The sequence below is a fragment of the Podarcis muralis genome, chromosome 17, assembly GCF_964188315.1.
Source record: "Podarcis muralis chromosome 17, rPodMur119.hap1.1, whole genome shotgun sequence".
NCBI lineage: Eukaryota > Metazoa > Chordata > Lepidosauria > Squamata > Lacertidae > Podarcis > Podarcis muralis.
The window spans coordinates 10,031,292-10,153,187 of record NC_135671.1 but is presented as its reverse complement, the minus strand read 5'-3'; the positions used below and the strand labels follow the sequence as shown (position 1 = coordinate 10,153,187).

The 121,896-nt window shown below is 46.0% G+C and overlaps 5 protein-coding genes across 14 annotated transcripts; 3 read left to right on the top strand and 2 right to left on the bottom strand.

The window, feature by feature from the left end:
- The first annotated feature begins 7,249 nt into the window (after positions 1 to 7,249).
- On the top strand, positions 7,250 to 22,223 carry TMEM175 (transmembrane protein 175). Its single transcript, XM_028712078.2, has 10 exons — positions 7,250 to 7,475; positions 9,425 to 9,463; positions 10,213 to 10,310; positions 11,933 to 11,984; positions 13,559 to 13,594; positions 14,874 to 14,957; positions 15,787 to 15,951; positions 16,275 to 16,353; positions 18,094 to 18,223; positions 20,029 to 22,223. The coding sequence occupies exons 1-10, from the start codon at positions 7,320 to 7,322 to the stop codon at positions 20,681 to 20,683; spliced, it is 1,494 nt and encodes a 497-aa protein (XP_028567911.2). The 5' UTR covers positions 7,250 to 7,319; the 3' UTR covers positions 20,684 to 22,223.
- Positions 22,224 to 26,060: 3,837 nt separating this feature from the next.
- Positions 26,061 to 34,254, bottom strand: MYL5 (myosin light chain 5). Of its 2 annotated transcripts, none has more exons than XM_077921494.1 (7): positions 33,861 to 34,254; positions 30,408 to 30,515; positions 29,633 to 29,708; positions 29,003 to 29,107; positions 28,358 to 28,436; positions 26,949 to 26,997; positions 26,061 to 26,248 (listed from the first exon to the last, which is right to left on the bottom strand). In XM_077921494.1, the coding sequence occupies exons 1-7, from the start codon at positions 34,086 to 34,088 to the stop codon at positions 26,150 to 26,152; spliced, it is 744 nt and encodes a 247-aa protein (XP_077777620.1). In that variant the 5' UTR covers positions 34,089 to 34,254; the 3' UTR covers positions 26,061 to 26,149. The 2 variants fall into 2 exon arrangements, with proteins under 2 accessions (XP_077777620.1, XP_028567912.1); XM_028712079.2 differs by lacking the exon at positions 33,861 to 34,254 and adding an exon at positions 31,071 to 31,417.
- A 1,318-nt stretch (positions 34,255 to 35,572) lies between these two features.
- Positions 35,573 to 40,149, top strand: ATP5ME (ATP synthase membrane subunit e). The gene is made up of 4 exons (XM_028712080.2): positions 35,573 to 35,726; positions 37,524 to 37,578; positions 38,970 to 39,068; positions 40,012 to 40,149. Exons 1-4 carry the CDS (start codon positions 35,691 to 35,693, stop codon positions 40,035 to 40,037), a joined length of 216 nt encoding a protein of 71 aa, XP_028567913.1. The 5' UTR covers positions 35,573 to 35,690; the 3' UTR covers positions 40,038 to 40,149.
- Positions 40,150 to 43,355: 3,206 nt separating this feature from the next.
- GSTK1 (glutathione S-transferase kappa 1) lies at positions 43,356 to 54,430 on the top strand. Its single transcript, XM_077921493.1, has 8 exons — positions 43,356 to 43,610; positions 46,858 to 46,939; positions 48,520 to 48,648; positions 48,960 to 49,060; positions 50,655 to 50,690; positions 52,158 to 52,274; positions 53,624 to 53,717; positions 54,345 to 54,430. The coding sequence occupies exons 1-8, from the start codon at positions 43,437 to 43,439 to the stop codon at positions 54,386 to 54,388; spliced, it is 777 nt and encodes a 258-aa protein (XP_077777619.1). The 5' UTR covers positions 43,356 to 43,436; the 3' UTR covers positions 54,389 to 54,430.
- Positions 54,431 to 55,985: 1,555 nt separating this feature from the next.
- Positions 55,986 to 107,911, bottom strand: LOC114587818 (rap1 GTPase-activating protein 1-like). Of its 9 annotated transcripts, none has more exons than XM_077921491.1 (24): positions 96,651 to 97,044; positions 91,800 to 91,893; positions 90,785 to 90,820; positions 87,535 to 87,582; positions 86,856 to 86,894; positions 80,594 to 80,785; positions 78,289 to 78,392; positions 77,167 to 77,245; positions 76,651 to 76,704; positions 76,482 to 76,565; positions 75,533 to 75,633; positions 75,089 to 75,218; positions 74,506 to 74,661; positions 71,838 to 71,909; positions 70,634 to 70,720; positions 69,177 to 69,311; positions 66,111 to 66,278; positions 63,282 to 63,385; positions 61,109 to 61,225; positions 60,467 to 60,593; positions 60,259 to 60,361; positions 58,180 to 58,265; positions 57,976 to 58,045; positions 55,986 to 56,697 (listed from the first exon to the last, which is right to left on the bottom strand). In XM_077921491.1, the coding sequence occupies exons 1-23, from the start codon at positions 96,692 to 96,694 to the stop codon at positions 58,022 to 58,024; spliced, it is 2,184 nt and encodes a 727-aa protein (XP_077777617.1). In that variant the 5' UTR covers positions 96,695 to 97,044; the 3' UTR covers positions 55,986 to 56,697; positions 57,976 to 58,021. The 9 variants fall into 9 exon arrangements, 8 of the variants coding, with proteins under 8 accessions (XP_077777617.1, XP_077777616.1, XP_077777613.1 ...); XM_077921490.1 differs by having other exon boundaries at positions 60,467 to 60,596; positions 96,651 to 97,043; XR_013391158.1 differs by having other exon boundaries at positions 57,454 to 58,265; positions 60,467 to 60,596; positions 96,651 to 97,047.
- Positions 107,912 to 121,896: the final 13,985 nt, after the last annotated feature.

The following is a 121,896-nucleotide window of genomic DNA, read 5'->3' as shown; positions in this document are numbered from 1 at the left end:
AGAGAAATAATACACTTTCACGCAGGGTCCTGGAGTTGCTACATCCCTGAGAAGTCGTTCTGCATCTCCTTCTCCACAGGAGCCAAGGACAAACCACCTCTTTCTTATCATTGCCATCAGCCGCTTCATCCTCAAAATGCCTTCTTTGCTTTTCCACAGTGGAAATGGCAAAGTCGCCTTCATTTTGCTTGTGGTTTTTATCTTCCTCAAATGCTGGCATGTTTGGGACCTTCTGGATTTAGAAACATCTCCAGCAACAACAAAAAACTTAACAATGTTTTGGTGCCCGTCTTCTGCAATTCCCCCATAGCTTCAAATTAGGTAAAATGCTCTGAGCCGTGATGAGTGCATTTTGCTTCTGCTGCTGCTACCTGCGGCACTTGCTGTCCACCAAAATCTTGGCACACTCATTCTAAGGGAGGGTTACAGGTGCTACTAGATGCCACTCTCAGGGCTAGATGAAAAACAAAGAACTTAGAACCTCAGGAAGGTGGTACACACAAGGACTTTCCAGACTTTCTAGCAAGAGACAAGAAGTAAGTATGCCTGCAATGCTCCCAAAATCCCTCCCTTCTCATCTCTCCTATTCCTGGCTTCAGTAAAAACTTATTATCAAAGTATTAGTAAGGACATTGCAGAGGGCTTTTAGTTATTGTGTTACCAGCTACACTTCATCAGCCTGGATCCACCAACATTTCTTGCTTCCAAGTCTTTCCTATGCTAAAGTCTTCCCAATCTTGACTTTTCTAGCTTGAGAAATGAAAACCTCACACTTTCCCTAACATCAGATGGCTTCTCCAGCTGCCTTTTAAAAGAAAAACTTTCCATTTCCCCATCCTATTTTTCACCGTGCTTTAAGCAAACTTCATATCCATCTATGTGCTTTCATGTGCTCCTTTTTACATCCAAGGCTAGTTAGTTTGAAAAGTAAGTAAAACTTGATTTATCCCCTTCATATTCCTTCATTTTCTCTTGCCTTCTCCAGTTTTCACATGGGTTTTTTTGCTTTGGCGATTATCCTTAAAATCTTCATCTTGGTATTTTTCTGAGTTTTCAGTTAAGATTTTGCTTGGCTAAGATTTCTTTTGGGGACTTTCACAAAGTCCATCTTTTGTCCACAAATGACTGTCCCTCTTTGATTAGAATTAATTCTTCTTTGGTCTTCTATTTTCTTTCCGTTTCTGTTTGATTTCAAAATTATTGCCTCTCCTAACACTTTTTAGACAGATACCTAATTAATACATATATATCAGCTCACAGGTGAAAATTACTTGTACCTCTTTTTGAAGTTGTAAACAGTAATGTTTCAGTAGTGTTAACGGGAAAATCCGAGGGCTCCCTTGGACAAAAACAAAGACACCAACCAGGATAACTTGGAGCAAAACAGCAGCCTGTAGGCTTGATCTGTTGCAACAGGCTGCTCCCCTCACCCGCAGGAGAGAGGAGGGACCCAGAAAAATGGTGTGCAAGGCCTTCTAAAGACTTTTGAAATTGCCACCCTGTATGCTTTGGGTTAAACCACAGAGCCTAGGACTTGCCAATCAGAAGGTCAGCAGTTCACATCCCCATGACGGGGTGAGCTCCCGTTGCTCGGTCCCTGCTCCTGCCAACCTAGCAGTTTGAAAGCACGTCAGAGTGCAAGTAGATCAATAGGTACTGCTCCGGCGGGAAGGTAAACGGCTTTTCCATGTGCTGCTCTGGTTCAGAAGCGGCTTAGTCATGCTGGCCACATGACCCGGAAGCCGTACACCGGCTCCCTTGGCCAATAAAGCGAGATGAGCGCCGCAACCCCAGAGTCGGCCACAACTGGACCTAGTGGTCTGGGGTCCCTTTACCCTTTAGATCAAGACCACCCCCAGAAACATCATACATCACAGAAGGGGTGTAACCTAAGACCCTCCCCCATACATCATACCTACATCACAAAATAAACAGAAATTTGAGTGTTGTTTTTCTCCTGTCGTTGTTTATCTCCTGTCTGGCAGGTTACTTGATTGGATTGCCTGTGGCGCCTGGCCAGTCTTTTGTCATGATAAATACTTAGTTCCTGGGCCAGGTCACAGGCTCACACCCTATTCAAACACACACATACCCTTAAGACAGGGTTTGTGAAGAAAAAGACAATGGGGAGGCTTTTCCACTTTGACCTTGCAGAGAAAACATTTGCTCAGTTTAGGAATCAAAATGGCTTCAGGTCGGTCTTCCTGTGCTGATCTATGTACGTGCGGTTATGAACATTACCATATATCTAAGACCTCAAAATTCCTATCACAGTAGAGTAAAATCCCTTTGTTTACTTAAAAAAATCTAAGCAGTTATGTTTACAAACCTGTTTCATCTTCCCCATCTGGGTCTTTTTCCTAATCCCTCCGCCCCTTAACTCCTTCAGCTTTGACCAGTGAGAGGGCTAACACCAGTACTATACCCAGGGACAGGCTCACTCACTAGACTCTGGCTCGCTCCTTCCACCACCTGTTGGTCATAATGACACATAAAAAAGTCCCTTGCAGCATTAATACAGTGGGTGCAAATGTCTTCATTTTCAGCATGCAATCATTGCAGGGCTTTGGTGAGGAGTTAGTATTTTCTTCCCACATTAATACATTCTGGAAATAAATAATGTGTGTTTCACACTGTTCCTTTCATCATCTTATTATGAAGGTAACTCTGAGGAGATTTCACCCCTCCCATACCCAAGAATCTCCTGATGATCTCCTGATGGTCTCTGCTGACTCTCCAGAGAGGAGGAGGCGTGTCCTGCTATCTACTTATTCTGCCCAGCACCACATCAATCTCTGTGTGTGAGAGAGTCAGTCAGTCAGTGTATCGGAGAGAGAGTGTGTGTTAGAGATCCTAGAGATAAGGTTGCTGCTAAGAGCAGCTGCAGACTCTCAGTGTAGCATTGATTTATGCTTAGAATATTCAGCTCTGTATATAGTTTTGTATCATAGTTGTAGTTACAGAATAAAAGGAAGATATTTTACAGAGCTGCTCTCCGAGTGGTTTATACTCTGCAAGACTCTGCAAAACTCTGCTGCGCAACGACTGTATTATTGAGACAGTGAATCCGGTGCTCTCAGCTCTAAGCTGTGAGTCCACAGCACTGTGACCTGTTCCTGTGAGAAAGGAGGTCTCTGGCAGTGCTACCCAGCTCGCCTAGCCCAGTCGGGGTTGAGGTGCATGAGTCCAGTTGGTGCACTGGCTCAAGGGCGATGCTGACAAACTCACCATTTCATCTTGACTCACACTTGAATAAACCTGCAAACAGGTGTGTGTTTACTCAGAAATTAGTCCTGATATATTCTGTGGGGCTTACCCCTTTGTGTTTTTAGGATTGCAGCTGAAGATGTTGAATTGGGGAGTGCATGCTCATCACTTCTTGGCATTTATTAACCCATCGCACTCTTGAGTGACCACCGTGAAAAAGAGCTGAGGGAAAAGCTATGGGAAGAAGGGCTGGCTTTGGACCATGGGTCTAGCCAAGGGGGCAGGTGCCCCCCTCAATCAATAAAAATACTTTAAAAACTTGAGTTTCTGCCTTCCCTAACAAAAGCCTGCCCCCCCCCCATGCTTGGGACTCAGTGGGCCCCATTGAATTCTATGGAACAAAATAAACAGGCTGCAATCTGGGGCACAGCTGAAAAGGACAGCAGTGGTTTCCCACTCCAGACACTTGAGACTGCATACACACATTTTAGTCTAGAATCAATGGAGTCTGAGTCCTGGCGTGTGTTTTTAAATGTACAGGCAGTGACTATTTTACGTGCATATGATTGATGTGTGACCGTCACTCACTCATCTCTGTGGACCTGGAAGTGGCCCGAAAAGGGGGTGGAACAAGACGGGGGGGCAGGGCAGGGGGGGCGGAACAGGGGGGGCTTACGCACGGCCCGCCAACACATGCGAAGACCCGGAACGCAACCCCCATGCAAATGGGCAGTTGCCTGTAATTGACATGGTCTAGACCAGGGGTCTGCAACCTTCAAGACAAAAAGAGCCACTTGGACCCGTTTCCAAAGGGGGGGAAAAAAGGGAGCCGCAAAACCATTGCAACATTTAAAGCATGCGCGCCGCTGCCCTCCGATCTGACAGCGGGCGGGAAGGTGACGTCGGGACGGTGCGTGACTAACGCACGCACCGACCCCATGCAACGTCACAGCCAGTACAGCGTCTGCCACAGTGGGGAGTGTTGGTGCGCACAATGCGCCTCCTCCCCTCGCTAGTATCCGCCCCGGAGCCGCAGCAAAGGTGTAAAAGAGCCACATGCAGCTCCGGAGCCGCGGGTTGCAGACCCCTGGTCTAGACTGTAGAGCTATTGCACATCTTTTGTCTGAAAAGTGCTTCTTGAGATTGTGTACACCCTTTGGGAGCAATTCAGTGTTGTGTTATTATTGAATGTTCTGTCAGCGCAAGTTGTTCAACAGTCCCTCCTCTCTGAGACTCCATCCGAGCAAGCTTTTCTGGGGGTTCTCCTGACCCTCCCAGAGCCATTTTGGGGTGTTACTTCCGTAACAGGGGGAACACACAGGCAGGGGGCAGCGGGGAAGAGAAGGGAGGACACTCCATTTCACAAGCAAATCTCCATATGCAGGGTTTCTGCTGAAAGGACTTATTAGGTGACTCCGACCCTATACCTTTACAGGACATTCAAACATATTATTTCCCTCAATCGATTCTGGACACTGCAGTTTGTTAAGGGTTTCTGGGGTCAGTTTCAGGGTCAGTTCCATAACCTACGAGCTATATAGCCTTTTGTCCTCAGGTAGGGAAATCAAAGCATCAGCTGATGCATGAATGAGCACATGATTTCCTTCTTTGTACAGGTGCCCATTCATCCCCACTGCCCAGCAGGAGCAAATTTCCCTTTGCAATGGTGTGTTGATGGTGGCTGGAGCATGCTGGGCTTGGAAGGGGGTGGGTGGGAAAGATGTCCTTCCTGGGAGGCACCTGTGCTCTGGCCACCCAAAGGTCATCTCAGGGGAGGGGAGGAAGCCCACCAGCACCTGATTCTTAGCAGCTTGTTGGAAGGTTCATGGCGTTCCTTTATTGCTCCCATTTCCTTGAGGTGTATTGAAAGCTACAGAACACCAAAGGCCAAGGAAATGAACGACTTGGAATATGGAGGCAAGTGTTCATCCCCAACCAAGCCTCAACAGTGTCTTAAATTTAATGAGATGGATTTTGTCTTTGAGGCAATGTTATGTACTAAGCTGGCAACAAAGCCTGAGCTACCTTCAGCATCTTTACAACCATAAAATAAAAACCATTGCAATGGGGATGTTGTGGTGTCATGCAAGTGAATAAATAGCACCATCTTTTGTATGACTAGATTGCTGGTTAAGTGTGGGCTGCTTGTTTTTGTTTTTGTTTTTTGTTTTTTGTTGGCTGCTTGTTTTTAGACCTGGTTCTTGAATTAGACCTGGTTCTAGAATGGGTGGCTGCTAGCTCTGGAATCTGTGACCCAGCTGGTATGGTCCTGTTCATATTTTTGACCATTGGACCTCTCTAAAAGTAAATCCTATTGGTGAAGTGTGCCTCTAATTTTAATTCAGAAAACGTTGGATGCCTCAGGTACCCTGCAAATCAAGAGAAAACGAAAGCAATTTTTGTTTTGCTTGCCTCAGCAGCATGCATGGGGTGGAGACACACCTCACTCATGTGTGTGTGTGTGTGTGTGTGTGTGTTCAGGAAATGGTAGGTTCACGGTGTGAAGAACAGACAAGTGTTAGCAGGTGACATATATATATTGGGGAATGGGAGCACCAATGACTCGCACTTCCTCTTTCAATATTTATTTTAGTGCGTGTAATTCCCCTCTTTGAGAAAGTTCAAAAATTACTGAATTAGAAAGAAGTGCATGTGACATTAAATGTGACACTCGTTTGGTACCAATGTTCTGGGCCTGGTTACATGCCACAGAGGTGCTCTGGCTTGGCCAGAGACCAGCTTGGAAAGTTATACATGATTCTTACAAACCATCGTGTTCACCATAAATCTACAGCAATACTCATAAACCTCTGTTTGCTGTTTTGCAGCTTTCTCAAAAAATTGAGCGTGTGTGAAAGGTCACAGCCACACCATAGATGTGAAGCACATTTTAAACACATGGTGTGTCCCCCACCCAGAATCATAGAAACTATTGTTTACCCCTCACAGAGCTACAATGCTCAGCATGTTTAACAAACTACAGTTCCCAGGTTTCTCTGGGGAAGCAAATGTTATTTTACATGTATAGTGTGAATGGGACCAAAGTTCCACCCGCATTTTGGTGTGTCTCATATATTTCTCCACTGGCAGAGTCGGGGAAGAGCACAGTAGTTTCCTAGCACACATGCCACTCCTTTCAGTGAGGCTTGCACAAGAGAACTTCGCGGCTGGCTGTGCCCTTAAAATATAACTGTGCCTGAAAGCTCTGTTGTTAGATAATAGTCCAGTATATGATGTATGTAAGGCTGGAACTGGAATGTCAAACTATTGCCATTGCAATATCAGCTATGTTAGCAATGCCAATCAGATAATGGGATGGCAGACCAGAGTAAGCAGGTCCTGTACTGCTATGACTGGAATGCTGCTGAGTATCTAACATGACTCATATTCTTGAATGTATTTCACATGTTAACACTCACATGATCTGGGGAAATTCTACTAATGGCCCTTCGCTCTACAGAGCATCATAAGGCGATCACACACAAAAATGGGCATTTTCTGCCATTCCCCCCTATGCTATGGAATAACATCAGTTTCTGTGGACAGCTTGTCAAGACTTTCTCTGACCCTTAAGATTGGACCTAGTTCTTTTGTGCTTGGATCTCTTCCATTTTTATTTGCTCTTCCATATTTTTATACTGTTGTTTTATGGAATGCCGAATGGTATAGTTTTGGTAAAATATGCAGGGTTATCTGATATGTAAAATGAACCATGGAAAGAGGAGAAGGGGAGTCATAGATATCTTAAGGATGTAAAAACGAGTGCTTTCAAACACAAAATTCAATAAAAATTACATATACCCCCCATTAATGGTTTTAAAAGAAACGACACGAGAAGACTCGGGTCTAGCGAGCTGCCTCCCCATGGATCCTCGTTTATAATGAAACCCAATGCAAAGCGAATCTAAGGAGCGGGTTTTTTTTCTTTGCGTCTTTCCCTTTCGAATTTCCCGCCCCCGGAGGGAACCGGGCAGCGCCTCCTCGCGAAGCCGAGGCCGCCGAGAGCGGGGCGGGCCTGGGCGGGGGAGGCGGGCGGTGTTGGCGGCCGGCCTCCGCGACGAGGAGGGAGGGCGGGCTCTGCTTTGAGGCCCGCCCGGCATGCGAGGAGCGGGATGGCTGAAGCCGGGGACTACGTCGCCGTGGTCTCTCCGTCGAAGCCCCCCGGCCCGGGCAGGCCTGGCGGCGGGGAGCTGGGCGGCGGCACCCAGGCCTCGCAGCGCCTGCTGGCCTATAGCGACGCCCTGCTCTCCATCATCGCCACCGTCATGGTGAGTCTCTCGGAGGGCGGCCGGGCAGCCCAGGCAGGCGAGGGCGAAGCAGGCGCGCCCCTTGCTGCGGGAGGGCGGGTGGAGCTGCACCTGTCGGAGTCCCGCCTGCTGCGCTACACAGGCTGGGAGCAGGAACGGGCGAGGTTTCTGCAGCAGCGCCTCTTCCTTTTTATTTATTTGTTAACATACCTACACACATAATTTTTATGGTATGCCACCTTTCCAAAGTTAGATTTATAAAAGGGACCCCAAGGGTCATCTAGCCCAACCCCCCGCAATGCACAAATTCTTCCCCCAGTGGGGCTCGAACCCACGACCCTGGGACTAAGAGTCTCATGCTCTACGGAATGAGCTGTGGTATCAGTTCAGACCATGCAACATGGAAAAAATGCACAATTGCAGCGTAACAAAAGCAATCATAAACAATAAACGAAACACCCAAAAATACACAATCAGACTGAACAATTCCTACGTAACCAGATATAAAATAAAGGTATGAAAACCCCCAAACTATACCCCAACGCCTCTTCCTTTTTGAAGGTGAAGCAGCATGGCTGGATTAGAACCTGGGTCACAAACTCTTTCAGAATCTCATCACGCAGCCACCTCTGCAATACACAGGCAATAATAATATTGCTTTATTCCTTACGTTTCTACCCTGTCTAAGGAAAATAGTAGTAAATGTTGTTGCATCTGGCTGGGTTGCCCAAGCCTCTTGAGATTCTTCCCCTCTCCTGTTTCTACTACACAACAACCCTGCGAGGGCTCTTGGATCACACTTTGCCTCATACCTGTGCCTAGAAACCAGGGGTCTTGAGAGCCCTTTTCCCGTTTGCCCTGCCGCTATCCCCAGCACAACTCCACTTTTTGTTTATTTTATTTATTTATTGAATTGATATACAGCCCTATACCCGGAGGTCTCAAGGCGGTTCACAGGACAGAATTAGAATATAAAAGCACAAAATATGTAATCAAAATAAAAACAACAACTCAACAATGCACACAGCCCTGAATCGGAGCAAATGTCAACCCGCAGAACATTTGCTCTGATTAAGCTGTAAGGAAAAAGTGGCAGGACAAAACCGAAGTGTGGATGAGCCCCCAGAGAGAATGACTGAACTGTGGGCTCCCTAGGCCTTGGTCAGCTCTAACCACTTGGGAAAACTGCTTATTTTTTGGGGGGGGGGGGGACTTGTCACCTTTCATTCATGCTGTGTTCACAATCCTCAAATCAGATTAGGACCTCAGTTTCAGTTTCTCCCTTCTGCTCCAGGGGGCAGAGACCCTGCTCTGCCTCCAAGAGATTCAAACATGCGGGTTTTCCCATTTTAGTCTCACAACCAGTGCTTTTTTCTGGGGGGGATGCAGGCCGGGATACGCATACCCCTAAACATTTTGTGAATCTTTGTACTTTTCTCCATTTACTGTATTTATTTTTCCTGATTTGAACTATAAAATGGTGGTTTTCTTGAGTCAAAATGAGAATACCCCGAAACATTTTTTAAGGAAAAAAAGCACTGCTCACAACACTCCTGAGGTGGGTGGGTGAGGTCAACCAATGAGCGCTGTGGCTGAAAGGAGATTTGCGCCCACACCGCTAGCCCATGTCCAACCCTCTCTTCGCTGTGGCTGCATACCTTTACATAATAACATCTTTATTTACTTCAGCGTAAGCACCACTCAGTAAAGTGGTACTATTTTAATAGTAAAATAAAGGATAGGTTGAAAAGATTGGGGGGGGGGGGGACACACCACCCTTCTACCATGCTTTAATCACTGTGATTGTGAGCAAGGTCAGGGTCAGGAATGCATGTTGGGAAATACCCATTTTGCTTATGCGTCCAAAAACTCTTTAGAGATCATTTCCTCCTTCCCCAAAAGTCCCTTTTATGCTCTTTGGTGTTTTGTTTTTTCTTCACTGCTTGTTACAAATGCTGCTTCTTTTGCAGATTTTGCCCGTGGCCCATACAAAGATACACCCAGATCAGGTATTGTGTATAATAATACTACTACTACTAATAATTATAGGCGGTATATTTCGTATAAAATGTATTTTTGATTGTATTTCGGTTTACTAATTTAGATTGCACTTTGAATCTCCAGTATGGCTGTTCCAGTATAGAGGACATTTAGCTCTGAGTACTAAAAGAAATTAGAACTTCCGTTTCAGGTTCATTTTAAAGTTTCTGTCAATAGGTGCCCCACAGACCACATCCAGCCCCCTCGTCTTCAGTTTCCCCTACCCCACTTTCCCTCACCCAGGTGGCAAGTGGGTCTCTTTTGACTGGCCTCTTATTGTTTCCTGTTATTTTGCATGCAACCACCAGGATAGGAACAGCACAGTCTCCATATTTTGCTTTTGACCTAGCAGCACTGCTTTCCTGATCAGTTCACAGGGTAGCAGTTCCAGGTTAGAAAGAGCAGAAGACATCTATACTGCTTCCTATTTAACTACCAGGCACCATAAAGAATTCAGTGTGTCCACCAGCTAGACTTGTCTTTATTCAGGGAGTTTCATTCTCAGGTTTTGTGTCTTCAGAGAGCAGGGGGAAGAATGGATTAGATTTGTTTTTTGTTCTGGTTTTAAATTCACAGTCTGCACCTTGAGGTTCGTTTTGCAACACGCTTTCTCTTTGTGCTTTTGCTTGTGTGAAAAACAAGTACAGCATGTCATGTTTCACTAACTTCTGTAATGAATAACAGGCACTTATTTGTCAAATGCTGTGTTTTATTTCAGAAACTGGGTGAAAGTGTTCAGCAGCTCCTAGCCACCAAAATTGCCGTTTACCTGATGACCTTTTTAATAGTAACAGTTGCTTGGGCAGCTCATGTCAGGTATGCATTTAGGAATGTGTTGGAAAAGGTACACACACACACCAGCCCTTCTTGCGAATTGCAGCATGTAGCTTGTCCAAGGAGGGAAAGCATCCTGTAACAGAGCTTGCAGGTTGTGTTGAGCCCTGCCATGCCAGTTGAATTCACTGCCGCTAAGAACACATTAAACTAGCCTTGGAAAAACGAATCCTCAAGAGAACATAAGAAGACCTCTAAAACCACAGAGCCTAGGACTTGCCGATCAGAAGGTCGGTGGTTTGAATCCCCACAACGGGGTGAGCTCCCATTGCTCGGTCCCTGCTCCTGCCAACCTAGCAGTTCGAAAGCACGTCAAAGTGCAAGTAGATAAATAGGTACCACTCTGGTGGGAAGGTAAACGGCGTTTCCGTGCGCTGCTCTGGTTCGCCAGAAGCGGCTTAGTCATACTGGCCACATGACCTAGAAGCTGTACGCCGGCTCCATCGGCCAGTAAAGCGAGATGAGTGCCGCAACCCCAGAGTTGGTCACGACTGGAACTAATGGTCAGGGGTCCCTTTACCTTTACCTATTTAATCAAACCGACAGTCAATCAAGTCCAGCCCCCTATTTTCCACATCAGAAAAAATGAATTGCATTTGGTTAAAAGAAGTCCTTTTTTCTTTTTTGTCCTGCCAGACAATTTCATTAGGTTACCACCAGTCTGCACATACATCTGTTTGCCATTTGTGGCCTTAGGAGAAGAAACAACTTTTGTAAGCTTCTGCTGCATCTTGCAGAAGTATTTTAATGCTTAATGTTTTATTATGATTTTATATGTGTTGAAAGCCACTCAAAATAGCTGAGGCAACCTAGTCAGATGGGCCGGGTATACAAATAATAAAATTGTTGTTATTACCTGGATAGAATTGTTACTGGCTCAGGAGCACTCTTTACAAGCTTGGCTGTTCTCAAAATCCCATTTAATTGGTGGTTTGTGAAGGATCTACAAATAAGTAGTTTGGCTTATTAGCCTCTTCCCCCACCTACCTTCTCCCCCCGAAAAAAGTCCTGTGACTTTCACAGAGGGCTTGCAGGGAAGGCAGAGTTCTTTCTCCTTTCTGCTAGTGTATAAAGAAGATATGAAACAGTGGAGAGAAACTCCTTTCTTTTCCTGTCTTATCCAGTCCTCAACACACTGGAGTTATGACCAGCCGAAGTGAGATAATAAGCTGAGCCCTTTGCATGTGTCAAGGGAGAGGTGGGAGCTTATTTGATAAGATAAGAAAATCTTCCATCTCTTAGTTTCTTTAAGCCACAGTAGGTGTAAGACCTTGAGGGATGGGGAAGGGAATCGTCCTGTTGGCTGACTTACCAAAGAGGCTAGCAAGCTGGTGAGCAGATTTGCCTGGTTCATCAGGCCTGCTTGCCTGATCTTTGTCAGTGGTGCTTCAGAAAGGGAAGTTTCTGAGTTTCACAATCATTTCTCCCTTACTGCTGAATATGAGTAGACTCATCATAGAATGGAGGGACACTGCATAAGTCTTCCCAAGTGATACTATCATCAAAATTAAGACTTGTTCAGTGAACGTGTCTGTCAGTCAGAACTTTCTGAGTATTTTACCAGGGCCAAATTATTAATGGCTTTTGTTCTCTCTCCCCCTCAGACTTTTTCAGGTGATCGAACTCATAGATGATGTGCTTGCCCTTCTAAATTTGGTGAGTGAAATAAAGGTCCGTTAAAAAAAGACACGCTGGTGTAAAGATCAAGATATTCCCAGCCTTGAATATTATCAGTACCAAGACGGAACAGTTCTGAATCTCCTTCTTACAAATTTCAGTATCCTAATGTTTCAAAAAACAAAATTATCTAGACCAGCAATGGGCTATGATGCTTTCTATCCATTTTACTGCACCACTGTTTAATATTAGTGTTTGAGTCACCCAGGACATCATAACTGCACCCTGGATATATGTGTAATGCTTTTTGCTTCATTTGTTGACGGTGAAATGCAAAATATGAATAGTTTAATAATTACCCGAAGCAGTTGGAGGTTTTAACTTGTCCCAGTGTATAACATACAGAATTGTGTGATCTTGAGGGACATTCTGTTCAAGTCTTCTTCAAATGTATGGGAGCTGTCCAGGAGTCCTGCCTTTAGCAGAGTGGGTGGCGCTGTGGTCTAAACCACTGAGCCTCTTGGGCTTGCCGATCAGAAGGTTGGCTGTTTGAATCCCCGTGACAGGGTGAGCTCCCATTGCTCTGTCCCAGCTCCTGCCAACCTTGCAGTTTGAAAGCACGCCAGTGCAAGTAGATAAATAGGTAGAGCTGCGGCAGGAAGGTAAATGGTGTCTCCGTGCGCTTTGGTTTCCGTCACGTGTTCCATTGCACCAGAAGTGGTTTAGTCATGCTGACCACATGACCCGGAAAGCTGTCTGGACAAATGCCAGCTCCCTCGGCCTGAAAGTGAGATGAGCATTGCAACCCCATAGTCTCCTTTGATTGGACTTAACCATCCGGGGTCTTTTACCTTTTTACCTTCTGTCCAAGTCTTCTTCAACTGTAAGGGAGCTATCCAGGAGTCTTTCTGCCTTTCTAGGGTTGCCATACCTCTGGATTTTCCTGGGCAAGTCCAGGATTCCAATGACGGAATTAGCGTCTGGGGAGAATTTTGGGAAATAGGCAAAATGTCTGGGTGTTTGACAACAACTTTTTGTGTCTGGATTTTTACTTCTTGAAATATGTCAACCCTATAAAGCTGCCATTCATTTCGGCATGTCTTTTGCCGAGAGAACAACCTGTTTGATTGTTCCCTAAAATTGTTGTGATCTAACACAAGAAACAGATTTGAGCGTAACTTAGGAAAATGGCCTGAGGCTACAAACAGATGGTTGTGGGAAGCCACTGATGTCTTCCAATGAGTTCTTCTGCATTTCTTTGTACTACCATGCCTGGGTTGGATAAAGCCTGAGGGTTGTAGAGGTTCCATAGGCAACATTTACTGCATTAACTTTGTTCAATGTGAACTGCTTGAACGTCTTTGGACGTTCTCTGGCTCCCTTTCCATGCTAGTGTCATTCCTCCCTAAAACTGGGGCAATGTTAGAGTGGGAAGAGGCTACAGCTTAGGCCCCCGAGTATAGTCCTGGGCTTCTGACATTTCATTGCTAAGCAGAAAGGAGCCAAACTGCATCATCTTCCATACCATGCAGATAATGTGAGAAGGGGCACTGACTTGCATTTACCTGCCGAGGAGCCATTTTTTCTCACATGTTGAATTCTTTCTCTCCTAGGCATGTATGATGCTCATTACTTTTTTGCCATACACAGTAAGTAAGCATTCTGCTTCTTTCCTGCCTAACGTTTCCCCTCTGTTTGATTATTGAGGTGTAAACTCCTTTTAAAACTTAAAGACTCTACCTGTTGGAATAGAGTTGACATCTTCCTGAAATGGGTACAACTCTTATTTGCTTAAAAAGCTTAAGCGTAACATTAATAAACTCTTGTGTTTTCACTTTAATTTATGTATGGTATATCATTTGGTCAGCTGAAGGTTAATCGCTTAACCAGTTATCACAAAACTTCACTTATTACAAGTAAATAATACCTAAAGTGAAAGGCAAACAAAGTGTATATACTCTTATCTATTCTGGAGCACGTCTCATTATGGAACACTTTGTACAGGTATAGAAAGCCATTTGAACAAAGTGGTCAGTGTGCCTTTGCAGACCATGGCTCTCTGAAATCTCCCCAGCTCCTTTTTGCCTCTGGTGTTGGATAGGAGCAAATCCCCAGGCTTTGAGTATAAGTGAGCAGTAAAAGCTACCCTCCCACCACAAGACCAGAACCTGTTTCCTTTCCTTGCGATCTCCTTGCCTCCAGACTAGGGTTAGCATGAAACCAAAGCGATTCCGGCTGCTAATCCGTTCAGTCACAAATGCATGTCAAAAACCCAGAAGCTGATTTTAAGCGAATTTATGAAGAATAAGGATTAAGGAGACCACAAAGAGGAAATGCAGAGTGAGCTTACTATGTATTTGTCACAGTGAATTTTGTTCTCTGTGACTGCGGTGAGGCTTGCAACTCTAAACCTAATCTTTGAAGGTAAATTATTTTAACTAAATGGTCTGAATTGTTCAGACAGTCCCAGAATTTTCTCACCCAGACTTGAAACTGGGCTCTGCCAGTTAGCATAGAAATTTCACCGCACTTGCACCGATGCCTTCCAGTAGCTTTTCGGCATAATATGCTGGTTCATAAACCCAAGTTGCAAGCTTCTCAGTCCATCCTAGAATTCTGTACTCAAGCACCTGTTCACTGAAAGAGTGAAATTCAGCAATTCAGCACTTCTTACTGCTTTCCTCTTCAAGTTAATGCAATATCCCTGGATATGCTCTTGGACTCTCTCAGAGTAACTTGCAGATCTTACAAGTTTGTTTATTGATTCAACTGAGTGTCAAGGGTATGAAAAGCAGAGCTTGCAAATATATAACTTTATTTTTTTTAAAAAAAAGCTGATCCAAGCAACTATATATACATATTTATCAGGTTTTACTTTCCATGAGTGTATTTTGCAGCATATCACTGATCTCTCGTTTTGTCTTGCAGTTCTCCTTGATGGCCTCATTTCCAGATGTACCATTTGGAATTTTCATGTTTAGTAGCTGCAGTGTTGTAATCGGCACTATCCAGGTCTTGTTGCTTTCATTTCAGTATTTAAAATTAGGGACTATTAGCAGGAAAGATTCCATAGGTTATAGTCAGAAAATGGTGATGATGCACGTTTTATCCTCCTTATATGAGAACATGGGATGCGGGTGGCGCTGTGGGTTAAACCACAGAGCCTAGGACTTGCCGATCAGAAGGTCGGTGGTTCGAATCCCTGCAACGGGGTGAGCTCCCATTGCTCGGTCCCTGCTTCTGCCAACCTAGCAGTTTGAAAGCACCTCAAAGTGCAAGTAGATAAATAGGTACCGCTCTGGCGGGAAGGTAAAAGGCGTTTCCGTGCACCGCTCTGGTTCACCAGAAGCGGCTTAGTCATGCTCCCTCGGCCAGTAAAGCGAGATGAGCGCCGCAACCCCAGAGTCGGCCACGACTGGACCTAATGGCCAGGGGTCTCTTTCCCTTTACCTTATATGAGAACATAATTGTTTAGTCCCTAAAGGAAAGCGTAGATTCCCTTCTTGCAGCAGCTAGTAGAGGCAGCAAAAGTTGCAAGCACTTACAAGACCAGCTTATTATTGCATTGCTTTGTGCTCACAGGTTTGCTATTCAGATTTGCAGGCAAGCACAAACCACAGTGGACAACAATTGTTCACAATAATTTTATATGGTAAACAAAGGTTTGATGCAAATTGGAATTGGAAATTGGCTAACTCTTCAGTGTGCAAGGGTAAGAGGGAGGCGGGGAAATAAGCAGAGGCTTGAGGCTTGTTCTTGTAACACCAAACCATGGTTTGGCATTATGTCTGGGATTGGCCTTAGTCTCCTGTACTCATGCAGTGTTTTCTTCGCTCTGCAGGCAATCATCGTAGTGTATGGCTTCCACCATCCATATTTACTCAGCCATCAAATACAGGAGTCCGAAAACCAGGCATTTTACAAAAATCATATTCTGAAGATTATACTAAGAGGGCCGACGCTTAGCTTTTTTGCTGCCATCGTCTCCTTTTTCTTCATCCCATTGGTAAGGCCTCCTTTACATTCAAACAGCGGTTACCAAACTGTGTGCAAGAGCAGGATGGTGTTCTACAGTGGGGGCTTTTCAGCCTGCCAGCCCCCCCCCCCATGCCCTACTTGGGGTTCTCCTTTTCCTCATTCTCTCTACCGCTTCCAACTGTCAGCCTATATTTTGTGTCTGCTGAGCATGTTCAGTCTTCATCAGGCTGTTGTGGGGAGGGGTTGGTTTGGGCGTTTATTCCCCCTAAAGAGTTTTTTTGTATTCCTGCAAACCCTGGAACTCGCCTGAGCATGTTACCATGCAATAAACAAGCTCTTATTTCCTTCCAGGCTTACGTGTTTCTTGGGCTCGTTATTTTTTTCCCACACGTCAGCCACCTAACCAAATGGTTTAAAAGCAAGGTCCTTGGTGAGTATCCTTTTATGTTTATTTATTTAAAGATTTTTTTAAAAAAAACACACACACACCAGGCTGCTCATGCCACCAAATTGGTAATCTAATAGACACTATACAAAAAGAGAAAGGAACTGAACCGAAAGTAAGCAAGTTCAGGAGTCCTTCATTAGCCCTAGTTACATACTGTATTTTTCCATGTATAAGACTATATTTCCCCCCAAATTTTTAAAGTTTAAAATTGGAGGTCGTCTTATACATGCAGTGTTGCAATTACTTATTTCTTAATTTTGGGCTCAAAAAATAGGGGTTGTCTTATACATGGGGGTGTCTTACACATGGAAAAATACGGTAATTGATACCCTAGTGACCAGCTGAAATGGCCTAGGAGGCAGCAAAATGGCAGCTGGTCCCAGCCCACTCGATGGAGAGGACTTTGCAATCTGTCCTCTGCCTGAGACACAGCAAGGCAGAAGGACCTCTGACTTAATTCTTCTGCATGGGATTGCTTTATCTCCTCCTTGGGTGACTGAGTAGGAGGCAGATTTTGAAAGTATGGTCCAGCATGAAAATAGAAGTACAATTCAGGCCAAAGAAATTGTTTTCTCCTTGCTTTGTGTTGCACAGTGATTGTGACAGAAAGTCTGTCTCCCAGTCTTCTAAAATGAGCAGAGCACACGGGGCCGCCTCTGAGGCTATGCCACAACTCTGGAATTCCAATGCTAATGGGAAATGATCATCCTAATTCGTCTGTCACCAAAAGCTGAAAACGCCTTTAATTTAAAAAGTAATACCTAGTGTTATTGTTTCTCGCTTTAATGTACAATATGTTTTACTCTTGCTGCTGCTATGTTTGTGTCTTGTTTTGCTTTAGGTATCTGGTTTCTGTTGCTTTTAGAAAGTGTCTATTCACACGTTTATTGCTTATATGATACGGTTTTACGATGGTGTTGTATGCCACTCTGGGCACTTCTGGTAGAAGAGAGGAATGTAGATCAATTAATATAATATTATATTTGAAATAGGATAGGCAGCTGGCCGGTTGGGAGTCTAAGGATAAACACATGATCCAAAGTCACACAACAATAATCTGTACAGGAAAGGTTCTCCTATCAAGCCTTGGATAAGCAACATAGCTATGGGAGGAGGTAGGCAGGAATAACATGGTGAAGGTATTTTTATTTATTTCTGGAGGATGAGATTTCATCATCATCAATCTTTATTACGGTCCAGAGACCCAACAAATCGTTACAAAGCAATACACAATTCATACAGCCTACCTCCAGGTTAAACAAACATTTTGTTCAGAATATAGGGATCATTGGTTCTTGCAACCACCGATAAAAACTTTGCCACTGCTAATGTTCTAGTGTTTGTCCGGTCTTCCAATAGGAACCTGACATAGTGAGCCTCTGATTTTCCCGGGAAAGGTACCAGCAAGGGTAATATCAGTTCAGCCCTGGCTTGCTCATATTTTGCACAGTGCAACATAGTTCTCGATGGTTACCACGCCTATGAAATCAAGGCCTCTAAACCGCTCGGAAGGGGACGACCGAGGGGGAGCCTAGTAACTCTGGTTTCCACTCAATTGGCGTCACAGGTTACTGAGTGCTCAGTTTTCGAGCAGCTGGCACTGGGGATCACTTTGCATCTGGAATCCAAAAGAGGATGACACCAAATGAATAATGGCTTTTCAACTATATAAAAGAAAAGCTTAGCGCTTTCATTCAGCATGCTTATTATTGTGCCTTCCAGGTCAAGAAGACGAAGTCCCTCTGGAGTCTTTTACTTCTTACCTTACAGAACCCCTTAGTAAGGAACGAGTGGAAGCATTCAGTGATGGAGTTTATGCAATCGTAGCAACCCTCTTGATTCTGGATATATGGTAGGTCTTCAGAAATCTTAGTTCTATCCAGTATAGCCCTTGATTGTTTTTCATATGAGAATACAGTGCTTGGAGGGGAAAGTGTGTACAGTGGTACCTTGGTTCTTGAACAGCTTGACTCCCAAACAATTCGGCTCCCGAACACCACTGGAAGTCAGTGTTCCGGTTTGCGAACGTTTTTCAGAAGCCGAACATCCGACACAGCTTCTGCTTGAGTGCAGGAATTCAGACTCCCAGAACAGATTAAGTTCGAGAACCAAGGTACCACTGTATAGAGTTTTATTTCATAAAATTTATACACTGCTTCACTGTTAAAAAAAACCAAAACAACTCAAAGCAGTTTACAAAAAGATAAAACAAGAAAACCAGGAAAGATTTACAGCTCTACTTTAAAACATACAAAAGTTAAAATACTAAAGGAGATTAAAATGGGGTCAACTTTGTAAGATTCCGGGTAGGCTTGTCTAAACAAGAGTGTTTTTAGCAGGCTCTGAAAAAAGTTCAGTGGTACCTCAGGTTACAAATGCTTCGGGTTACGTGTTTTCAGGTTGTGGACCGCGGGAAACCCGGAAGTACCGGGTTTCGCCGCATGCGCAGAAGCACTAAATCATGTCATGCGCAGACGCAGCAGTGCAGGTTACGAACGCTGTGGATTGTGGACGTGCCTCTTGTCACTGATTACATCCGCAACCCGAGGTTCCACTGTACAGTAAGGGGTCTGCTTGATCTCAATAGGCAGGAGTTCCAAAGTGCCACACTAAACGGCCGAATTCTTACCAATGTGGAACGGGTATTATGTGGCACCTGTAATAGTGTCCACTTCTGCCAATCGAAGCAGTCAAGTGGCCACACATGGGTTAAGGCAATCTTGTAGGTAAACTGGTCCCAAGTTGTTAAGGGCTTTATATACGAATAGTAACGCCTTGAACTTGGCCCAGTAGCAAATTGGCAACCAGAGCAGGTCTCTGAGCACAAGTGCTATATGCTGACAAAGCCTCACTCCTATCAGCAATTGCTCTGCAGCATTCTGCACCAACTGCACCTTCTGCGTCAAGCACAAGGGAATCCCCACATAGACTTTGGGGGGCGGGGTTTACAATGTGGACCTCCCTTTAATCTCTCTTGAGCATGGGCCCTCCACCAGTGTCTTGTGCAATCGTATTAGTACTTGCACATCCCAATGGGAAATACCTACCCTTAATGAAGTGAAATGATGAAATTTCCACCCTTGCTTCATGTTGGTAGTTCATAGATGGAAGCATGAGCGCTGCATATCACATAGCGCTTGTCCATAGCGGTTGCCTGCAAAATAGAAAAGTCACCTAGATCTGCAGTCTCCTGTTATCCCACTAACTGACCAAAAACCACCAGTTCATTTTAATCCTCCTCCTTTACAGAAAACAGAGATGTTATATGTACCATTGTTTAACTATGAAAATCATTTAATAAAAAGGATTTTAAAAAATATATGTATATACAGTGGTACCTCAGGTTAAGTACTTAATTCGTTCCGGAGGTCTGTTCTTAACCTGAAACTGTTCTTAACCTGAAGCACCACTTTAGCTAATGGGGCCTCCTGCTTCTGCCGTGCTGCCGGAGCCCGATTTCTGTTCTCATCCTGAAGCAAAGTTCTTAACCTGAAGCACTATTTCTGGGTTAGTGGAGTCTTTAACCTGAAGCGTATGTAACCTGAGGTACCACTATATTTCTAAGTGTTAAAGTAACATGCAGAAAATGATAGAATATCACCATATAAAAGGATGCCGGTCCATGCATAACTGAAAGATCATTTCCCACCCCAACAGTGAAGATAACGTTCCTGACGCTAAAGAGGTGCGAGAGAAATACCGCGGGAATCTCATCAATGCCTTGAGTGAATACGGTCCGAATTTCCTTGCCTACTTTGGGTCTTTTGTTACTATCGGCCTTCTCTGGTTTGTCCACCATTCGCTCTTCCTTCACGTGACAAAAGCGACGCGCCTGATGGGCCTCCTCAACACCCTCTCATTGGCTTTCATCGGAGGTCTGCCTCTGGCCTACCAGCTGACCAGCGAGTTTGCGGAGAAGTCTCACAACGAAACAGAAGCCATCCAGGTGAGCTGCGTCACCATTTTCTTCGCCAGCATCTTCCAGTTTGGCATCTGGACCGCGGCCCTCTTCCACGAAAGGGAAACGCTGCATCCTTTTGCACGATACGGCGGCAAAGAGCACGCCTTAATGTTTGCCAAGCTGGCTCTCTACCCCTGCGCGAGCCTCGCAGCCTTCTTCCTGACCTGCGTTGTAAGCGAGCTGAGTACAGAAATCTTCCACCTCATGCAGATCGTCGTCCCCTTTGCCTTCCTCGTCTTGCGCATCTTCGTCAGGGTTGGTTTGGTGGCGTTGAAGTTCCTGTTCAGGCCACGGAAAAACGTATCAGAAGAAGAGGAAGCCTGTTTGTCTCCTTCCGAGACCTTGTCATAGCTTTACCGCTGCTTTCCTTGGAATTCCTGTGGAATTGCTTCTACTTGAACGTACCTGGTCCAAGCCACAACTGGGTATATTCAACATTTTACCTGTTTAGATGCTTTGCTTCATGGAACATAAAACGCTTTGAGTAGAGAGATTTCAGCTGCAAACCCAGAAATGGAGTCGTGCAAAGTCCACGGGCCATATTTTTGGCTGCAGGTTGGACGTTTTTGTCAGTGATTAGTGCTATGATGATGCATCTAACCACCAATGTAGTCAGTTTTTTGCATAATAATAAAAATAATAATTTATTATCTATACGCCGTCCATCTGGCTTGGTTTCCCCCAGCATGGTGACAGAAGGAGCACAGAAAGATTAAGGGAGAATTATAGCATTGGGTCTGTTTTTGAGGCGTTGAATAAGGAGACGGGACTGCGGCTTGGTGTTAAATCACATGCTTTGCATGCAAAATGTCCCAGATTCAGTTCATAGGATTGCCAGGTAGAGCTGGGAGAGGCCATCTGAAACCGGAGAGCTGTTTTCAGTGTTAATAATACAAGTTAGATCAATCCATGGTCTTGGAATAAGGTAGCTTTCCCTAGTTCCTAAAGTCAAGTTTCAGTTGTCATAATTAGTAAAAGTAGTAAGATTCATATTCATGTCATGTTCATGTTATCAGGGGCATTATTTGAATGTTAAGTTGTTACATATCATAGGGTACGGCTGTTGTAGTAAATCAACATCTGCTTCCTGGAATACATACAGGATGTATTTGGCCTGGAATATGAGTGAAAATTATTATGTATAGTGTTGGGCAACTGCCCGTGAATCTCCAAAACAAATGGCTTTCATGGACAATAGACAAGGTGGTTCATCTCTGGTTGGAAAATCGGAAGACCTCCGATTTCTCAGGGATCTGGAGTCTAGGCATGTGAAAATTGTACCAGGGTTCATCCTGGTTTCTGCAGAAAGTTGAGGGTAGTACCTACGGATATTAAGTCTTTTTCCAGCTCTTGCTTAATGTCTCTTTCCTTCAGTGTTGTTCTGCTGAGCCGATACACTTCCGGTATAAAGTCATCTGAGCTTTGGCTAATGCACTAAGCTGCCGGTTTATCTTGAATGTTGCCTTTAGCTGGAAGGAAGAACTTTCTATACCTAATGTTTGATGCAGCTTCTCAATGAAATGCTCAGCATTATGCCATTCAGAAAAAAAAACAGTCTTTTTTCTTGAAATGCACCTACGTAGGCTAGCTAATAGCTTCTGTACTTTTCCCTTGATTGCACTTTATTATAAACGTAAAATAGTATTTATATTTTGAGTGGCTTATGATGCACAATTACCTATACTTACTTGATTGATTGATTGATTGATTGACTGATCATCATAATACTTGCTTTGGAGAAATGCACTATATTGTATGTTGAGATTCAACCTACAATCTAAGATACGTCCTCTTAATGATTCTCTTTGGTCCCTTATTTTATACATTCCTTAATTTTAAAATGTGCTAGAACAGTTTTTTATTGAATAAAATGCTGCATTTACAATTGAAACTGGCAGGAGTTTTATTCCACTTCACCATCTCTCTTCCACATTAGAATACCAGAATACCATTTCACCAATCCTCTCTCCCGGCTATAAAGGGACTCCTGCTGCGGGGAGGCCTCGGACCATCGGCTGGGTGAGGACTGCAGGGCCTGCTCCCTTCCAGGGCCTTTTCCATCTGGCCCAGGGGGTGTGGCCCAGGCCCTTATTTGGAACAAACTTTTGGGGAAGCTGGGAAGTGTTCTGCAATTGCTTCCCTGTTCCAATGTGTTTTAAAATGTCCTCAAGCAGTCGGTGGCAATTTAAATTTGTATTTCTTTTTTTCCTTTTTCCCTTGTTGGGGGTGGGAGGGTGGGATGGATATTTGGTTGGGGATTAATTTTAGTATAATTGTTCTGTTTTTGTTTTCTGTTGTTTTATTGGTTCTGTATAGTTTGTGTTTTGTTTTTAAGGGGCGGGATCAGGGCTGCCTGGGAGTGGGGCCCCAGCCAACACGATGGCTGGGACAAGTTCCACAGGGGGGGAAGCACTGGGACATCCGATCTCGGTGATCATGGGCAGGAGGCGGAGTTACGCCAAGACCAGACCATGTCATTACCGAGGAGGCAGGTTTAGTCGTTGTTTGAAGACTATCCCTGCCTCCGGGTCTGGCCTTGACCGGATGGATACTGGAATCAACAGGGGAAACCCACATAACCTGAAGGTGTTGCTGTGTAATGCCAGGTCAATGATGAATAAAACCACTGCCATCCACGACCTGATTGTGGATGGAGGATTTGACCTGGCATGTGTGACAGAGACCTGGTTGGATGAAGCGGATGGGCCTGTCCTTGCTGCCGCTTGCCCACCAGGTTTCTCTTACGCACAGCAACCCAGGTCATGTGGGCGGGGAGGGGGGGGTTGCAGTGATTTTTAGGAAGTCATTAGTTTGCATCAGGCGTCCTACTGGGAAGACCCAGTTTTCTGAGTGCATGTTCTGGAAGTTGGGCAATAGGGGCAGTACAGGATTCCTTTTGGTGTACCGACCTCCCCGCTGCACCAAGGATTCCCTGTCCGAGCTGCTTCAGGTCGTGGCGGATGTTCTCCTGGAGACACCTAGTTTGGTTGTCCTAGGGGATTTTAAAATCCATGCCGACACGACCTTACAAGGGGCCGCTCGGGACTTCGTGGAAAGCATGGCCTCCATGGGGCTGTCCCTGAATAAGTTGGGCCCAACTCATAGTCATGGACATGCCTTAGATCTGGAATTCACCTCTAGTGACGTGGGTGATCTGACACTAAGTAAAAGTGAAACTAAAGAAGTGCCATGGTCAGATCACTTCCTGGTGCAACTGGACTTCTCCGCGACCCCCTCTGCAGGGAGGTGGGACCAATTCGGATGGTCCGCCCCCGCCACTTAATGGATCCAAATGGTTTCCAGAGAGTGGTAGGGGATGCTTTATCCCATGTTGATGGCCTTTCAGCTGATTCCCTGGTGGCCCGCTGGAATGTGGAGTTAACCAGGGCTATCGACTGTCTGGCTCCGAAGCGCCCTCTCCGATTGCATGGAGCCCGGACAGCCCCGTGGTTTTCTTCGGAGCTGAGGGCGATGAAACAATCGCTGAGACGGCTAGAGCGTCGGTGGCAGAAAACTCACTCCGAATCTGACCGGACACAGGTTAGAGCTCAACGTCGAGCCTACCAAGTGGCGATAGCGACGGCGAAGAAGACTTTCTTCGCCGCCTCTATTGCATCTGCAGAAAATAGTAGCAGGAGACTCTTTCAGGTGGTCCGCAATTTAACGGAACCACCTTTAACATCGGGGCCTTGTAAAGACCCCAAGATCTCCTGCAACGATTTTGCAAAGTTTTTTGCAGATAAAATCACTCATATTCGGAAGGAGCTAGACACCACCGTGGGAGCAGGGCTGGGGCGGGAGAGTGCTGGAGCTCTGTCTGGTCAAGTTGCATGGAACCAATTTCAATCCGTTACCCCCGAGGATGTGGACAGGCTGCTTGGACGCGTGAAACCAACCACCTGTCTTTTTGATCCTTGCCCATCCTGGCTAATAAAAGCAAGCCGGGAAGGGCTGGGCGATGGGCTCTGCGGGGTGGTGAATGCTTCCCTCTGTGAGGGAACATTCCCAGATCCGCTGAAAGAGGCGGTCATTAAACCGCTTCTTAAAAAACCATCTTTAGACCCGGCCAGTATGGCCAACTATCGCCCAGTCTCAAATCTTCCATTCTTGGGCAAGGTGATTGAGTGTGTGGTTGCTGAACAACTCCAGGCACGCCTGGAGGATGCGGACCATTTGGATCCCTTCCAATCGGGGTTCAGGCCTCATCATGGGACTGAAACTGCCTTGGTCGCACTGGTTGATGATCTCCGGCGAGCTAGGGACAAAGGTGAGAGCTGTTTCCTAGTTCTGCTGGATCTCTCAGCGGCCTTTGATACAATCGACCATAACATCCTTCTGGACCGTCTAGAGGGGTTGGGAGCTGGGGGCACTGTTATACAGTGGTTCCGCTCCTTCCTCCTGGGCTGTGTTCAGAAAGTGGTGGTGGGGGATGAGTGTTCAGACCCTTGGGCCCTCACTTGTGGGGTACCTCAGGGTTCCGTCCTCTCCCCCATGCTTTTTAACATCTATATGAAGCCGCTGGGAGAGATCATCAGGGGGTTTGGACTGGGTGTCCATCAATATGCAGATGATACCCAGCTCTACCTCTCTTTCAAATCAGAGCCAGTGAAGGCGGTGAAGGTCCTGTGTGAGTGCCTGGAGGCGGTTGGAGGATGGATGGCGGCTAATGGGTTGAAGTTGAATCCTGACAAGACAGAAGTACTGTTTTTGGGGGACAGGGGGCGGGCTGGTGTGGAGGACTCCCTGGTCCTGAATGGGGTAACTGTGCCCCTGAAGGACCAGGTGCGTAGCCTGGGAGTCATTTTGGACTCACAGCTGTCCATGGAGGCGCAGGTCAATTCTGTATCCAGGGCAGCTGTCTACCAACTCCACCTGGCCGCGGACTGTCTCGCCAGAGTGGTGCATGCTCTAGTTATCTCTCGCTTGGACTACTGCAATGCGCTCTACGTGGGGCTACCTTTGAAGGTGACTCGGAAACTACAGCTAATCCAGAATGCGGCAGCTAGACTGGTGACTGGGGGCAGCCGCCGAGACCACATAACACCGGTCTTGAAAGACCTACATTGGCTCCCAGTACGTTTCCGAGCACAATTCAAAGTGTTGGTGTTGACCTTTAAAGCCCTAAATGGCCTCGGCCCAGTATACCTGAAGGAGCGTCTCCACCCCCATCGTTCTGCCCGGACGCTGAGGTCCAGCGCCGAGGGCCTTCTGGCGGTTCCCTCATTGCGAGAAGCAAAGCTACAGGGAACCAGGCAGAGGGCCTTTTCGGTAGTGCCGCCTGCCCTGTGGAATGCCCTCCCATCAGATGTCAAAACGATAAACAACTACCTGACATTCAGAAGACATCTTAAGGCAGCCCTGTTCAGGGAAGTTTTTAATGTATGGTATTTTAGTGGGGTTTTTGGTTTCTATGGAAGCCGCCCAGAGTAGCTGGGGAAACCCAGCCAGATGGGCGGGGTACAAATAATAAATTATTATTATTATTATTATTACAGCAGCCGTGTGAAGCTGCAAACTAGGAGGAAACAAAGCCACACAGGAGATCCCGGTCACAGATCCCATCTAGTTTGCTCTTGAGCAAATGCCACTTGCAGTCTCCCCAGACTGATACCTTTCTGAAAATAATTCTTTTCAGCGGCAAAATTTTATATAGTAGCTTGTTGAAGAATGAAACGTTCCAACTCGACATTTTCCTGTAGGGTTGATATTCAAATAAAATACACAGTGCTTGCAGTCATAGAGAAAGTAATGCATTTATTTTGTTTTATTCTTATTGCATGGGCATGGGTGTTGACACAGTTTCCAAAAGCAGGCAGACTATTCTTTTTCATCTCCGTGAGTGATGGTATAGCAGAGAGCTTTGTAATCCAGGTTTCCTGCTGCATCAATAGGAGAACTCTGGAACATCTGATCCATCTGCACATCAACAGGGAGAAATATATATATATAGTTAGAACTGGGGGCAACAGAGACACCTCCCACCAGTCTAACTAATGTGATCCTGGCCACATCTTGAAAAGTTTGGTTGCATTTTGGAAAACAGACATCCTAAAAGCACTCAGGGCTGATTTCCCTCAGAACGGATAGGTTTGATCTTCTTACAGTCCATGGGACTCTCAAGAGACTCCTCCAGCACCATAATTCAAAAGCATCAATTCTTCAGCGATCAGCCTTCTTTATGGTCCAGCTCTCACTTCCATACAACACTACTGGGAAAACCATGGCTTTAAGGTCCGTATAGTTATAGCAAGAAGATCAAACCTATCCATTCTTAAGGAAATCAGCCCTGAGTGCTCACTGGAAGGACAGATCATGAAGCTTAGGCTCCAATACTTTGGCCACCTCATGAGAAGAGAAAACTCCCTGGAAAAGACCTTAGTGTTGGGAAAGATGGAGGGCACAAGGAGAAGGGGACAACAGAGGACGAGATGGTTAGACAGTGTTCTCGAAGCTACGAACATGAGTTTGACCAAACTGCAGGAGGCAGCGGAAGACAGGAGTGCCTGGCGTGCTCTGGTCCATGGGGTCATAAAGAGTCGGACACGACTAAACGACTAAACAACAAACAACAAAAAAGCCAAGTATAATTGATTTTGGGTAAATAGAACATACAAACCTCTTCAGCATTGAACTTTTCACCTTGGGACATCATTAAGCGTTTAATGCTGTAGAAGAGAAACAGAGAAAATTACCTTGTTTATGAAAAGGCTGGCATAAGAGTCACTGTTAAGATCTCACTTCTTTAACCAGAAACTGCAGCCGAGGCTTTCCCTATGGTTACAAGTTTTGATTAAGGAGGAAAGACCTTAACTATGGTAGATTTAGACCAGGCACATCTAAAACAACTGGCAGTTATCTACCCATTGTCATGGGGGGGGGGAGGCCAAAGTTGTTGAGCTTTCTTTAGGAGGGCAAGGTCTTAAAACACAGTAAGAAGTGGGTGCAGCAAAACAGGCATGTTTCTTGCCACTAACAACTGCCCATTGCATATAACAGTCGGACAGAGCGAGGATGGCGGGGACAGAGACTTTTAACACAATACTTCCTTAAACCAGCGATCGGAAGTGAACCCGTGATCGACCACGGTTGGACAACGCTGATTTAGACAATACACAAGCCTAGAAGACCTGGAAGACAGCCTATTTGTATGGTTACGAAGTAATTTTGCCTTAACCATAACATGGAAGCCAGGCCAATGTATGAGGTGTAATGTTGGCAGGCTTAAGGAGTAGAAAGGTAGGACTAAACTACATGCAACAGCAGTGGATCTAAGCATTTCAGTGTGGCTCTGCTCCCGAGTGTGTGTAAAGTGAGAGCGGGGTGCCGTTTCAAATTGCAAAATGGTCAAGGCATTCTGAACCCTCACCCCACCCGCCACGTATTCCCGCAGCCCTTCCCCGCAACATTTTACTCCGAGCTGGGTTCATTTCCAACTCAAAGCCTGGTTGGGGGCCAAAATGCCTTTGGAGGACGGCCTGTGGTAGGGGAAAGGGGTCTGCGGGGGAAAGGGTTTGTCGCCTCCTACCCATAACTCCTTTTGCATGCTTGTGCACTCTACAGGTGATTGGAGCAGAGCCGTTTTTAAAGCCAAGGGTCCATGGTCCTTAGCAGGCAATATAGATAGATAGATAGATAGATAGATAGATAGATAGATAGATAGATAGATAAATTTATTGTCATTGTCCGTATATACACAGTATACACAACAACGAAAATCAAACACCCACCCAAAGACCGGGTTCACATACACATTTGCACGTATCTCCAACACTCTCATCCTATTCAGACATAATCTATAAAAACATAACATAATCCAGAGTATAACATAACCTATTAAAGGCATAACATAACCTAAAACCTATCTCATTCCTTCCTACTCCCTGCTTGCTATTTCTTGCAACTGGCCCTGAGATCATTATTTAGTGCAATCAGAGCTCTTGGATAGAAACTATTCAGAAGGCGTGTGGTTCGTGTTTTCATTGTCCAGCGGCCAACAGGGGTTCTGCTTAGGTAGCTAATACTTACTAATCCTTGTTAAGGTTTCCTTTACCCTCTGGGTCAAACATTTTAAATGCGTTCAATATGGTCTCTTCAGTGTCCGTACCTGCAGAAAATAATGGGGTACAGTTGAAGCTAGGCTGGTCATGCTATTGCTTCTGAGCGATAGAGAACCCCATTTAAAACTGGATACTCCAGAAAGAAGAGTATTAACAGGAATCTCTTGTCTGGGGGGATTTTCCTACTCTTCCTTTCAAATGGGGGGGGGGGGGACTGCAGAAAAGATGAAAGAACCACAGGGAAAATACAGGATGACAATGATTTGATGATGTTATTGTGCAGATACCCTATAAAAAGAAGGAATGAAGAGTCAATGCAGCCGAAGGTAAGAGTGCTTTAAGCTTGCTTTAGTTTTATTGGGAGCTGTCCGGTGTAACTTTCTGGATTACCATAAGGTTACCAAAAAACCCCAGGAAGAAGACGAAAACCTCAAATGCAATCAGTTTTGCTACTTTAAACCTTTCTGCCTTTCATTTTCATTTTAACTTTTGTCCCGTGCTAAATACTGCTTTTATTGCCTTAGAGAAAATTAACTCATCTGAAATGTCATGATTAGCTTCACGTGCAAATTTCTGGGAAGATGTAGTTTTAATAAGAGAGTGTTAAACTTACCACTTAACTTTTCCCCAAACAGGTTCAAAAACATGGTAAAATTAATCGGTCCAGTGGCTTCTTTAAGCATAGATTCTAACTCATCGTCTTTGACATTTGTTTTACCTAAAATCAAATGGAAAATAAATGATCAGAGCATGCATGTACCAGGATTACTTCTACTGTATATGCTTGATGGTATAGAGCCGGCTTCCTCAAACTTGGCCCTCCAGATGTTTTGAGACTACAATTCCCATCATCCCTGACCACTGGTCCTGCTAGCTAGGGATCGTGGGAGTTGTAGGCCAAAGTTTGAGGAAGCCTGGTATAGAGACACTGACACCATCATTTGTTTAAGTGCCAGTAAAAAATATTTTTTTTAACATTCAACAGTTTCTCATTTAATCTCCCAGGCTTTTTTTTTTAAAAAATTCTATACAGTATAAAACTCAGAGAGCTCAAATTAGGAGCAATAGCAAAATATGAATCTGAATTTCAGACCCCAGTCCTGCCTTTCAGTTAACAGGATGCATTTAGAAATAATTTTACATATGCTCAGGAACAGATTTAAATGACATTATATGGGGGAAAACACAATTGTTACTGCAAAATGGAGATTAAAGGAGGATGTGACCATTTCACAACACTTGCCTAAAGAAGCATAGGTATCTTTCAAGTCTTCTTTATCAATGAAGCCATCTCTGTTCTGATCAATTAGCGTAAAAGCCTATAAAAAGTATTGAGAGAGAGAGAGAGAGAATTGGGATATAAAACGTTCTTGTGGTTAGAATAAATTACTGATTTAACATTTTGTGTTTAAGCCCAGTGATGCAGGATATTAGTCTCCAAATGAACTTTTTCTGCACTTTAGTCCTCAAAACTGGGATAACCTCAAACTACTAAGAATTCAGGATTGCAGACTTTATTTATTCATTTTTTTTACTTGTGTGATGGCTTCCCACAAAGGCTCCATATGGTTTTAGTTTGGTGTTGTTAAGAGAATCTCCCTCACCCTGCAAGAAGAACTACAGATCCCAAAGGTTCTGTGAGGAAAGGGATTGAGCATTCAACCAGCTCATCTGTAGAATAAACATGCTTCATTCCTTAGATAACCCCCGTTTCTAACATGAAAAAAAACCATCAAAACAAATGTTTACAAAGTTCTGTCCTGCAACTGCATCCCAAGTTTGTGACATCAAAGAGAATACCTGCTTTCTTCCTACAGGTGTGGTCAGCATGATGATAATGATGATAATTGTACCCCACCCATCTGACTGGGTGCACTCCCCTTTCCATTTCATATTTCCATAAATCTCAAGATTCAGGTAGCTGCAGATCCCTGATAAATATTAGAGGAGAAAAATGCAGAACAGCAAGCCTATTTGTAATTTAGAGCCTCCCGGCCATAGACAGGGAACTTTCTTACTTCCTTAAATTCTTGAATCTGTGTCTGTTCAAAGTTGGAGAAAACATTAGAGGAAGCTCTCTGAGCACGCTTGGCTCCCCCTTCCTTCTTCTTGGTTTTTCTGCTGGCCTGAAAAGAGCAGGAAATGAACTCAGCCGGTGCAGCATAGACCCCGCATGACAATTCAGCAGCAGCAATGGCAACCCATGAACCATTATCATAGAACTGTAGTGTTGGAAGGGACTTCAAAGGTCATCTAGGCTTACGCCCTGCAATGCAGGGTCCTTTTGCTCTACATGGGACTCAAAATCACAACAACAACAACAATATGCCCTCCATCTGTCTTGAGTTGCCCCAGCCACTCTGGATGGTCCCCAACAATATTATTAAAAACACAATAAAACATCAACCATTAAAAACTTCCCCGAACAGGGCTGCCTTCAGATATCTTGTTTATCTAAGATATGATGGGAGGGTGCCACTACCAAGAAGGCCCTTTACGGACTGAGCTATCCCATACATATTTGGACTTTTTTCCAATTAACAGCCATCAAAATGTGCAGTGAGTCACAGAAGGCACACTTTAATTTAGGTACTCTTCAAACTGCCTAAATCAGAATATGTTGTTGCTGCTGCTGTAAGTTTTAACAAAGCAGATTATCTCGCCACGCAGGCCAAACTCACCATCTTTTGTGGAAAGCTACTCTGCCCGCCTTTCTCTGGCAAATTTTTCTTTATGAATTGCCTCTTATATGAAGGGGAGGGTCTTGTCTTTACAGCTCAGATCTCCCAAAGGAGATCTCAAACGTCTTAAGAACCCTGAGCTCGCAAGAGCTATTCCATACATGGCTAGAACTGCGAGATACCTTCTGTTCCCCAGTGGCCGGGCAACTGTTCCTTAGACGTGAACTTGCCTAGTAAGTCATTTGCTTTAACTGAAAGAGAACTAAGAGTACATACAGTGAAAAACTCTTGAGATCGTTGTAATGTGTGTGCCACATTTGGATTCAGTTATCTGTTAGACGGCTTGCCAGAAGCGTTAATAGTGCAGACAAAACACAAGTTTTTTCTTTCTTTTTAATTAGGTAGTGCAATTCCAACCCCCTCAAATATTAAATGCACCATCCAACATCAATTAAAACATATATATTTTAGGATAATATCCAGTTGTGGAGTCCCACTTGCACAGAGTTCCACTTGAATAACATCGGATTGCAGGATCCTTAGGAACAGATCAGCGGCTGGAGTGGGACTGCAAGAGGGAGAAGAGGGAGGGGAAGTTTCATTGTCTTCCCTGGCAATAATGTTGGGTCTTCCATTACTCAACCATTACTGCTATACAGTGGTACCTCGGGTTTCAGACACTTCAGGTTACATACGCTTCAGGTTACAGACTCCGCTTACCCAGAAATAGTACCTCGGATTAAGAACTTTGCTTCAGGATGAGAACAGAAATTGTGCACCGGCAGCAGCGGGAGGCCCCATTAGCTAAAGTGGTACCTCAAGTTAAGAACAGCTTCAGGTTAAGAACGGACCTCCGGAACGAATTAAGTACTTAACCCGAGGTACCACTGTACTGTAATTCAGCGAACTTACAAAAAAAGAGAAGATCCAAAATGTTAAATTTTGCAGAATTTAACAACATTTTCCTCTCTAGCAAGGGAGGGGGGACCTGCTCACTCTTGGGCGGCTTCTGATATGCATTTTTATTTTAAAAGCAGGAATGGGAAGGGATTCTGGAAGATTTCATGACAAACCCTCTGCCTTTGCCAATGTACAAAAGTAAACGGGGATCAAAAATTCAGAATGGTAGCAGTGGCTTTCCCATAGTAATAAGTGGGACAGAAGTGTACCGGTAATTGGGTGGATCATACTCATTACTTAGGACAAAGTAAAGCAAAAAGCATTAGGATTCATAAAACACCATCCTGATTCAAAAAAGCTTCTAGGGATATTATATTTAAATAGGTTTGTGTGCGAACACAGTAGGATTGTTTAAAAAAGCGGCATGCAGGCAATTAATATCTGTATAATTTTCTCTCTCTTTCTTTTTCTTATTTATTTATTTATAATTTACATAAGCTACAAACACTGAACCCAATATTGCATGGCATTTACATTAGATTTCACTGAAGGCATTACAATAGTGTGTCAGTTTGAATGTCAATGACAGCAATATCCTCATTGCAGGAATTAATCTGGTAATGTTAGTTTCCGTGATCCATTAACACCAAAAGGAACTTGGCTGCACCATATATTTGATAATTAAAATGATGAGCCACTTTGGAAATATCCATTAACTCTACCCTTTTAACATTCTTGCACAGTTGCTTCTTGCTATTCATATCTTTTGCTTGCAGCTGCTCATGCTAATAATATTCACTAATTATACTGTGTTATGATATTCTCTCTGGGCTTTTGGTTGGCTCTCTCTGTGTGTGTATCTTTAGCATCTGCTACTTCCCTGCTCTTCGGGATCCAATTTAGGAAACAATGTTCAAACAGCTTTTAAAGTCTGTATTATATAGTTATTGAAACAGCTTCCAGGCAATAGGGGTAGATTATTAAGACAATATATTCTTCTTAAATGAGTTGTCAGAATAAGCTTCTTGCACAGACTCTTACATGAATTACCCCCACATACAATCTGTATACCTCCTAAAGGTTTTGAAGGTGCCATTCCCACTCCACCAACTACTTATAAAGGTAAAGGGACCCCTGACCATTAGGTCCAGTCGTGACCTACTCTGGGGTTGCGGTGAGGGAGCCGGTGTACAGCTTCCGGGTCATGTGGCCAGTATGACTAAGCCGCTTCTGGCGAACCAGAGCAGCGCGCGGAAACGCCATTTACCTTCCCCCCACAGCGGTACCTATTTATCTACTTGCACTTTGACGTGCTTTTGAACTGCTAGGTTGACAGGAGCAGGGACCGAGCAACGGGAGCACACCCCGTTGTGGGGATTTGAACCACCAACCTTCTGATCGGCAAGTCCTAGGCTCACAGCGCCACCCGGGTCCCTCCAACTACCTACTTATAGTACCTATTTTATTCTACTGCAGGATTTCGGAGCTACTGTTGATTCCAGTAGTATATAAATTCAGCTGCCACAATTTAAGCTGGACATCCCAGAATTACAGAAGCCTTCTGATTGGATCCCAGAATGTCCCGTTTTTTTGTCCAATACTCTGGCACAAGCCAGCTGAGCAAACGGCACTCGTTTTTTTGGTTGGATGCACTGATGGGAACCAGCTGCTAAAGAAGGCACGGGGAGGTGTCAGATGGCTTCTGTGTGCCATCTCCTCTAAACTGTCATAGGGTGCAGACACACCATACATTAACAGCGCATTTCCATCCACACACAGGATCTTGTGCTATAGTTTACCCCTCGGAGAGCTACAATTCCCATCACCCTGAACAAACTTGTTTCCAAGAATCCTTTTTTGGGGAGTGGGGTGGATGGACTTTAAACTTACAGTGTGTGTGCATGCAGCCTTTGTTGTTGTTTTGTCATTTAGTCGCGTCTGCCTCTTTGTGACCCCATAGACCAGAGCACGCCAGGCGTTTCTGTCTTCCACTGCCCCCCTCAGTTTGGTCAAACACATGCTGGTAGCTTCGAGAACACTGTCTAACCATCTCGTCCTCTGTCGTCCCCTCCTCTTTCCCAACATCAGGGTCTTTTCCAGGGAGTCTTCTCTTCTCATGAGGTGGCCAAAGCCTCAGCTTCATGATCTGTCCTTCCAGTGAGCACTCAGGGCTGATTTCCTTAAGAATGGATAGGTTTGATCTTCTTGCAGTCCATGGGACTCTCAAGAGTCTCCTCCAGCACCAGAATTCATAATGCAGCCTTTATACCCTTTTAAATGTGTTTAGGGTGTTACGGCTAAATCTGGGTGCGGGCCTACCCTGCCACCCAGCTCGTTGGACTAAGTAAGTCCGCGGGTCCCTGCGGAAGAAAATGAGCTCAGCCGGACAGGAGCAAACTGCAGAAGATCCAAGTTATTGCGCAACAGGTTCAAGACCAGATTGAACCCCGAGAAAGGGGTGACATGAACTTTTGAAACTCCCTCCATGTCCCAGAATACAGTGCAAAATACATCCCAGTTACATCATGAATACATTAAGGAAAGGTTGGGTTATACAGATTACATCATGAATACATTAAGGAGAGGTTGGGTTACACCGGATTAACATATGGAGGAGGGAGGGGGGAATATGCAGAGCTGGAGATATGCGCAGATAAGCGCTTCCTGAGTGCCGGTGATGGGAAGACAATGGTCCATGTATGCATAGTCTGTCACCTGGCATTGCCCGGAGGAAAGGTTTAGCAGAGTGATTTGACAGTATATTGTAGCGAAGAAGGTGAAGAAGACATGCCCCCCCCTTCCGTAACAAGGGGATGGGTGGGGTTTTTTTGGTTTGTGTATTTTGTGCGTGACTTTATGCATTTTGTGTTTTTAATCTTTTTAATCTTTTAATCTTGTCTTTTAATGTTGTGAACTGCCCTGAGATCTACAGATGCAGGTGGTATACAAATGTAAATAAATTAATTACCATCATCTATCTGAAAGAAGGCATGGCAGCCTAGCAAGAACCTTGGGCAGAAGGACTGGATGTTGTAGTTCCCCACAATAACAGAGTTGTAGGGGGCAGAGCAAAAATTAAAATTTAAAAAAATCCATCACGTAAAAGTATTTAGTAATACTAAAAAAATCAACACCACTATGAGTTTTTCAACCTCGCAAGAACAAGAGCACTGAGGACTATAAGCTTAAAAACGAAGATGCTGAGGGTCGGGCCGGTTCTACTTTTTTGGTCAAGGGAATTCATCCGCTTGGGAGAGCGTGCAGATTTCTGCGCATGCGGATTGGTTCTTTCTTGCGTCCCTCACGTCGCCTTCTTGCAGAGATAAGAAAAAATAGGATATACGGCCTTAAAAAGCCAGTAGACGTGAAAACTGTACTTAGAATAAGCGCTACTAAGCTCAACCGTCCTTATAATTGAGATTACAGCCTTAATTATTTTCTGTGTGTAAAACCGAAATAAACCATGATTCTTTGCCCGCGTCTCTTATTCGTGGCTCGCCGGAAGTTTAGACCGCGAAAGCCCCCTCAACGGAAGCGTCGTTAAGGACTTAAAGAAGACGCTACCCTTTTCCTATCTCTATCGTCTTCCTCTCAACTCCGCGCAGGCGCGACGCACTGACGTCACGCCACCTGCTCAGAGACGCTTTTCCTTTGAGGCCTTCGGTTCCTGGGCGCCTTGACGTCACTTCCTCCTTAGCGGTCGGACGAGGAGAAGGCAAGATGATCCCGCCGGTGGAGGTTTCCCCGCTGATCAAGGTAACGGAGCCCCATGTCCGGCGTCGCTCGCTCTCTCGGGGCGGCCAGCCACCCGCGCGCGGCGGGGACCCGAGTCAGGCGCTTCCCCTCCTCTGCCGGAAGGTGACCTCGGAGGAGGAGGAGGTCAAGGAGAGCGGCTGGGAAGCGCCTGGCCTTCTGCGCCTGCGCGTCCGAGGCAGCTGGGCGTCCGAATGCCGGTTGCTGGAAGCCTCAGGCGGCGGGGAGACGGGGTCGGCTCTGGTTCCCAGGCCCCTCTTGAAGGGCCTGCGAGGATAGGGAGAGCCCTGCTGGGTCAGGCCAAGAACCAACCTTCACCATCCCATCATCATCATCACCACCACCAATTTAAACTACTCATTTTTACATCCTCAAGATATCCGTGACTTCGCTTCTTCTCTTTCCATGGTTCATAAATCCCTGCATGTTTTCAAAAAAAAAACCCAATGCCATTAAGTATTCCATTATTGCATCCATCAAAACTTATTTACACTGTTGAATTTACCTTAATGCTGCCAGCGTTTTCAGGTGTACACAGTATTTCCCATATACAGTCATACCTCGGGTTACAGACGCTTTGGGTTGCACACCATGCCGAACCTGGAAGTACTGGAATGGGTTACTTCTGGGTTTCGGCGCATGTGCAGAAGCACTAAATCACACTTTGTGCATGCGCAGAAGCCCCGATTCGCGACCCACACGTGTGCAGACGCAGCGCTGCGGGTGGTGAATGCTGTGGGTTGCGAACATGCTTCTCGCACGGATCACGTTTGCAACCCAAGCGTCCGCTGTATTCAATAACCGTTTTCCAATTGATTGTTTTCCGCCCTCCTAAAAGCCTTCCGGTGGGCTTGCCATTCACCCTCTAATCTGTTAATGTGTTTACTTATGAAAATACCTTCAGCCTGGATTTTCTGGAGTTAATGCCTGCAAGGTAGCTAACAACTCAAAATGCAAAGTGTGTGTGTGTGAATGTTGTGTGTCTTATGCAAATATACTAAAAGGCATTTTCAGATGCTCAGCAGGAATATGAACTGTAATAGCTGAAATGAGAGGAAGCTAATTGGAAAGCCAACTGTTTTTGCTTGTAGTTTTAGTGTGGCATCAGTTGTGCATTGGAACTCCCTGTCTTTAGAGATCAGGCCTTTATTCTATTATCTTTGGTGCCTGCATATTTTGTGTGTGTGTGTGTTTATTTGGGCAAACCTATCTAGATATGTTGATGTGTTTTAATCTCTGTTTAGTTAACTGCTGATTTTAATTGTTTTTAATTACTTGCTTTTAAATGTTTTCTGTTGATAGTTTTGTTATTCTTGTAAGCAGCTTAGAGGTTCTGTTGTAATCAAGTGGTATGTAAAATTTGTTAAAACAAACATGGGCAGAATGTTAAAATGGGTAAAGGTACTTACGCAAGCATTTGGCTCTTCACTCAATATTCATAATTGAGCAAAAATCATTACTTTGAGTAAAACTTAACCGAATACAATCCTTTTTTTGTGAAATCATTTCCAGAATGGAATGTCCTCCTATTTGACTTTTAACTGAAGGTGCTTGGCCTTCTATTTTAGCTGTAGTGTAAAAGGCTTGTCCTAAATCAGGAATAGGGAACCTTTGGACCACCAGATGCTGCTGAAGTGATGGGAGTTATAGTTCTGCAAAATATGGAGAGCCAAAGGTTCCCCAAACCTGCTCTAAATTGTGTAGTCCTTAAAATCTGAGAACTGCAAGGTAAAGTGTGTATGTGTTTGTGTATTTAAGACATGTTCTTTCTGTTTCATCCTTGTGCAATTTATTTTACAGTTTGGCAGGTATTCAGCACTGCTCATTGGGATAGTCTATGGAAAGAAAAGATATGGTAAGGAAAACTGTTATCTAATCGAGGGTTGGGGAGGCTGCGGTCCTCCAGATGTTGTTCTACAACTCTCAGTATCCCTGGCTGTTGTCTATGACAGGGCTGGTGGAAGTTGAGAATCCAACAAGATCTGAAGGGCATCAGGTCCCTTGTGCTTATATAAGCTTCTAATTGATCAATTAACCATATTCAGTTTTTTGCATTTGCGCTTGAAAACTAAATTGTAAATATGAAGATAGGCAGTGATTCTACATTCCAGACGCTTGTGATTCTCCATGGATTTACATTATGCAAATACTTCTGCTTTTCTCCTCTGTTGCTTCTTGTATTAAAGTGTTCCTCTTTCTTATAAATCCCTTGCAAGATGTTCTAGAATAGATCCTCAGTTGCAAAAAGAGTGCCTGGTCACTTGGATCAGTCAGGAATCCCGAGGCTTTTGAGTTTATTTGTGTTGGGGGTTTTTAAGATGGGAATAACATGCACATGTTCAATGAAAGACTTTCTATAAAGTGTTTTAAAAGCTATTGTAGAAAATATTCCTGATGAGTTCAAGTAGTGTTTCTGTATTCAGGTATGTAGCCATGTTGGTCTGACACAGTCGAAATATATAAAAAAATAAAAAATTGTCCAGTAGCACCTTAGAGACCAACTAAGCTTGTTAACTAAGACAAATTTAGTTGTTCTCTAAGGTGCTACTGGACAATTTTTTTATTTTCTATATATTTCGACTTAGTGTATCTGTGTTTATCTTTCCAAAGCTTTGTAACAATAAAACCAAAAATAATTTACATAAAGTGGGGAAATTGTATTGTAGAATCTATCTTCTGGAAAGAATTCCAAGTAGTAAGTTCACTGTTGGTACATATCTGTACATATAAAAAAATGTAAGAGCGTCATCACCCCGCAGTTTGCTTCGCCACTCACTGGTGGCACTGTAAATTACAGTGTGGAGAGAAGCAGTGCATAGGTGGCCCAGACGAGCTGCATAGGGACATCCAGGACAGGCTTCAGCAGCCCCCCAGCAGCCCCCAAGCCCCACTGGCTCTTCAGCCTGCCAGCTCTGGGATCCAGATCCCCAGGCCAGCTGACACCACTACTGGCCACCTTTCTCCTTTCTGGCCAGCTTGGGAATCCACTGCTTCTGCCAGTGTTCAGAAATGCAGAAAGGGCCATGTTTTTAAATTTGAGTCCACCTAAAGCGCTATGGTTCTCCTGAGGCATTTCTGATGTATTTCACTTAAACTTTGAAATATTGCATGTATCTAATAGGTTGAAGCAATATGTAGTATACGATGAACACTCAATATTTACTGAGCAAGTCTTCCATTGGTCAGAAAGATTATAATGCATTTGTAAATATACAGTGATCTTGAAAATCCTTTTTTTTATTATAGACTATTTGAAGCCTATTGCTGAGGAGGAAAGGAGAATAGAAGCAGAGGAGAAGAAGAAGCGTGAGGAAATGGAACGAATTGCAAAAGCACTGGCAGAAGGTATTTTTCCTAAATATAGTCCATCTTTTAAGTTTAAAAACAAGTGTGTGTGTGTGTGTGTGTGTATAAAATCTTAGAGTACAATGTCTCAAGTCTATCAGGTCATGTGATGGAAATGATCATAGGTGACACTTAAAATTCTAGTCACTAAAAAGGACTTAATTGAAGAGTTAACCTTTGGGAAGCAAAAGAACAGAAACTGCTCAATAGACTGGATTTCTGTGAGCAGAATTCCACAGTTGATATTCTGTACTTTCCATGGCTTATTTCAAAGAGAAGCTTGTTCTACAAGAAAAAATTGTTTTTGTACATTCTTTTGATGATCTGCCTTAAAAAGAAATTTATTCCCTCACCCGCCCCCTGTAAACCTATAAGAGACTCAAAGCTAAGAACAATTTGGAACATCTTTCAGAATAGTACCAGCTTCCTTGTGTATGGCTCTCTGCGCAATTCTTTCCTTGCTAAGAGCAGCTTTTGGAAATAACTGAGAAGAAATAGTAATACCAGTTATGAGTATAGGAAATTCACTTCCTATTAAACAATAACTGACTAAATTGCATGGTGTTTGGGGCAGTTGTCTTCTAGTGCAGTTAGAAAAATACTTGGAAGCAGATGTAACAAATAGGATGTTTAACAAGCTCCTGTTAACTACTATGTGTGGTTTAAAAATGGGAATTTGTTGTAAAATGCTTGATGCATGCTTCAGATATATGTAACCACCTATGAACCCCTTCTTTCATCTTATATTACAATGTATCTCATATTATGGGGACAATTAAATGGCTGCATTCTTGACCATCTTACAGTATTTAATGAAGACTGCAGAAATCAGCTGCCAACAGTATATCTGACGTGGCTTGCTGCAGTATATTTAGTCTGTATACTCTGGTGTTATTTGAATGCTGAACCAATTATCTTAATCGTTTTATTCTTTCCTTTTCAGCTAGCGACGATTCAATACTGAAATAAACCGGCTTGATCTTCATCTTCACCTTTTAATATCCAATATATGAAATTTTGAAGTAGTTGGATCTCAAGTGTCAAACACAAACTTATTTACATCAATAAACAGTTGCTGGAAGAGCTGTTGTCAGATTCACTAATGCGCAAAGTACAAATGGCATAAAATCATCTCCTTCATATTTATCTAGCAAGCAGGAGGTTTGCATATATTACTTTTCATGCGGCAATATTTGTGAAAATCGAAGCAGTATCTAATTCTCAGCTGTCTGTGTGAAAGAACACTTGGTTTCCTTGCGCTGCTGCTGTAATTTAGACTTTTCCAGATAATAGGACAGTAAGTTACAAGTCAGCCGCTTGTAGGGGGTGTCGTTGTTGCACTTCTAGGCAATACAGTTGGCCTGTTTGCTTGTGTAATAAATAGATTTCAGTACACAACTTCAAAAGATGAACTGACTGGGTGGCATAGGAATGCGTGTTTCCCAACCTTGTGCCTCCAGCTGTTTTTGAACTACAACTCCCATCATCCCTGACTAGCAAGACCAGTGGCAAGGGATGATGGGAATTGTAGTCCAAAAACAGCTGGAGGCACAAGGTTGGGAAACACTGTTTTCATCACTGTCAGCCTTGGAAACTTAAGTCTGTATGTACAAGTATTTCATACTACATTTTGTGTGGCCAGTACTAATACCTTTGGAAACATGTAAGTGACACCCAGTAATTTCTCACACTGATACGTTAAATAAAAAGCAGACTTCATTTATTCAAAGTGTATTGTTATGCTTCCTGTAAAGCAGGCACCCCCAAACTTGGCCCTGCAGATGTTTTGGGACTACAATTCCCATCATCCCTAGCTAACAGGACCAGTGGTCAGGGATGATGGGAATTGTAGTCCCAAAACATCTGGAGGGCCGAGTTTGGGGGTGCCTGCTGTAAAGAGATGCTGCCTCATAAGAGTTTGCACCATGGCATTTGTTGGAAATCAAAAACTGATTCTAGTAGTTGGAATCCATTGTAGGATGAAGTGCACAAAAGCCAGACAAATTATTATTATTATTTATTTATTAAATTTGTATACTGCCCTATACCCGCAGGTCTCAGGGCCGTTCACAATATAAAATCACAACATCTGAATATAAAATCACAATATCAAACTACAAAATACATTACAAAAATAAGAACAGCCCAATAATTCCCCCCCTCCCCAACAGATTTTAATAATGGCCTGAGCCACTTATATATTTATTTACTTTTATTTCATAAAACCTTTACATTGCTTGATGGTTAAAAAAAGAAAAAGCAACCCTCAAAGCAGTTTATAAAAACCTATCCATTGTGCAAGGATTGCACTGCAACTGATGATGCTTCTGTCAAAGCGCCTGCATTTTGGTCTTTAGTTGGGGTATAAATGGGTATCTTGCATTCAGAGCCAGGCATGTTCTGTTGCGAGAATAAAGGAAGATGGGAAAAGCATGTGAACCTCCCTGAGGCAAGAATGGGGTGAAAAGATAATGGGGAAAACCTTGTGTTTCTGTGCTCATCCTAGAGCGTGTCAGTGAAGTAAACCCCAAGGAATAGGGAGGAAGCAATATGCACACCCAGTTTGAAGTGGAGGTGACAGGGAGTTGGTGGGCAAGCGGGAGAATAGATCTGCTGATCAGCTGGCTGGAGAAGACGGATGCATGGTAGCTCTGCCAGCTCTTCATGGCTCATGGTGTAGCTCATTATCAAGCTATCTGTGGTGGAGGGGGGACTATTGCTAAATTCCATGGAATCTGTGCTATGGGATTCCATCTCGTCGCCCATTGGTTTTTCAGGGCTGAAAAACCTCTAGCTATCCAGGTATTGCCAAACTCCAAACACTTCCCAAACCCACATTCCTGACTTTTGGCAATGCTGACTGGGATTGAAGGGAGCTGGAATGCTACAATGCCTAGAGAGCCACTCAAAGCTGTATAAAACTGCTAACTGAGGTCATCTGGGAGTTTGTAGCAAAGTGTCATCGATATGCAGATGACACCCAACGCTTATTCATCCATTTCAGGTGAGACAGATTGGGTAAACCAGTGTCTGGGTGTGCTATGAAGTGGATGAGGTCCAGTAAACTGAAATAGAATGCAGATTAGTCCTTTCGGTGGGTGGTTCATCTACATGGGTTTGTGGTGGTCCACTTCTCTGAAGGGACATGATCACAATCTATAGAGTTGATTGTGGATCCATCTTTGTGTTGGAAGTGTCTGTGACCCTCTCTCGACCAAGAGAGCAGGGAATACTGATTCATAAACTGGTTACCTTCAGATTATGTACATTGTGGTCTTTCTTTTGTTTCTTAACAAAACCTTCAGATTTCTTTCTTCCTCTTGCAAAAGCTGGTGCTCAGCTGAGAGTAGCACAAGTGAAGATAGTAATTTCTTGTCATTTCTCGACCGTTAAAAGCATTCTAGAAGCAGCTTAAAAATATTAATTTCATCAGGGTTGTCAGGAACAATAATATTCTTCAGTAAAATAAATTTTAAAAAAATCCTTCCAGTAGCACCCGAGAGACCAACTAAGTTTGTTATTGGTATGAGCTTTCGTGTGCATGCACACTTCTTCAGATACCATCAGTAAGTCCGTCTTTGTTGTTGATTTTTGTGCCTGGGTGCAAAAAGTGGCAAACAAATAAAACGAAGGAAGGAAGAAATTATTATTTTTTGCAAATAAATTTTTATTGTTTTCAACAATAAAATTATTTTTCCAACAATCCTTATTGTCACATTATAATCCCTTTGACTCTGCCGAGCCCTGACTTCCCTCCCTCCCGACCGCTGGTATATACATCACATACTTTTTGCGTATATTATTGTCATAACTCTACTGTTTTACATTGGAGGTGTTATTCCAGTCCTGCTAGTGTCTTAATATTTTTGTTGTTCTCCTTTATATATTCAATAAATTTATTCCAATTGTTATTGTATCTCTGGTCCTCTTGGTCCCGGATCCTTCCTGTCAATTTGGCAAGTTTCACAAAATCTATCATCTTCACCTGCCACTCCTGGGTGGTTGGTAAATCTTGTGTTTTCCATCTTTCGGGCCAGTAAAGTTCTTGCGGCGGCTGTGGCGTACATGAACAAGTTCTGGGCTTTTCTTTTAATTTCTAATAAGGAAGGAATTATTAGCTGGTCCATTATACATGATTCTCCTTAACGGTGGGACCAATGTTTAAAACGCCATATTTTTAAAGAAATAAAATGGAAATGGGACTTGAGCGCGTGGTTGCCGCTGGGGGCCGGCAGCGAGCAGCCTCCCTCCCTCGGCCTCATGTGATTCGGCCCTTGAGCCAAAGGAAGGCGGAGCCCCGGAGACCTTCGACCGTCCCGAGCGAGGAGGTGCTTTTCCGTCGAGGTGCAGCCCCCGTTTCCCCATCTCATGCTGGCCTTCCTCGCGCGAGCGCCCCGTCCTCTCCTCTCCGGCTCAGCCGGCAGCCCAGGGAGGGCTATGGCGGCGGCGGCGCGCCAAGGTTTGCGCAGCAGCAGCAGCAGCAAGAAACTGGTGGAGTGTTTCTACGACGTGCTGTCTCCGTATTCCTGGCTGGGATTCGAGGTAACAGCGGTGGAAGAAGGGGGCATGGAGGGGGGACCGGGACAGTCCCCCCCTCTCCCCCCAGATTGCAGCACCCTGCTGGCACAGCCGCCCTTGCGCCCCTCTCCAAGAACTCCGGCGCAACTTTGTTTTGCTCAGATGTCCACTCTCCGTGGGTCGCGTCGGGTTTCCTTCCGTACTTAGGAGGGTCCCGAAAAGTAGAATTGCAAAGTCGGAAGTGTCCTGGCTGACCTGCGATCGACAGGTGGATCGCCGGTGTGGTTCCGGTCGATCGCGGTAGTTAAATAAGTGGTCGCCCGGTCGCCCCTGAGCGCTCGTGACGCGCCCCGGGCTGTTAAGGCATTTAGTCCCCGCGTCGGCTGCTGCGCGGAGGGCTGCGAAACGCAGAGTGAGGCCAACAGGTGTTTGGATTACAATATTATATTCTGGAAGAACAACCCGTTAAATCTAAAACTGCACCCACTGCCAGTCCGAGGCTGCAATTCCACGCAGGGATTTCACCCGGGAGCACCCTTCCAGGTACTGCCACCTTGCACAGGAACCAGGTGCAAAGGTAGCTCAGCTGGTTACAGCCTGGTGCGGATAATGCCAAGGTTGCAGGTTCGATCCTGTATGGGGCAGCTGCAGATTTCTGCATTGCAGGGGGTTGGACTAGAAGGCATGTCCAACTCTTTAGAGACTGCGATCTACTGCCAATATAATAAAACTGGCAGTGATCTATTGTCATTGCCCAGAGTTGATGAGCTTTTTTTAGGGGAGAGTCTTACCCATGGGTAGGCAAACTAAGGCCCAGGGGCTGGATCTGGCCCAATCGCCTTCTAAATCCGCCCCGTGCACAAAATCAGCATGTTTTTACATGAGTACAATGTGTGCTTTTATTTAAAATGCATCTCTGGGTTATTTGTGGGACATAAGAATTCATTCATTCCCCCCCCCAAAAAAAATATAGTCCGGCCCCCCACAAGGTCTGAGGGACAGTGGACCGGCCCCCTGATGAAAAAGTTTGCTGACCCCTGGTCTTACCCAACAGTTATTGTGATAATACTGCCATCTGACTGCTGCATAAAATTGAGTGAGCACAGGACGGTAATTCTAAGGGCATTTTATAAATAAAATAAAGGAAATGACTGAAGTGGAAGCAGCTCTGGCAGCTTTCGCAGATACCCAGAGGGATCTCAGCTTTCCAAATACCCGGTACCTTTGTACAGTATAAATACCTTTGTCTGAACTTTGCCTTGTTTACTGCTGCTGCTGAAAGTGTTGCAACTTTCCAACTGTTACTCATCTCTTCCATGTTCCGATTGTGGGTGTTCATTAGGAATTGAACCAAATAGTTTGCCAGGCTGTATAGAGGTCGCTTCCAACCAGTCTGCCCATAGAGCATTCATCCTGAATGCAGAAGGGGGTTGCCTTTGCCTTAAGTATAGAAATTTTAAAGTTTAGAAATGATGTTCATAGCTAGCATGACGCGGGGGTTGGCTTTAGAAAACTTGTAGAGTGGCATGTGCAATGATGCAGGAAGTTTGGGCAGGTGTTTGTCTAGATCAGGGGTCAGCAACCCGCGGCTCCGGAGCCGCATGTGGCTCTTTTACACCTTTCCTGCGGCTCCGGGGCGGATACTAGCGAGGGGAGGAGGTGCATTGTGCGCCCCGACACTCCTCACTGTGGCGGGCGCTGTACTGGCTGTGACGTCGCAATGGGGGCGGTGCATGCGTTAGTCACACACCGTCCCGACGTCACCTTCCCGCCCGCCCGCTACATTGTAAGGGGCATGTATGCTGGTCACTGTTTTGAAGGGGAGTGAAGAACACACACACAAAAAAGGTAACTTGTTAATTTAATGTTTATTTCTATGAGGAGGAGTAATTCTCAGGGGTCAAACAAAGAAATAATAAAAAAGTGACAAAAAAGTTATTTGTATAATGACGAGTTTTGCGGCTCCCAGTTTTTTCCCTTCGGAAATGGGTCCAAGTGGCTCTTTTTGTCTTAAAGGTTGCAGACCCCTGGTCTAGATGATTAATCACCAGAGGAATACAGGAGTTGGTTGATCCTGCCATTTATTTGACAAGGCTAGATGGCCGCCTTCTCATCCTTTCCAGCTCATGCCCCAGCCCAATTAAGATTCCTCCGTAGTTTGCACAAATAGTCAAGGCTACTGTTCAGATAAGGGACGCGGGTGGCGCTGTGGGTTAAACCACTGAGCCTAGGGCTTGAAGATCAGAAGATCGGGGGTTCGAATCCCCACCACGGGGTGAGCTCCCATTGCTCGGTACCTGCTCCTGCCAACCTAGCAGTTCGAAAGCACGTCAACGTGCAAGTAGATAAATACTGTATTTTTCGCCCCATAGGACGCACCAGCCCATAGGACGCACCTAGTTTTTTGGGGGGGAAAGAAAGAAAAAAAATAATTCCCCCCCAGGTGTGGGGCTGGGGCTGGGGCAGGGGAAGCCCCAGCCCCCAGAACAGGCTGCTATCCGCAAGCCGTGGGAGCTCAGCGCGCCCCAAGCTTCTGGGTGCAGGCAAGCTCTCCGCTAGCGGATAGCTTCCTGAAGCGTGGAGAGCGAGAGGCTTCAGCGAAAGCCTGCTTTCGCCCCATAGGACGCACACACATTTCCCCTTCATTTTTGGAGGGGAAAAAGTGCGTCCTGTAGGGCGAAAAATACGGTAGGTACTGCTCCGGTGGGAAGGTAAACGGCGTTTCCGTGTGCTGCTCTAGTTCGCCAGAAGTGGCTTAGTCATGCTGGCCACATGACCCGGAAGCTGTACGCCGGCTCCCTCGGCCAATAAAGTGAGATGAACGCTGCAACCCCAGAGTCGGTCACGACTAGATCTAATGGTCAGGGGTCCCTTTACCTTTACCTTACCTTAGAACTCTAGCCAACCAGTGTCCTTGCATTCCTCCTGTTTTCTGGCATTAACTTGATTTTATCTTTGGGCTTCCCCCAACCCAGCTGTCTGTTCATGATACATTCTTCATCTTGCATCTGATGAAGTAGTTTGTTCCCTACAAAAGTTCATGCAATGGTGAGCCTGCTTCTGAAGTACCACCTGCAACCTGTCTCTTTTACCCTGTTGCAGACTAACACAGATGCTGTTTTGAATCTGCCTTGCAAAAGTTGCCTTCCATACCCACCTGCTGGCTCTAGATAGCTTTATTTCTCTGCCTCTGTCCGTCTCTCTCTGCCTCTCCTCGCATGTGAGTTTTGAGCTGCTACTGATCATCGATCAACTTTCCTCACTGATGTAGGTTCTCTGCCGCTACCGTCCCATCTGGAACATGGAGCTGCGCTTCCGACCTGTTTTCCTTGGAGGCATAATGCACTCGACTGGTAAGTGCTGATTAACAGAACTGAGTTCAACTGAAATGTATATAAAATATGTAGACGAGAACTACATTCCATATTGGTCTCTTTCTTGCATACCCCCCTTAGATGCAGTCTTGCCCTGGGAAAATAAAACTACCATTTCCCAAGTCATCAAGGCCTGTAAAATTACCGTATTTTTCGCCCTATAGGACGCACTTTTCGCCCTCCAAAAATGAAGGGGAAATGTGTGTGCGTCCTATGGGGCGAATGCAGGCTTTCGCTGAAGCCTGGAGAGCGAGGGGGGTCGGTGCGCACCAACCCCTCTCGCTCTCCAGGCTTCAGGAAGCTATCCCCCCAGCCCCACAAGCTCCAAGAGCGATGGCGAAGCTGCGCGCAGCTCCGCCATCGCTCTCGGACCTGTTCTGGGGGCTGGGGTCGGGGGAAGCTCCGGCTTCCCCCGCCCCCAGCCCCACAAGCTCCGGGAGCGATGGCGAGGTTGCGCAACCTCGCCTTAGCTCCCGACCCCCAGCCCCGAGGCTAAAAACGAAGCCAGGACAGCGAGCGGGATCCATCCCGCTCGCTGTCATGGCTTCTTTGCTCTTTGGGGCTGGGGGGGAAAAATAATTCCCCCCCCCTTTATCCCCCCCCCAAAAAAGTGCGTCCTATGGGCCGGTGCACCCTATAGGCCGAAAAATACGGTAGGTTTCTTTCCCCAAGCAAGTATTGCTTTCATCTTTGTTTTGTTTTCATTGCTTGCTTTCCGTATTATCAGGGAACCTGTAGCTGCATCAAGCATTGCAGATCCTGCATTGAGTGGCTGTGAAGGCTAATTTTGATAAAAGTTCATTTAAGGAAGATGAAACACCTCGGGCTGTTGATATAGCTATGGATATTTCTGGACTGGGAGAGCCTGGTTGCTGTTGTCAATGCACTGGTAACCTCCAGGCTAGATTACTGCAATGCACTGTATGTGGGACTACCCTTGAGGTTGGTCTGGAAAGTGATGCAAAATGCTGTTGTTTGGCTGCTTGCAGGAGCAATGTATCCACTGTTGAAAGAAGGGCACTAGTTGCCAGTTAGGTACTGGGCTACGTTTATGGTGCTGGTTTTTGGTGTAGACAGTCTTATGCAGCATGGACCCAGGACACCTGAAAAATGGTCACACCCCTTATATACCCAATTAAGTGACTATAGGGTACGGCGCTCATCTCGCTTTCAGGCCGAGGCAGCCGGCGTTTGTCCACAGACAGCTTTCCAGGTCATGTTGCCAGCATGACTAAACCGCTTCTGGCTCAATGGACACTGTGACGGAAACCAGAGTGCACGGAAACGGCATTTGCTTCCCCACTGCAGTGGTACCTATTTATCTCCTTGCACTGGTGTGCTTTCGAACTGCTAGGTTGGCAGGAGCTGGGACAGAGCAACGGGAACTCATTCCTTCATGGGGATTGGAAGTGCGGACCTTCTGATCGGCAAGCCCAAGAGGCTCAGTGGTTTAGACCACAGCGCCACCCACGTCCCATGATGATGATGACGCTGTAAGGATGAGAGGTTGTAGGACATAGTAGCCTCTGTCTCTGAAACCTCCTTATCCTCCGCAACAGGTAACAGACCCCCAGCATTGGTGCCCAAGAAAGGAGAGTACTTGACGAAGGACCTCCTGCGAATGGCAAAATTCTACCAGGTGCCACTGCATCCCGTAACGGATTTCCTAGGGACTGTTCTTGAGAAGGGTAAGCAGAGGGAGATTTTTGGTGGGGATACATGGAGATAATGGAGAAGAACTGAGAAGCATTGCACAATGAGTCCGTGGCAGCTCCGAGTCCAAATGAAACTGCCCCACATAAACGGGACTCTCTCAGCAAGTGCACAGTTTTTATGCAAGCCAAGCCTTCCTAATAAGGGTTTTTTAATGTGGGGGTTGGCCTCTTCTTCTTTGACAGGGCACTTTATTTATTTTTCCTTTTTTGGGTATTTTGTAGCAATGGATTCCTCCCCTCTTGACATTTACGCTGACTCTGGTGCTTTTCGTGCCCAAATGCAGGCAGTCTGAAAGCCATGCGCTTTGTCACAGCTGTGGATATGGCACAGCCGCAGTTTTTGGAGCCCGTGACTAGAGAACTTTGGATGCGCATTTGGTCCCGCGTGAGTATGGTTGTACTTGTGCGTCTCTCCAGGTGCTTCTGTGCCTGTCGCGATTCTTTCTTCCATTTATTAATTGCACAAATAAAGCAGGGCATCCCCGCCCCCCCCCCCGCCCCCGTTTATCAAAATGTATGGTTTTGATTAAAATAAAAGGGCCCAGAATCCCTCCGTATACTTCTATATTCCTGTGTGTTTCGGCTGTTTCTCTGCCCTCTCCTCTGTAAGGAACGTCACGCTGCTTCTCACTGTATCAGTGTGTTTGAAAACGCAGTAAAAAGTTAAATATAAAAAGTAATTACTTTTTATCCAGGATGCTTAGGCAAGATAGTTGAAATGCTGTGGGCCAGGTTTTGTACAGTTTTCAACCCCCCCAAATCAGATGCAGCACTCTGTGGTGGCTCTCCATGGGGTGCTTAAATTTCCTCTTTTTACTGTCTCCCAAGGCAGTTTTATAGCACTTAGGAGCCACAGCCCAGGACTGATGGACTCTGTTCCTCTTTGATGGGACCAACAAAGTTGTATAGGTCTGGGTGGAATGAAAAACAAGGGGCAAATATAACTTGCAGGGTCTCTCCATAGAAATCATTTTATTTATTATTATTATTATTATTCATTAAACTTACTAGTCGCTTGTCACCTGAAGGTCTCCAAGCGACTTGCAGCAAAGAAATACCGTATTTTTTGCTCTATAAGATTCACTTTTTCCCTCCTAAAAAGTAAGGGGAAATGTGTGTGTGTCTTATGGAGCGAATGCAGGCTGTGCAGCTATCCCAGAAGCCAGAACAGCAAGAGGGATCGCTGCTTTTGCTGCGCAGCGATCCCTCTTGTTGTTCTGGCTTCTGAGATTCAGAATATTTTTTTCTTGTTTTCCTCCTCCAAAAACTAGGTGCGTCTTGTGGCCTGGTGCGTCTTATAGAGTGAAAAATACGGTATATACAATACATAATACCATAGGGGGGAAGTGAGGTGTGTGTCATATTATATACTAATATTTCATATAACAAAAGATTTATGGAAAAACAAAAAGAACATACCAGCCGTATGAATAATAGCAAACATTATTATCAATGCTCAAATAATAAACAGAGCAATTCTCTGACCACTGATTAGCAAACAAACAAATAAAAGCCCAGCCTCCAGAGTCCCCCAGGATGGTCCAGCATGTCTCTTCTCCCTTCAGCAAAGCAGGAAGAGTTTTACTTGCTTACAGTTGACACGGCTACTGCTCCTCAAAATTCCAAGCCATACGCCATTTCTGTCTCCCTTCACTTCAGTGTGATTCTTGTAGCTATAGCTTTGGTGAAGTGAATTTCTGTTCCTGGCACCCATCTCCGTTAGGATCAGGGATGCATAACATGGAGTCCTCCCGTTGGCCAAGGGCTGAAGGAAGTTGGTAGTTCAGAAAGTGCCACAGGTTCTACACTCCTGATTGGAGTGAGTGACATGGCACGCATGTCCGTGTGTATGTCTTGGTGCTTTGTTCCTTGTAGCAGAAGGAAGTTAATTATTTTTGATATCTTCACTCTCCCTTGCACAGTCAGTCTCTTGTCCATGAATGATTTGTAATTGGTTGCCTTACTCCTTGTCTCTCCAGGATGAAGACATAAGCCAGCCAGAGAGCATCTTGGCAGTAAGTTTCTTTGTCTTGCGGTTCTGCAGTGCTGCCTGTACTTCTGTTTGTGACACACCCTGGTCTAGAGGAGCGCTTTTCATCCTTGCATCTCCTGATGCTGTTAGACTGCAGCCTCCTATCATCCATATGTTGGAAAAACTCCTGGGAAGGCCGCCACCTTCCCAAGACACTGAGGCGTCTCTCCGGTGGTCACCCTCTGGCTGTAAATCTTCCTCAGTCCAGAGAGACCGGTGATAAGCGACCCCTCCCTCCTGAGAGGAGCACACTCGTCTTCTGGCATCTCATTGCAGAAGAAAAAGACAATCAGTAGCTCTAAACTACTTTATTTCACAGTCTATATACAGAGACTCCACCAGCATGTCTGCTGTCTCTCAGCAGCAGTACAGAACAACATCTCACACAGAGGTGAAAGTAACTTTCCACAGCACTGAGACTGTACTGAGACTTCCTGTCTCACGCTCTCAGACACTCACATGATATAAACAACCATTGTGCTACTCGCTGAGCAGCTGGTGAGATAAAAATCCTAACACCATAGTCCATTTGGTCAATAGTCGGGGATGATGGAAGTTGCGGTCCAACAGCATTTGGGGACCTGAGGTTGATGAATTGGTCTAGGTGCTGTAGACTGGCCTGTGGAGATCTGCTGAGTGGTCATTCTTCTATTGTGACAGAAGTTTATACTCTTGACTTCATGATTGTGGACCTGCAGGAAGAGCTTTTCAGGTAACCTTGCAGTGCAGAAGGATTAGCTTTGTAGTTCTAGCTAGTCAGACAGAAAATATGCAGAAGAGGATTTGCGTGATTTTATTTTCCTCCTAGCATGGCTTTCTTGGTGTTGTCCCCCTTTTTTAAGGGGGGGAAAACTGACTTCAATGAAAGCAATTCAGTGTAGCTTTAGACTGCTTTCTGCACTCCCTGGTGAAAATTCTCTGCGCCCACATATTCAGAACATCCTGCTACGTGACCTGCACCCTATTTCTCTTGCAGTGTTTTGTGCTCTTTAGTATGTACAGGAAGGATCTGTGGTTAAGTGGTAGGCTGTGTGCTTTGTGTACTGAAAGCCCCATGGTGAGTCTCTGGCAGCCTCAGCCAAGCAGGCCTGGCAAAGATCTCTGCCCAGCACTCTGCAGAGCCATTTCCTGTCCAGGGAGGCAATGCTCAGCTGTGTGGGCCATATGGTCAGAATTTAGCCTAGCTTAATATTGACAATCTGGGAACAAGTCATTTCATGTGTGCGCATCTAACCTGGCAAGGTTGCAAAACCAGCACTTCCCCCGCCTGCTGGCTGCACCTGCTTCTCAGCAAAGCAAATTCGTTTTTTGTTTTTGCTGTGCTCTCCTTTAAAATACTCCATGCCGGTTAAATTCCTGTGTCAGTACCGGAGACCTTTTGAAGCGTTATTCAATTAACCTTGGCTGTAGCGACTGCGGCACTTGCTTTTCTCCATCTGTCTCTTTTCAGGCTGCAGAGAAAGCAGGGTTGTCCTCGGACCAAGCTCGGAAACTTCTGGAAATGAGTTCCTCACCAGAGGTGAAGAATCGCCTGAAAGCTACAACAGATGAAGCACTAAAATATGGGGTGAGACAACTGGCATTGCATCAGGCCAGGGCAGGGGAAGCTGTGGCCCTGCAGATGCTGCTGGACTCCCCAACTCCCATCAGCGCCAGCCAGTAGGGTCAGTGATCAGCAATGATGGGAGCTCGAGTCCAACGGATGTCTTGAGTTCTGCAGGTTCCTCTTCCTTGCAAATACTTTATCAGCAGCTGTGCATCTTAAACCCCCTGCCCCTTTTTCCTGAAGGGTTACCCTGAGGAATCAAGTGCCTGGATGTCCAAACAATAGGGAAACGGGCCATCTGCTTTGGATGCAGAAGGTCGCAGGTTCAATCCTCATTGGAGTCCACTCTCCCCCTTCTCCTGCACTTCCGAGAGAAGAGGGAGACAGTATAGATTTACAACACTGGTTTGCAGAAGGTCATAGTTCAGAGGCTGCAGAGGGGAGAAGCTGGGAAATATTGGGAGGGGAGCAGCACCAGGGAAGAGACAGCTGACAAACTCAGTGTCTTTAGAAAGCATTCCAGACCCCCCTTCTCCCAGAACTTGGTGGGCATGGAAAGTAGGAGAACAGAAAGCACAGATCTGCCAACATAGGGATGACATGTAATAGGAGAGATGCAGGCAGTGGGGCTTTACTTGGAGCAATGCCATTACTGCGATGGAGAGGCACTTTTCAAAGCTGTGAATATCGAATAAAAGATTTGGTAAGAACTCCTCTTGTGTATCTAATTCTTGGCTGCCCACCATGGAAGGGATTGGATTCCCTGAAGCCAGGTAGGGCTGGTCAGAAATCTTGGAGAGCTGCTGGCAGTCAGTGAAGACAGTACAGTGGTACCTCGGGTTACATACGCTTCAGGTTACAGACTCCACTAACCTAGAAATAGTGCTTCAGGTTAAGAACTTTGCTTCAGGATGAGAACATAAATCGTTCTCCGGCGGCCCGGCAGCAGCAGGAGGTCCCATTAGCTAAAGTGGTGCTTCAGGTTAAGAACAGTTTCAGGTTAAGTATGGAGCTCTAGAACGAATTAAGTACTTAACCTGAGGTACCACTGCACTCAGCAAGAACTCAGCGAGATGTACCAATATACTAATTCAGTATTAAATTCCTGTGTCCTGGTGAGCCATCAGGCTTTTAAGCTACTTTCAAACAACCTAACAGAACGGAAGTGGCCACATTCACTTCCCAGTGTTCAGGCTCTGATATATATTCCATCTTTCTTAAGAACCTAAGTGTAAGTTAAACCTGCAGCCACCAAACACAGAAGGCAACCTGAACCCGTTTGAGCTTCGCAGGTTCATGTACATTGCATCAAAGTGTGTAGATGAAGCAGTGCCCCCTTTGCGACTCTTGTGTTGTATGTCTTCCTTCAGGCGTTTGGGCTGCCATGTTTTGTCGCTCACGTTAATGAAGAGCCTCACCTTCTCTTCGGTTCGGATCGTTTAGAGCTGCTGGGACATCTCTTGGGTGAGTGTTTTTAATGCTGTTGCCTATCATTTAATGGCCTTTCAGGTTCCAGTTTGGACTAACATGCCAAAAGGAAAGTCCTGGCCACTTTGCAGGTACTTAAAAAACCTCAGCTACTTTAAATACCTCAGGCTGTATACTGAATATTCCAGTCCATGCCGTTCACTCTGTCTAGAGATTCTCAGTTTATTCAGGAGCCCCCCCGACACAAATGTGGTACCTTTTGCATGACTGAATGCTCCTTCATTTAATCTTTTTGTGGCTGACAGAAGAGTTCTTGCCTAGCCTAGTTTTCACTGTGCTGGGAATTATTGATGGAGGAGTATTCAGTTTTGTAAGCATCTGCCTTCAGGTTGAATTTGCATAGCTTAGGCATCACTCTGCTGGCCCTTTGGAGAGTTTGATCCCTTCCCCTTGTCTGACTTCCTGTAAAATGCCCAGACTTCTGAGGCAGTTGTAGTGACACAAACTGCCTTAATCTAGTAACCCATCAGATGAAGTAGGGAATTAATGTCATTTTCCCACTGCTGCTATTGAATTGGTGTGTTGGCTTAACTTGTTGCTTCTTTAAGATCCCCTTCTGCATTCTGAATCTAATTTGCTCTCTGATTCCGACTTGTTTCGCAGGAGAGAAATGGCTGGGACCAGTTCCCACATCTTCTAAGCTTTAGCTCTGAGAGTTACAGAGGAACAATGGGATTTCTAAGCCACAAAGGTTTGGGAGCGTCTGTTTCTACAAGGTGAACACAGGAGGGCTGATGGGCAGAAGGCAACCCCATAAACACGATTTTTGATACTAGAGAAGGCAACACAGCGATGATATCAACATGCAATGCACCTCAATCACACTGGTTTATGTCTAACACACATTTGACCCCTGTGAGTTGCTGGCATACCGGAGATGCTTCAATTTTAGTTGCTTGTTTTGGTTGGTGTTTCCGGCAATATAGTTAGTTGGTTGCAGAAATTGATACAGATGGTGTGAGTCAATGAGGTGCGTATTGCTCTTCAAGAGAGACTGCTCTTTGTTGGGGATATGTAATGGCATAATAAAAGGGGCCTGGAGGTGTATCTTGTCGAACTTGGTCATTAGAGGGCTTCAAAGTGCTGTGGACAACACCACAGCTCCCCTGCGCCATTCCCAGAAGTGTTGCATAATAGCAACATTTGATTCTTTTCTGAAATTCAGATGTGTTACAAACATCGGAAACTGACACGCACTATGTCTCTGTAGTCTGGTAGTGTCTACTCTGACTGCCAACAACTCTTGGGGTATCAGAGGGTCTGTCACGACCTCCACTACCAACAAGAAATGCCAGGAGTTGAGAACCTTTTTCATACGCTACGTGCGCGCACCATCAGTGAATCTTAATTTCATTCAGACACAACTTGAAACAACTGTTTGGTACAGTGGTACCTCGGGTTAAGTACTTAATTCGTTCCGGAGGTCCGTTCTTAACCTGAAACTGTTCTTAACTTGAAGCACCACTTTAGTTAATGGGGCCTCCTGCTGCTGCCGCGCCGCCAGAGCACAATTTCTGTTCTCATCCTGAAGCAAAGTTCTTAATCTGAAGCACTATTTCTGGTTTAGTGGAGTGTGTAACCTGAAGCGTGTGTAACCTGAAGCATATGTAACCTGAGGTACCTCTGTACTTTAATTAAACAAGACAAGATAAATATACATAGATTAGGATACGTGAGAGACTTGGGTGGAGAAGGGAAAGAAGTGCTGTTGCATTTCCAGCATTGAAGCGCTCTTCTCCCAGGAAAAGCATCTACAGTGAGCCTTATTACAAGTAGAGCAGCGAGTTGCAGGAACTGATTTCTTCTGTGCTTGGTGAACATCCTCTGCTTGAGTGCCACAGCTGAATCGCTGTGGTGTTGTGCTTCACAAACAAACAAGAACAAGAAATCACCCTGATTTCAGGTCACACAGGTTTTTGGTGGATGTGTGTTTCCTCCCAATTTGCAACCTTTGCTTACTAACAAGAACTCCTCCTGTATCTGGATGCTGAGATCAGTGTCACTGTGCATCAAAGAACAGACAAAAGTGTGTGTAGCACTTCATCCCAAGACCAAAGAATTTAAACTGATCTCATGCTTCACACTTTCAGTGGGGTGGACCTGTCTTAAGGTCACACAGTGTTTTTACCTGTTCGTCTTTGCTATAAAATAAGGCACGAGAAGATAATGTGGTGCAGGCCAGACCCCTTATTTTAACCCCAAATAGTTCTTGGCAGGAACACTTAAGAAACCACAACAAAGGTAAGAGTATATTGGTCACAGTAGTCTTTTATTGCAAGCCCAGACACCACAGACACAACAAGCATGGAGCAAGGGTCACAAATTCACATTTATAGGTTCTTGATGGCACAGAGACTTAAGGGAGAATGGAGTGGTTGGAGGGACTGTTGTACAGTGAGATACCAAACAAAGACCTGTTGAATCCCATGAAGGATGAGATGAACACAAACCCCTCCCACTATCAGACACCTGTGCACTTTGGCACAAGATACCTACGCTGCATAAAGCAGTTGAGGAGCTCTCACATACCAGGTGCCGTCCTTAGAGTGATAAGGGCTTTCATTCCTTAGTTTTATAAAGCATGTGCTCAGAAGAATGGGTACAAACACAGCCTTCCTAAGAAGGCCCTGTGGGGGCACATCTTGGGTTTTTTAATTTTAGCGGTTATGAGGACAGACAGAAAGATCTCTCTCCTCTCGTTTGTTTCTGAAACTATGGCAGGAGACCCCTGTCCCCCCCTCTTTTTGATCTCCTGAGGTTGCTGAACTAGAATGACACATGTGGGTGAGCGAATGCCACGATTTGGACTTTTGTGGTTGGTTTCCTTACTGCCTGTGGTGCAGCTGTCACTGAATGAAGCAGAAAGGTCAGGTCAGGTGTTCTTGGGGAATCCAGCATCCAGCTCCTCCGGACATCTGGGTGAGCTGCTGTTGAGGTCTCACTTTGGCATCAAATCCTGCAAGCACATACAGGGAAGTTGATAACAGCTGAGTAGATTCAAGGGACAGATGTGATCACGGGACCCCAAAGCAGCTTTGTTCTTCCTACACTTCAGCCTTTGGTCAAGCTTAACAAAGCCAAGCAGTTCCATCTGTGAATGCTAACGAAGGGCAGGTACATTCCCTAGACCAGAGGCGGAGCGATACTATACCAGGCAGCACAGCAGCTGGGGAACCAGGCAGCCTGTCTTTTACCAGCAATCTCCATAAAGAATCCAGGTTCATATATGGAGACACACAACCAGGGATGAGCAAAATCTCATGGGAAGCTTTACGGAATTCTTTTATTTCCCTTAAGCCATGAAAAGCAATCTCATAATATAATATGGATGCAGCTGAGAGGGCAGTATTCAGATCCGCCAGGCTGATTAGGTGAAAAGCATTTCAACGCAACGTATTTCCAAGTCCCACTGGGACAATTTGCAAGCGTGCTCCGACATGCCCCCTGTGTGACAAATTCAGCCAAGTTAGTTGGGTTGCCTTTACTGGATCTGAACAAAGCTACAAATTGGTATATGAATCAGACCAGTGCAATTCTGAGTTTTTTGCTTCTTATGGTACCTCCTGTGGCCACCAAAGCTGTGGGGCACAAGTAACCATCCAATGAGTTCTGTTTGCACAGAAACAAACCTGGGCAGAATATAATCATTGTGTCCGATTAGGTACCGTTCGGGGGGCAAGTAACTCGCCCCCTGGAAAAGGCATCTGATTACCTTGAAAAGCTTCCAGAGTCCTTGGGAGTCCCTCCCCCTTTCTTGAAGACAAACTAATGAAGGATGCACCTCCCCATCGATGACAGAGGCAGGAAACAGATTGACAGAAGCACAAAGCTAGCCAGTGAGCAGAGATGACTGAGCGCAAAAAAATAAAAAAAAAGCTGCAGTAACACAGAGAGATGGATGGGGCTGGGGGGAAAGGGCATTGTGGGAAACAAGAATCTTGGGGAATTCGCCAAGAAACTTGCAGACCCTGCTAGATGCAGCGGAGGTGTGTTTGTGATGGGGGCACAGAGCAGTTGTCTTGGGAAAGAAGTTCAGATTGGTGTGAGGGGTTTGGGAAGAGAAGACACAGGAGCCGCCTGTGTGTCTGGGGAGAGTCACAAAGTCAGCCTCCTGTTTTCCCATCAGGGAATGCGGAGGGTGACCAAGAGAGCCCTCTTCCTTTCCATCACCTTTTGCCCACATGCCCTTGTCCCCTTACCCTAGGGCACCGAGGCTCCCTAGGGTGCGGATTACCTGAGAATTACCCAGCATGCACTGAGACACCCCTCCAGCGATGACATCACACACAGCACAAAATGGAGGCCTGTGGAACAAGGAAGTGGCAGTTTCTTTAGCATTCTTCCCTTTACCCCCCTGCTTTCCAGTATACGAAGAACCCATGAAATCACCTCCCTGCCTCCTTAATGTCATGGGGAAAAGAAAAGTAGAAGAACATACTGGACTGTAACGATGAGCATCCACTTTGCTGCCTTTCCCCTTCTCCATGGAGCCTGCAGCACTGCTTGGAGGGAGCAGCTGAGTTACTGAAAGGAATTAAGCATTTTATTTAGAAAGGTTAAATCAAGCTATTTCAAGCTATTTCTGGTGCACCAGACCCAACTTTTTACTCAGGCTCCTGCCAACTATATACAGGATGCTACAGTACTGCTAATTTACTTGGGACATCAGTCATTTTCTGATACCTGTCCCTGGTAAATTGCTGCCCCTGTTTTACCATTGTAGAGATATTCAGTAGACACTGTTCTACATTTTCAGCCCTCCTAGCCTTAGAACATAAATTTCAAGCATAATATTCAACCTATTATCCACTGCTTTTGTTTAGAATTGTTTTACTTGTTCTTATAATTGCCTAAACCATTATACCTGTTTTCCTGGTTTTTCATTCCATGTTTTTAATGTAACCCACCCTGAATAATGTTCAGGGGAAAAGAATGTGCCTTTATGAGTCCTGATCCAAATTGGGGTCTCCCCATGCTGCTTTAAAAAAATGAATAAACCACCAAACAACACTTAAATATGTACAAATGTGGTAGCACATTTTAAAGGTATTGTCAGGGCTGCCTCAGGTCCCAGCTCACAAGAGACCAACGCCAAGTCCACTTTATTTACAAAAGTCTTTATTGAAGTACATTGTTTGTTCCACAGCCGAGGCGCGCAGCCCCACGTCTGTTACGCTTAGACCGCTGAAGTCCCCTCTGAATCAGTCCCGCCTCCACACCAGTTTAAGAGGCTTGTGCTGGTCCACCTCTTCCTGTCCTTCCTTTTCCGCAGGGTCTTTCTGCCCCCCTGGGTTCCTTCCCTCCTGCTTTCCCCTGACGCTGAGTCCCCAGACGCCTGTTCCCCCCTCCTCCGTGCTTTGGGACCAGGCTCCTCCTCCGGGCTCTCCGCATTTCCGCGCGCCTCCACATTTGAACTTGGCGCGCGTTCGCTACCCCTGACCTTCCTCTTGACAGTTACACTACTCTCTGTACTACTCTCCGCCCCTTCCGGCAGGACGTCTTGCCCCGATCTCCTTCCCCTCTCTGCTTCCTGCTCTGCTTCGTCTGTCACACTGGGAACTCCAACCTCTTCACTCCGTTCCGGCGGGAAAGCCGGCCCCGATCTCCAACTTCCACTCGGGGTTTCCCTGCTGCTCCCCTGCTCCTGACGAGTCCCCCCTGTGGCTCCCCTTGGCCTGACCAGGGGCGCCCCCTTTTGGGAATCCTCCGATTCACTTGAAAGACTCATGGAAACCCTCAAGTCATTGTCCTCCTCCTCCTCCTCGTTCCTGGATTCTTCCCCCTCGCTCTCAGTCTCCTCCCTCATCTGTGCCTCTCTCCCTGAACCCCTGACAGGTATCATCATCAGCCCTTAAGTGGTTTCGAAATGGAGAACATGTCCATTAATGGTTCTTGGTCACGAGGGCTAAATGAAACTTCCAGATGCAAAGCCATTGTATCCCTGAACACCAGTTGTTGGGGAACACCAGTAGGAGAGGCATATTGCATATAAGCATGTGGCTGGTCTCTGTAAGAAAGGAATGTACCACATTGGGTCATTGGTCGATGCTGCATTTTATTCATGCCTTTAGCCAGAGCCCACCTCTCTAGGATGTGTCAGGAGGAAGTAGAAGCAAGAGAAAGAAAGGAGGATGTATTTGATTTGCTTTAGCATATTGTAAAGAAACCAGGTAGTTCTTCAGCAGCTGAAAGTGTGCTACCGCTTTCCAGCTGCAAGGAAAGACAGCTGTCATTCTCAAATGATTCCTGCCTCTTGGTCAGAACTGGGTTTTTTTCAAAAGGATAGTGAATCTTTGGTCCAACTTGGAAAATTGTAGCCACGTCCTTCTCATGCAAATAGGCACAGGAGTCCTTCTTGTGCTATCACCCCTGCTCCATGAGGGGCATCAACATGGGAAAGTCCCTGTCAGTGCAATGTGGGATGGCTTTGCAGCAGCAATGATAATGCAAAGGTGACACATTAGTTCACCCAAACAAGTCTTGTCCTAGAACCTGCAAGAACTCGTTTGGTTTTTACCTGGTGAGCTGGTACTGCTGGGTGTGCAGACACTATCGTCTAACCATGCGCTCTGAGTCAGGGACTCCTGCTTTTGGGGACCTTCAAGGGAACACATCAACTCCTGCACAAGAGAAATGGGGAACGGGCCTTAGAGGATGCTGCAGCTGCTCAGCTGAGACAGGAGGACTACTTGAGGGAAAGGGGATTTCCAAGACCCCACACTGACCGCCTCGTTCTCCTCCTCCTCCGACGTCTCATTTTCTCTCACTCCGCTGCAACAGCTGCTCACGTTGGACGAGGAACGGGACAAGGGCTGCATCACGCAGTACCCTGATGTCTGACCGGAGAGGGCTCTGCTGGAGGAATACACAAGTCCCAAATCATCACCCTCATAAATCTCAAGGGCCACCAGCCCAGCATTACAGTTCATAAGCCTCTGTGACAAAAGCCTCACTTTGCAGAGAAGTCTTAAAAGCCTGCCCAGACTTGCTCAGGTCCTCTAGTTCGTTAGAGCTCAATACACACATTTAAAAATGAAGCACTGTTTATTGTTCGTTAAATGTATATCTCAACTTTTCTCCCAGGAGTTGAAGGTGGCATACATTGCTCTCCTCATTGTTATCATCACAACAACCCTGTGAGGTAAGCTTGGGCTGAGAGACAGCCGTTGGCCCAAAATCACCCAGTGAGCCTCATAGCCAAATGGGGGTTTGAACCCTGGTTTCCAAAGTCCTAGTCCACTACTCCATTATGCTACATTGGCTCAAACACCCTCTCTTTCCTGTTAATATAACATGGCAGGATGGAGGTTCCCTCCCCACACACACTTTACACAAGGCTTCCCAGCGTTCTTTTGTTCTCAACTCACTTGTTCTTCCTGTTGGGGAATTCTGGGGAGCTGGGACTGGAAGAGCCGTCCGACTTGAGGTCAAAGAAGGGCCCTGGGCTCTCCAACACTTTCTGTATCCTTTCAGCGATGTCTTTGCTTTGGAGGAAAGGGAACAAAAACATTTACAACATGGAGCCAAATGTCCTTGCATGAAATGCAGCGGCTTCATTTCTTTAAGACTCTTAAATTCTCCTTCAGCCCATATGGGGACAGAATGAATTCCTCCAAAGGTCATGAGAATGGAAACTGACCCTTTCCCAAAAGTCTAACCAGTGACCTGCATGGCCTCCTGCCTTTCTCTGTAGCAAACAGCACATTGAAATATATATATATATATATATATAAAGGTAAAGGTACCCCTGCCCGTACGGGCCAGTCTTGACAGACTATGGGGTTGTGCGCCCATCTCACTCAAGAGGCCGGGGGCCAACGCTGTCCGGAGACACTTCCGGGTCACGTGGCCAGCGTGACAAAGCTGCATCTGGCGAGGCAGCGCAGCACACGGAAACGCCGTTTACCTTCCCGCTAGTAAGCGGTCCCTATTTATCTACTTGCACCCGGGGGTGCTTTCGAACGCTTTCCCATTCTTAGCCCAAATCTCAATTATGGTGAACAGGCCAATTTAACAGGTCAAAACTAAAATGTATTTTATATACATTTTAGACCCATGATACTGCATGATGTAGAATCCTGATTGGCAGAAACAACAGTTTTTAGGTTTAGCTCACTTAGAATTCTCTTTCCAACTGAAATGCACTCTTAAGCATGAAAAGAAAGATTTAAGCAGAGATACAGGCTGTGTATACTCAAATTCGCAAGAAAGTAGGTTGGTCCCTTCTCCTATCTACATATATAGCACAGGTTTGACTAATATGCAGGGCACATCAGATTTCACTTTCAATATTTTAGCTCTGCTCATTTTGAGGACAGGAGCTTTAAAGGCCAAAAGTCTTGGGAGAGGATGGCAGCTCCAACTGTACTTTGCAGCCTCCAGAATAAAGAATCGCCAGGTCATTCTGCATATGACTTAAGAGTAGGGTGGCTAGTTATACGCTGCAAAAAAAATGAGAACAAATCTACAGGTGGTAATTCACATGTATAAGTTGCAAATTTAGAAATAATTGCTGAAATTTAAATAGAATTGCAATACAATCTCACCATTATGGGGAAAACATCAGGAGAATGTCTAGGTGCTGCTATCACTGGGCAACTTCACGGCTCCTGGTCCCCTTTTTCTGATTCTTTATCTTTAAACCAGATTTGGACCAGACAGACAGCAAACGGAGGAGACCTTGCCCGGCCAAGACACATGGGGGCATCTCCTGACAGCGTTTGCTTCTTTTAGCTTTAATGGTCCTGTCAAATTTTACTGGAGCAGCAGGATAAAGGGGGCAGCACAAAGGGGGAGGAAGGAAACACACTTACCTGGGAAGTAAATAACCCTTAACCCACAACTGAATGGGACTCACTTCTGAGTAGATATGAGTATTGCACTGTTAAGTAGACTTAAGACATTGTCAGCAGCCTCAATAATACCACCTTCACCTCTCTTCCAAACAATCCTGTCTTTGATATGTACCTATGACTCAAGGCATGTGGTCCTTCCTCTCTGCCATTCTTCCCTTGAGTCTTACCCAGTGTCTCCATTTAGGCTTCAATTTCATCACACACCCCCCCCCATAAGTTCGGTTCCCTACAATTCCACATCAGTTTGTGATTATTTGTTGTTGTTGAAAAACCAGTTTGTATGTAAATGGAATTTCAATGGAATTTTATGAAAATGCACCAGAATTTTATGAAATTTTAATGGAATTATGAAAATGCACCAGAATTTTACAACAAAATTCCCCTAATATACACATTTTTTGCAAAGCAATTTTCCCTAATATAAAGCATTTTTGCATGTTCTTTTCACTCATGCATTCATACGCACACTTTAGCCCCTCAGGCTGTGTATTTTTGTGCACACTACTTGTACTCGAGAACTTCATTGCAAAGTCCAGAGGTGCGCAAATTTTAAGGGAAGCTGTGGTTTGGTCTGCCTATTGTTAAGGAAAGTGCTGATTAGGTAAGCTAGCCTATAGATGCAAACCGAATTTCTCCACCATCCCTATCCCTCTAGTCCTCCAAGTCCCTATAGCCCAGTCCGTACCTTTTCTCCTCCTGGATGTTCTCAATGCCAATTGCACTACTGCGTCGCCCATTGAAGCGGCTACCTCGGTTGCGTGACGGGCTTCTCCCAGGTAGGGCAAAGGACTAGAGGGGAGGAAAGGACAGTAGGAAAAAAAGAGAGACAGAGGAAGAGGAGGATGCAGAAAAGGTAAGAGCTAGAGGGAAGATGGAAGACTGGGCTCCAGAGCCTGTCCTTGCATTGCTACCCCATGCTAACAGTTGCAGCCTGTCCAGAGAGTCACAAGGTGCCCAGGCATGATGTGGGAGCTGTCAAAGTTGGACAAACAGCCAAGAGAGAGAAAGAGCAACACACATATGAGAGAGCGAGAGAGAGAGAGAGGGAGGGAGAAATGGAAAGATCGGTAGACAGAAATGCATGTATGAAAGCGCAACAGGGGGAAATAAAGACTCGGGAAAGCACAAGGTAAAGCCATGTACAGCCCCAGAGGGCTAAGCTAGACATTACAGTAAATGTGCGCCTGCTACCCAAAATGGAACCCATCACATCTTCTCCCTCTGTCCCAGAAGAGTTTTCCTCCCTACCTAATTAGCAGCTGAAGATCTGGAGCAGGGGCAGGGCGATGTGGCATGCAGCTTCTACCAGGGATGCCAAAGTGTGTGCCAGGGGCTGGGGCAGGGATTAGACATCTAAAGGCAGTTTCCAGCACTAGCTGTATGTGTACTCCAATATCTAGCTTAGCCCAAAAAGGAAGGGAGAAAAAGTAAAGCTGGGGGGGGGGAGTAGAGAGCGCCCCCTTTCCTTACATTTGTTTGGCATTTCTCCTACTTCCTGCAGATGGCGGGTCTCACCTTTTCCCTGCAGAATTACCCAAAGGAGACAATGCCTTTCCTGGCTTCTCCGGACATGGAAGGATGGATTCACCTCAAGGAGCCTTGCACAAGGACTTCTGCTTGCGCAATGGGGCTTCCATCCCTTCCTGAATGCCCCCAAAACTGGCTTGAGGGGTCATGGGAGCCCCCATAACAGCACATGGGAGGGAAGGCTTGTGCATTCATCACAGTGTGACACTTGAGTTCCATCCAGTGTTTGGAAAACCTGCTAAATCCCCGGCAGTGATTGGGGAAAAGAAGAAATGAAAAGCTTCATCACAAATACAGCTTTCTGAAGTGCCATATTTAGAGTGCTGTCGAATGAGCCAATTAAACCTGGGCTGGGGAACCTGTGGCTCTCCAGATGCTCTAGTCTACAAGTCCAACCATTCCACACCATTGCGCTACACTGGCTGGGATTGATGGGATCCCATCCCTGGATTAAACACTAAACTGCTTGCTCCAAACCATGCAATGCACTCACATCCGACTAAGAATTTTGGTACCGTGAGAACGGGCTTAAGATGTAAGCCACATCCACTTAGATATCTGCTTTGCCAACTTCTTCCAGTCATGCCAGAGGAACCTCAGCGCAGAAGGAATTCACTCTGTGCCATGCTTCTTATCACCAGGGGAGTTGGGCATGTATGGCTCAGGGATAGCAGAACATATGCTTTGAATGCAGAAGGTCCCAGGTTCAGTCTACAGCATCTCTGGTGGCTGTGCTGGTCTCACCTTGAGCACTCTCTTGAGAATGAAAATTCACATAAGCATGCTTTCCACACTATAATTGCAACTCCAGACTCTCGAAAATGGCCTTCTCATCACGTGCCTTCAGTGCCTGTGCAAAGGACTGAATGCCCACTTGGACAATCAGAGGATGCCCTGAACTAGAACAGCACCAATGCACTGGTAACATTAATGCCAAGCAAAGGAACAGCCACTAATGCAACACTTCTAGCTATTAGTTCTTTCATTCCAGACACCGCTTCATCTCACCCTGCCATGCAGTCCATCACTGAACAGTCAAGTCTTGGCAGGCAAAACTAACTTGCTGCAGATGCCCACCAAGTGGTCCATAGCCAGGAGGTGAGCATACTTGGGTAGAACAATCCTAAGTAAGGTCAGCAGTATGCTCTACCCAATACACACACTGTCCTAAACCTCTCCAGCCATCAACAAGGTGGTGGGAGAGGTTCTGTAAGCGGGCTCTTATGGAATCTTTTTTAGTTCCCTCAAAATTAAAATTCAGTCTCTTTTCAGGCCTGTTTTTGGCACATAAACCACCCTTGTCACTCCAAAGAATAACCAGTGCCGAGAGAGGAATGCCAGGAACGCAACTTCACTAATTCTCCTGGGTCTCTCAGTAGCTTTTGGAATCACTGAACATTGTACCCCTTATGGATAACCTGTTCTGTGTTAGGAATCGGTGGCATAGGGGGTCCCATTCCTCCCTTGGGGACTGATGCCACAACTGCTGCAGGAGAATTACTGCTCAGCATCGATGCTAAAGGGTCCCAAAGGGATTCATCTTGTCCCCAAGACCAAACGTGAAATGTCTACGTGAAATTTCTGAGGGCATCATCAGCATCTTTTACTCCTGTGTAAAGGTTTTTAAATTCCACCCACTCACATAAAACATCAAGACAGCGCTCAGCAATTAAAGAAACCAATAGCACAATTTATTCAGATTCTCCCTAAATGCTTTCCCTGTTCCTCAAATTGTTTTCAGAGTCAGAATCGGCAAATGAATAGAATCGGGTCTCAGAGGAACAGGATAGGGAAATGAACATAGAGAGATGAGGTGGCAGGGAGCCCAACAGAAAATAGCCACAAAACAAGACCAAGACAAGGAGACATTAATAGCTGGAGACAGATAATGTTGAAGAGCAGCGGGTTCACAGTAGTAGGGGATAGTGGCAAAGGACTGAGTACATGCTGGTCTCCACCCCATGACGCCACCTCCCCAATACCTTACCGCAGCAATAGCCTTGGTGCCTTCGGCGACACTCTGGTTGAGGGCAAGGCCAGCAGTAGCTGGGCGATTGGGTGGAGTTGATGGCTGCTGCTGCTGCTGCTGTTGGTGCTGCTTCCTCATGGCTATGCCCATGGTATCCAGGCTCTGGCTACGGCCCCGGATCACCCGCTGGAGAGAAGGGCAACAGGGAGACAGACACGTTCACAGACACACAAAAGGACATCATGAAGAGCACTATAGGATGTTGGTGGGCTGGGTGGAAGGAAGCGGAAGGAACAGGCATGAGCTCAGAAACGCCCGGCTTCCTACAGGACTCGGGCAGACAAGGTATTGTTTCCAAGAGGACAGAACTCGCTTCTGCTAACCTAACCCACAACCTCCTGAACAGCTCTGTCATAAAAACCACACACACGTTGTCCCTAGCCTATGGCACCCCAAAGCACAACCACCAGGGGGCAGACATTTAATCCTTCAACACAGGCATAGGCAAACTCGGCCCTCCAGATGTTTTGGGACTACAACTCCCATCATCCCTGACCATCCTGTTAGCTAGGGATGATGGGAGCTGTAGTCCCAAAACATCTGGAGGGCCGAGTTTGCCTATGCCGGCTCCAACACTATACTTTGGACCTGGCACTGTAGATATGAGCAGAACCGCCAACTCGCAGAGAAGGTACAAGAGGATACTGTGGTCAATGGCATCAAAAGCTGCTGAGAGATCAAGCAAAAGCAGCGAAGTTGCACTCTCCCTGTCCCTCTCTTGAAGCAGGACATCCATCAGGATGCTTAAGGCCATTCGGTCCTCAAACTGGACCTAAACCCAGACTGAAAGGGATCAAGATAACCAGTTCCTTCCAATGGTGTCTGCTGCTGGACGACCCTCTCAAGCACCTTATCCCAAAAAGTGATCGGGTGGTAGTCCAATATTAGTGACTGGTCCTTAGTCATCAAAGTTCCTCAGGGTTCAAGCACGGCTTCTTCAGGAGTTGCTGCATCACTGCCTCCTCCAAGGCAGCAGACACCAATCCTTCATGCAAAGATGAATGAACCACCCCCTGGAGGCAGCCAGCACAGCTCAGGTACTTCAGATGACTCATGATGGCCAGATGTTGAGCACACATGTGGGCCAAACCACTGCAAACACCTTGCCCATGTCCTCAAACCTCATCAGCTGATCCCACAAGATTGGGCAAGATGTTGTGTTGGACACCTCACCCAGCTCTGTAATAATGGTAGCATTCAGCTCAACATGAAGGCTGGTGATTCTCAAAGCTGCTGGCAAATATGTCACAGCTGGCACTCTATTCCCAGTGACAGGGGTTGGCAGCCCCCTTAGCACATCTCTGCTGGCTAGCTACTCAAGGGTGCAATGGAGTAAGCAAATTAAGTCTTCTTTGCAGTAGCACACCTCTGACAAACTTTGCATTGGATTGTATGCCATTGTACTCTAGACTTCATTTATCCTGTTCCATGGCTTGGAGAGCCATAGACACCCAGTGAGCTCTCCAGGCTCCACAATTTTGGAAAGTGAACTCAGGAGTAATTGCGTCACCAGCTCAATGCCTCTCACTATTCCACAGCGACACTGAAGCTCAACAGGACCGCCAACCTTGGCTTCTGAAAAATCCCCCCAAGCATTCCAGAACCCCTTGGATTCCGTAAGTCTCTGGGGGTAGACCATCCTAATGGCAGAGAGGGGATGGCACTGCAAGACCCAACTTTGCCAGATAATGGTCTGACCATTAAAGGTAAAGGGACCCCTGACCACTAGCTCCAGTCGTGGCCGACTCTGGAGTTGTGGTGCTCATCTCGCTTTATTGGCTGAGGGAGCCAGCGTACAGCTTCCGGGTCACGTGGCCAGCATGACTAAGCAGCTTCTGGCAAACCAGAGCAGCGCACGGATAAGCCGTTTACCTTCCCGCCGGAGTGGTACCTATTTATCTACTTGCACTTTGACATGCTTTCGAACTGCTAGGTTGGCAGTAGCAGGGACCGAGCAATGGGAGCTCACCCCGTCGCGGGGATTCGAACCGCTGACCTTCTGATCGGCAAGTCCTAGGCTCTGTGGTTCAACCCACAGCGCCACCCGCGTCCCTTGGTCTGACCATTACAATGGGGTTAATTCAACCCTGTCCCCCACAACATCTAGAGTACCACCACCCATCATACTGTGAGGTAAAGCCTAAATCAAGGCCTTGTCCTTAGTATGGACACCAAATTATCCCAGAAGCAATGTACTGAGGTTATCCAACACCACATTACAGACCACCTCAGCCAGCTTAGTGAGGTATACTGTTGAGTAGCAAGGTGGCCAGTTTACAAGGCACCAACTGCAGTCCCAGTCTAAAAGGTAAAGGTAAAGGTACCCCTGCCCGTATGGGCCAGTCTTGACAGACTCTAGGGTTGTGCGCCCATCTCACTCTAGAGGCCGGGGGCCAGCGTTGTCCGCAGACACTTCCTGGTCACGTGGCCAGCGTGACGAAGCTGCATCTGGCGAGCCAGCGCAGCACACGGAACGCCGTTTACCTTCCCGCTATAAAGTGGTACCTATTTATCTACTTGCACCCGGAGGTGCTTTCGAACTGCTAGGTTGGCAGGCGCTGGGACCGAGCAGTGGGAGCGCACCCCGCCACGGGGATTCGAACCGCCGACCTTTCGATCGGCAAGCCCACCCGCGTCCCTACAGTCTGCCCTGCCCCAAACCTGTGGCTGATTTCCCCTCCTCTGCAGGTAGCCTGCTGGAATCTGTTCTCTGAAAAGCAAATATTGACAGCTGCGTAGGATGGTGGCTAAGAGACTAATCTAAGAGCTAGGAAGTTCCTTCTTTTGGTAAGCTACCATCTCTAAGCCACCTGCACCCCTCTGGCAATATCTAAAATACAGAGATAATGCTACAGACCTACCTCTCAGAGCAGCTGTGGGGATGACTAAGATAATGTATGTGAAATACCTCCAATGGACAAAATGCAAAGTATTATTACAATATTCACCAGTGCAGCATGAAATGGGAAAATGCAAAATTACACCGGAAGAGAGAGATTAAGCATCACCTATTCCCTCTCTCACCTTGAAATTCTCAAAGAAGCCGCCACCCCCATTCTCCATTTTGTCATCATCGCCAGAGGCCAAGCCCATCATACTGCGGCTACGAATCTGCAACTCCTCATAAAGGCTCTCCAGGAGGGCACTGCGGGTACGATCCTGCTCCAGAAGCAGAGAAGGAGAACACGTTTCAATAAACAAATAGGATAGAAACAGGGAAGGGTGCACACTTAATCAGAAAGGAAGAAAGATCAGGCTGAGTGACAGAAAAGAAAGCAGCTCTGTATGTGGGTAAGTTACATAATTAGCTGGATCATAGAGCTTCAATAGCTCTATGGACTCACATTAAAGCATGAGACTCAATCTCAGGGCTGTGGGTTCAAGCCCCACGTTGGGCAAAAAGAGATTCCTGCATTGCAAGTTGTTGGACTAGATGACCCTCAGGGTCCCTTCCAGCTCTAAAATTCTATGATTCTAAGTGGATGTGATTAACCAATTTTAATTTGATTTTGCTCCTAAGGGAATATTTAACATCAGCTACCTAAGGGGGCTTCAGAGACCCCGGGGAACTTTTGGAGGCTGTTTGATAAGGGCAGCCTGGTAAATAGTTAATCTCTTATCTGGTGGCACTGAGTACCTTAAATAGGGAATGGGAGGGTACAAGAGAGGAGTACACTCTGTTGTGGCCAGGTGTCCCCCAAGGTGACCCAGGGTGGCTAGAGTGTGGTTGTCACACTTACATAGTGTGCTTTTCATTCTACTGTAGGAGTTTCAGTTCCTATTAAAAGTGTAATTTTGAGTTTAAAGTCACCAGGAGGAATTACCCTTCCCCTCCCCATGCAACAGCTGAAGTAGAAAGTCCAAGGTTGGATTCAGACATCACCTTGCCAACAAAGGTCCGTATAGTTAAAGGTATGGTTTTCCCAGTAGTGATGTATGGAAGTGAGAGCTGGACCATAAAGAAGGCTGATCGCCGAAGAATTGATGCTTTTGAATGATGGTGCTGGAGGAGACTCTTGAGAGTCCCATGGACTGCAAGAAGATCAAACCGATCCATTCTGAAGGAAATCAGCCCTGAGTGCTCACTGGAAGGACAGATCCTGAAGCTGAGGCTCCAATACTTTGGCCACCTCATGAGAAGAGAAGACTCCCTGGAAAAGACCCTGATGTTGGGAAAGATGGAGGGCACAAGGAGAAGGGGACGACAGAGGACGAGATGGTTGGACAGTGTTCTTGAAGCTACCAGCATGAGTTTGACCAAACTGCGGGAGGCAGTGGAAGACAGGAGTGCCTGGCGTGCTCTGGTCCATGGGGTCATGAAGAGTCGCACACGACTAAACGACTAAACAACAACAATTGATTGTTGAGCCTGCATTTCATTTCACATCCTGTCATTGATCACCAATATGTTACTTCCTGGTACTCATATAAATCTTTGCTCTTTAAGATACATGAATGCAAATAAAAGTAAACCGACTCACCTCTAGCTTAGCAAATTTCTCAGCATGGTAGCAGCTGTGCTCCGCATTTATAAGCTTTGCCAGAAGAAATTCACGGAACTCTGTGCCCTGTCAGAAGGAGAAGAATGCTCACTCACAGTATTTAAGTCTTACAAGACCCTTTCTTATAGATACAGTGGTGCCCCGCAAGACAAATGCCTCGCAAGACGGAAAACCTGCTAGACGAAAGGGTTTTCCGTTTTTGAGTTGCTTCGCAAGACGATTTTCCCTATGGGCTTGCTTCGCAAGACGAAACGTCTTGCGATTTTTTTTCTGCTTCCCCCCCTTTTTCTAAGCCGCTAAGCCTTTAATAGCCGCTAAGCCGCTAAGCCGCTAATAGGGTTGCTTTGCAAGACGAAAAAAACGCTAGACGAAGAGAATCGTGGAACGGATTCTTTTCGTCTTGCGAGGCACCACTGTATATCCAGAACTGTTTTGGTGCCACAAAGGACAGTGATGAAGGTTCTAGGATACTTCTTTGCAAGCTAATACTTAGATTGCATGTTGATACCAAAGCACAGGAACAAACACAGATACAATAATATTCCTCTATTTACCTCAATGGGTTGCACTGAAGAGGTGAAGAATACATTCAAATTAACCACGTGGAACTGTACCACTCTAAAAACTCATGATTTCCTAAATGCCCTCCCAGTCCCCAAGGGGGAAAAAATCCTTTCCCATATGTAGACATATAGGAAATGAAGGCTACCTTTCCTTATGGTGCTTTAGCTTTTGACAGGCAGGGAAATCTATTACATATGGATTCATTTAAAGAGGCAACGCCTCATTTCCTATTTATAAAGACAAAGTAGACTATGTTGTACTACAATTTTTCCGAAAATGCATATTAATCCTCTTAGCTGATGAGTAGTGATACCAGAAGGTGCTTAAGCTGAAACTGGCAGCATCTATTTTAGGTGCTTCTGAACATATTAAATGACGACAATGGCAATATTGGGAATGCTAAAGCCACATCTAAGAACACAAATTGAGCTGGAAAAATGGCTTCCAGGTTCATAGGTGCTACAATATTTTAGAGCCCAGGCTGTCACAAGTTTGGGGCTTTTCCAGCCCTAGGTAGCTGCACAGAAAAGTTTCATATAAATAGATTGTAATGTAGGAACCATTACCAGAATTCCACTGCCCTTTAAGCCTTTATTTGTTTTTCTGGTTGCACACAAACCTTTTTGAATATTGCTGGATTTGGCAGAGAAGGCCCAAAGAAAGGGACGTCATCACGGGCTGTAACAGAAACCTGCAACCATCAGAAGGGACAGAGTGGTTTTAGAGTACAGACAGAATGACCACTGTGCAGGGTCTGTGCAGGTCTGCAGCCTTAGGATAATATTAAAACATTGTTAGATTTAAACTGCAGTCTGATGAAACTGCTAATCAGCGGAGAGCACAAAAGATATGGGATGTTAGAAACATCTCATATACAGCCACACACACACACTCTTTTATAACATTGCAAAAATGCAAATAAATGCACATTTGTACATTATATTCCAGGTGCATATAATCATTGCATTCATAGTATTCTTCCTTTTTCGACTATCAAAATACATAAAAGCTATTTCCATTACCAACAGTCTGTTATACTTACTACCTTTCCTATATTTCCAATACATTAAACAATTGCATTCTTTTACAAATAAATATCACATAAAAACTAATTGCTATATTTTCCTGCTGTGTTCTTATTTGTTTAATTTCCCCTCAATAATAGATATGGATTGGCTGGCTCCTGCACCTTGTTATCATAATATTGGATAAATAAACTCAATTTATTTGCAAACATATTTTCATGGTGTCTTCCTTCTCTAACAAATCAGATTTGTTAGCTTAACCATTCATGCCATGTCCTGGATTTTAGTTAGCCAGTGATCTATAGAGGGACAGCAAGCACTTTTCTAATTTGGGCATAGTATCATTCTTACTGCAGTTAGCAAAAAACAAAAACAAAAAACCCAACCATTTCCAAATCTTCTTCTTGAACTCTATCCTTAAGCTAACTGAATAATATTACTAGTGCGTCTCTTAGAAGGTCATAACCTGGGTTATTATTTTTATTCCTTCCATAACTGAATCCCAGTATATTTGGTTTAGGAATATGTCTACGTGATATAAAATATTTGCTTCAGGGTTATTTGGAGGAAGCCATGTTATTTAAGGGTATGGCATGGATGTGACCTCAGTCTGCTTTAAAGTGGCAAATTAAGAGTAGGTGACCTGAAGCAAGAACTGCATATGTGTCCTGCTATCTCTTGCAAAGTACTTCTTCGGCAGCCTGCCTCATCTCTGCTCCTTGGCCCCCCTCCTCTCCTGCCTCTGCTTCTGGACTGCTCTCTGCCCCAGCCTCTTCCTGCTCACTAAACCCTGTTACATCTTCAGATTCCGACACCTCCTCCTAGTCTGCTTCTTCTGCTCTCTCTGACCACTCATCGCCATCCCATCATCAATCTCCTGGCTCTGAGCCTTCTTCCTTTGGGGTTTCCCCAGCCAGTGCCTCTGCCGTCAAGCCAGTCCATGACATCACCTTAACACCCCCTCCTGTTATTTATTCGAGTATTTGTCCAGGTTGCTAATATAGCACTGAAGTTAAGCTAAAATGCTTGACATTATCTGGGTTGCTTTAGTTACTTTCTCAAGTCATTGTGCTGCTTGGACACTTGATCACCAGTAGGAGTCATTGCTACCAGGAGTGTCAGTTGTGTACACCAAGGTTCATGTGTACTTACGCATGGATAAGAGAGGGAAATGCACACACTTCAAAGCGTCTGAGAATGACACAACTCCTTATCAGAAAAAGTACACAGAACATTAGAGGACTAAAGGACTGGAGCCTCAGCTCTGCATGTTTTAAGACTTAAGAAGTGATAGGGTGAAATTTCACCTTGACTCCTGTTCTCTTCCGGCTGGAAGAAAAGTAAACCACTTTGAGGTTTTTGATTAACCAGTGAGTAAATTCCGCTAAAATAAGTAAGTAAATAAAAGAGGGACTGGCAAGAGACTGGCTAGTGCTCCACAATTTCTCCCCACTGTAGCCAAGGATTAGAGAACCAATGCAAAGTTAAAAGGGGGAAAAAAGTGGGCTAAGATTTAAAGTGCTGTAGTGCTATATAGGAGGGATGGGAAACCCTTTTCAGCCCAAGAGATATATTCCTTTCTGCACAACCTTCCATGGGCCACATGTTGGGGCGGTCAGGTAGCAGGGCTAGTGGCTAAAGTGGGCACAGCAACAACTGTTATTTTTTTACCTGTGTACAGTAGGCTAGTTTCTAGGCACATTTAGACACCCCTCTCTATCCACCTAGGGGGCAGTGGGTGGTGCTGTGGGTTAAACCACAGAGCCTAGGACTTGCTGATCAGAAGGTCGGCGGTTCAAATCCCTGCAATGGGGTGAGCTCCTGTTGCTCGGTCCCTGCTCCTGCCAACCTAGCAGTTCGAAAGCACGTCAAAGTGCAAGTAGATGAATAGGTACCGCTCCGGTGGGAAGGTAAACGGTGTTTCTGTGCACTGCTCTGGTTCGCCAGAAGCGGCTTAGTCATGCTGGCCACATGACCCAGAAACTGTACGCCGGCTCCCTCGGCCAATAAAGTGGTCACGACTGGACCTAACGGTCAGGGGTCCCTTTACCTTTACCTCTATCCACCAATGAGGCAAGCAAGAAGCATTAGCACTCAATGAAGGTGCAAAGAAGGGCCAGTGAGGGGTGTGGCTGGGAAGGGGGTGTGGCTTGGGGAGATTCCCAAGGGCCAGCCAGAGGAGCCTAGAGGTTTGCTACCCTTGCAGCAGAACTCTCTTGCACTCGTTGTGAAAGTAGCAGAGTATTGACCGAGTGGACTTACCTTGTAGAGAGTCTCCCCCAGGGCGCTGTGGTGGAGCTGCACGACCACATAGGAATGCAGGAAGTTTGACGCAATCATGTCGGGGACAAAGGGAGTATTTTCGTCCTGGAAGACAATGGCCACAATATCGTTCCCAATGTGGCGCTTCCGCTGAAGCTGGAAGGGAACACGCAAGGGAACATGTTAAGAGGGGAGTTGGGCTTCCCAAATGCAAGCTGCCCAGCTTGGCCACTCATGTCCACAGCACCCACCCCAATCTTAAACTCCAATCCATTCTAAACTGTCAACCCAAGCAATCCCCAGACCAGATTATGGCCTCTTCTTTCCAATCACAACTTGCTCCAACAACCTTCCCATTGTCACATCAACCCTAAAGTAGCTACCTGTCTGTTGCCATCACTCTAGAGCAGCCTTTCTCAACCTGCGGGTCCCCAGATGTTGTTGAACTACAACTCCCATCACCCCTAGCTAGCACTAGGGATGATGGGAGTTGTAGTCCAACAACATCTGGGGACCCACAGGTTGAGAACCGCTGCTCTAGAGGCTTATTCAATACTGTGTCCTCCATAGGTCCCCACGGTACCTGTTGGGCATCTCCCTCTGTGAAGGGTAACATTGTAGAGACATGGAACATGATCTCTTTGCCCCGGAAATGTGTGTAGATAGACTCAGATCCTGTTTGACCTCTAGTAACATCCAAGCCACCTCGGAAGCTGATCAGCATAAGGCAAGAAGGAGAAGGAGAGAGGGGAACAGGCAGAAGAAGAGATACCATGAACAACGGTAGCAGCTTTATCGAAGGCAGAAATACAATTCACAGAATGAATTGTGGTAGTTGGTGTGTGCAGTGGTGTGTGAAAGAGGGTAGGAGGCCTAGAACTTCCTGGTGGTGGTACTGCCACTTCCCAGGACGGGACCAGACAGGGCCACTGCTATCTGCTGCTATTAAGCCTATTCTCTTTGAAGGAAAAATGGGCCATGAAAGACAACTTCAAAACCATTAGGCTTTTATAGCTGAAGTACTCACCCACGGAAATCCTGCAACTGGATCCTGTCTCCAAGGATATTCAAAAACTCTAAGAAGCCCAGACTCTCTTCAGTATTACTGAAGACTTCTTCCTCTGTGGTCTATATAAAAGGAAACAGAAAACTGAAGGCCACCATTTCCCATTCGAGTTCTTGACCTATCCTGGAGTCCAATAACCAGTACAATAAAGGTCTCTTTTGCACGTGTGTGCATATGCACAAGCACACACACACACTCTCCTTTCCTTTCACCTTCCTAAAAAAGCCACAATCCCTGTTTGCCAGAGCTGAAGGTGTGGAGATTGTGTGTATCTTTGACACTAGCAGAAGATAAGCTGAATAGGTTCTGAACAGATATTAGTCAGTGGTGGCCCATAGGCCATAGCCAATCCCCTAAAGCAGGGGTAGGCAACCTAAGGCCCAAGGCTGGATGCAGCCCAATCGCCTTCTCAATCCAGCCTGTGGACGGTCCGGGAATCAGCATGTTTTTACATGAGTAGACTGGGTTATTTGTGGGACATGGGAGTTCTTCATTATTATTATTTTCAAAATATAGTCCAGCCCAACACATGGTCTGAGGGACAGTGGACCGGCCCCCTGCTGAAAAAGGTTGCTGACCCCTGCCCTAAAGGATGCCTTTCAGCAGGTACTTAAAGAGACATTTCTCAGGTGATGTCTACAGCTTGGTTTCTCCTCCCTAGTCACTTGCATGTCACTTCCAAGTGCTCCCCTTCCCAGTTGTGGAAGCCAGAGGGAGGATGGGGGAGGCGGAGGACAAAGGGGGGGAGATGATTAGCCAAAAATGAGTGATGATGTACCAGAAAGGAATAATGGAGGATCACTGGACATGATGGAGGGGAACAAGAGGACATAAGGAACCTCTTGTCCAGACCCCCCAAATAGCCTATGATAGAAAAGGGCATTGAGTGTGCATAAGAAAAGAGGTTTACCTGCCCAGGTTTTTGGTAGATGACTCCGAACTTGAAGTTATTGCTGATGACATGTTCATCAAATGCAACAATGAGTTGGGAAGCCTAGGAGGTGGAGAAACAGCCAGAGTTAGAAGTAAAAACAGGCAGAGAAAGAGAGAGTTTGCATATGGGGCTACAGTGAGCCTACCTTGGGATAGAGCACTGGAAAGAAGCGGTCAACATTCACATCCTCACACAGCAGCTGCAGGAGGACAAGCAAAAGATGTTAACACAATTGTAGTGCTGCGACTTGAGGTACCACTTTCACCGAAGCCAATCGGATGAGTAGCAGTTACTTAACATGAAAATTCACATTTGCAAATTTAACCTTTCAACAGTCCTGTATTTGCAAGGGATTTGTCTGTCACACACACACACACACACACACACACACACACACACACCCCAACTTATTTATTTTCTAGTTGATTTCATAGGCTAGTACTCAAGGATTCAAAATTGATTAAGTGGGATATAAATTTAAATTTAGGACTTAAAATTTGAGACTGTTTAACTTATGCTGCCTGGCATGGGTGACTTAGCAAAATGGAACCTTTTCTTTGGACAAGTAACTGAAAGGAATCAGATTTGGTTCATCGGAGGATTACAAGGCAAAAATAACCCCGCAAATAACAGTAAAGGTGCTGGACCTGGAACAATGTACCTTTGCCATTTGGACAGCATTGGGGAACTCATTCAGGCAAGAAATAGGAATCAAGTCGTGCTTAGTACTGGTTCGAGACCTGAAACAAACAAACAAACAAACAAACAAAATAAATGCTCAGGAAACCAAGCAGCAACAACTCCAGCTTCCCTAGTACAGTGGTACCTCGGGTTACGTACGCTTCAGGTTACATACGCTTCAGGTTACAGACTCTGCTAACCCAGAAATAGTACCTTGGGTTAAGAACTTTGCTTCAGGATCAGAACAGAAATCATGCAGTGGCAGCGCAGCGGCAGCAGGAGGCCCCATTAGCTAAAGTGGTGCTTCAGGTTAAGAACAGTTTCAGGTTAAGAACAGACCTCCAGAACGAATAAGTACTTAAGTTGAGGTACCACTGTACCCCAAAGTTCACAGTACCTAAAGCCAGCAAAGTTATTTTGGCATCTGTGACAGAAAAATCGCACCAGCCCTTCTCTACTTCCCTTACAATAAAAATACAGTAAATTAAATGGCTAATAATTCCCCACACGTTCATGACACCCAAAATCAGCTGTCTAACAGTGGGGTAGCTTTGCACCCAGGAGGGGTCTATACCCTTTGGCAATGCAGCAGGCAATTTTAATTTTATTTTGCCCACTGAGTGGATAAATTTTAATTTATTTTATCCACAGACTTCTTTTTATAATTGTTATATATGCTGCAAATAAAGCTTGGTAATCAAGTGGTATATTAAGCAGTAATTTAAGTATTTTTTAAAATATATATATATATTACATTGGGTGCCCCAAATAAGGCTTGTTAGCCTTCTGAAACATCAACAGTTGTGGACTTTTCCCAAAGCAAACGTGAGGGAATTTCTTTTTTTAAAAGTGTGCTGGAGGCAGTGCTGGGTGGGGTGAGGAAGACAAGCACTTGCCAAATTAATAGTCAAGGGATTATTGGCAGCACCTCCTATTTATTTTTAAATGTAATTTTGATTTGCAAACAGTTCTAAAATTCTGGTGACTTTTTTGTGTGTGTGAAAAGTGGCAAATAAGCTTAGTTAAGACAGCCATTGAGAGACAGAGAACCACCTGAAAAGTGCAATCATTTCACAAGGTTTGAACCAAAGGGCTGTTTTACCTCAGAAGCAAGCGGAGGTTGTCTTGCTTTTCGACTTGTTCATACTTCACGGAAAGGACCAAGTAGCCCAAAGTTGTGTCATTGGCATAAAAATTATGATGTTCCTGAGGAAAAGAGATATTGGAATAAGGGATGTAGAAGCAAAAGACTTTTTCCTCCTCTAGCAGCCACTGGGCACATGTAATATTTTGAATTCTGTACTGCCTTGAGGTAATATGAGAGGAGACAGGGGAAGTCCTAGTAGGCTGAATTGGGGCGGAAGGCATTGCCATGTTGCTTTGTATGTAGTAATGCAGGTGTGTGCGCTGAGGGTGTGTCATGAGTTCACTGCCTCTCTCCAGCATCACGGACACAATCTTTGAATACTGGTGGTATTTTCAGGGATATAGCTTCTGCCATTTTTATGTCATTTTTCTATTTTCCGTGCTGTGTCTGTTCCCCGTCCATCCCCTTCTGAGCTGACCATACTTAGGATACAATGGATGCTCTAAAATATAGAAACAAGGCTTTTGCTGCCCCCTCTTCCACAGTGATCTGTGGTTTTCATTGTACATATAATTATTGTATAAAGGTAAAGGTACCCCTGCCCGTACGGGCCAGTCGTGACCGACTCTGGGGTTGCGCGCCCATCTCACTTAAAAGGCCGGGGGCCAGTGCTGTCCGAAGACACTTCCGGGTCACGTGGCCAGCGTGACGAAGCTGCTCTGGCGAGCCGGCACCAGCGCAGCACACGGAAACACCGTTTACCTTCCCGCTATAAAGCGGTACCTATTTATCTACTTGCACTTAAGGGTGCTTTCGAACTGCTAGGTGGGCAGGAGCTGGGACCGAACGACGGGAGCTCACCCCGTCGCAGGGATTTGATCGGCAAGTCCTAGGCACTGAGGTTTTACCCACAGCGCCACCCGCGTCCCTAATTATTGTATACCACTTGGATATTTTTTATGAAATTAGTGTTTTCGTAAATACTTTCATAAGATAGTATTTTCTGTTTGGTTCATTTTTATACTGGTTCTAAAATAAGTCTGGAATAAAAGGTGTGCCCTTAAGGCACACCTAATTGATTAAAACTGATCTTCATCGATTAATTGACAAAATATTAAGTTGATCAGAAGACACCAATAATTAACAATTAAACTAGCAAATTACTGTGTTTTTCCGTCTATAAGACGCCCCCATGTATAAGATGCCCCCTATTTTGGGGACTCAGATTTAAGAAAATGGGGGAGATGTATCCGTGTATAAGACACCCCCTAATTTTTGACATTATTTTTTAGGGGGGAAACCTAGACTTATACACGGAAATATACGGTAATTGTGATGTGTTTGGCACCATCTCTTTGTAGCTTTAGGCAATAACAGAAAATGTTCTTCTTCTACCTGGCCTTTGGCAACTGTACTCAGGTTGTTACCGTCCCCCTAGTTGAAATCTGGTTTTGTTGATATGTATGGTATTTTGCAGTGGGACTGTTTTTCTTTGTTTTGTTTTATTGTACTAGTTTTCTCTACGTGCAACTCACCCTGGGACTTCATGGAGAAGGGCAGGCAACGAATATAATAAATTTTAAAAGCCTGTATGTCCAATAAAATAATAGTATTTATTTATTTTAAAATATTTCAATGACGCAATTTCATTAAAAAAAAATCAAAGCACTTTATAACAAGTGTAATACAATACAAACCACACAACATTAAAATAGTCCAGCTGACTATTATGGTAAACATTTTCCTAGACTTTCTGCATAGCCCTGCATGCAAAAAATAAAATAAAATAAATGTTTTCAGCAAACGTTTGGAAGTTAGGGCTTTTCCACACCTCCCCTTGTCCTGTTGCTTTCCCCCGGGGAAAACCGCTCTTTAGCACTCAGTTGGAACAAATGGCAATTCGGGTTTTCCCCCAGGTTCCCGTTTGTTCCAATCTATTGCTAAATAGTGGGGTTTCACTTGGAAAGTGGGCAACTTTCAAATGTGAGAACCGCTCAGACCCATGCTTTCTAGGCACAGCACAAGTGGAAGTTTGGAGAAGGCCATAATTCAGAAGGTGCCTGCTGTATGTCCCCAGCAGTGGGCCACAAAGACTGAAGTTTCATCTTCATGTTGATGTCAAATAAGCCTCACCAACTCAAGGGACAACCAGAAACACTCCTTCAGATGAGATCAGTGATCTAGCTTAGGATATAAGGGTTCAGGTGACCCCCTAAGGCACCCAGGACCCAAGTTGTTCAGGGCTTTGTAAATGGATACAAGGACCCTGAACCCAGCTCAGTAGCAGATGAGCAGTCAGGAGCTACAGAACTTCTCTTACCTTTCCCAGGAAGTGCTTGCGGTACAACTTAGCTGTTGGGTCACACTCCAGCTTCACTTTGCCACTGCAAGGGGATGGCAGGTCATGCAATTCTGGGCCTGAGATGGGAAGGTTGTGAGAGGTCCCTTCGATCCAATAGCCCCCAAACTGGGGTAAGATAATGAGAGGGTAGGGCCACCCTCTGCGTAACACCTGTCCAGAAAGAGAGATGTTGTAGGATCGGACATGTTATGTACTGAGTTGAATAGGATCCAAACTGCAGCAGTCTGATTGGTCCTAGAACAATAGGATCCAAAAGGCAGCAGTCTGATTGGTCCTAGAACAATAGGATTCAGAATGCAGCAGTCTGATTGGTCCTAGAACAATGCAGCAGTATGATTGGTTGGCAGGAACTACCCAATCATGCTCCAGATAGAAGTGAATCCACAACCTGATTGGCTTACAGTAGAATTCCGGAACTAGCCAATCATGTGCAGCCCATTGTGTAAATAATGTATATAAAGCAGATACTTTGAGGGGACATTCATTCATTCCTCCTCACCACTATGAGCTGAATAAAGAGCATGAAATCACTTTGCGACTCTGAGTATATTTCACTGGCGACGAAGGTGGGATCCCGCTGAGCTGACTGCCACACACAGCACCGCAGCACCGCCACCTGCCGCACCGCTGCCTCGCACCGTGTATCCAGGCTTCAGCTCCGGGACACAAGGAACTCAGAATGGCAACCGACAACAGCTTCTCGCCGTTCAACCCAGCATCTGGAGACTGGGAAGCGTACGCCTCCCGTTTCACCTTCCTCCTAGAAGCCAAAGGGGTCACCGACGACGCCAAGAAGAGGGCGATATTCTTCAGCGTCTGCGGAGAGGAGACGTTTGAAATCGCCCGGGCTCTCCTTGCGCCTGAAGACGTCGCTACTGTTCCATACAAAACAATAATGGAACAGCTGAAGGGGCACTTTTCGCCACAGCCCTCGGTGGTGGCTCGTCGAAATGCCTTCTACGCAAAGCGGCAAGCCCCTGGGGAAACCATAACTGGGTTTGTGACCTCTCTCCGCCAAGCCGCCCGGTTCTGCAACTTCTCAGAGCTGGAGAACATGCTTCGTGACCGCCTCGTCGGTGGCCTGAAGGATGAGAAGCTGCAACGACGCCTCTACGCTAAGAAGGACCTAACGTTCCAGGTCGCTCTGGAGGAGGCCCTGGCAACGGAAGCTGCCGAGAGGTCGACGCAAGAGGCACAGCCGAGCCTGTCATCCCAACCGAGGGTCCACCACGAAGACCTCACCGACGACTCAGGATCCAACAGGGAGGAGGTGCACCGAGTACAGCAGCGCACTCAAGCAGCCCACATACCACAACTGCCTCGACGAGAAGGAGGGAACTGCGCAAGCTGTGGAGAAAGTCACGAGAGGAGGACCTGCCGTTTCCGCAACGCAGAGTGCAGACAGTGCAGAAAATTGGGACACATCGCCCGGGTGTGTCGGGCTCGGCCCACCCGACGCCAGGCATCAGATGACCAATCCAAGAGCCCCAGGTCCCGGGGCCCAACACACCAAGGCAACTCGACGGAGCTCACGGACTTCCAGGTATACCAGTTGCCCCACCCCAACGTAGAGAAAATTTATGTCGAGGTACAGATAGAGGGGGCCCCATGCCGCATGGAGCTTGACACGGGTTCAACTCTATCCATAATCTCGGCAAAGACCTTAAGAAAACTGTGTCCTACGGGGGGTCCCAAACTCAGGCCGGCCCCATTCACCCTTCGGGACTTCCAGAAACGTAAGGTCCCCACAATGGGGGTGGGGACCTTCAGGGTGCAATACCGAGGGCGGATGCGGCAACTGGACTTGCTTGTGGTCAAGGGCCCCTACATTAGCTTACTGGGATTGGCATGGTTTGGACCACTGGGGCTAGCCGTCACCGGGGTGAACCACACTAGCTTACAAGTAGACGTGGACGCCATATGCAAGGAATTTCCGGGGGTTTTCGATGGGAAATTGGGACAGTATACGGGCCCCCCCATTGCTCTACAGCTTGACCCCGCAGTACGACCGGTCAGGCTCAAGGCCCGCCGGGTCCCGTTCGCCCTGAAACCCCGTATAGACGAGGAATTGGACCGGCTTGTGGAGCAAGGGGTGCTGGAGCCGGTGCCTAATGCCCCCTGGGAAACCCCAATTGTCACACCCGTCAAGCCTAATGGTTCGGTCCGCATCTGCGCAGACTACAAATGTACCATAAACAAGGCCTTCACGGCCCATGCATACCCAGTGCCAGTGGTCAGCCATGTTCTTGCCACCCTGGCTGGGTCGAAAATTTTTGGCAAGCTGGACTTGGCCCAAGCATATCAACAGCTGCCAGTAGATGAGGCTACAGCAGAGGCACAGACGATTGTGACGCACAGAGGAGCATTCAGGGTAAAGCGGCTGCAATTCGGTGTCAGCGTGGCACCAGGCATATTCCAGAATCTAATGGACTCTCTCCTTAAAGGGATTCCTGGCGTCACCCCCTTCTTCGATGATGTGTTGATTGCCGGGCCCACACCAGAGGAGTTTGAGGACCGCCTCCGCACCGTTCTGCACCGTTTCCAGACGGCGGGTCTCAAGGTGAAGCGGGAAAAATGTCTACTAGGAGTGCCTCAGGTGGACTTTCTGGGATTTATGGTGGACGCAGAAGGGGTCCACCCGACTGGGGACAAGGTACGGGCCATTTGTGATGCCCCAGCGCCCAAGAACAAGACTGAACTTCAGGCCTTCTTGGGACTATTGAACTTTTACCATTCCTTCCTTCCCCACAAGGCGGCGGTAGCGGAGCCCCTACACAGACTCCTGGACAAGCGGGCCCCTTGGGTGTGGGGCCAGCGCCAGGAGGCCGCATTCCAGGCAGTCAAGGACTTGCTTGTCTCAAACTCGGTCTTGGCACACTTCGACGAGAGGCTGCCGGTGGTGCTAGCATGCGACGCCTCGCCCTATGGAATCGGCGCTGTCCTGGGACACCAACTCCCGGATGGAAGAGAGGTACCAGTGGCATACTTTTCCCAGACACTCAACGCAACCGAGCGGAACTACTCGCAAATCGACAAGGAGGGTCTGGCAATCGTGAAAGGAGTAAAAAAATTCCATGATTTCTTGTACGGGCGGCCCTTCACCGTGGTGACTGACCACAAGCCGTTGCTTGGCTTGTTTGCCCCTGAAAAGCAGACCCCCCAAGTGCTGTCTCCTCGCGTCCTCAGGTGGTCAATTTTCCTTGCCAGCTACCAGTATGCACTGATTTACCGTCCTGGGAAGGCAATGGGCCATGCGGATGCCCTCAGCAGGCTACCACTACCAGAAACAGGCCCCGACCCAGCACCTGCACAAGAGGTTATGAGCCTGGAGCTGCTTCCCGACCGCCCCATTCAGGCACAAGAAGTTGCACACCATTCCAAGAAAGATAGGGTCATCTCCCGGGTCCTGGACTGGGTGTGGAGGGGATGGCCCAGCAGCAGCCCCGGGCCAGAATTCGCCAGCTACACAACCCGCAAGCATGAACTGTCGGCCCACAAGGGGTGCCTGTTATGGGGAAGCAGGGTCGTTGTTCCCCAGCCCCTCCGCAAAAGGGTCCTCACAGCCCTACACGAGACACACCCAGGGGTAGTAAGAATGAAGGCCCTTGCCAGGAGTTATGTGTGGTGGCCGGGGATCGACGGAGAGATAGAGGCCTGGGTCAAACACTGCCAGGCCTGCCAAGAATCCCGCCCAGATCCCCCAAGGGCCCCAGTCCAGTCCTGGGAGTCCGCCCGAGCACCATGGTCACGCCTGCATGTGGATTTTGCGGGCCCCTTTCAGGGGAAAACATTCTTCATAGTGGTGGACTCCTACACCAAATGGCTGGAAGTCGCACTGGTACCGTCCACTTCTACGTCCGCAGCCATCCGGGTACTACGGAGGCTGTTTGCAACCCACGGGCTCCCTGACACTCTCGTCTCAGACAACGGGACTGCATTTACGTCAGGAGAATTCCAAACCTTCACAGCACAGAACGCCATCCGCCACATCCGTTCGGCGCCATTCCACCCTGCCACCAATGGCCAAGCAGAACGCATGGTGCGGACCACCAAGGACACCCTTCGCCGCATGACGCAAGGGGATTGGGAGTACCGCCTTGCCACATTCCTTCTAGCACAGCACAGCACCCCCAGCTCAACGACTGGCCGGAGCCCCGCTGAACTACTAATGGGTCGGCGCCTTGCAATCAGATTGGACCGCCTTCACCCCGATAGAGCTCAGGATGAGGTAGTGGTGGGGGAAGGCAGGAACCCCCGGACCTTCGAGGCCCAGGACCCAGTGTATGCAAAGAATTTTGGGGCAGGCCCAGCATGGGTACCTGCCACAGTCACCAGGGTCACTGGCCCCGTGTCGTACGAGGTGCTAACAGATGGGGGGCAATGCTGGCGCCGCCACTGCGACCAGATACGGCGACGATTCCCGGGAGAAAACCAGGAGGAGGAAAGGGCAGAGGAGTCCCAAGGGAACAGAGGGGCAGTGAGGCCCATAGAGCACGAGGGGCCAGCAGGGGAGGCAGAATCAGTAAATACAGAGAGGACCTGTGAGGCCGAAAGGACACCGGAACCAGAACCACGACTGAGCGAGCCGGTTGCGCCAGACCAGACAGCCCCATCACAGCCAGCATCCTTGGAACACGAGCCAGAACCTGAACCTCGGACCAGGGAACACCCCAGGCCGCAACGCACACGTAGGCCGCCGGCGTACCTCAAGGACTATGAATGCGACCTCCCGGGCAGGACTGGAACTTAGAGGGGAGGGGTGTTATGTACTGAGTTGAATAGGATCCAAACTGCAGCAGTCTGATTGGTCCTAGAACAATAGGATCCAAAAGGCAGCAGTCTGATTGGTCCTAGAACAATAGGATTCAGAATGCAGCAGTCTGATTGGTCCTAGAACAATGCAGCAGTATGATTGGTTGGCAGGAACTACCCAATCATGCTCCAGATAGAAGTGAATCCACAACCTGATTGGCTTACAGTAGAATTCCGGAACTAGCCAATCATGTGCAGCCCATTGTGTAAATAATGTATATAAAGCAGATACTTTGAGGGGACATTCATTCATTCCTCCTCACCACTATGAGCTGAATAAAGAGCATGAAATCACTTTGCGACTCTGAGTATATTTCAGGACACGAGCAGAGAATCAAAACAGAACAGATCTTGATCTGTTGAATTCTCTTTTTTTTAAAAAAATAAAATAAATAGTTTTTATTAAAGATTTTCTTTGTTTACAAAACAACGTGCAGTGTCTCTTCTTCAGGTTGTAAACTCTTTTCTACAGATCAGTTACAAAACTTTTCTACAGATCAGTTACATTTTCGGCACAGAAAATTTAAAATGAATCCAATCTATAATTTCACATGCACACACACATCTGAAACAAAAGTAACCCTTCAAAATCAAGTTTATGTTCTATTCTGGTCAGAGTCTACCACAGAAAATGAGCTTTCCCCTGTCATCAAAAACATAGTACGAGCATCCAGAGAAGCAAATCAAATATTGATCTTAATAGTAGGACAGGTTCAGGCGGGAAATGACAGGAACTGGTGAAGCCATTTAAAAAATGGTAGAATGTGGTCTGGCCATCGAGTCACAGCTGCTACCTGCACTATACATTTAAAGCAGTAACATATGACTTTAAACAGTTATATGGCTTCCCCTGTAGAATCCTGAGAACAGCAGTTCCATTAAGGATGTTGGGAATTGTTAGGAGACCCCTAGTGTGGTGTAGTGGTTAAGAGCAGTGGACTTGTAATCTGGTGAACCGGGTTCGATTCCCCGCTCCTCCACATGCAGCTGCCGGGTGACCTTGGGCTAGTCACACTTCTCTGAAGTCTCTCAGCCCCACTCACCTCACAGAGTGTTTGTTGTGGGGGAGGAAGGGAAAGGAGTTTGTTAGCAGCTTTGAGACTCTTTAGGGTAGTGATAAAGCGGGATATCAAAGCCAAACTCTTCTTCTATTCCTCACACAGAGCTACAATTCCTAGAGTGGCTTAACAACCAATCCCTCTTCCCAGGGAACTCTAGGAATCAAAAGGAATAGGGGGTCTCCTAACAACTCTTAGTACAAAGACAAACGAAGGCTTCGAGTCATTAAATGCTGTCAGTTCAAACTAACACCTGATCCACAATTTGAGGGCGTATGTGAGCCAACCTCATTTTTTAAAAAAACGAGTAAATTTGAACTCAAATCTTGGTTGGTTTTGCTGGGACTCACCTCATGGATGCTTGGGTATGGGATGTACTCCTCTTCTCTCTGAAAACCCAAAGAGGTCATATGGGGGTGAGGAGCTGGGGATTATGCAAATTGCAAAGTAATGCATAGGCTTCCCACATCCTATCACATGCATCCCTGCCTCCTGAGTCCAAATAAGGATAATAATTGGGCCTCTCAGTTCTTCCACCCAAACTATATGCATTTGTGGATAATACAGTGTGTGTGTGTGTGTGTGTGTGTGTGTGTGTGTATATATGATGACTATTCCCCCAGCTCCCTGTCTTCCTCATGAAATCCCTCTGGCATTCGCTCTTCCCTATCCTTGCAATTCCCATCTCTTTCGTATATATTTGTTACATTAGTTTGGCTCACCTCCTAGTCCCTTGGCTCCACAGTTGAAACCTACATAAGTGGAAGGCTGCCATTCACTGATACAGGGACACACTCAAAGCTGCAATTCAGCTGGGAGCAAAACACACCCCTGCTGTCCTGTCCCTGATTCCCAGCCTGATCATATATGCATAGCCCTATCTGGGCCTCATTGATCCCTCTCTGGGTGTTGGGAAACAGCTTTTTATACCATGCATTATAAAGACAATGTGAGGATCGGCCCTTACAGTTGTCATTTTTAGTACTAAAATTCCGTTGGAGGGTTCAGTCGTATAATTGCTGAACTGACCTTGAGTGGAGCTGGAAGTGAACACCTTTGCTCATCCAAACGACTTTTCTAGACAGAGAAAAAGGCAGAGTGAAACTGCACAGCCCAGTATGTCTCTCCTTTTCCCTTTCCCCTCCACCTGATGCCAATATCCCCCTTGCCAACCCACCCACCCTTGCAACACAAGTTCAGATTTCTGCAGCTGAGAGCAAGATTCTCAACAAAGTTTTAAGCCCTACTCCTGGATATGGCCAAAGTTAAATTGCAAAAAGAGAACAGCCAGCATACCTGTTGTTGCTACTTTTTCATAATAATTAACTGTAGAATATCATCAACACAAACTGAACAAACAACTCCCTTGTTTGCAAAGCAAAAGGATTTGTGCCTTTGGCATACACACCTAGGACACACACGCCCATTTCACCATTTACATAACAATAGTCACTCAGTGTGTGGAAGGAGTAAACTAATCAGAAATACAGGTGAATCTGGGAAATAATCACATCATATAATCTAAAATACTGTAAGCAGTGGGAGAATGGAACCCCTACACCTCATTCTGTCTTATTCTGGCTGAGATCCATTGCTTTAGGAAAGGGAAAGAGCATGATGCTTTGCAACCAAAACTGCTCCAAAATGTTCCCCTCTCATCCAGGTGTCAGAATCAAACCATGTTCTGCACAGTCCAAACATCAAGTTAAAGCCTTGCTGGATATAGAGGCATCCATACACACAGGTGTTCCCCATCTAACTGTTTCTGTTCAAGACACCTAGACAGGTATCAGCGTAGTTTTCCAATCCTACCTGGTTACTCCAATTCCTTTCCTCCTCTTAGACTTGAGAGTTTAAGATTAAAAGGTAAGGTGTGTGCACCCAATTATCCAGGTAGCAAACACCTTTGCCGTACACTTTTCTGATAAAAACTCTTTTAATTACATGAGTGTACCCAGACATGTGGGATGCGGGTGGCGCTGTGGGTTAAATCACAGAGCCGATCAGAAGGTTGGCGGTTCGAATCCCCGCGACGGGGTGAGCTCCCGTTGCTCAGTCCCTGCTCCTGCCAACTTAGCATTTCGAAAGCACGTCAAAGTGCAAGTAGATAAATAGGTACTGCTCCAGCGGGAAGGTAAATGGCGTTTCCGTGCGCTGCTCTGGTTCACCAGAAGCGGCTTAGTCATGCTGGCCACATGACCCGGAAGCTGTACGCCGGCTCCCTCGGCCAATAAAGCGAGATGAACACCACAACCCCAGAGTTGGTCACGACTGGACCTAATGGTCAGGGCCCCCCTTTACCTTTTACCCAGACATGTAAAACTGCTATGTGTTTTAATCTGTAATTTTAGCTTCTAACACACCATCGTTTTAACCTTGATCTTTTTAACTATATCTATCTATCTATCTGTTGCTCAGACGCTCTTGGGATTTTTTATTTTATTTTTTGCACTTAAGCAGAATGCAAGTTCTGTAAAATAATAAAAAAGAGAAAGTTAACACAGCCTAATGAGAGAATGCTGAGTTCGCTTTGCTAGCACAAACAGCCGCACATAGTGACAACAGAGAGAAGAAAACACAAGCAGGCACGGCAGGTGGCAGGGAAGGGGGATTTCGCTTCACATGTTCCTTACGTCAGAGCTGCTGTGCATGCGGCCTCCGGCACCTAGCAACTAGATAATTGCCAGCTCTTGCTTCACCACCAGCAGTTTGGCGCTGCTGGTTCTCCGACGCAATCAACAAATCATATAGGCTGCGGAGTGCCATTTTTAGTTATTGCCTCTGTTGCAGTTTCCGAGCCAACTGGCAATAGGAACTTAGCCTCCAGCCAGGGGTGGGGCAGAGCAGGGATGCCAAGGCACTCCTACGAAATATTTCATCCCTAGAACCGTGTGGTTAAGTGTATACATCCTTGGCCGCAAATGAACGTTAGCTAACAGAAGCTCAGCGGAAAGAAACCCACCCCAGTTGTAACAAGCAGGAGCAAGGTGTGGTAAGAATTCTTAGGTGTCAAATATAAATGAAATGTTCATAAATATACAAGGCAAACACATATATAAGTATATAAGCCACGTGTCTGACATAGTAAAGGTAAAGGTACCCCTGCCCGTACGGGCCAGTCATGTCTGACTCTAGGGTTGTGCGCCCATCTCACTCAAGAGGCCGGGGGTCAGCGCTGTCCGGAGACACTTCCGGGTCACATGGCCAGCGTGACAAAGCTGCATCTGGCGAGCCAGCGCAGCACACGGACACGCCGTTTACCTTCCTGCTAGTAAGCGGTCCCTATTTATCTACTTGCACCCGGGGGTGCTTTCGAACTGCTAGGTTGGCAGGCGCTGGGACCGAACGACGGGAGCGCACCCCGCCGCGGGGATTTGAACCGCCGACCATGCGATCGGCAAGCCCTAGGCGCTGAGGCTTTTACCCACAGCGCCACCCGCGTCCCGTGGTCTGACATAGTACAGGAGAGCAATCCTGAAGTCATTCTGACTCTCCGAAATTGATCTCAAATATTTCTCTGTTAGGAGAAAGGAAATGGGAAAGGCTCCCCCTTGTCTTTTGCTTACAAATCCTGTCTTAAGGGTGTATTTGTGTATGAATAGGGTGAGCCTGTGATCTGGATTCAGGAACTAAAGTATTTGCCATCACAAAACAATGGCCAGGCTGCCCAGGTAAAGCAATCAGTGACCAATATCAAGTATCCTTGCAAACAGGACTTCTGCTGTAGACGGCCTCCTTCTGTGATGTATGTATGATGTTTTAGGGGGGGGCTGGTCTTGGGCTACAGGGTGGGCAATTTCAAAAGTCTATATAAGGGCTTATGCACCATTGTTCTGGGTTCTCTTCTCCCTCCTGCATGTGGTGAGTGGGGACCCTGTTGCAACGGTTAATAAAGATCAGGCTTACCAGCTGCTTTGCTTTGCAATATACTCTGTTTGGCCTCTGTTATTTTCTCCTACCAATAGGGAACTCACTTAAGAACTCTATATGGGCTCTTGGATACCCCATAAGGGGAAAGGAGCAGTTTTTTCTTATAACAAGGGGAAGATATAAATACATTTTCTGAATGGAGGTAAACAAGACTGGTTAGCAGAAGGTGCTGTAGAACTGGGGGTGGGGGGTGGGACAGGACAGGACAGAACAGAACTGGAATGAGAGACAGCAGGTTTTTACACGACAGCAGTGTTGCAATGGAGGTACAATCTCACAGCAGATTTAATGCATAGAAGGTGAGTCAGCGTTAAGAAAGCTGAAACTTGATGGAATAAGCAAACCATACCTGCATTTTTTCAATCATTTCAAACAAATCCACTGCCTGTGAGAAATAACAGGAAATAAGAAATGAATTTTCAAGGTCACAAATTTTGATCGAGATCTCTGTAAATGAGACTTTTATTCTTTGTGAAATTATATGATGCTTAATATTTTGCCCTTTACACGTGCCCCAAAACTTGAATCCGCAAGGCTCTTCATAAGATTGAGACTTTCTCATCACTGATGTTAAAATAAATACTTATCTTCACTGTTACAGAAATAGGCATGAAAGAAAAACTATTGCATAAACTCTAATTATTCAGAAACCAGACTGGAAAAATAGTACTCACATATTCTAAGGTCTTGTGATTTATGAATCTTTCACTTTTTAAAAAAGCAATTCATAAGTATCACCTTTATTATTCAGATAGTAATTTATCTGTTAAGCTGAGGAAGAGTTTCCATACCAGTCTAGAAGTTTTCCCATCTAAAAGCACAACCCTTGCTACTTGTTCTGATCCAACCAGGGGCCACACGTGTATTGAAAAGGGATTCTCTGTATATCCTTAGCTGTAGGAGACCTGCACCAATTAAACAGTGGTGTTTGTGCAATTCACCAGTCCAATTCAACAGTCAGGACCAGGGCTGGCTCAGAACGTTTTGCCACTTCAGGCAAAACAGAAAATGCCACTCCACCTACCGCCGCCACCTCTTCCTCCACAGCTCCCTACGTTTTGCTCCACAGACCTCCCCACAAAGGTGGGGGGGGGGGGAGTAAAAGGAGACTGTAGAGGAGCAGACATTGGTGGGTGGAGATGAGGCAGTGGCAGAGGTGGTGAGCAGCACACTCACTGGACGCAAGATCTGCTGCGTAAGGCAACTGCCTTACCTCACCAAATGGGCGGGCCGGCCCTGGCCAGGACTACATGCACACCAGTTGGTTGAGAGAGCTGATTCAGTCCACACCTTTACTCACTGAATACCTGACTGCAAGGATTCTAGTTGTTGGTTTTTTAAAGAAGGATTCTGCAGCCTCTTACCTTATTTTGAACAGCTGGATTAAGGGCAGCCTGAGGATCCTGGACAGGTGAATCTAAGGTGTCACTGATGCAGCGCTCTGCCTCATCAGTCCTCCTGCGTAAAAAGGAGACAACTCTAATCGGAGCACCATAAAATCCCCAATGTAGCAGGCAAGTCCTCTATTCCGTTTAGTCATACCATCCCTCCCAGATGTTGACACCCACCTTTACTTACAAGCCTAAGAATTGTTACGCTTGCACTTCATAAGACCCTTGACCCACACTTTCAAAATCAGTGGAGAATGATCATCATATTCTATTTCCTAGAAAATATCGCAGTTGACAATGGGTTCAAGACCAAACCCCAAAATCTCAATGGTAACTGAAAATTTGACACCCTGCCCCCCCCCATCCTGCCCCTGATCAGGCCAATTAACCCACACATATGTTTGTAGTGTTTTCCACATAAGCATACGCCAGAAACTCCAGACAGAAAACAGTACCAGACTTATCTGCCCAGTGAATCAAGTTGTTGTTTTTTAATGCTAACCTAGAAATCCTCTAGCACAGTGTTCACAGTGAGTCCTAAGTGATCATACTTCCATGCTTTTACTTGTAAAATTCCCTCCAGCCTACTGCTGCATTCCACCTTCCATTCTAGTACAGTGGTACCTCGGGTTACATACGCTTCAGGTTACAGACTCCGCTAACCCAGAAATAGTACCTTGGTTTAAGAACTTTGCTTCAGGATGAGAACAGAAATCGGGCTCCGGCGGCACAGCAGCAGCAGGAGGCCCCATTAGCTAAAGTGGTGCTTCAGGTTAAGAACAGTTTCAGGTTAAGAACGGACCTCCAGAACGAATTAAGTATGTAACCAGAGGTACCACTGTACTGGCAGCCAAGCTGCCACATACTATTCCTTCTACCCCTTCGGTGGTTCCACTGCAGATTCCTTGTTATGTCCAAATAGGACTCCACACAAACACCTCTCCCAGTCTTCCACCACTTTGACTTGGCTCAGATAATTCTTGATCCCTTCTTCCTCATGCCTGGTTACAGCTGAGTATTAGAATAAACCTGAACTACAAGTGTTGTGTTCTGCTTTGCTAAATAAAGGAAAAATCCTTGAAATCACACCGGTAGGTTTTACAAAGGGAAGATGTGAGTTCTGTGAAAGAAAAACAGGCTTGGAACAATTCCCAAAAGAGAATTAAGTCAACAGACTTCCATAGCATATATTTCTTTTGGTGACCTGCTGTTAGCCCAACGGTTCACTATGTGTGTGTATGTGTGTATGTATCTATACGCATCTACAGTGGTACCTTGGTTCTCAAATGTAATCCGTTCCGGAAGTCCGTTCCAAAACCAAAGTGTTCCAAAACCAAGGCTCACTTTCCCATAGAAAGCAATGCAAAATGGATTAATTGGTTCCAGACTTTTAAAAACAACCCCTAAAACAGCAATTTAACATGAATTTTACTATCTAACAAGACCATTGATCCATAAAATGAAAACAATAAACAATGTACTGCAGTCACACAATCAATCAGTAGCCGCAAACACAAAAACGCAAAATAAATAGCAAAACCAGACAGACCTCAGCGTAGCACTCAAATCAGAGCATGTCCGAAAAAAGTTCGCAAACCGAAACACACTTCTGGATTTGCAGTGTTTGGGTTCCAAGTTATTTTAGTACCAAGGTGTTTGAGAACCAAGGTACCACTGTATATGAATGAGTAAGATGTGTTTGCGGGACCCTGAGAGTTTTTACGACATAAATTACTGTATTTTTCGCTCTATAACACGCACCCGACCATAACACGCACGTAGTTTTTAGAGGAGGAAAATCCGTAGGCATGCCACCCGTAGGCATTTCCTCCATAACACGCACAGACATTTCCCCTTACTTTTTAGGTGTTATGGTACAAATTAGTATTAGCCAAATTGTATTAGCCATACAACAGCAGAGTCTTTCTAAATTTTAACAAGAAGCAGAGGCATAAGGAATGCCATGTAAAATAAATTATACCGATCCCAGAAGTCACATGACAGTAAATAGCCAGTTACAAACTCCTTGGGCAATAAACATTAGCAGTAGCTGGGGAATACTCTTGGAGGCCATTTACCAAAACAATGAGAGAACTCATCTAGTTTTATAAGACCTGTATCTGAGTGTGACTCGTCTGCACAGAGAATGCCAGGGTGCACAACTTCCCACTTTTGGTACCATTACCATTTTAGGGACTGGGTGACTCTGAGACTCAGTGTGACATGCATTCTGTTTGATCTTAAGTGACCAAACTGCAGCTGAGATATTCTGAGAATCTATCTATATTAATAGAAGCACAATGCAGAGGTAGAAATCAGTTTCCCCTTCAACATCTGTTTCACTGATGATGGTAATACTGAAAGACGGTAATATAGAGGCAGCACAGCAAGGGGTAATTACTGCTTCCTGTAAACTCACTTAGAGGCTTTCCTGAAAGAACCTGAACATTCCTCCCAAACAAATAAGCACAGGAAAAAATGCACACATAATCACAATTCATTTACATGGGTTAATAATTAGGGTCTTATGCAAATTAAGTTGCTCGTTGCTTGCTTGCTTTGCAATGTGGATTTAAAACATCTGGGAAATCAAGCCAAAACAGCTGGACAACTAAAAGTCACCCAGGTACAAATCCCAGAGGCAAGCTCTAAATCTATTGCAGTTCTTTTTAAAGTTGCTAGTTTGGATCTGAAACATTACTGGAGCCCTGGAGCCAAGGTGGGCTAGGAGGTGGAGTCTTGATGCACAGAATGATCAGAGTAAAGGATGGGAAGAGCCAATAGCAAAATAGAAAATAAAAAAAATCTTGTTGTACTACCTCTAAAGTATACTAGCTTCTCAAGTCTTTAAGTATTTGTGATAACTGCCAGAATGTGGTTTTACTGGTCGGTATATCTAATTGACAGCCTTATATAACAATATATAATAAACATTTTATGACACTTTTTCAGTGTTCAAAGTGCATCACACACATTATTTAAAGTTACCACCTTCTTATATAGCTGCAAGGCTGAGCAATAGCATATAGCCACGCTAATCATGATTCTTCCTATGGAATCCTGGGAATTCGGACACAGCGACAGATATAATTCCCAGCATCTCACTAAAGGACAGTTCCCAGGACTCTTTGAGGATAAGCCATGTGGTTTAAAAATGCTATTAAAGTGGTTTAAAAATGCTATTAAGTTGGTAGTGTGTGGACAGGACTTGTGGCTCTCAAGATGTTACCCATCAGACAAAGCCAGCATGGCAAATGGACAGGAATTATGGGAGTTGTACTCCGATAACATCTGGAAGGTCATAGGTTCCTCTTCCTGAGTTTGTGGTTAAAGTGATATTTGAATTGCCTCACGGTTCACAACCTTAGCCATAATACAGTCCTGTGACTCGCAAACTCCAGATATCCTTATTATATACCAAAATCCAGGTTTGTAACCACAAGAGGCCTGTGGGAATTGAGGGATATTCCAGGCCCTCCCCAGAATATTCCTACTTCATGAAGGTGGAGAAAGAAATGTGATTCTTTTTCTTATGCTAATATATGGGTGAAATGTGTATCTATAAAGGTAAAGGTAAAGGTACCCCTGCCCGTACGGGCAGTCTTGCCAGACTCTGGGGTTGTGCGCCCATCTCACTCAAGAGGCCGGGGGCCAGCGCTGTCCGCAGACACTTCCGGGTCACGTGGCCAGCGTGACATCGCTGCTCTGGCGAGCCAGAGCCGCACACGGAAACGCCGTTTACCTTCCCGCTGGTAAGCGGTCCCTATTTATCTACTTGCACCCGAGGGTGCTTTCGAACTGCTAGGTTGGCAGGCGCTGGGACCGAACAGCGGGAGCGCACCCCGCCGCGGGGATTCGAACCGCCGACCTTTCGATCGGCAAGCCCTAGACGCTGAGGCTTTAACCCACAGCGCCACCCGTGTCCCCCACATGTGTATCTATACTGCACCTTTAAAGCACATTTGAAGCTCATTTTCCCCCCTCTAAGAAATATGGGCACTGTAATCTACCTCTCACAGAGTTACAATTCCCAGCACCTTGAACAAATTACAGTGCTCAGAACTCTTTGAGGAGGAAAATGTGCTTCAAAAGTACCTTGCGTATGCACTCTTAGTTGCTCAATAGGGAATAAAACTGCTCTCAGTTCCCAATATTCTGGCTGCTAAGAGAGTAGAGCAACACTGGGATTACTGTCAAACATGAAGTACTTATATATTTAGACTTTATAACCATTTAATTTTACTACATCCACATCAAATAACTCTGAGCATACTTGTTTCTTGATACTGGCTGCTCTACATTAACGCTCCTTTCTCCCAGTTTACCATTAGGCCCCCTCACTGAAATATTTCTGGCGACAGGCCTGCCCAAGTCCTATGAAATTTCAGTGAAATATTTAGCATTTCACGTTCCACAGAATACCACGGTACCGATAGGACTATTCTCCAGATGCAATTTTCAGTTGCAGGTCTATGGAGCTTTCCCTTTTCTGCTCTGAAAGCAAACGTCTTGTGAGAAATGCAGGCTCAGCTGTTTCCCTGTCTTTGGAAACACACTGCGTACAACAAGACATCTTTTCGAAAACCAAGAGGAAGGGGAGAAAGAGGGGGGAAAGGAAGACCTGAAGATTTAGGCATTGCATGCTGGAAGGCGAGAGCAATCCAGCTCACTCCCCTTCCCAAAAGACTCGAGGAACCCCTCATTCTTCTGGAAGTTCCCCCAAATTTTCGTAAATGCAAAATAAATCCAGCACCCTTCTTTTCCTGGAAGATGCAGCAGGAAGGACATGCAACAGGGTCAACCAGAACCTGTATAGGTACATACCCTTCACAGACTCCAAAGGTAAAGCTACGCTTCCGAGAAAACATCCTCGTCTCTCTGCCAACTGTGGGTTGTTTGGCCTCCTGAGCACAGGCGAGACGTCTCCTCTTTCTGTGCCAGCATAAACTCGCCACCCTGTCTCCAGAGGCTACAGGATTCGTCCCCAAACCACTATTCCCCTTGCTTTAAAACAAAAAATCCTCCAAATCTAAACTGCTATTTCCTTTGCTCTCCTGAGACACACTTCAAATGACAAAAATAAGAACAGCTCACAGTTAGGGCTGGATCTACACAGCGCAAGGGCAGGAAACTCCTGGGGAGACACGGCAGGTTGTCAGGAGGGCTAGAGAACAACCAAGGAAGAAGGCGAGAGAGAGTCAGAGGGAAAGCAAGAAATGAAGGAGGCGAATATTTTGAAGAGGAAAATGAGAACAGTGGCGTAGCGTGGGTTGTCAGCACCCGGGGCAAGGCAAGTAATTTGCGCCCCCTAACCCGTGGATTTGCGCCCCCTAACCCTAACCCCCAGATGTTGCGCCCGGTGCGGCCGGCCCCCCATGCACCACGCTACGCCACTGAATGAGAAGGAAAACCGAAAACCTATCATCTCCTTGGCAGGGAAATCCAGATCTCCATGAAAAAACATCATGCTTATAATTGTGTGTCGAGGGCTGTTGTTTGAACAGCAATACTATAGTGGTTTGTAGCATGGTGTTACAAAAGGGAGATGGCCTGAGAAGTTTTGGGAAGGAGGGAGACAGAGGAAAGAGGAGCAAGGAATGAGCAGGAAACAATTTAGTTGTCTATCTTTATTATGGCAGAAGAAAACGAGCCAGATCACCAGGAGATCCACGTAGAAGACTATGCCCAGTCTCAGTATAACTTCACTATTCAGCAGTTTAATGCAGACATTGAGCGGCACAGAGGACAAGGTTAAAACTGAAGTACTGCATAGGCCAAAGACAAAACAGCAAACTAGTAGTCTTCCTAACACCATCTTCTGGGTCTGCTCCTGCCCTCCAGGGAGAAGAAGAATAATTTTATTATTTATAGGCCACCCATCTGACTGCTGCCACCTGCAAATACAGCCCCCTGCACCCATTCATGTGACATGGCCCAGAAAGTTACCCTGGTTGATTGTATATCAAATGCTCTTAAGAAGTCCAGAAGAATGATCATTTCCCTGGTGCAAGCAATCTTCTGGAGTAATAATAATAATAATAATAATAAAAAAAAAAAAAAAACTGGGCTGAAAACTTAATTGGGAGGAACCAAAACAACTGCCATTATTGAAGAAAACTAACATGCAAGTTTTCTAAATGCTGGGGTGGTGGTTATTTCTTTTATATGGAGGAACAAATAGTCTTAGGCAGTGCTTTTTCTAAACTCCTAAACATCTTGTGAATCTTTGTACTTTTGCCCATTTACTGTATTTATTTTTCCCGATCTGAACTATAAAATGGTGATTTTCTTGCGTCAAAATTAGGGTACCCCGAAACCTATTTTTTTAAAAAAGAAAAAAAGCACTGGTCTTAGGAGAGTAACCTTCAGTGATTACAGCTGTGTGCACACCATTTATTTAAAGCACATTTATAACACATCCCCTCCTCACTGCAAATAACCCGGGGAACCTCACAATTTCTCAGGGGCCTGTGAAGCCTCCCTTGCAAGCCAGCCCTTATCCACCGCCGGCTTTGTCCTCAGGTGCTTATAGATACAGTACATTTCTCTCTCGAAAAGAACATAGAGGGGAAGGAGGAAGTGTGATGCTGCTCCCATTCCACTTTCAGCTCTGTGTTGTTCAAGGATCAGTTCAGTACTTGAATAGCTGGGCAGAAAGTGGAGCAACTGAGAGGGCAGGAGGGGAAACAAAGTGATCAGGGAGACAGAGAAGGAAAATAGCAGTTAGGAGGAGCAGAGGGGAGAAAGTGAGGTGCCACAGGAATCAGGAGAGAGAATGTGAAATGTGGGGGGGGGGGGAGAGAGAGAGAAAGTGTGTAAGCACATGCATACACAAACACACACAAGTCAAATCTAGTAAAACAGATCCCCTTGATATCACATTTTTTTCATAGGGTTTCAACCACCGTTGAAATGCAGATCACACCTGTCTCTGGTACCTGAGCCATCAAACTGCAGATCTGGCGTTTACCAACAATGCCATCGTACACAAATATGGATCCTTACAGATCCTCATAATTTTTCCCTCAGAACCGCCATCAAATGACCTGTGTCCAAAGATGTGCTTTGTAATTATTATTTTTAGCGATTTTTCCAGTCAAAATATGTAAAATAATGCAGATCAAGCAGGATTCATGCCTGGCTGGGATTAATGTTTCCGTGGTGCTCGCAAGCATCAGATCTGTGATTTTTTCCCCTCTGCAGTCTGCTGAAACAAGTTTTGATTTGATGGTGGTTTTTGGTGGACCCCATGCAAATTTGTTTCAATTCTGCTGGATCCAACATTTAGCCAGCCCCCATAGAAAAATAGTGTGTGCATGGGCACATGAAACATGTTCTCTCTTTTGTCTATTGAGGGGAGGGAGAAGCTACCACAGGAGAAAGTGCCCACAATGGTCTCTCAAACTTTCAAATTCACTCAAGGGCCCAAAAATATTGGCAACCCCTGGTTCACCACCTCAGTTCCCTGGTTTATACGTAATGCTAAGCCCTAGTGTCCTTAGCCCAACTATGACTACGTATTCAGCCTAGCATACTAACCATGGTTTGTTTTCTGCGAAACCACAATAAGCTTATGGTTTGTTGCTGACTTAAGGACCATGACGTGTTTTAACCATGGTTTATGTTCTAACTCAACAATCTTGTTTAACCATGGTTTGTTTATAGCTAGCCACCCCACCTCAAGTGCTCTTCAGGTTACAAAACCGTGAGTCAAGAGAAGCTGGAGAACAAAGCAAGGTTTGGAGAAACGAACCATGGCTTCTTTGTTCATATATGAGAAGACTTGTGGTTTGCTGAACATATCATGTTAAAATAATGGCTAAGTTGTGTGTGAATGGAGCCACTGAGAACTAGAGTTTCCCCCCATAGTTTTTCTATTGAAATTTGTTAGAATTGTATTGATTGGTTGATTGCTACTTTCCCCTGCTCATTTATCAGAAGGAACATCAAAAGTCCTTAGTAACAGCTTGATCTCTTTGAACTCCTCAGCCCAGGTATGAAAATAGTCTGTGCGCTGCTGAAGGGGGAATCAGGGACTGGTATATCAATGAAGCCTTATTAACAAGCCTGACACATATCAATCCACTTCTCTTCAGCCTCTTGTGAATGGTTCTGCAGCCTTTCCCTATTTCCTCTCTCACAATGCATGTTTATTCAGAAATAAGTCCCACTATGGTCAATGAGGCTTACTCCCAGGTTAAGTGAGCATAGGGTTGTTGCAAGAGGAGTTGCTTCTTGAATCTCGGTCCTACTGCTTGATGATAAAATCCCTTTGAGGTATTTTCCCCCTGTTTCCCTGCCTCAGCTTTATTGCTATTAGCCACGTCATTGCAAAAAGTAAAATGAGCAAATACCGATAATTAAAACAGAGTCACCGCCAATTAAATTTATAGTAGTCATTTAGCAGCAAGAGAACTATGTGAACTTTATTTTCCTCTGCCAACGAGAATGAGTAAGATCTCATTAGAACAAGAATGGTCCACAAGATACCACAGCAACAGCAGGACATTCTGGATTAAATATTAAACAAAGTGGTAATTTAAGATATTGGACATGGATGAGAAACATCCGGACAGATGGGAATCAATAGAATTTCCGTTGCCTTCTAATAGTCTTGCACAATTTCCACAGGATTTTTAGGAGTCCAAAACCAAGATAACCCTCCAGTGGCGTAGCGTGGGGGGTGCAGGGAGGGCCGGCCACACTGGGCGCAACATCTGGGGTTAGGGCAAATCCATTGGTTAGGGGGCGCAAATCCACGGGTTAGGGAGCGCAAATCCACGGGTTAGGGGGCGCAAATTACTTGCCTTGCCCCGGGTGCTGACAACCCACGCTACGCCACTGTAACCCTCTTCCAAAATAATAAAAGGATCTATGGGTAGACAGCAGCAGCAACAACATGTTGGTGAATAGAGTCGTATGTGCTGGGTCGTCTAGCCAGTACCCCCTAAACTAGTCCGCTGCCTCAGTGCAGTGGAGGATGCTATCACATCACATCACATCACAAGGGCAAAAGTAAGGCAGCTATCAATCCTGATGGTGTTACATGGAATAGAAGGGGATGCCATCTTGTTCTTTGTTTCAGACAGCAAAATCTCTTGGGCCAGCCCTGTTGAAAATGAAGTCATGCATAAGCTTAACTCAAGCCGACATGCTATGAGGGAAAACTAATTCTCCAAGTGGTTATTTTCATAATGCTGCCCTGAAAATAATTTTATTTGAAGATTGTGGTGGTGGTGGGAATCTATGAAGTAAATAAATATTCAACCCGCCCGGGGGTGCGGGGCACAGGCATAAAACAGGGGACTGTTTAAGACCCCCAAGTGAGATCTGAACCAGAAATTTATTGGCTCACAGTGCACTACACAGGTTGTCAAGGGCTGCGATGTGCAGATCCATATATCTTGCCATTCCGCACTGTCACTTCAGTTTACATAACCTAAGCCCTTATAAGTAGAATATCCCAGTAATTTCAGTGGAAATTACTCCTACATAATGTTCCTGCAGGAAAGAATGGAAAATTACAGAAATGCAGATGAGAAATCCAGTTTAGTGGAAAGAACAGAATTTGTCCTTTTATAGCATATTAAAATAACAACAAATATGAATGAAGCGGCAATCTAGAAAACAATGAGGGGTAATTTTATCACCATGCCCGTCAAATGAGATGCCATGATCTTTTTCTCTAAGTTTTTGTTTAGTAAATAGCCAATGATGATTCTTCAAAGGGCACTGACGGCTGGCTACTACTTACTGCAGAGACCATGACTCCCAAATTTGGCTGGGACCTAGAGAGAAACAATTTGACTGCTTTGACTTCTTCAGCGAAGAAGTAGAAATTTTGGGCTTGAATTTGCTCCTGGAGAGCTGATACTACTTTAAAGATTAGCACTGCTAGGGTTGCCATATTTTGAAGTGCAAAAAAGAGGACACATTTGCCAACGTGTACTATGATGACTCTGCCCAAGAGAAAGAGGACGTGTCCTGGAAAAAGAGGACATATGGAAACCATCTTCTCGCGTGAAGAAAACTTACCTGCATTAGCAAATGTCCTTAGGATTTCAAAAACAAAAAAACCCCCACGATGTCTCCATTATTAGGTATTTTAGGCTTATGAGAGATTCCTCATGAGACAATAATTGATGGTGAACAAACTGCATAAAACGGGGGTACCCAAACTTTTTTCAAAAAGGGCCAGATTTGATGAAGTGAACATGCGCGAGGGCCGACCAAAGTTGTTGAACTTTCTTTCTTTTTTTGTTCAGTTGTACCCCAAAGTTGTTGAGCCTTTTTTAGGGTTTTACCCCAGGACATAAACTGTCACGGGGGCTGGATTAAATCGACCAGCAGGCCAGATTTGGCCCCTGAAACAGACTTTGGACATGCCTGGCATAAAAGATAACTTATGGGGGCAGCCCATACCATTTTGCCACCTGAGGCGAAACGGGAATTGCTGCCTCCTGGCTCCGTCCACTGTGCCCCACTTCCACCACCACCAAACCCTGGTTCTCACCGGACTCAGCTGGAGCCAGGGTGCTCCTCCAAGTGTTGCTGATCGGTTTTCCCCAGGGCAGGAGGGAGCCACCAGCATGCAGGAAGACTCCAGCTCTTGCCAAACTCAGTGGGAGCGCTCCTTCAAGCATTGCTGCTTGTTTGGCTTCCCTAAACTGGGGGGGGGGGGGGACTGGGAATACAATGCATCTCTCACTTGGGTAATGGCGGGGAGAAGGATCTTCTAAAAAGCAAAAAAAGAACTTCAAGTAGATTGCGCGAATCTTAGAAAATAATTGATGGTTGGGGGGAGGCAAGCCACTGAATTCTGAAGGTGTCAGTTCAGAAACTTCTAATATTTGGTAGATCCAAGAATCAGATCAGAGAGAAAGAAGAGCATGCAGCTGCCCCAGGGATGCACTCCATCAAGTCTTTAAGAAATCCTCTCCACTCCGGGTTCCCCTTAGCACTATACAGGACAGCAGAGAAAAATTTCAAGAGGGTAGGAAAAGGGAAAATAAACGTCCCTTGCAAGCCCTCAAAAGCACTACAAAGCTGGCTCGTGCCGCTGTTTTGTGTTAATTTTATTGTTAAACAAATAGAATCCCCCCTTCCTTCTGGAAGCAACGATGGTTACTATAATTGTATTGTGCCCTCTAATTATAGACCTATTAGCTTGACTGACATATCAGCAAAATTCTAAACCAAACATCAGTTGTGGAAATTGTCAAAAGACTCAGGCCGATGCAGGGTTGTATCGAGGGATGTGAGGAGGAAGTAATTTCCAGGCCGTCCTGTTTTCATCGCAATCAGCGCTGTTCCCATTCTGCTACGTTTCAGCTTCCAGTAAAGCCTACATTATTATTCTTGCTTGATTAATTACGTAATTAACTTCAGTGCATTTCAATTGAAGGGAAGCCTCAAACGCAATGCAGAAAACAACACAGTGATTTCTGTAATGTTTGTGGACTCAAAACCAACAATAGCAAGTCCTCTTGTATTTGCTTGAATAATTTCCATTCCTGATGAATATGCAAATAGTGGCAATTTCCACTCCCATTTCTAACATACCGGCAATTGTTTGACATCTCTCGTTTTAGCCAACCTGGCAATTCCATTAGTGCAAGGACTTCCACCTCCACAATGGCAATTCCTATCCGTGAGCTCCTCTCTCCCTGCGTCTCAGAGGGTGAAGGAACAACTGGAACAGATTGGATTGGGCAAAAGAAGCAGAGGAAAGGAAGCTTTTGCACAAGTTGGATTACCTTGTTGGATACAACCCTGATGTCTTCTAGCTTCAGATTAGTGTACTCTACTTCAAACAATTACGTTGGACTTCTTATACCTTGAATAAATAAATGCAGTTCATATTAAGAAGGCAGCCTTATATGCTGCTTTTGAGGAATTTTAAAGGCTGCTTTTGACACAATGGTTCAGGAAAAGTTGAGGGAAGCCTTTTCTGAACCAATCTAGATTGTTGCTGTTTAAAAAAGGGTTCTATATTCAGACAGCAGCCTCTGGGCTATTAGCAAATAATATGCCAATCACTTGGGGAGTAAAACAAGAATGCAGTCTCGCTCGATTTCTTTTAACCTTTTCTATAAATGAAACTACAGGTGCACTTGGCGATAACAAGCTCTCTCCTTCCTCCAACGCAGCGGTTCTCAACCTGTGGGTCCCCAGATGTTGTTGGACTACAACTCCCATCAATTCTGAGCTCTGGGGTGATGGGAGTTGTAGTCCAACAACATCTGGGGACCCACAGGTTGAGAAAGGCTGCTCCAACGGATGGTTAAAGAAACCAATGCAGTCCCTCCTCTGCATTGGCTATAACAACGGTTAACCATCTGAGGTGGATATTGCTGTAAAAAAAATGATCTTAATGTAAACTATGGCAAAACTAAGGTGAATATTTATATTGCTCCTAGGCACCTTGAGCACTATTTGGTGGAAAGGCAAGATATAATAAGTAAATAATGTTTCATACCCTCCAACATTTCTCCAATGAAAATAGGGACATCCTAAGGAAAAGTGGGACATTCCGGGATCAAATCAGGCAGAGGGCCTTCTTGGTAGTGGTGCCCACCCTTCCATCAGATGTCAAGCAAATAAACAACTATCTGACTCTTAGAAGACATCTGAAGGCAGGGAAGTTTTTAATGTTTGGTGTTTTATCACTTTATTATTAATAATAATATTATGTTGGGAGTCTCCCAGAGTGGCTGGGGAAACCCAGCCAGGTGGGCAGGGTATAAATAATAAAGTATTATTATTATAATAAACTGGAACGGCTTCTCTAAATCAGGGACGTCACTTGAAAACAGGACACCTGGAGGGTCTGATGCTTTGGGGCTCAAAGTTAAGCACACTGACTCATAAAATTAAGCAAGCCATAACTCATCAATATTTGGAAATCCTGTTCCCTAGTTGGATAACTAGAAAACACAACTGGATCTAGCTCAGATGAAAATGGATAAATCCATATATGTGGTTCATAATTTTTAGAGTATCCACAGAGGCAAGCAAGTATTCCTGCACATTTTCCATGGGGCAGTAGTCTGGGGCATTTGTAGACCCTCAGATCTGAAACATTTCCAAAACAAAACCCCAAGATCCATCTTGAGAGTGTTGTGGCGAACTGAAACTGGAAATAAGAACATAGCAAGAGTCCTCTTGGATCAATTAAAGGCCCATAACTAGTCCTGCATTCTGCTCTCACAATGGTGCACCAACTCATCTTCAGCCGAGATGAAAATATATCAGCGTCTTGTCAACTATAATGTATGTCAAATTGCAGCTTGTCCTTGGGAGCCTTCCAAGAGCAGTTGCAACCCAACTCCTCTAATTGTCCTATTGAGCCCAGAAAACCACTTTACAGTGCAATTCCATATAACTGTTTTGCTTGTTTGTTTGTTTGTTTATCGTTATGTCTGTTTATATGCTGCCCTTCAGGATATAAATCCATTCAAGGTGGCTTACAATTACATACGGTATTTTAAAAACACAGTAAACAGTTTTAGCATATTTAGGATCCTTCCCACAGGTTGACTGATGGTAGATGGCCCAGGAGAAGTAAGTGAAGCTGGAGCAGACCCTGAGGTGGTCTTCAGCAGCCACCCTCTCTTCTGGAATCCCCCCCCCACCCCGCCCACAGCGCAATAGAGGATAGATTGCCTTGAACAAGGAGGAGAATTCAGGCCCAGAGTATGTATCTACTCAGAAGCAAGTCCAGTTTAATTAAATGGGATTTACTCCCAAGCAACCCTATTTCCTTCTTTAAAATTACTCGCCTGAATCCAAGCTGCCAGCTGCTAAGCTGGAATTTAACAGCAGAGAGAATTTTTTGTTCAGCAGTCATTCTTAAAGAAGCACCCTGGTTATGAATTAATACAATTTTAGCACAGCCTTGAACATTATTTAACTGGGACCGGTCTACGTTTTGTTGTCGTTCCAAACTGAGATCTGCTTTTGCATTGCTAAGGTTCCAGCAGCTGCCCTCTGCTGTACTTGATGGACATTATCGCAACGTTCCTTTCAATTTGAGACACCGTTCTTTGCCATAAAGAGGAAGATATTCTCCTCTACATGTTTTGCTGTGTTATCTCTGAAACTGAATAGGGTTTCCTACCTCTGCTGAAAGGTGGTGCTTTTTTGTCAAACAAACAAACAAACAAGAAAAAAGTAATGTGTTTTTTAAAAAACTTGTCAGCTGCAAAATGTCACGTATTTCTCCAGGATTAGTTTTTGGATGACTTGTTCTCATATCTTTTTCCCAGCTGCAATTTTTAATTTGTTTCTGAATCGAACAGCCAAAAGCAAATAAACTTTAAAAAGACAATTGAGCATGCTTTTTCCTCCTACTTCCCAGTCTAGAAGTCTAGACAAATTTCATGGACTGATCCTCTGCACCATCCATCAATGAAATGAGTCACATTAAAGACCTGCAAGTCTGATGAGAGACATAAGAGACGGGGGGGGGGGGGGGGTAGGAATCCCCTCTGTGCCCATGTATATTATCTGCCAACTGAAATAGCAATGCCACGCAGCTGATGAAGAGGGCTCTCATCCAGAAAAGCTTGTGCCACCATAAATCTGTTGGGTCTTTAAGATGCCACGGCACTCTTTTGTTGTCCTTGCTGCAACAGACTAGCATGGCTACCCCTCTGTGGAATACAGCCTCTCTCGCATGCAAACACAATGGCACAGAGCAGCAGCTAAACGCCAGCCAGCACCACGGAAGTGCAGCTTCTGTTGTTTCTTTTTTAACGTTTGGAAATAGAAGCAGATCCGAATTGCACATACCAAACAGATGATATCCGCTAACAGATGCACAGATATGCAAAGAGCCTCTTGCGAATCGCCGCCAGTATTAAGGGAGCCTCAAGGCTGCAACCTCTACCTCAGCGTAGCCAGCTCTCCGGCACAGGCAGAAGTGAAACAGGTCTTGCCAAGTGCCAGGTATGCCTGCAGCCTACTTGTGCTCAGTGGTGCCTATTTGCAGGAAGAAATATGCCAGGGGATCCATTTTTTCCTGGAAGTCATGACCTCTGACCTTCAGGCCCCCCCACCCAACCAGCCCTATATATTTGGGGGCTACTCAGTAATGAGAGAAAGGCACTCTACACATGCTCAGAAAGGCACTTAAAAATAAAAATAAATTCTCCCATATCCAGCATTGATGAGCCATACTGCTGAACGCAGGTGAGCCGGCTGAGTCCCAGCTCACATCAAGCCTAACTACTCCAGTTGTATGGACATCTACTTCCCACCTTCCCTCAGCCGACGCGTCCAGTACCAGAAATTTGCCTGCACTACTCTCCCTCACTTTATGCCTGTTAAGAGGGTTGTGGCAGGCGGCAATACAACAGGTGCAGCTTTCCAACAGCCCAGGCTCCCAACAGTAGGAAGCCCCTGCGCCTGCTGCACTTCTGCCTGTAATGCTCTAAAAGGAGGAATGAGTCGGGGAAGAGAAGGTGCCAACCCTACTGGGCTGTGAGCCTCCTTACCAGTATCCACCAGTCCACTTACCACCCATCCTTCTGCCTTTGCTGGGGGGGGGGTGTTACCCAGGGCAGCTCAGAGGTCAGCCGAGTTTGGCAGCCCCCTGCAGTTTCCCAGCACCCAAACAGCTGCTCGCGCAAGCGGGGTGCCGGCAAAGTGGCATTCAAGGGTACACTGCCCTGGGAGATGGAGGCTCCATTAAGCTCCTGGAGCTCTCCAGGAACGTGCCCGACTGAGTCTCCCAAGGCGCCGCCTCCACCGGGGGCCCCTGCCCGCACCTCCCTCCCTAATTAGCCCGGCGGGAGAGAGGCGCGCCGAGCCCCCCTACCTGCGCCCAGCGCTGGCATCTCCGGCGTGGCGGGGGGCGAGGGTGGCGGCTCCGGCGGCGGCGCAGGGAGCCCGGCGTCCGGCTGCTCCTCGGCGTTTGCTGGCTCCCCGCTCGGCAGCCCAGCCTATCAATTATTCAAGTAGGTTGCAGTGTCCTCTTCTCCTCCCCTTCCGCTGCTGCTGCTGCTGCTCCACCTGCCCGGGGAGGAGGGCGGTGGGGAGAGAGGCTGGCACCGACCCGCGGCGAGGCGCGCAGCAGCCTGAAGTCAGGACGCACAACATACACAGGCACCAGGAGGGGGTGTGTGTGGAAGGAGGGCTGGGTTTGCGACCCACAGAGGCAACACGAATTAGAAACGCCCCCCTCCAAGTGATGGAGAAGATCAGGGCTATCGTTTAATCAGGCCAGTTGTATAAGACTGGTTTTCTTCTCCCCCCAGGGCGCGCTCCAAGAAGAGGCAGTGTGCGCATTTTCGGGATCTAGTAGTCGTCCCGTTAACATGCATTTCGCTGCTTTCCTCCAAAGAGTGCGCTGCTTCCCCTCCTCTCCATTGCTATTCTCACGACAGACCTGTGAGGTAGGTCACTGGCCGGCCCAAAGCCACCCAAAGGCATAGCTGTCAACTTACAGATTTGAAAATAAGGGACCAGCAGCCTCGAAAATAAGGGATCAGCAGCCAAAATAAGGGATTTTGCTTAGGTTTTTAGTTCCATCGGCCCTTCCCCACCCGAGAGGGAGGGAGAGAGACTCTTTCCCACGCCACCCGCGAGCCTGGCATGAGGTGGTTGCGGCACCGCCACGGCCACTGAAGTGCCACCCTTCTGCGTCCCTCCCCATCCCCTCCTCTTCCTCCTCCCTCAGGCCGCCTCCTCAGCCGCCGCTGCTGCCTCCGGCTTCCCCTGGCAGCGCGGCGGAAGTCTCGCCTGCCTGCCCGCCGCCACCCGTCTCCTCACGACGCGCCCCTGAGGGCGGAAAGGGAGAGACGGAGATGTGGCAGCTCGCTATCTTGAGGTGGAGGACCCCGAGCCGCTGCTTCCCTCCCGAGCCGGGCGAGCATGAAACCTGGGAAATTTAAGGGACATCATCAATCCGGGACAGCAGCGGGAAACCACGCTGGGATAAGGGCGTTTCCCGCCAAATAAGGGACGGTTGACAGCTATGCCCAAAGGAAGTTCTGTGTCTGAGTGGAGGTTTCAGGTCCAGCACACCATAGGAGACAACTCTTAGAGGGCCAAGGACCCTTTGGCTCTCCACCCCATAATATATTTGAGGGGGCTGCCCCCCCAGTTGATGGCATTGCCATTCAAATGGTGTGTGAGCACCAGGCCTTGTGATCGATTATGCAGGGCTTACCTGCCGTCCCCCAATATTTTATTCAAGTTGCCACTGCAGCAGCACACTAACCACACTTGATCTGCAAGACAAGAATTGTGTGTTGTGTGTATATTTGTGAAGCATCCTTTCCCTTGCTTCGAAAGTACCTGCCTGGACCTGCAGGCTGAGATCTGCCCAGCCTATCTTTAGAAGAAAACCAGCAGCCTTACTAGACATTGGCCAGTCACCCACTGGTGGTCACGATCCAGCGTTTGCCCACACCCCTCAGTACCAAGGTTATGGTTTCCTGTAACAATTTTTTTAAAAAAGGAATATCCATCGCAATCCGATCCCCTGCATACATTTGCTTGGAAGTGAATTCCACCGAGTTTTGGGGTGAGAGACCTCCACTGGCTGCCTCCTTCCAGCAGAGATGATAAGACATTAGGAGCCAGATGTCTGAGATGACCTTGTCTCTGCCTGTTTCCAAACTTGGCACGCATCTTAGACTGGCAGCCAAGCCGCCTGGAGGGGTGGAGGGAGAAGGCAGCTGAACGCAGTCTGCCAATGGGTAGAGGGGGGGGGTCACCTCAGTCTCTGCTTTTCTCGACACAGCTTCGTTGAGGAAGACGGTTGTCAGTTTTATGTGGAGTTTTTTTCCCCCAGGTAGAAGGTTTCTGTTTTATCTACAGATTCTTCATCACATTGGTTTTTCAGTCTTCCTTCGAGGATCTCGGGACAGGGCAACTGCAAACTATCCCACATTATTATTATTATTATTATTATTATTATTATTATTATTATTTATTACATTTCTCTAACCCACCTTCTTCACCACACAGAGCTCAAGGTGGCATACATTTCTCTGCCTCATTTAATCCCCACAACAGCACTGTGAGGTAGGTTAGGCTGAGAGGCAGTGACTGGCCCAAGGTCACCCAGAAAGCTTCATGGCTGAGTGGGGATTTGAACCTTCGTCTCCCAGGTCCTAGTCTGTCACACTAAGCACTATACTATACTGGCTCCATTTTGCTATATTTCACCTACCCGCTGGGTAATTTTGGCTGTGTTCACACTCCTTTTTACTGTGCAACTACTGCATTTCCAGTGCTGGGCTTTTAACCCGTGTTCCCACAACTACGTTATCCAAAATGCATACGTATGCAATACTTTGTTATGAACTACTGCTACTAATGCGGGTGGCGCTGTGGGTTAAACCACAGAGCCTTGGGCTTGCCGATCAGAAGGTCGGCGGTTCGAATCCCCGCGACGGGGTGAGCTCCCGTTGCTTGGTCCCTGCTCCTGCCAACCTAGCAGTTCGAAAGCACGTCAAAGTGCAAGTAGATAAATAGGTAAGGGAAGCGCTGCTGTGGTTTCACTAGAAGCGGCTTAGTCATGCTGGCCACATGACCCGGAAGCTGTACGCCGGCTCCCTCGGCCAATAAAGTGAGATGAGCACCGCAACCCCAGAGTTGTCAGCGACTGGACCTAATGGTCAGGGGTCCCTTTACCTTTACAGCTGCTTCATACCTTGTTTCTCAAACCAGCTTCATACAAGTTGGGAGTCGTTAAGCCATTCCTAATTAGCATCTAGCAAAGCGTGAAGACCACTTCATAGGATAAACACATCCCTGGCCCTGTCAATGTCCCCCCCCCCCCCCCCCGTGTGTATGCAAACAGAAATGAATCTGACATTCATGAAGTCCTGTTGATGTGCTTTTATAATATGCAGAAGTTAACATTGGTTGAGAAATCAGAGAGAGGAGCTGAGCGAAGTCGTAGGGGGGAGAGAGGGAGGGTTTCTTTGGGAGGTGGGGAAATGGGGGGGGGGATAATGAAGATGATTTGTTTTGATAATTTGTTATGTTTAAATTGTTAATAAAAATTTATTTTTAAAAAAAGACATCATGGCTGAGTGGAGATTTGACTCTTCCTGGTCCAAGTCTGACAGGGAATGGATAGAAATTGTTATTTTGCAGGCATTTAAAGGAGAATCTACCCAATTCACACTTTCCAAAATCATTTGGGAACCAAAATGTAGTCATTCTTTGAAAATTGCACCATACAAAAACATGGGCGTAGCCAGGAATTTTGTTGGGGGGGCAGGCTTTTATTGGGGGGGCAGAACCTCAGATTTGTATTGATTTTTAATGATGATGATTTAGGCGGGAGACAGCTGCCCCCCTGCCCATGTACAAAAACAACATCCTTTACATTGGTACCTCGGGTTACATACGCTTCAAGTTACATTCGCTTCAGGTTACACACTCCGCTAACCCAGAAATAGTGCTTCAGGTTAAGAACTTTGCTTCAGGATAAGAACAGAAATCGGGCTCCGGCGGCGCAGCAGCGGCAGGAGGCCCCATTAGCTAAAGTGGTGCTTCAGGTTAAGAACAGTTTCAGGTTAAGAACGGACCTCCGGAATGAATTAAGTACTTAACCAGAGGTACCACTGTACTACAAAGGAGCTGTCGTTGAAAATATTACACAAATGGTACTCCCCAGTTATCACTGGCAAACCCTAATGTTTCTCCTATACATTGCAGAGGGTGTGGTATCTTTGGCACGCCTCCTGGACCCCGGAACCTTGGTCCCTGGATTGCAAGCCCTGCTCACTGCAGTCCTAGAGAGGGAATCGCACAACCCTGGAAGCAGCCCAGACTTACAGTGATGATCCCAGTGCCAAGGAAGAATCCAACTGAGCTGAGCTTCTGTAGGCCAATTCGCCTAAGTGAACCAGGATGCCAAGATTTTAACAGTGGTACTGTAATGGCTTAAAGGTTGGATGTTTTTATTAACAGAGATCAATCTGGTTTCGGGCCAGGAAGGCATACAGAGAGCTCTGTTTGAAGGACACTCAATATAGTGCAACACAGCCAAACACAGGTCTCCTCTCTTTCTGGATATACTTGGGGCCATTGACAGCCTCGAAATGGCTTTTTATGCTGTACCAAAATGCGGGATTGGGCCTCAGGTTGCTGAACCCTGAGGCGGAAATGTACTCATGCTCCAATGGCCATAATGCCACTGACACACCCTTTATCACCCTAGGTGGGGAAACAGGGATGTCCTCTGTCATGCCTTCATTTCACACTAGTGCAATAGAAGCTTTGTGTCCAGGGCAGCTGTCTACTAGCTCCACCTGGTACGCCAACAAAGACCCTGTCTGCCTGCAGACTGTCTCACCAGTGGTGCATGTTCTAGTTATCTCCCGCTCTACGTGGGGCTGCCTTTGAAGGCGACCCGGAAACTGCAACTAATCCTGAACACGGCAGCTAGACTGGTGACTGGGAGTGGCTGCCGAGACCTACATTGGCTCCCAGTACGTTTCTGAGCACAATGCAAAGTGTTGGTGCTGACCTTGAAAGCACTAAACAGCCTTGACCCAGTATACCTGAAGGAGCGTCTCTGCCTCCATTGTTCAGCCCAGACACTGAGGTCCAGCTCCAAGGGCCTTCTGGCGGTTCCCTCACTGTGAGAAGTGAGGTTGCAGGGAACCAGGCAGAGGGCCTTCTCGGTAGTGGCCCCCCACCCTGTGGAATGCCCTCCCATCAGATGTCAAGGAAATAAACAACTATCTGACTTTTAGAAGACACCTGAAGGCAACCCTGTTTAGGGAAGTTTTTAATGTTTGATGTTTTATCATGTTTTTAATATTCTGTTGGGAGCCACCCAGCGTGGCTAGGGCGGGGTACAGTGGTACCTCGGGTTACATACACTTCAGGTTACAGACTCTGCTAACCCAGAAATAGTGCTTCAGGTTAAGAACTTTGCTTCAGGATAAGAAAAGAAATCGGGCTCCGGTGGCGTGGCAGCAGCAGGAGGCCCCATTAGCTAAAGCGGTGCTTCAGGTTAAGAACAGTTTCAGGTTAAGAACAGACCTCCGGAACGAATTAAGTACTTAACCCAAGGTACCACTGTATAAGTAAATAATAATAATAATAATAATAATAATAATAATAATAATAATAATTTGGCTGATAAGATCAGAGCTGATGTCAAGATCAGAAAGAGCATGCTGGAGACTGTGATCATGCCATCTGTCTCTTTACTGATGACACTCCACTGATTCTTTCTGACAGTCAAAAAGGCATCGACCAAGTTAAAGTCTGAGATTTAACACTGCAACTAAAAAGTTGCAGGGCTGGGCTGGAAGCTGCTTGAAGTCACAGAGCATGTACTTTCATATGCAGTGACAGGACCACTTTGGTTCATGCGCATGGGGGTGTGTGTGCATCTGCCCCTACTAAATTAAGTAAATAAAGATACTTAACTAAAAGTAGAAATAAGCAGAATATTTGAAATTGAAATTACTGCGGAGGCCACTTGGATAATTTTGTGAAAGGTTTCCAGGAAAACCTATTTTAGATTGTTTTGAAAATAAGATGAAAACGGCATGTTCTTTGTAATTTTGAAAATTATACTCATTAACTGCATGAAAGGTACGCCGTGATGTTAATTTTTTTTATTTAACTTCCTAGTTTTCAAATGACTGAAGATTTTGACTGATTTTTCTAACCACTTGGGGTCAAAAGAAAGTAATTTAAAACAACTGTTATTGAGACATTTCATTCCAAATTTGCTAGAAAGAGCCAGACAGAGGATGGTGACAGGTGGGTGTCGTGCCCTCCCCCCCCCCCCCATAACACAAATCGTGGCTATGCCATGTTTCAACTTGACTCATTTGACTGCTTTGTCCTTGCAGACTGTGGGGCAGCTACAAAAGCTTCAAATTCCTGGCAGCAATTGTCAAAAAAAGAGACTTGAATCTGCGTAAGAGAAGGGAGATATTATTATATCTTGGTTGGAGTGGCACAAGGACGCGGGTGGCGCTGTGGGTAAAAGCCTCAGCGCCCGGGGCTTGCTGATCGAAAGGTCGGCGGTTCGAATCCCCGCAGCGGGGTGCGCTCCCGCTGTTAGGTCCCAGCGCCTGCCAACCTAGCAGTTCGAAAGCACCCCCGTGTGCAAGTAGATAAATAGGGACCGCTTACTAGCGGGAAGGTAAACGGCGTTTCCATGTGCGGCTCTGGCTTGCCAGAGCAGCGATGTCACGCTGGCCACGTGACCTGGAAGTGTCTCCGGACAGCGCTGGCCCGCGGCCTATAGAGTGAGATGGGCGCACAACCCTAGAGTCTGTCAAGACTGGCCCGTACGGGCAGGGGTACCTTTACCTTTACCTTTTTGGAGTGGCACTCCTGTGTTTGGAATTACGTCCTTATCAAAAACACAGGGATTTGTTTCAGACTCTTCCAAAATTAGCTCTATATAGAAAAGGCCAGAAGGGGAGCTGGGGGGAGGGTCCCAATCTGAGACTGCAAAGAGAAGACTGTCAGCTACACCAATTGCTACTATTGGTTCAAAATAACCAGAATATGCCATAAATCCTGATAGAATACAGTGGTGCCTCGCAAGACGAAATTAATTCGTTCCGCGAGTTTTGTCGTCTTGCGATTTTTTTCGTCTTGCGAAGCATGGTGTCGGGAAAGTTTTGGAAAAGCTTCAAAAATCACCAAAGTCTTCAAAAACCTCAAAAAAGGCTACCACACCGCGTTCTATGAGTTGCTCCTCAAAGTCAAGTCACAACTGTATTAACGGTGTTAAGAAAAAGGAAACAAACTTGCAAGACGTTTCCGTCTTGCGAAGCAAGCCCATAGGGAAAATCGTCTTGCGAAGCAACTCAAAAAACAAAAACCCCTTTTGTCTAGCGAGTTTTTTGTCTTGCGAGGCATTCGTCTTGCGAGGTACCACTGTACAGTAAACTAGTCTCAAGCCTACCATCTTTACCTTTCTGTTTATTTTCTCCTACAACCCTACAGAAAACTGATCACTTTTCTTTTTAATCCAGCCAATCTGGAGGAGCTGACACAGGGATCTGCACCCCACTTCTCCCCTAAGTGTCCCTAAGCCAGTGCTTTTTTTCTTAGAAAAACAAGTGCCGGTACTCACCATGAAGTTGTTACAGCAAGTGCCACACTTTTTAACAACAAGATGCCGGTACTGTGTATCCTTGAATACCCCTGGGGGGGGAACGCTGCCTACAGCTATGTAGTAAGAGCTATATAAACTTTGGGTGTAGCCAGGGGGCAGCCGCCCCCCCATAAAGTAAATAAATAAAAATACTTAACTAAAAATTGAAATGATCAGAACATTTGGAATTGAAATGCTCACTGAGGTCCTTGTTTGATGTTGGGGGGAGGGAATGAGGAATTTGAGAAGGAAGTGCTGAAAACCTTTTCAGCAAATCCAAGAAAACTTGTTTTAGTTTAGATTTTTTTTAAAAAAAGAAAGATAAAAAGGTGCGTTCATTGTAATTCTGCAAAATAAACTCAATAACCACATGAAATATATTCCCTGGTGCTAATTTTTTAATTTAACTTGCTAGTTTTCAAATGACTGAAGATTTTGACCAATTTTTCTAAGCACGTGGGGTCAAAATAAAGTAATTTAAAACAACGGTTGGTGAGACAGTTGCATTGCAGGGGGTGGACTAGATGACCCTTGGGACCCGTTCCAACTCTACATGTATATGATTCTATGCTCCCTATATTATCCATTGTGGGACGCAGGTGGCGCTGTGGGTAAAAGCCTCAGCGCCTAGGGCTTGCCGATCGAAAGGTCGGCGGTTCGAATCCCCACGGCGGGGTGCGCTCCCGTTGCTCGGTCCCAGCGCCTGCCAACCTAGCAGTTTGAAAGCACCCCCGGGTGCAAGTAGATAAATAGGGACCGCTTACTAGCGGGAAGGTAAACGGCGTTTCCATGTGCGGCTCTGGCTCGCCAGAGCAGCAATGTCACGCTGGCCACGTGACCCGGAAGTGTCTCCGGACAGCGCTGGCCCCTGGCCTCTTGAGTGAGATGGGCGCACAACCCCAGAGTCTGACAAGACTGGCCCGTACGGGCAGGGGTACCTTTACCTTTACCTTTATATTATCCATTAAAGGTAAAGGGACCCCTGACCATTAAGTCCAGTCGTGGATGACTCTGGGGTTGCAGCGCTCATCTCGCTTTATTGGCCGAGGGAGCTGGCGTACAGCTTCCGAGTCATGTGGCCAGCAGGACTAAGCCGCTTCTAGTGAAACCACAGCAGCGCTTCCCTTACCTATTTATCTACTTGCACTTTGATGTGCTTTCGAACTGCTAGGTTGGCAGGAGCAGGGACCGGGCAACGGGAGCTCACCCCGTCGCGGGGATTCGAACCGCCGACCTTCTGATCGGCAAGCCCAAAGCTCAGTGGTTTAAACCACAGCACTACCCACGTCCCTTATTAGCACAAGGCTATAGTTATGCCAATATAGATTCCGTATGCCACTATAACTTTCGGCTGTGTTCATCATGCAAGGGTGTTTAGGTGGGGATTAGATTCTCCCGAGGGGTGTAACGCAACATTATTAGAACGAGCATTCACATGCTCAATGGAAACCATTGCTTTAATCCCTGAAGTCTGACGCAAGATCTTTCTCAATGAAACTGCATGACGAGGCAACGCCTGGGTAGCTTCCTTCTCTGGTCTGTGATAGATGAACCTGAGGAGACTGAGGCTTGCGAAACAAACCATTTCCAGAAGATGGCAGTAACTGTGCCATCCAGCTAGTCAATACCGCTGGCAGAGATTACTCCTTCCTTGAAGCAGCAAAGAAGCCCAAGGACAAAAGTGTGACGGTGACAAAGCCCTTGCATTCCTTTCCTGGTGGTCACCACTGCTGTGTGCTGGCAGGGCGCTATCAATCATGTTTCCCAAAATGGAGCCGAATTTCAGGTCGTCTGAAATGTTACGTGCCTGCTCAAACAACTTGCCCCTGCTTTAAGGACAAATTTAAGATAGTTGGGTGTTGGAGCAGGTACCACTGAATCCCCTAGGTCTGTTAAGGCTGTGTACGCAGCATATTTTTAAAGCAACCCTCAAAACAAATCATGGGAACTTTAAGGGCAAAGGAAATTGTCCCTCTGTGAGGGATAAACTACAGTTCCCAGGATTCTTTCGGGGATGTCATGTGCTCATGCGTGGCAAGACACCAGCTGTAGAGGCTTTATAGCCAGGGGTGCTCCCAGGTACATAAAGGGCACAGGGCTTTGGCACAAATTTGCATAAAATCTGCATGTGCTCATTTATATGCATAGATACCGATGGTGGGTCTTACCAGCAGTGTGTTTTGCAGCATGCCTATAAGCAAATTGTGTGTGTGTGTGTGTGTGTGTGTGTGAGAGAGAGAGAGAGAGAGAGAGAGAGAGAGAGAGAGAAGGCAGAAAGGTTTGTGGGGTGTATGAAGGGGCAGAGGGCAAAAGACCTAGGGCTCAGCCTGTTAGTTTCTGTTTGCCACTGAGCAGTGCTTTGGAGTCACAAGACTCTGTTTACATTCCAGAGACAGTCCAGGCTGCTGGAAGTCTCATGGGAGACGGGATGTGACGTTAGTGGTTTTCCTGTTCCTTTGTTCCGCAGTTCTGCTCTCACAGAGAGAGGATGTATTTTTCTTTGCTCTCTGAGTGGCTTAGTAATAAAGCATAGCATGTAGCCATAAATCTCATCACTTCCGCGTGCTGCTTTGGATTCTCTGCTGAATCGGGGATGTGCCTGAGGCCTCATCAAAGGCTCAGGTCGTTCATTATCATCGGGGGCGATTCCGGAGGAAAATGAGCTTTATCAGCTTGGCCGAGCGGAGATCCCGACACAGCCCCCCTGGGCCACCCCTGAACAACACGCCTATTTATAGCTCCCAGATTTTTCCCATCAGCCATATGGAAGCTTGGCAGGGGATCACTGGGCTGAAGAATTTCCCCTATCTACACCATGGGCGTTCTGGAAGTAGTGAAACGGCACAAGGGATTCCTTAAATAAGGGCCCTGTGAACCAGGTGCCCTAATGCTAAACCAACTAGGCTGGGAAGAAATCCATTTAAAGGGTAGTCCTGCATATCCACAATTTATGCTGCCCAGAGTGGGATGGGCATGTATAGGCTGGTGGTGATGGGGAGCAGCACGAGGTCAGTGGTAGAAGATGTTGCAGATGTGTGTTCACCTGAGCCCAGCACCACCAAGCTGGCAAGCAGGAGCACCACCGCAATCAGAGGATAAATGATGGTCCCTGTTTTCCCTTGCTTTAGCAAAGCTAGTCTCTACAGTAGATAGAGGGCCATTATGGTAGGAAGTCCCTCATCCATCATCATATTTCCCCTACCCACCCAGCCTTCCACTGTCTTGAGTCCACATTCTTATTTAATATTATTTAATGGGCACTGATGGCTAGAAGATGCTTGCTTTAAATGATAATTGAAGGCTGGCAGCTATTGGACATATTTCACTTGCTTGGATGGTGAGAGAAAAGTAATTGGGGTTCTGCCAAAAGAGAGGGAAGTCTGAATTTTGCAGCAGTCTGGCAAGAACAAGCTGTTTTGGAAGGACTGTTCGGCTTTTGAGGAACTGTGTGCTGCTTTACAGCAGAGCACGGTCTTTTTGAATGCCTGCCTAACTCTCCCCATTCTCGACTTGTAAATTTGTGATTATGATAATTATAATCACTGGAGCCCATAGCACTTAATATACTTTTGAAAAAATTAAAAACATACACCACCTATTCTGAAATATTAAGATGGTTTACAGCTACCTAATCACAGTTGTCTCTAAGCAGTGTGCAAGAGACCCCATGCAATAAGGCAAAAATTAGTTTGAAATATAAAATCAGAGGTCTGTTCAAAAGCCTGATGGAGTGTTTTTTTTAAAGCCTTCAGTCACGGCCAGAAGTTCAACGGGGTGTGTGTGTGTGTGTCTGACCTCAAGACTGGTCTGAATGTGGAGCAGAACAAATGTTTGGATAGGCACCCTGCTAAAAGTAATGAAGTGTTTGTGGGGTGTGTGTGACTTTTTATTCATATCTGCATCTGAGTTATACCCTGCAATTCACCAAGATAAGTTGCCACACTCTACTTTTCCAGACCCCCTTTTCTGTGCAACCGTGTCTCCAGTTTCCAGTTTGGAGCAAGAAACGTATTCAGAGTGCTTCTCGCTGGGTGTTTATTATGGGATGGGTGTTCTTTAATAGAACTGTAGCGTTGGAAAGGACCGCGAGGGTCATCTAGTCCTGCAGCAATGCAGGAATATTTTGCCCGATGTGGTGATTTTGCATCTGTGGAAAATCAGAAGTGCCCTTCCTGTTGCCTTCTCACAATCCACTTCTTGCCATCATCATAAAAACTTTGCGCATGCCCATTAATCTGCGTCCTCCCTTTCCAGAAGTAAAGAATAATAATCGTTTAACAAAACAAAACAAAAAGCTGCTGTCAGCTACCAGTCTGGATAGTTAGCCTTTGTGAAGACTTGATGTTTTTATCCCCGAGAAAGTTTTGATTGAGTTTCCACTGAAATGAGGCTGCATTTTAATGTTTTAATGTTGTATTTTAATCTTGTTTTTTAAGCTGTATTTGAATCAATTGTTTTTATATTTGGTGTTAGCCGCCCTGAGCCCGGTCTTGGCTGGGAAGGGCAGGGTACAAATAAATTTTATTATTATTATTATTAGGGATGCGGGTGGCGCTGTGGGTTAAACCACAGAGCCTAGGACTTGCCGATCAGAAGGGTGAGCTCCCGTTGCTCGGTCCCTGCTCCTGCCAACCTAGCAGTTCGAAAGCACACCAAAGTGCAAGTAGATAAATAGGTACCGCTCCAGAGGGAAGGTAAACGGTGTCTCCGTGCGCTGCTCTGGTTCGCCAGAAGCGGCTTAGTCATGCTGGCCACATGACCCGGAAGCTATACACCGGCTCCCTCGGCCAGTAAAGTGAGATGAGCGCCACAACCCCAGAGTCAGCCACGACTGGACCTAATGGTCAGGGGTCCCTTTACCTATTATTATAATTATAAATTATAATTATTATTAAAGCACTCATTCATATATATTAAGGGGTGTGTGCAGAGAAAGCTAAGGAACACCTTCTCTTTCTCTTTTGCCTTGCCCAAATCCTGTGTGCCCTAGTCTGGAGTGGCCAGAAACCAAAGAAACCAGCCCGCGAAGGAAGAAGGAGCAGCGCCACTTCTGCTCCGCTCTGCTGCAGATCCCGGTTGCGGCTGAGGTTGCGGCATGACGTCACTGGCCCCCCGCGGAGCCGAGGATGCCGTCATCCCGTCTGGGGCGAGGGAGGCGGCGCTGCCCGTCGGAGCGGCGGCTGATTAGTGTGGCCGGCACGATCCACTGCAGCAGACGCGGGAGGCGGGCGGAGAGGGGCGGGCGGCCGGGCGGCACGGAGGAGGCGGCCTCGCCGCATTGCAGCGCCTTCGCGGGGACCCAGGCGGCTGATGACCACCTTTGGGGCGGGGGGGGGGGGCAGACAGCCGTCGAGGATTGCAGAGGAGCCGCAGTCTCTGCCCTTCCGCCGGTGCGAAAGGGTTAAAAAGCACCGCCCCACTTTCCCAAGCGAATATAGCCCCCCCGAGACTGCCTGTAGGGTTTGGACCTAGATGACGCTCAGGGTCCCTTCCAATTCTATGATTTAAGTTCAGTATCTCCCCATCCCCCCCCTCAACGATAATTCAAGCAGATGCTATTTTTTGTTGTGCTGTAACTTTTAAAAATACAATAAATGTTATTTCAAAAAAAAAAAGCATTGGTAATTTAAGCAAGCATCTCTTAGCCATCAGTGTCCATTAAAGGAATATTTGTTTCCAAAATCAGAATGTTGACTGACAGTGGAAAGCTGGGCAGAGGAGGAGGCGACGACACTAAGTGAGGCTAAAAAGCACCGCCCCACTTTCCCAAACAAATATAGCCCCCCAAGAATGCCTGTAGGTTTTGTGTCGTTGTTTTGGCCGCTATTAAGTTTATAAAGATCTGACTGGGGAATTCTGACCTACCGGGCTTCATAGAATTGGAAGGGACTACAAGCGTCATCTAGTCTAACCCTCCGCAATGCTGGAATCTCGAACCCATGACCCTGTGGTTAAGAGTCTCTTGTTCTACCGACTGGGCTTGGTCTTAGGAAAGTGCAAAGTGCTCTAGGCTGTTGTTGCAAAAATGCAAGCGGAGAAGTGGGCAGCAAGCAATGGGCAATGCTAGCTTTTAAAGTTGCTGGCACACGGTTCCTCAAGCGTTTGTCATAAAGGTTGCAAAACTTTGCTGTTCGCTTGTGTTCCTTTGGTGGTGAGAAAGGTTGGGGTTGGCCTAGGGTGTGGTTATTCATTTGTGGTTGGCTGTGGTGGTCTTTGTTTTCATGTGTGAGTAGGTGTTTTGGATCAGGTTTGTTGTTGTTTGGTCGTTTAGTCGTGTCCGACTCTTCATGACCCCATGGACCAGAGCACACCAGGAACTTCTGTCTTCCACTGCCTCCCACCGTTTGGTCAAACTCATGCTGGTAGCTTCGAGAACACTGTCCAACCATCTCGTCCTCTGTCGTCCCCTTCTCCTTGTGCCCTCCATCTTTCCCAACATCAGGGTCTTTTCCAGAGAGTCTTCTCTTCTCATGAGGTGGCCAAAGTATTGGAGCCTCGGCTTCACGATCTGTCCTTCCAGTGAGCACTCAGGGCTGATTTCCTTCAGAATGGAGAGGTTTGATCTTCTTGCAGTCCATGGGACTCTCAAGAGTCTCCTCCAGCACCATAATCCAAAAGCATCAATTCTTTGGCGATCAGCCTTCTTTATGGTCCAGCTCTCATTTCCATACATCACTACTGGGAAAACCATAGCTTTTACTATACGGACCTTTGTTGGCAAGGGGATGTCTCTACTTTTTAAGATGCTGGGTCAGGTTAGCCACATTGATTTGTATGCTGTTGGTGGATTTTTGTCGTTGTCTTGTTGGGCTGTGTTTGTGATAAAGGGGAGCCATACCGGGGTGAAGGTGTCTTCTATTTCCCCCCATGTCAGTTTCAGTTTATTGGTTAATTTTTCTAGTAGGGCTGTTTCCCATACTATTTGGTACCATTGGTCCATGCTTACTCCTGACAGGTCTCTCCAGTGTC

Excerpts from the sequence above, each read along its gene's own strand:
- ATP5ME (XM_028712080.2), top strand. The coding sequence starts at position 35,691 with ATGATCCCGCCGGTGGAGGTTTCCCCGCTGATCAAG. Across the intron at positions 37,579-38,969 it reads CTATGGAAAGAAAAGATATG|ACTATTTGAAGCCTATTGCT; the intron begins GTAAGGAAAACT and ends TTTTTATTATAG. Across the intron at positions 39,069-40,011 it reads TGCAAAAGCACTGGCAGAAG|CTAGCGACGATTCAATACTG; the intron begins GTATTTTTCCTA and ends TTTCCTTTTCAG.
- LOC114587818 (XM_077921485.1), bottom strand. The coding sequence starts at position 96,694 with ATGTTTTCTCGGAAGCGTAGCTTTACCTTTGGAGTCTGTGAAGG. Across the intron at positions 86,895-87,534 it reads CACTTCCAGCTCCACTCAAG|AGAGAAGAGGAGTACATCCC; the intron begins GTCAGTTCAGCA and ends TTGGGTTTTCAG. Across the intron at positions 63,386-66,110 it reads GCACCAAGGCTATTGCTGCG|TCCTTTGCCCTACCTGGGAG; the intron begins GTAAGGTATTGG and ends CCTCCCCTCTAG.
- MYL5 (XM_077921494.1), bottom strand. The coding sequence starts at position 34,088 with ATGAGAAGAGAAGACTCCCTGGAAAAGACCCTGATGTTGGGAAAGAGG. Across the intron at positions 29,108-29,632 it reads AGATACCTATGCTTCTTTAG|GTAAAACAAATGTCAAAGAC; the intron begins GCAAGTGTTGTG and ends ATTTGATTTTAG. Across the intron at positions 26,998-28,357 it reads GGAAACCTTAACAAGGATTA|CATTAAACGCTTAATGATGT; the intron begins GTAAGTATTAGC and ends TCTCTTCTACAG.
- GSTK1 (XM_077921493.1), top strand. The coding sequence starts at position 43,437 with ATGCTGGCCTTCCTCGCGCGAGCGCCCCGTCCTCTCCTCTCCGGCTCA. Across the intron at positions 49,061-50,654 it reads GGATGCGCATTTGGTCCCGC|GATGAAGACATAAGCCAGCC; the intron begins GTGAGTATGGTT and ends TTGTCTCTCCAG. Across the intron at positions 52,275-53,623 it reads ATGAAGCACTAAAATATGGG|GCGTTTGGGCTGCCATGTTT; the intron begins GTGAGACAACTG and ends GTCTTCCTTCAG.
- TMEM175 (XM_028712078.2), top strand. The coding sequence starts at position 7,320 with ATGGCTGAAGCCGGGGACTACGTCGCCGTGGTCTCTCCGTCGAAGCCC. Across the intron at positions 15,952-16,274 it reads CCTTTTTCTTCATCCCATTG|GCTTACGTGTTTCTTGGGCT; the intron begins GTAAGGCCTCCT and ends ATTTCCTTCCAG. Across the intron at positions 18,224-20,028 it reads CTCTTGATTCTGGATATATG|TGAAGATAACGTTCCTGACG; the intron begins GTAGGTCTTCAG and ends CCACCCCAACAG.